Source organism: Hemiscyllium ocellatum, chromosome 4 (genome assembly GCF_020745735.1).
Source record: "Hemiscyllium ocellatum isolate sHemOce1 chromosome 4, sHemOce1.pat.X.cur, whole genome shotgun sequence".
NCBI lineage: Eukaryota > Metazoa > Chordata > Chondrichthyes > Orectolobiformes > Hemiscylliidae > Hemiscyllium > Hemiscyllium ocellatum.
Genome location: NC_083404.1, coordinates 97,463,437 through 97,598,257, shown reverse-complemented (window position 1 = coordinate 97,598,257; position 134,821 = coordinate 97,463,437). Strand labels below are relative to the sequence as shown.

Below are 134,821 nucleotides of genomic sequence, written 5' to 3'. Positions count from 1 at the left end.
GAAGTGTTGTGGTGCAGGAAGAATGTTCCTACCTCTGATCAGGAGTTCTGCATTCAAATCCCACCCTAGGATTTGATGGCCACAAAGTGTATCATTATATGGCCTTGGAAGCTATGTCGTAATGGTGTCAAACTGGTACGCTTTTGATCTGTAACTCACAGCAAGTGGTAAGAGCAAGAGTTCCAACTTAGCCAGAACTAAATGGTAGGCACTGTGCCACAACTTTTCCTATGATAAGACTCCACATGCAGATTCTTTGAAAGATAGAAACTAGAGCAGGAGTAGACCATTTGGCCCTTTTAAGTCTGTGCCACCATTCAGTATGATCATAGCTGGTCCTCTATCTCAAGTCTATGTTCCCAATTTATACCCATACCCCTTGATTTTAAAATTACAATGTAACTTTAAAAACAAAATCAATCTCTTTCTTGAATATATTCAGTCTCTTGGTATCCACAGCCTTCTGTGGTTGCGAATTCTCATGGTCACTACTCTTTGAGTTGAGAAATGTTTCCTCATCTCAGTGCTAAATGGCTATTCATATAGAGTCATAAACATGGAAACACATCCTTTAGTCCAACCAGTCCATGCCGACCATATTTCTAAACTAAACTAGTTCCATGCCTGTGTTTGGCTCATATCTCTCCAAGCAGTTCGTACTCATGGACTTATCTAAATGTCTTTTAAATGTTGTAACTATACCTACATCCACTGCTTCCTCTGGCAGTTCGTTCCACACACCAATCACTATTTGTATTTTTTCAAAAAGAAGTTGGCCCTCATGTTCTTTTTAAAAGTTTCTCCTCCCATCTTAAAAAAAAATGCCCCCTAGCTTTGAACGGTGGCTCAGTGGTTATACTGCTGCCTCAGTGCCAGGGACCTGAGTTCGATTCCCGGCTCGGGCAACTGTCTTTGTGGAGTTTGCATATTCTCCCTGTGTCTGCATGGGTTTTCTCTGGGTGGTCCGGTTTCCTCCCACAATCCGAAGATGTGCAGGTCAGGTGAATTGGCCATGCTAAATTGTCCATAGTGTTAGGATTAGTCATGGGTAAATGTATGGGAATGGGTGGGTTGCTCTTTGGAGGGTCAGTGTGGACTTGTTGGGTCGAAGGGCCTGTTTCCACACTGTAGGGAATCTAATCTAAATCCAACCCCCCCCCCCCCCCCAACACTAGGGAAAAGACCCTTGCTACTGACCTAATCTATGTCCATCATGATTATACCCTTCAAACTGTTATGCTCTAGTGAAAGCAATCTCAGCCTGTCTAGCCTGTCCTCCTAACCCAAACCCTCTATTTTTGGCAACATCCTGGTAAATCTTTTCTGAGCCTCTTCAATTTTATAATGTCCTTCCCAAAGCAGAGAGACCGGAACTGCACACACCTCACCAACCTCATCATGACGTCTCAACTCCAATACTAAGATATGAGCAATGAAGGCAGGCATGCTAAAAGCATTATCCTGAGACTGACCCCTGGTTCTAGACTGCAATCAGGAAAAACATTCTGCCTGCATCAATTCTGACTAGTTCTGCGAGAGTTTTCAATCGGCTCCCACTCATCCTTCTGAACTTGAGTGAATATTGTCCACCAAGCCAGTCTCTCCTCAGAGGACAATCTTGCCTGTGATTCAGTCTAATGAGCTTCTGTTGCACTTCCTCCATAACAAATATGTATTTTATACAGTACTTAACATTTAGTCACACCAAGGCCCTGTATAACTACAATAAGATTTTCCTATTTCTGAACTCTGATCCTCTTGCTATCAAGGCTAATATGCCATCTGCCTTCCATTGCCTGCTGCATCTGCCTGTTTACTTTGACAGGTGTACAAATACACCCAGATACCTTTGTACATCTACATTTACCAACTTTCACTATTTAATAAATACTCTACTTGTTTTTCACAATGAAGTGCTTAAATTCATATTTAGCCACAATTTCCTGCTTCTGCCTTTTTGCGCATCACTCAGCTGGGCTAAATCACCTGAAATCTCCATACATCCTCCTCACAACTCTCAGTCCTGCCCAGTTTTGTATCATCAGCAAATTTAGAAATGTTGCATTAGGTTCCCTCATCCAAGTGATTTTACATTTATTGTGAATAGCTTGGTACCAAGCACTGACCCTTGTCTGTGCTCACTGGTCACTGCCTGTCACCTGGATGTTACTGCCAATACTGATGTCAGACCAACTGGTCTATAATTCTCAGTTTCTTCTCTTATGCTTTTTAAATCTAACTGTTAGTACTTCTGATAAGATTTCCCAATTCACCCTTGCCAATTTTCATCTCATATCCTAATGGTTCCCTTTATTTATATTCAGGATCCAGGTTTGATTTGACTACTTCATGTTCCATGCTAATTAAGAATTATAACTTCCTATTGTTGTTTCCCTGTAAAAGATTGTTGATGAATGCTTTCTAACTGCAAAGTGGTCAGTTTAGAATAGCCTGTTGTCTGGTTTCTTACTCAGTGGACTGGTCTAAAAAATATAATGTACATGCTCCAGCAATAATTCCTCTACACATTGTTAATTTGGTTTGTCCAAATATGTAAGTTAAAGTTATCTGTGGTTATAGTTGCACCCTCACAGAATTTCTTGTTTAATGTCTTCCCTTACATTTCCAATACTTTTTGGGAGTCTATGGACAATCCCCAACATATGTTCCTTGGTGTTTTGTATCTCCACCTAGACAGATTCTGCATAATTCTATCAGCCAATATCCTCCCTCAATATTGAACTGATTTATCCTTTAATAACAATGCTATCCACTTCCTTTCCCTTTTTCCTTATTCTTAAAACTGTTAAAAATGGCAGTGGATTGTGGTGACAGTGGAGAAACCTTTCAGTGTAATTTATTGTTTTTCTCACTGTAAAATGCATGTGACAATAAAATCATCATTTGTCTTTTTCTCTCCTTCCTAAATAACGAATAGCCTGGATGCTTGATTCCCATCCTTGGCCACCCTGCAGCCATTATCTATGATTGTAACTATATCAAAATTGTTTTTATCTATTTGCATTGCTAATCTGTCTATTTCATTGTGAATGCGCTGAACATATAAGATACACAAGCTTTAGAGAGGGATATGGGTCAAATACTAATGAATGGGACTCTGTCAGATTGGGATGTCTGGTTGGTGCAGATGAGTTGGACCGAAGGGTCTGTTTCTGTACTGTATAACTCTATGACTTGTCTTTTTAACTTTATAGTCATAACTTTATTTTGCACTAATGCTGCTTTTGTTTTTTTCCCCGTGTCTTTTTTTGTCTTGTATTTCTGCTCCTATCTTTTGCCCTTTGTTTCCCCTCCTCTGTCTACCTGTTCAGGTTTACATCACTAACAGTGGCAAACACCACCCACAAGGAGGACATTGGTTGTAGACAAGATACAACCTGTCCTGCTTGTACCAGTCTCATCATCTTCCTCTCAATGCCCAAGGAATATGAATCCCTCCTTATATCATTTCTCCAACTCCACACACAAATTGTGTTAATATGCTATATCTTATTCTACTCTCGTTAATTTAATCACCAGTAGTAATCCTGAGATTACTAACTTTGAGGTACTACCTATTTATTTACATCTTGCTCTCTATGTTTTGAATGTACGACCTCACACCTTATTTAATTAATTAATTGGTATTGATACATGTGTCGATATGTGTGATTGTTTTCCCTTGTGTTGGTTTCAATGCTGGTAGGCCTCTCAATTCCCAATTTATTTCCTCTCCTTGTTCATCTGTGTGGAAACTTTACTTCTTGCAGTAAACCTTAATTAAATACCCTGTGCTAAAATTCATAATTTGCCCCAAGTCTTCAATCCCCAGCTCTGTTTTAGCTGCACTCGGCAAAGTCTTCTTCATTCTGACTGTGTAGCTTACTCTGGCTGTACAGAACATAATGAGGCACTTGTTTTTTCTAATTTCCTGCTATGTTTGAGATCTTCATTATTTCCCTCATTTTGGTTGGAATTGTTGAGCTGTGTTTTATTTGAAAGAGGGTGAGTACAAACTGATCAATCTGCCTTTAAGTTTGTTTGTAGGAGGTCTGGAAACTAATTGCGGATTGATTCTTGTTCAAAGAGTATGACGGAGTTTTTGGGTCCAGATTTGCATTATTGCTCATGTTGCCAGATGTTAACAGGAAAGCTGGTGCCAAGTAGTCCAACAAAGAGAACGTTGAAGAAGGAGCAGAGTCCAAAGCTTAAACTGGTTTTGAACTGTGTTTTTGGTCAGGAGGATTGTGGCTGCCAAAGATACAGGGTAGAGATTTGTGTTCCAAAGGACTATTGCAAACCAAGAGGACCATTGGCCCAAAGCATTACATCTGTTCCATTCTTCTCATGCTGACTATTTCAGATTTCCAGCATTTACAACATTTTGCTTTTAATTTAAAACATCACAACACCCGGCTCCACCTTTTGTCAACTTATCAAAAGTGTGAAGAATAGAATCTCAGTTATAAGAATTAAATAAATATTTTTGAATCCTGCTGAAGCTATTTGCATTGATTGATGTCTTCATTAATCAAGCAAGATAAACTCCATATGTGTGGGATAGGATGCGTGACAGAAACTGCTTAAGTGAAGTGGGCATTACATCTCTTCTTTTTCTTTTAGTTTATCCTTCACTGCATCTGTCTGTTTATGAGAATCAAAGAAGTTTGGGTTTCATTTGTAGACATGAATTATATCATCTTGTTTAGCTTTGTTCAGTTAAACCTACTGTATTAATAATTGTAAATTGCTTTGTTTAAGCGATAAACTTGGAATCTGGTATTCGTTGTTCTTCGTAATATCTGGTTAGGGACCATTGGGGTCAGTCTTAAGAATCATTGAAAGTTTTAATTTTTGTGCTGTAATTCAGGGATAGAGACACTGATTAGATTTGGCTGGCTGTCTTTGTATCGTAACAATAACACCTAAATTAGGACAGGAATTTCAGGTGTTTGATAGAAATAGCCACTATCCAGCAGATGCCTTTTAACTAGGCTATTTCAACTTCCTGAAAAACTTTTGATTGTAGATCTGATTCCGACTTTTACATTGAAATTAAACTTGCAAAAGATTTGCCAGTTGAATTCCCAATTTGCATCAAATTTTCAGTTTGTCATTCTATCTCGGTCTCACTTCAGTGAAGTCTCCCTCTTTCTGACTCTGTGGTTTACTCTGTCATTGAGCAACTGTCATCCTTGTTCCAAAGGACGACTACACACATTGCAACAATGCAGTCAGAGGACCATTAGCCCGAAGCATTACATCTGTTCTCTTTTTCTCAGATGCTGAGTATTTCAGATTTCTAGCATTTAGCTTTTAACTTAAAGCATCATAGCACCTGTCTCCTCCACTTCTCTACCCTTGATTTTGATGGCATGCTGCAATACCTCACCTTTTAATTTAAGACATATATATATTTGTTATCTTCACAACCCATACTAACTTGATTCTTGAATGCTAGTACTGATATGACATTAAAACACCCTTCATTTTCCTGTTTCCTCACTTTTGCTTATTCTTGCTCAATTGGGGAGGATTATTGCTCTGCTTTCTGCCAATGCTAATGTTTCCTCTGGCAAGGTTGTGCAGCATACAGGCATGATTCAGGAAGCTCTTCATGTCACAGACTCCTTAAAGAGCAACAACTTAAGTCATTTGGGAAATAATTTCTCATTGGAAGAGTTTGAACAAGATTTCACTTTTTAATGCTTTTATTGTAATAGGCATAATAAGATCAGCATAATTCTAATGTTAACTTACCAGCAAATTTCTTCATAAGAAGTAAGTTTTAGATCAATGCCACCAACATATGTCTGTTATGCTTTGGACACTTTGACCAGTTTCCATGTAAACTCATTTTACTCAGGCACTATACTTGAGATAAATAAAAGGGTCACAGTCGAATTGCAATTCAACACAATTTTATTCACAAAATACACTAAAGATGCAATATTTGGTCATAGCAGCCTTTTAGCTAAAAGCTTACTGTTTTGTAATAAAACTCATGTTTCTTACATTAATTACTCTATCAACCACAACACTAAGCCCATCGCAATCCTAACCAACTGGTCACAAGACTAGGATTAGGTTTTACCCATGCAGTTGAACTTGACCAGGCTATGTAGTCAGCTCTGATGAGCTTGGGTGAATGTTGTCTTCGTACATCATTTCTCTTTCTCTGTCTCTCTCGCTCTCTCTCTCTGTCTCCCCCTCTCTCTGTCTCTCTCCTTTTTGGTCAGAACATTGCGCATAGAAGTTGGGATGTCATGTGTTTGTACAGGACATTTGAGAGGCCACTTTTGAAATATTGTATACAATTCTTGTGACCCTTCTGTAGAAAGGATGTTAAACTTGGGAGGGTGCAGGAAAGAACTACAAGGGTGGTGAGGGACTTGGTGGGTTAATGTTATTGGGAGAGGCTGCATAAGCTGGAACTTTTTTCGCTGGAGGTTGAAGAATGACCTGAGAGGTTTGTAAAATCACGAGGGGCATGGATGGGGTGAATAGCCAAAGTATTTTTTTCTAGGATAGGTGAGTCTAAAACTAAGGGGCAGAAATTTAAGGTTAAGAGGAAAGATTTAAATACGACAGGAGGAGTAACCTTTTCACACAGCGGGTGGTGCACGTATGGAACAAATTGCCAGAGAAGGTGGTGGAGGAGGGTACAATTACAGCATTATGAATAGGAAGGGTTTAGAGGAACATGAACCAAATGCTGACAAATGGAACTAGATCAGATTAGGATGTCTTAGGTGAGTGTGGACAAGTTGGACTGAAGTCTGTTTTTTTGCTGTATGACTCAATAATTCGCAAGCCAGCATCATTTTCCAGAGCAAGTCTGGGATTTTCCTTGCCTGCCTTTATCTTGTGCAAATACTTTGCACCTGAAAGTCCATTTGGGATTCTCTGCTTAAAGGTTGCTCATTCTGGTTTTGGGCATAGCATTCAGGCCCTGGGCTATTTGACTACTGTCCCTCCTCTTGATCCAAATGAAAACCAGCAAAAAAGTCACACAGCTCTGACTTTGCTCTTCCACCACATTGCACCTGGTCGTAGGTTGACAGCTTTTACTGTCTAACATTATAAATTGCACAGCAATTGAAAAGACAAGCATAAATACTAGCAATAAAAGCAATGACAAACAATGCAGTGATGGTGAATAATACACTGTCTGTAAACGTGTGATCAGAAATAACACATTCGCAAAATAGACGGTTCACATTTTAGGTATTCCTCTGTGTCTGTTTGTGGTCTTCTTCATTCTTGTCTGCTCAGCATAGTTTTAAATTTGTCTCCTATTCCAATCCTTTTTCTGAGCCTGTAGCACCCTAGCTCAGTGCACCTGCTATTGGCGAATATTTGGTTTAAAGTCATAGAGGTGTACAGCATGGAAACAGACCCTTCGGTCCATGCCGATCAGATATTCCAATCCAATCTAGTCCCACCTGCCAGCACTCGGCCCGTATACCTCCAAACCCTTCCTATTCATATACCCATCCAAATGCCTTTTAAATAGTGCAATTATACCAGCCTCCACCACATCCTCTGGCAGCTCATTCCATACACATACCACCCTCTGCGTGAAAAAGTTGCCCCTTAGGTCTCTTTTATATCTTTCCCCTCTCACCCTAAACTTATGCCCTCTAGTTCTGGACTCTCCCACTCCAGGGAAAAAAACTTTGTCTATTTATCCTATCCATGCTCCTCATAATTTTATAACCCTCAATAAGGTCACCCCTCAGACTCCGATGCTCCAGGGAAAACAGCTCCCGCCTGTTCAACCTCTCCCTGTAGCTCAGATCTTCCAACCCTGGCAACATCCTTGTAAATCTTTTCTGAACCCTTTCAAGTTTCACATCTTTCCAATAGGAAGGAGACCAGGATTGCATGCAATATTACAACAGAGGCCTAACTAATGTCCTGTACAGCCGCAACATGACCTCCTAACCCCTGTACTCAGACCAATAAAGGAAAGCATACCAAATGCCTTCTTCACTATCCTATCTACCTGCAGCTCCATTTTCAAAGAGCTATGAACCTGCACTCCAAGATCTCTTTGTTCAGCAATACTCCCTAGGACCTTACCATTAAGTATAAGTCCTGCTAAGATTTGCTTTCCCAAATGCAGCACCTTGCATTTATCTGAATTAAACTCCTTCTGCCACTTATCTGCCCATTGGCCCATCTGGTCCAGATCTTGTTGTAATCTGAGGTAACCCTCTTTGCTGTCCAATACAGCTCCAATTTTGGTATCATCTGCAAACTTACAAACTGTACCTCTTATGCTCGCATCCAAATCATTTATGTAAATGACAAAAAGTAGAGGGCCCAGCACCGATCCTTGTGGCACTCCACTGGTCACAGGCCTCCAGTCTGAAAAACAAACCTCCACCATCACCCTCTGTCTTCTACCTTTGAGCCAGTTCAATACCCAAATGGCTAGTTCTCCCTGTATTCCATGAGGTCGAACCTTGCTAATCAGTCTCCCATGGGGAACCTTGCCAAATGCCTTACTGAAGTTCATATAGATCACATCTACTGCTCTGCCCTCATCAATCCTCTTTGTTACTTCTTCAAAAGACTCAATCAAGTTTGTGAGACATGATTTCCCATGCACAAAGCCATGTTGACTATCCCTCATCAGTCCTTGCCTTTCCAAATACATGTGCATCCTGTCCCTCAGGATTCCTTCCAACAACTTGCCCACCACCAAGGTCAGGCTCATCAGTCTATAGTTCCCTGGCTTGTCTTTACTGGCCTTCTGAAACAGTGGCACCACGTTTGCCAACCTCCAGTCTTCTGGCATCTCACCTGGGACTATCGATAATACAAATAACTCGACAAGAGGCCCAGCAATCACTTCTCTAGCTTCCCATGGTACACTTGATCAGGTCCTGGTGACTTATCCACCTTTAACCGTTTCAAGACATCCAGCACTTCCTCCTCTGTAATCTGAGCATTTTGCAAGATGCCACCATCTATTTCCCTACAGTCTATATCTTCCATATCCTTTTCCACAGTAAATACTGATGCAGAATATTCATTTAGTATCTCCCCCATTTTCTGTGGCTCCACACAAAGGCCGCCTTGCTGAACTTTGAGGGGCCTTATTCTCTCCCTAGTTACCCTTTTGTCCTTAATATATTTGTAAAAACCCTTTGGATTCTCCTTAATTCTATTTGCCAAAGCTATCTCATGTCCCCGTTTGCCCTCCTGATTTCCCTCTTATGTATACTCCTACTTTCTTTGTCCTCTCCTAAGGATTCATTCGATCTATCCTATCTATACCTGACATATGCTTCCTTCTTTTTCTTAACCAAACCCTCAATTTCTTTAGTCATCCAGCATTCCTTATACCTACCAGCCTTCCCTTTCACCCTGACAGGAATATACTTTCTCTGGATTCTTGTTGTCTCATTTCTGAAGGCTTCCCATTTTCCAGCGTCCCTTTACCTGCAAACATCTGCCTCCAATCAGCTATCGAAAGTTCGGGCCTAATACTGTCAAAATTGGCCTTTCTCCAATTTAGAACTTCAACTTTTAGATCTGGTCTATCCTTTTCCATCACTATTTTAAAACGAATAGAATTATGGTCACTGGCCCCAAACTGCTCCCCCACTGACACCTCAGTCACCTGCCCTGCCTTATTTCCCTAGAGTAGGTCAAGATTTGCACCTTCTCTAGTATGTACATCCACATACTGAATCAAAAAATTGTCTTGTGCACACTTAGGAAATTCTCTCCATCTAAACCTTTAACACTATGGCAGTCCCAGTCGATGTTTGGAAAGTAAAAATCCCCTACCATAACTACCCTATTATTCTTACGGATAGCTGAGATCTCCTTCCAAGTTTGTTTCTCAATTTCCCTCTGACTATTGGGGGGTCTATAATACAATCCCAACAAGGTGATCATCCCTTTCTTATTTCTCAGTTCCACCCAAATAACTTCCCTGGCTGTAGTTTTGATAATGCTAACCCTTATCAAAAATGCCACTCCCCCTCCTCTCTTGCCTCCCTTTCTATCCTTCCTGTAGTATTTGTATCCTGGAACATTAAGCTGCCAGTCCTGCCCATCCCTGAGCCATGTTTCCGTAATTGCTATGATATCTCAGTCCCATGTTCCTAACCATGCCCTGAGTTCATCTACCTGCCCTGTTAGGCCCCTTGCATTGAAATAAATGCAGTTTAATTTATTAGTTCTACCTTGTCCCTGCCTACCCTGACTGTTTGACTCACTTTTGTTCTTAACTTTACCCATCTCAGATCAATCTCTTTCTGAGTCCCACCCCCTCATCTTACTAGTTTAAATCCTCCAAAGTAGTTCGAGCAAATTTCCCTGCCAATATATTAGTCCCTTCCAATTTAGGTGCAATCCGTCCTTCTTGTACAGGTCACTTCTACCCAAAAAGAGATTCCAATGATCCAAAAATGTGAATCCTTCTCCCATACACCAGCTCCTCAGCCATGCATTCATCTGCTCTATCCTCCTATTCCTGCCCTCACTAGTTCATAGCACTGGGAGTATCCAGATATCACTACCCTTGAGGACCTCCTTTTTAAATTTCTGCCTATCTCTCTGTAATCTCCCTTAGAGTATCAACCTTTTCCCTTCCAATGTCGTTGATTCCAATGTGGACAATGACCTCCTTCTGGCCCCTCTCCCCTGTGAGAACATTCTGCACCCTCTCTGAGACATCCTTGATCCTGGCACCAGTGAAACAACACACCATTCTGTTTTTTCTCTGCTGGCCACAAAAATGTCTGTCTGTACCTTTGACTACAGAATCCCCTAACACAATTGATCTCTTGGAAGCCGACATACCCCTCGCTGCATTAGAGCCAGTCTCAACACCAGAAACTTGGCTGTTCATGCTACGTTCCCCTGAGAATCCATCACACTCTACATTTTCTAAAACAGCATACCTGTTTGAAATGGGTTTCTCCACAGAAGACCCCCTGCACTAGCTGCCTAGCTCTCTTACCCTTCCTGGAGTTAACCCATCTGTGTGACTTTATCTGAGACTTTTCCCCCTTCCTGTAACTGCCATCCATCACATACTGTTGCTGTTGCAAATTCCTCATCGCTTCTATCTGTCTCTCCAACCAATCCACTCGACCTGATCAGATTCGCATCCAACAGCATTTATGGCAGATATAATCCGCAGTAACCCTTAAACTCTCTTTAAACTCCCACATCTGACAAGAAGTACATATTACTGCAAAGGCCATTTTTGCTCCTTCACAATCTACAGACCCAGAAAATAACACCGTCTTATTCCTCTACAAACACTGCCCCAGGTTAAATTAATAGCTGTTTTAAGTTTAATCAAGAGACTTATCTCCAAAAACATATAATCAAGATAGAATCCACTATACTCACTGCTGCAGCCTTTCTCTTGGACAGACTTAAAACACCAATTAACTTATCTGATTCTGTGCTGTGAACTTCGCCAACAGTTCCTCCAAGATTAGTTGTGAATTTCACTGTTTGTTAATTTTCCCAGATACACTCCGATGTCCAGCGATTCACAAATTCAAACAGCAAAGGCGGTAACTGTGCAGGTTCTCTCTCTCTCTCTCTCTCCTGCACTGTCCTCACCATGTGCTTCCTTTGTCTGCTCTTCTCCCTTTTAAACAGCTGTTGTTTTGACTTTTTTTTTCCAGTGTTCCAAAACAATGCAACAGCATATAAAACAGTAATTGCTGCTCCTGGAATTCGAGGAAATCACCTCCAGCATCTAAAATACCTCAAAAAAGGAGCAGCTCTTACAGCCAGAATTTTTTCCCGTCCTCCATCTTGGGTTACCCTCTTTTGTAATGATTTGGATAAGAATGTAGAATGCATGGTTAGTAAGCTTGCAGATGAAACCTAAATTGGTGGTATAGTACATAGTAAAGAAGTTTTTCTAAGATTACAAAAGGATCTTAATCAAATGGGTCTATGGGCTGAAAAATGGCAGATGGAGTTCAATCTGGTTAAATGCGGGGTATTGCATTTTGGTACAACAAGCAAGTATAGGGCTTAGACAATTAATGGTAGGGTCTTGGGTAGTGTTATAGAACAGAGGGACATAAGGGTGCAGGTACATAATTCTTTAAAGTTTGCGTCAGATATAGACAGGATGGTTAAAAATGTGTTTGGCACACATGCTTTTATTGCTCAGTCCTTTAAGTATAGAAGTTGATGTGTTATGTTGAAGTTGTACAGGACATTGCTGAGGCCTCTTCTGGAATACTGTGTCCAGTTCTTGGTCACCCAGTTATGGGAAGGATATTATTAAGCTGGAGAGGGTTCAAAAGAGATTTACCAGAAGGTTGCCGGGTATGGAAGATGAGAGTTATAAAGAAAGGCTGGATAGGCTGGGATGTTTTTCACTGGAGTGTAGGAGGTTGAGAAATGACTTGATAGAAGTTCATAAAATAATGACAGGTATAGATAGTTGATGGTATTTGTCTTTCACCGAAGATAGGAAATTTCAAAAGTAGGGGACAGATTTTTAAAGTGAGAGGACAGAGATTTGGAAAAGACATGAGACAATGTTTTTTACTCAGTGGGTGGTTCATATGTGGAATGAACTTCCTGTGGAAGTAGTAGATGCAGGTACAATTACAATGTTTAGAAGACATTTGGATGGATACACGAATAAGAAAGGTTTGGAGGGATATAAGCCAGGAGCAGGCAGATGGGACTAATTAAGTTTTATAGGAGAAAGTGAGGACTGCAGATGCTGGAGATCAGAGCTGAAAAATGTGTTGCTGGAAAAGCGCAGCAGGTCAGGCAGCATCCAAGGAGCAGGGGAATCGACGTTTCGGGCATAAGCCCTTCCTGAAGAAGGGCTTATGCCCGAAACGTCGATTGTTCTGCTCCTTGGATGCTGCCTGACCTAGTTTAGTTTTATGTTTGGCATGGATTGATTGGACCGAAGGGTCTGTTTCTGTGCAACATAACTCAATGCACATGTGGCGGGATCGCACACTAGCTTTATAGAGTATTCTCAGACTGTGAAAAAGGATCATCTGGAAGAAAAATGTTGTGGAAGTTTGCAAAGATCCTTGGGATGGAAATGAGATGGGACAAAAAAAGTAATAAAAAGACAATTAAGTTGCTTATGTGAGCAACTCTTAGTTGGTGGATTTTAGGTGGTCTGTAAACACATGAGATAGATGGAACGTCTTCTGATCAGGCAGAAGATTTCATTGGTGAAAATTTGTAAAAAAAAAAGCAAAGCTGCCTAATGAATGTGGTAGCTGGGCTAGCTGTCAGGTCCTAAAGCTGCCTCAGGAATGCGGTTGCTGGGTTGGCTATCGGGTCGTAAAGCTAAACCAATTGCTGGCGGTGCTGCACATGTTTCTGATGGAGTCATAACTCTAAGTGGGTGGGCTCTGGCTGCTGGGGACCGACTCTTCCTCGACTTCCCCATTGGAGCACCGGATCAGACACTTCTGTGGGCTCCGGTGGCACTTAAATTCCTTAATGTGTGGCTAGACCACTAATGGTTTCCTTTTCGGATGGACTCAGGTTGGCTATTGTAGAGGTTGTACAGCATGGAAACAGACCCTTGGGTCCAACTAGTCCATGTCAACCAGATATCCTCAAGTAATCTAGTCCAATTTGCCAACATTTGACCCACATCCCTCTAAATCCTTCCTATTTGTGTACCTATCCAGATGACTGTTCAATGTTGTAGTTGTACCAGATAGAGTACCAATTCCTCAACACCTAGAGATAGAGTTAAGTGCGAGGCCTTGTCTTGAATCCTTCCACGGACATGCGGAAATGGTGGGTTTGTTTTAGGAACTATTTCTTTCATCTGGTTGATGTGATCCCATTTGGTCTTCCTGGAGTTGACCAGCACTTATAAACCAAGGGACTTGCCTTGCTCACCTCTGAGTGAGGTTCCTGAGTATCTGGGGCACAGGATTATTCCTGGCTGGAAGGCCTCGAGCATGACCCGCCTCGTCCTCGGTGGGGTTGACATAGTCATCAAGTTGGCTTTACTTTGTCTCTTTAACTGACCCATCCTAACAGCAACTGCATTCTGGGCAGCTTTGGCATTGTTCACCAATGTTTTGACTGTCTTTTCATGGCTAAGGGCTCTCCTTGTCTTTCAGTACATAGACCAACCTTTTCTTAGCTATGTACAGTCCTGAAGAAGGGTCACCCAAACCATTGACTGTACTTTCTCTCCAAAGATGCTGCTGGACCTAGTGAGTTTCTTCAGCTATTTCTGTTTTATTTTTAGATTTCCAGCATTTGCAGATTTTATTTTTTCTTTAATCACATCTTGAATCACTGGGGCAGTAAGATGAGTGTCTTGGTCTGATTCTATGCTGCAAGGGAAGCCCCAACTAGTGAAAACTTCCTGGTTTTGGATGGTTGCTGTGACTTTAATGGTATTGGTTTGGGTAGGCAAAGCCTCCACCCATTTGCTGAATAAGTCAAGAATTGCAAAGGTATGTTTGTGCCCCACAATACAGGGTGGCCAGGGGTACAATCTTTAAATTTCTTCTTAACTCTGACTCCCAACTATTAACTTACTATTCTTTATTTTAATGCTAACTGTCTCTCCTGGCATTTTGCTCACTGTAGCATTCCTCTCTTATATTCTCCGGACTTATGCACCCCTGCCATTTTATAGTTTAAATTCTCTCCTGTAGTACTAGTAAAAGTAGACAACCTCATAAGAGATCTCAGGATTCAGTTGTACCCCATTTATTTGTACAGGTGGCAGTTCTACTATTTTGGGAATCTAAAGCCCTCCCTACTGTGCCAGCTTTCCAGCCATGCATTAATCTGTAGTAGTCTCCTATTTCTGTACTCACTTGAGAATTTAACTCTGAGTAATCCTGAGATCACTGCATTTGAAGTCCTGCTTGCTAAATTTCTACCTACTCCTTAAGTTTTATTTGCAGAAGCACATCACTGTCTCTCCCCATATCATTGGTACCAAAATGGATCACAACCTCTGGCTGATCACTCTCCCCAGAAATATGCCTTGCAGCTGCTTTCTGATATCTTTGACCCTTGCACCAAGGAGACAACATACAACCTTGGAGTCACATCTAAGGCTGCAGTGATGTCCATTTGTTCACCTAATTAATGAATCCCCTATCAGGTCATCTCTCTTTCTTTCCCCCTTGAACAACTGAGCAACCTAAGTCACTAATTTGGCTCTTGCTGTACACCTCTGAGGAGCTATTGGTTTTACCACTATCTTGAATACAAAGCTGATGAGTGAGCAAAATCATCTCTGGTTGCTGCACCATCCTCCTGGTTCTCTTGGACTCTGTCAGTCACCTATTTCCCTCTGCTCGCATGTTCCTATCCTGCCATGTGACCACATCCCTAAACGTATTATTCACTTAGTCTTTTGCCTCATCAGTGAAAATCTCAGTGATGCCGGTTGCCATTTGAGCTCTGAGAAATGGAGCACGCGGTTTTTGCAAATGGAGACACTTTTTGCACCTATATTCATTTAGATCATGTGAAGTGTGTATGACTCCCTATATGTCACAGGAGTTTCCATGTAGTTAGCTGCTCTGACATGCCTTAAGATTAATTTGAACTTAGGATAGATTTAAGATTAAAAAATAATAGAAAGTAGAATTACTCACCATTAACAATCTGTTCCTCCTTCTAAACCAAAAAATTGAATATATATGGTAAAGAATAGGATCCAATTCCTACAGAATAAAAAGGTTCTTTCCCCTACTCACCTAATGTTCTGAACTAACCACATTCTCAGCAATCCATTCAAGTCACACTGAGCACAAAGTTGTACTGAGGTGCTGTATTTATATGTTCTGAAATTAAAGAATTAGCTTAACTTTAACTACAGAAAAAAAAAATAATTCAGACTAGCTTCTTTGACAAACTTCTGCTGTTCCACAGTGAGCAGTTCATATGGCTCTTCTTTGGCTCCTGAAATTAAGCAATAACTTTCAGTTAAATTGTAACTTTTAAATGTTAAAATACAAACAAATTTACATTTTTTGGAAAGTGATTAATATATCCTCAACTCACCAAATCCTTATTTATCAGAGGTTGAGCTACACACGGCCCCAAATTTGTACAGTTGGTGAGCCTTTATGGTTGCATGTGATGTATTTTTGTTTCTTTAACTGTGTAAAATGAAATATAACTTTTTATATCAGAAATGATTTTCCTGTTCATTTGTGGGACTTTTCATAAGTTATGTGTTGCTGGTTAAAGCGCAGCAGGTCAGGCATCATCCAAGGAACAGGAAATTCGACGTTTCGGGCTAAAGCCCTTCATCAGGAATGAGGAAAGTGTGTCCAGCAGGCTAAGATAAAAGGTAGGGAAGAGGGACTTGGGGGAGGAGCGATGGAGATGTGTTAGGTGGAAGGAGGTCAAGGTGAGGGTGATAGGCCGGAGTGGGGTGGGGGCGGAGAGGTCAGGAAGAAAATTGCAGGTTAGGAGGGCGGTGCTGAGTTCGAGGGAACCAAATGAGACAAGGTGGGGGGAGGGGAAATGAGGAAACTGGAGAAATCGGAGTTCATCCCTTGTGGTTGGAGGGTTCCCAGGCGGAAGATGAGGCGCTCTTCCTGCAACCGTCGTGTTGTTATGTTCTGGCGATGGAGGAGTCCAAGGACCTGCATGTCCTTGGTGGAGTGGGAGGGAGAGTTAAAGTGTTGAGCTACGGGATGGTTGGGTTGGTTGGTCCAGGCGTCCCAGAGGTGTTCCCTGAAGCGTTCCGCAAGTAGGCGGCCCGTCTCCCCAATATAGAGGAGGCCACATCGGGTGCAGCTGATGTAATAGATAATGTGTGTGGAGGTGCAGGTGAATTTGTGGCGGATATGGAAAGATCCCTTGGGGCCTTGGAGAGAGGTAAGGCAGGAGGTATGGGCGCAAGTTTTGCATTTCCTGTGGTTGCAGGGGAAGGTGCCGGGAGTGGAGATTGGGTTGGTGGGGGGTGTGGACCTGACGAGGGAGTCACGAAGGGAGTGGTCTTTGCGGAACGCTGATAGGGGAGGGGAGGGAAATATATCCCTGGTGGTGGGGTCTGTTTGGAGGTGGCGGAAATGACGGCGGATGATACGCTGTATACGGAGGTTGGTGGGGTGGTAGGTGAGAACCAGTGGGGTTCTGTCCTGGTGGCGGTTGGAGGGGCGGGGCTCAAGGGCGGAGGAGCGGGAAGTGGAGGAGATGCGGTGGAGGGCATCGTCGATCACGTCTGGGGGGAGTCTGCGGTCCTTGAAGAAGGAGGCCATCTGGGCTGTACGGTATTGGAACTGGTCCTCCTGGGAGCAGATGCGGCGGGGGCAGGGTGGGAGGAGGTGTAGTCCAGGTAGCCATGGGAGTCAGTCGGTTTATAGTAGATGTCTGTGTTGATTCGGTCGCCCGAGATAGAAATGGAAAGGTCTAGGAAGGGGAGGGAGGAGTCTGAGACAGTCTCGGACGGTTGGAGGAAGAGCGCCTCATCTTCTGCCTGGGAACCCTCCAACCACAAGGGATGAACTCCGATTTCTCCAGTTTCCTCATTTCCCCTCCCCCCACCTTGTTTCATTCGATTCCCTCGAACTCAGCACCGCCCTCCTAACCTGCAATTTTCTTCCTGACCTCTCCGCCCCCACCCCACTCCGGCCTATCACCCTCACCTTGACCTCCTTCCACCTATCACATCTCCATCGCCCCTCCCCCAAGTCCCTCCTCCCTACCTTTTATCTTAGCCTGCTGGACACACTTTCCTCATTCCTGATGAAGGGCTTTAGCCCGAAACGTCGAATTTCCTGTTCCTTGGATGCTGCCTGACCTGCTGCGCTTTAACCAGCAACACATTTTCAGCTCTGTTCTCCAGCATCTGCAGACCTCATTTTTTACTTTTCATAAGTTATGATTTGTATCAAAGTAAAAGCTGCAAAAAGCGGAATGTTGTTGGTAATTTCTTTATTTGGGAATGGGTGATAAGTGTTGGCTGAGCTAGTAATGCCCATATCCCATGGATTAATTTTTAACATTTGATTATTTAGGTATATGGTTCCATAACAGGGATCATAACATCTCATTTATATGGACTAAATGGCTGAATTGATGATGTTACCTCTCAGAGAAGGTGGTGTTTGCTTGTGGAAAGTTGATGAGCCCACCAATGGCAATACTTTGTTCCACCTAGTCTCTGTTCTGTCTGCATCCTTTTTTGTAAGTGATTAAATCTGAATAGCCGACTCAACTTTCATCTTATATAATTATTTGAGAATTACTTCTGCCTGTAAATCTTTCTCTGTGATTGATGGAGAAGCAGATTAAGAGAGAGAAGCATAAGTGCTTCAGAGAACAAAACCTCTGTGAGCAGGTATAATATAAATAAATAGCAACATAAAAAGTTGTATTTCCCATTCTGTTTTGTATAAGCAATGGAGGTATTTTACTAGCAATAAATTCAGATCTTGGATGTGATACAACTGGTATTGAAAATGACTGTCTGATGTCTCCATACTTTCTGCAGATTTTTTCATGTTACTTAAAATTTTAAAGTTATTGCCTGTTTACTGGCAATTTTTTTTAAGAGCCATCATTTATAATGAAAACTGTAGAACATAGAACATAGAAAAATACAGCGCAGTACAGGCCCTTCGGCCTTCGATGTTGCGCCGATCCAAGCCCACCTAACCTACACTAGCCCACTTTCCTCCATATGCCTATCCAATGCCCGTTTAAATGCCCTGTAGTAGTCAAAGAATTTAAATATTGTTTGGCATGAATCCAGGCATTACAATATTTAACTCCAAGCTTGTTGCAAATTTTACCTGCAAATTTGTTTTCCATTAAATAGGGTCTTCACCTTAATGAATGTTTCCATAGCTGCTTTGGAGAATGTAGATGCTCATCACTTCATTCTTCATTGTTCTATTTCTCAGTTTCAACAAAATATAATAACAATTGTATGCAGTCTTCTTTTGAGTGGGGCATTCATCCTGAAAATACCATTAGACAGCTAATAGGAAATTCCAGTCTGCATGTGTGAGGGATGATTATCACCCCTATAACATGGTCAGCTCAGAAATCAAATTGAAGTAAGACCCAAGCCATTGAAATGGTGTGCGGCTCAAATGAATGAAGTCAGAATCTCCCGATTGATTAGAATCTGTGTTTAAAAGAACCATTTTCTTCAAAATAATAGATAGTGTTTTAAATAATTTGAGGGTAAAGGGAGATATAAACGTCAGGTGTAATAATTGTGTATGATATTAAAAATATGACTATTAACACAGTATTTCACATTGATTTTGATCATCACTCTGGGACAGTTTTTTATTCCATAAGAGTAATAGTATGAAATCAGGAATTAATCTCTGCTCCAGATTTTTCTTAACTTGTGGAACAGGTTTAAATCCTGTTTACTGACATCCAAAATTATGAATGCTTCCATTTCTCTGTAAGCCAAAAATGCTAGCCGAACAGGACAATTAGAAAATCTATATAATATGTCAAGGTCACATGATAAATATTATGTAAGCTCTGATGGGCCAGCTCTGAGGTTCACAATAATATCTTCGCATTTTGACAATGCTGTATTCTGAATTGTGCTGAAAACATTATAATTTGCTTTAAGTGTCTTTCCCAGAAGATGGCAGTAGTAGCAGTAATAATTGTAAAAGCAAGCTGGAAAACAATTTCAATTCAGTGAATTGAAATAACATTTTGGACAAAGTCAGCAAATGATCATCATGCCAGAATGCCTTTGTTGCACCACGCTGGATGCAGTATAGAGAGAACTAAAGTAGGTTTATTGTAATCTGAGTTCAACATTTCAATACAGATATAAAATGATGTTTTTTATTTATAATTTATCAGTGAATTTGCTTCTTTATGGTTTTTCTATGTTCTGGTTTTGGAAGTTACTTTTACAATGTCAACTCAGGTTGAAAAAAATGACTCATAATATTAATGTGTTGTATATCTCAAAGACTGGAATTGTAGTTTTAAATATTCTCCCAATTACTTCTATAATATTTTGCGTGTGAGCAATGATTATTTAAGTAGTTTTGGGGCAAAGGTACAGTTGAAAATTTAACTCCAGAATTTCTGTCAGACAAATTTTAAATTCTTTCACCATACATAGATTGAACTAATCATAGGAATAATTTTTCTCATTAAAATAGCAAGGAAATTTACATATTAATTGACGTGAGAAAACCATGGGCACAATTTTCTGTTGTCTCTGCCTGTTTACTGACTAATAAGGATACCAAGTGAAAGTACATTTCGAGGCTGCTGGCCAGTATCTTAGAAAATAAGTTAAGCCAGTATTCAGTATCAGTATAAATAATCAACAAGCTTTGAGGCTAATATAAGAAATAAGCTGCAGGAGAAAGTGAAAAGGAAAGGTTTGCATCTGTCCAGCAGTTTTTAAAATCACTTCCTTATGCTACGCGGGCAGTAAATTACTTTTGAAGGTCGTCACTGTCATAGAAAACTCAGCAGCTAAGTTTGCACACAGCAATGTGATACTGACCAAATGATTTGTCTTGTGAAGGATACATATTGGCCAATATGTTTGAGATAATAGCCCTGCTCTTCTTCATGATAGTGGTGTGGTATCTCTGACATTCACACAAACAGACAGATGAAGTTTTGCTTTAAACATCTGAAAGACAGCACTTATAGCAGAGCATAATCCCTCAATTTATTCTGGAGAATTATATCTTCCCATCAAACATGCAGCCCTTTGTTAGATTTTGGGTGTTTGTGAGCATAGTTACCTAATAAAGGCAGTTGATAATTCTTAAGGAATTTTCAGGTAGTTTATTAAGTTGGTTAAGCAGCAGTTAGATTTGATTAATAAGTTAATTAAGCAAAACAAAAGCATACAACCCTGACAATTGAGGATGGTTCACTGGACAGGATGTTAACAAAGAGCATGTTGATCTCATTGAAGTTGTGAATGCAGTATCCTGCACTCTAGCTGAAGTGTCACGGAATTCTTGTCTGGTCTTCCTTTAATCTCTTCTGATGCATCTCCCATCTGAAAAGGACAGTTCCTGACGACTGCATCATGTAAGCCTGCCTGATGAGGACTGCCCTCTGACCATGAGAACATGATGATATACTTTATTTCGAGGAGCTGGTGGTTTACTCTGTGGCAATCATAATTTGAACCCTTTCAGCCAATGGACATGGGACTTCATTCATGATGTCAAGATATTGGTTCTTTACTTGTCCATCTTGATCTGAAGGTTACTTTTCATTTTTTGGGGGAACAAAACTTTTATCCTGATGAAGGGCTTATGCTCGAAACGTCGAATTCCCTATTCCTGAGATGCTGCCTGGCCTGCTGTGCTTTGACCAGCAACACATTTTCAGCTGTGATCTCCAGCATCTGCAGACCTCATTTTTTACTCTTTTATTTTATGAAACAATGCATTGATAATGGGGTATATATGGTGTCATATAGCTCTTGATATCAGCTTATGGAATATAATGGTTTCAGGAAATAATCAAGTAACTGCAGTAATAGCAGTTAAATGAGAACTGGTGTTATACAGGCAATACTACTAAATTTTAGTTTTAAAGGTATTCCAATTTGCAACATCCAATGTACCAACAATCCTCATTCATGTGAGGTAAAAGACAAGGCTAAACCTTTTGCAACCATTTTCACCTAGAGCATTCGGTGGCTAATCCATTTCCATCCATGAGAATGCTTATGGAGCTGACTTTATTGTTCATGATTTGATGTAACAGGATTCCAAAGCTTTGATTTGTTGGTTATGGGACTACTTAGCTCCATGACATACTGCTTTCACTGTTTAGTATCTATGTAATTCTGTTGTACTTTTTAGATTGCCACCAGATTTTTTGATGTGACTGGTGTTGCTCATTGTTATGGGCTAGACCAGACCACTCAAAACATTCTTGAGCAGGCAACCTAGATCATAACTTTGCAATTTCTTTTGGGAAGTGTACGTGAGAATTATCTGGAGTAAACTAGCTAGGTTGACTATTAGGTTTTAAAATAGACAGAAATTTATTCACAAAATTACACAATGAAACACAAAGAACAGAATAAAGAATCCCTACAGAACTCAGTGTATCCAAACTAGACATAATTATGTTGTTCTGAATATAGACAACAGTCCCACTAAGCAAACCACCTTAAAACACAATCATAAAATGGAACAGATGCTTACAGGTTGAAGTTAGAAGGACAGAAGGAGCGAGAGTTCCCATACAGCTCCCTGTTGAATTCTTAACTAGTTCAGAACTGCTCAGCTAGAAAGCTGACCACTCCCCTTTCATTATACAGGTCACTTCTAAAACATGATGACTTTGACCTGAAGTCTCATCTGTTTATATATAAACAAAAAGGCTTCTTAATACCTTTTAATCTCTGTACCAAACCAGTCCGATTGGCACCGGGAGCATTTACGACCCCTCTGAGAAAAGTCAAGAATATAATATCCTTGAGAAAAGGAACAGCTTTTCAAAAAAAGGAACCAGCTTTGTGACATCCCACCCCTTAAAACAAAGAACCACCCGATGGCTTCATTTTTAAAACTCTTCAAAAACAAACTGGTTAGTAGTCTAAACACACATGCATACTAGACTAACTATACACATGCAAACATGCACAACCACATGCAAATTCAGATTGCAGTACACTTGCCAACGAATTCTTCCGTATTTCATTTGGGCCTTGATAATGCATCAGCAATCACATTTTTGTGATCTGCCACATGCACAATTGTAAAATTAAATGGCTACAACAACAAGCTTCATCTAAACAGTCTGGCATTTTTTTCCTTAAATTTTTCGACAATGTCAATGGGCTATGATCAGTGTATACAATTGTCTCAGACAATTGCTGGTAATACAAACTCTGAAATGTTGTAATGCCAACACCAAGCTTAAAGTCGCTTTCTCCACCATTGAATATTTCTGTTGATGAACGTTCAACTTCCTGGAAAAATACTCAATGGTCTTTCTATTCTCTCGTCATCCTCCTGCAGGAGCACTGCACCGACACCCACATCACTAGCATCAATAGCCATCTTGAAAGGCTTCATATAAACAGGTGTGGCTAATACTGGGGCAATGGTTAACACAGTTTATAGACTGTCAAATGCCTTTTGACAGTCCGCTATCCACTGAAACTTCTTCCCATTTTTAACAATGCAGTGGGTGGAGCAGCCACAGTGCTAAAGTTTGGTACAAATGTTTGGTAAAATCCACTCAACCACAAGAACCGTAGTACTGCTTATTTTGTAGACCTTGTGGGAAATTCCCCAATTACTTTCGTTTTCATATCCCGAGGGGCCTTTTGTCCATGTCCAATAACATGGCCAAGGAAGGTGACTTGGGCTTTGGGAGATGCACTTTTAGCTAGGTTTAACACCAAGCCTTTCTTCCGAGGTCGAGCGAACAAATCTGATAAATGCTGTAAATTGTCCTCGCATGAGTGACTAAAAAAACACCAGGTCATCAATATACGCTACACAGTTGGGTAATCCAGCAATGACCTTATTAGTCAGTCTCTTAAATGTGGCTGGAGCATTTTTCATACCAAATGGCATGACTTTGAACTGATATAGTCCATTTGGTGTTACAAAAGCCGAAATTGCCTTTGCTGTCTCTGACAGAGGGACTTGCCAGTAGCCTCTGAGCAAGCCCAACTTAGAAATGTAAGTTGCTTGTCCCACTTTTTTGACACAATCCTCCAGCTGTGGAATTGGATATGCATCAGTCTTTGTAATGGCGTTGACTTTGCGACAGTCCACACATAACTGTTGGATACCATCTGGCTTTGGCAGCATGACTATGGGTGAGTTCCAGTCACTGTAACTCACTTTGATTATGCCATCTTGAAGCATATGCTCTATCTCTGTCTGAACCTGTGCCAACTTTAGAGGGTTACGTCTATAAGGATGGTGCTTAATCAGAACAGCATCTCCTATATCTACATCATGCACAATTATTTTAGTACTTGCAAGTTTATTTCTGCATATCGCCCCATGTAATAGTAATACATCTTTCAGGTCATTTCGATTTTCTTGTTGAAGGCAACTCAATATTTTATCCTAATTTTTGACAATTTCCTCGTCCAATTTGATTTGAGGAATGTCCAATTCAGAATCCTCTGAACTTGGTTCTTCCTTCTGTGCTGTAATCTTAACACCTTCTCCTCTTGCTTTCTTTCCTTCTCAAAATACCTTTTGAACATATTCACATGACACACTCTGTGAGATTTCTTCCTGTCTGGAGTACTTATCAAGTAGTTCACCTCACTCAATTTCCTCTTGATTTGGTATGGTAAACTAACTCTTGCTTTTAAAGGCTCATCTGTTACTGGAAGTAACACCAATACTTTATTCCCAGTTGCAAAATTGCAAATTTGTGATTTCTTATCCACTTCCTGTTTCATTGTATGCTGTGATACTTTTAAATACTGTTTAACCAACTCACCAACTCTATGTAATCATTCTCTAAAATTTGACATGTAGTCCAAATGGGTGGTCTCTGAATTCTGACTTATTAATTTGTCTTCAATCAATTTTAATGGTCTTCTTACCTCATGCCCAAAAAATAATTCAAATGAACTGAATTTGGTCAATTCATTTAGTGAATCTCTGATCGCAAAAAGTACAATGGAACTCCCTTATCCCAATAATCTGGATAATCCTGACCATAAGCCCCCAACATGGTCTTTAGAGTTTAATGCCATCTCTCTAGCACTGCCTGCCATTCTGGATGGGACACAGTAGATTTGAATGGCTTTATTCCCAAGTTATCCATAGTTTGGATGTGAAGTTTGACCCTTTATCTGACTGGATCTCTATTGGTAGTCCATATCTAGTAAACACGTTAAGTAATGTCTCTACAACCTTTTAGCTGTGATGCTGTGTAATGGGATTGCCTCTGGAAATCTAGTCGACACATCCATTATTGTTAATAAGTACTTATTCCCACTTTTTGTTTGAGGTAGGAGACCTATACAATCAATCAGGACTCGTGTGAAAAGTTCATCAAATGCTGGAATAGGTTTTAAAGATGCATGTTTTATTACTGCCTATGGTTTTCCGATTAGCTGACATTTATGACACGGCTACATCCTTGTGTAGTCCAGGCCAGTAAAAATGTCTTTGTATTTTAGCCTGTGTTTTCCTCACCCCTAAATGACCTCCAAGTGGTAGTTCATGCGCCACTTGCAGCACCTTCTTTCTATACCCTATTGGCAAAATAATTTAATGAATCTCTGCCCATTTCCCATCTGCTTGAATGTGTGATGGTCTCCATTTCCTCATTAAGACATCATTTGTTAAGTAATAACACACAGGGATGCATTCACTTTCCTTTTCTGTAATGCCTTTTGCTAAAGCTGTTTTAATTTCTTCCTGCTGTAATTTGATCAGCTTAAAAGAGCTAAAGATACTTGCATGTTTACCTCTTTGCACTTTCTCTGTTCCACTTACCTGATCAAAAAAGGTCTCGGATAAAACTATGTCAGATTTATTTTCTGTGCCTTTTGATCTCTCCTGCTTCAACTTGTGCCTCTATGATCTTGTGACCGCACAATCAGGGAAAACTGAATAAAGATTCTTCATTTCTTCAGTTGCCTGGTTCTCCAATGGCTTTTCAACTAGAGTAGGCAGCATGCCTATCGGTGAATCAGCTATATCATTTGCAAGGATAAATTGTATTACTGGAGCTGAGAGTTTGTCCAGGACTCCAACCACAAATTCTCCAGCCTTCTCTGGACTCTCTAGCCTCACTTTACATAATTGAACGCTTTTATCTCACCATGAATTCCTATTATCAGTACCTTTTCTGGGAATAGTCCCTCAGGAGTACATATGTCCTCATCCTTCAGCATTACATTTATATGCTACTCCTGGACTATGTGAATAAACTTTACCCTTGCATATATATTTTTAAGCAGATCTGGCACTTCTTCCTTAATCAAGGATCACCTTGAATACTCGGAGGCAGTGGTCTAACTTCCCTTGTGCTTTTTGTTACTAGTGCAACAAAACTCCCAGGCTTGTCCGGTTTTCCTATATCTGGCTTTCTCCTAGCCCACCAACACTGTGATTTTGTGCGGCCCACTTTATTACAATGAAAACACCAGACCTTTTTAACTCCTTTGTCCCCTCAAAGGTTTCTTTCTTATCCTGTGGTAAGTTATCCTTATGATCCTCACTGAGTTCTACCTTTCCCTTTCCATGTGAGGATTGCTTTTTGACCCAGCTTCTATCCCTCATGGACTGAAATCGATTCTGGAAGCCTAACCATGTTTTATGGACCAGCTCATAATCACCAGTCACTTCAGCTGCTAACCTTGCCATTTTAACTCTCTGCTCTTTCACATGAGTTCACATTATGTCAGGCAGTGAATGTTTGAACTCCTCCAAAATAATTACCTCTCTAAGGGCATCATAGATTTGCTTGATTCTTCAAGCTCTTATCCATCTATTGAAATGATTCTTTCAAACTCAATATAGGTTTGACCAGAGCCCCTCCTTAGATTCCTGAAGCATTGTCGATAGGCTTCTGGTACAAGCTTATACGCACTTAAAATGACTTTTTTTACCTCTTCATACTCCCCAGATACCTCCTCTGACAGGGATGCAAATACCTCAATAGCCTACCTACAAGTTTAATTTGGATCAACAAAACGCACATTGCCACTAGCCACTGCATTTGTTTCACCAAATTTTCAAATGAGATGGAAAAGCCTTCCACATCTTTCACATCAATTTTAGGCAATGCTTGAATGTACTTCTCACTCGGCTTCTGACTACCAGGGGCCTCCTCACTAAGTCTACTCCCAGCCTTTATCTCTAGCCTTTTATGTTGACTTTCCTTTTTGAGTGTCAGTTTTTGAAGTTCAAAAGCTCTCTCTTTTTCTTTCTCTGCTCTCTTTTCCCTCTCTTCTGCTGCTCTCTCTTTTACCATCTCTTCTGCTTTTAAACGTAACTCAACCTTTTTCATTTCTGCTGCCCTTTCCTTATCTCCCACCTCTAACTCAAGCTGCTTCATTTGCAATTGAATTCTTGCCATCTCTACAGAAGTGTGATGGTTTCTCCAGCAAGTTTAAATGTTGAGCTACTGCTGTAATTATCTCTTCTTTCCTCATGGAAGCAGGCAGTTCCAATTCCAGCTTCTCTGCCTATTCCTGCAGCTTGGCCTTATTCACCTTTTGCAAAACATCCAAAGTCACCTTATCCACTTCCAGAACTTTTGACGAATGAAAGAGCCATTACTATCCCAAGTTTTGTCCATCCAACCAAACCAAGACTAACATTTATTGTTCATTCCAAATTTCTTTTGAGAAGGTGATGGAATGCTGCCATCTCGAATTGCAGCTGCCTATTTGATGCAGATATTCTCATGTGTTGTGTTGAGGAGGGAGTTATAGAAATAAAGACACCAACTCCTACCACTAGCTGTTTAAAATCCCACAGAGAGCCTCCAATCTGTTATGGAGTAGGCCAGACCACTCAAAACATTCTTGAGCAGGCAACCTAGACCATAGCTTTGCAATTTGTTTTGGTAAGTGTACAGTGAGAATTAACCAGAGTAAGCTAACAAGGTTGACTACTAGATTTTAAAATAGAAGAAATTTAATCACAAAATTATACAATGAAACACAAAGAACAAAATAAAGAACCCCTACAGAACTCAGTCTATCCACAATAGAATTAATAATGCTGTTCCGACTATACACCATAATTTAATAAGTAAACTCCCTAAAAACACAGTCAAAAAATGGAACAGATGTTTACGGGTTGAAGTTAGAAGGGCAGAGAGAGAGAGAGAGAGAGAAAGAGTTTCAACACAACTCACTGTTGAACTCTTAACTAGTTCAGCACTGAACTGAACTGCTCAACTAGAGAGCTGATCACTCCCCTTTCATTATACAGGTCACTTCTAAAACATGACGACTTTGGCCTGAAGTCTCATTTGTTTACAAATAAACGAAAATACCTCTAAATACCCTTTAATCTCTGTACCAAACCAGTCTAATAAGCACCTGGAGGGTTTACGACCCATCTGAAAAAAAACAAGGACAGAATATCCTTGAGAACAGGAACAGCTTTTAGAAAAAAAGGAACCAGCTTTGTGACACTCATGCATACTGTTTTGCAATTTTGATTGAGCCAGAATAATGTTAAAATGATGAATTTGGAAGACCATGAACATTCCTTTCTTAAAAGAAAATTTGAATGTAGACATCACTGGGAAGACTGGCATTTATTGTTCATTCCAAATGTCTCCTGAGGAGGTGAAGGGATGGTGCCATCTCGAATTGCTGCTGCCTGTTTGATGTAGATATTCTTGTGGTTGTGGCAAGGAGGGAGTTGTGGGATTTTAAGCAAAAATCAGGGAAAAGACAGCAAGGTCATTCCATTTTTGACACTTTGCTCTTCGATTAGGAGAAGTTGTAGGACATTGTGTTCCTATGCATCTACTGCTTTTGTCATTCTAGGCATTACAAGTCATTCCAAAGGAACTTTGTTGGGTTGCTGCAATGCATATTGTATATAGTAGACACTGCTACTGTTGTACTTTGGAAGTGGAGAGAGTGAATGCTTAAGTTGACGGATGGCGTGTGGAACAAGCAGACTGATTTGTTCTGACCTTCTTGAGTATAGGTAGTGAGTGACATGTTGCAAGTGAAGAGTATTCCATCGCAATCCTGACCTGTGCTTTAGCAGATAGTAGACTGGCAGTGGGGAGACAGAGGGTGAGTTACTCACAATAGAATTCCCAGTCTCTGATTGGTCCTTGCAGAAAAAAAAGTATTTATATTGCTGATCTAGTTCAATTTCTGATAGCCTTAGGATGCTAGTGGTGATGAAATCATTGAGAATGGTGTTGTTGAATATCATGGTGAGATGCTTATACTTGTATTCTGATAGAAAATGTAGGAGAAACTCAACTAGTCTGGCAACATCTTTAGAACCTGAAGAGGAGTTCTATCAGATTCAAAATGTTAACTCTGTTTCTCTTTCCATAAATGTCACCAGGCCTGCTGAGTTTCTGCAGCATTTTCTGTGTTTGTTTCAGATTTTCAGCACCAGGCAGTATTTTGCTTTTGCTTAGTAATGTTCTGCCTTATTGGGGATGCTCATTACCTGGCACTTAAGTGGCAAGTAAATCTTATGTCACACATCAGCCCATGCCTAAACATTGCCTAGGTCTTATGACAGATAATCACACAATGCATCAGTGTTTGAGGAACTGCAACCACAACCATCTTCCTTTGTGTTAGATTTGACTCCAATCAGCAGAGGGGTTTCCCCACAATTCTCACTGACTTTAATTTTGATTGATGCCACTCTCAGTCAAATGCTGTCTTGGTGCGAAGAGCAGTTACTCTCACCTAACTATTTTGCTGGCGTTGGACTGGGTTGGGCAAGGTCAAAAATCACATGACACCAGGCAATACTATCACCAGATGTAGTTTGACTTTTTACCTAACTGTCTTTGGATTCTGCTCCTTTATCCATATTTGGACCAAGACAGTAATGATGTGAGGAAATAAGTGACCATGGTGGAGTTGAAACTGAGCATCAAAAAAAGAATTTTCCTGTGTAAGTTACATTTGATAGCACTGTCAATGACACTTAACATGATTTAACAATCAAGAAATGCTGATCGTGTGGTAATTGACCAAATTGTCTTGCTTTTAAAGGATGATACATACCTGGGCAACATTCTACACTATTCAGTAGATCCAAAACAGATAGCTCTACTGGAACAGGAACTAGACTGGAGACACTTCTTAGTATTACTTCTACTAGATCTACTTCTTAGTAGATTGGTCCATGTAGCTTGTATCGTATGAAGTGCCTTCTGCCCCTTGAGACCAAATGGAGTGAATATAATTGGCCGGAGATTGGTAATGTGATGGTGAAAATTTCAGAAAGAGGTTGAAATGAATAATCAAACGAGGACTTTTGGCTGAAGATGGCTCCAAATGCTTCAGCCTTTTCTTTGCACTGAGATGTGGGGGACCCCCATCATTAAATTTGGGAATATTTGTGGAGTGTCTCTTTGTTGGGTCCACTCTCATTCATTAATGGATAAGGTAGGAGCGTAGAGCTTTGAACTGATCCATTGCAGTTAGTGCTCAAATATCACTTTGATACAGCTGGTACAACTCTGGTGCAACTGATGGCATACATCTACTTTGAATTTGTAAGACCTAACATAATGCTAATGTTATGATGGAGGGCATCCTCAATGTAAAGAAAAAATTTTATGTACATAGGTACTATATGGTGGTCATTATTATCAATATTGTCATGGATCGTTGGTTCATGCTGAGATCCTCACTATTACAGATCCCAAGCCAGGTTGTGGCAGAGAAAGAAGATAAAGGAAGTAGATGTGGCACTCCAGCTCTCATTACATGTCTAATGTTGTTCCCATGTTTGATGAATGAACTCTGTGCAGGTCCAGCCACTTTGAACAGATGTCCAAAATGACTAAGAACATTGAGACTATGAAAGGGCCGGCATAGTCAACGTGTAACTGAATCCAAGGTTTACCCAGCCAATCCCATTAATGTGAGGGAACTGCTGATGGTAATTTTTGTCTTTGTTGGCATGTTGGGCATTGCCCCACCAATGCAGTTATGTCTGCTTCCAATCCTAGCCACCAGACATAACGTTTCACCAACTTTTTCACTTTGGACACACCTGGATGACCCTGGTGGGGTTCAGTGAGTATCGGTGGGGAACCTTTTCTCGGGACAATCATTCTTGCTGTCCACAATAAAATTCTGTCCCCCATGATGATCTGATCTTGCCAGGTTGAGAAAGGTTTCACTTCTGGTTGTGATGGCCCTTTTATTTTCCCCATCACTACCAGCTGTTTTGGTTTTGCCAGGACCAGATTGTTTTGCATCCACAGTCTGATATTGTCAACAGTGACCAGACGGGTGTCCAGAAAGTTTAAAACCAGAATGGACTCTTCTCTTCCAGTGATGGGATCACTGTTTGGGGGGGAGGGGGGGTGGGGCGGGGAGGAGGTTAGGCGGGATCAAGGCATCTGCATTTGCTACTTGGCCTCCTAGACAGTGTTCATAGTTGTAATTGTATGCAATGACAATGAGAGCCCATCCGCTGAATTTGAGCTGAGGCTAAGGGTGGCATGGCCTTGTCATCTTTGAGTAGCCCTAGCATGAGCTTGCGGTCTGTTACTGTTACAAATTTATGTCCATAAAAGTATTGTTGAAACTTTCTCATGACAAAGATGACCACCAAACCTTCTTTCTCTATCTGGTTGTATTTGTGCTCTGCATCAGCCAAAGTGCAGGAAGCATATGCTATTGGGCATTCCTTTCCGTGTGCCATCTGTGAGTCAATACTATTTCCATCCATATGGGGAGGCATTACACGTCAATTACACATCTTGCTTGGGATTATAGTGGGATTATAGCTGCTTCTTCACTCTCCTAAAGGCTATATCATGGCTCGAGACAATTTCCAAGGCTGCCCCTTTTTTAATAGCTGATGTATTGGTGTCGGAGTAGAGACTATGTTACATATGAAGTATGCATAATAATTAATCAATCCAAGGAAAGACGTAAGTGCCAGTTGATGTTTGAGCCAGGGAATCTTTGATTGCCTTCACTTTATCTTCCAATGGGTGCAACCAAATCTTGTCAGCACCCAAAAGTAGTTCATTTGGGTGTTTGGAACACACATTCTTCCCTTCTAAGCCTGACTTAGAAAATTTTTTGAAGGACTATGTCCAAGTTCTCTAAGTGTTTTTTATTGATCTTCCCTATTATGAGCAAATCATTTCGATAAATGGCAATAGGGTAGACCTTGTAAAATGTTCTCCATTGTCCGGTGAAAAATGGCACAGACTGATGATCCCCCAAATGGCAATATTGTGTATTGGTACAAACCCTTATGGTATTAATCATAGCATACTTCTAGAAATCGTCATCTAACCACAGTTACAAGTATGCAGAGCTCACCTCTAGCTTTGTGATGGACAGCCCTCCCACCAGCTTTGCGTATAAGTTCTCTATGCATGAGATTAGTTATTTATCCAGCTGCAAGAAGTGGTTTACCATTTGTTTAAAATCCCGTCAAAGGCGAAGGGACCCATCAGCTTCACTGTACTGGTTTGATGATTCCTTTGCTTTACAGCTTCCTGATTTCTGTCTCTACTTTTGCACTTAAGGCAAATGGCACTGGGTAGTCCTTGCAGAATCATGGAGTTTGGACCATGGACCAGCTTCCTGGTCACATGTAAGATGGCCTTGGCTCCTTTGATAATCTCTTGACCTTCGTGAAAGACTTCCAGGTATTGAACTAGGATTTCACTCAGGCAGACATTTTCTAATCAAAATAAATGTTGAGTCAATTGAGGTGAATCTCTCTCTACCAATTTCACATTCAGGCTTGGGCCTTTTATGACAAACAGTGGTAACTGAACCAGATGCTTCCCATACACAATTGGAACCGAAGTTGTACCCTTAATCTGTAAAAGTTCCCTGGCATAGGTTCTCAGCATAACTGAGGTTGTATACAAACTTAAGGATTGGAGTCCAGAGCAAAATTTGTTAAAGACTGGTTCTGCTATCACTGGTACAGCCGCACTGATATCAAACTCCATTATAATTGGATAACTGTTTAACCAGATGTTTATTTTGATTGGTTCTGATTTGGATGTTGCTAAGTAGTTTAACTGTTCCAACCCGATGTGGATGGGCTTTCCAGGGTGTGCGCTCTCCAAGATACTGGCCTATGAGTTCTCTTACTCAATTCAGGCTTATTGAGATTTATTTGCTGTCTTGAGTCTGCATACTAGCAGCAACTATTGTGGTTTGCCAGCCTCGATCCTGAAGAAAATTTCAACTGTTTGGCTTTGTTTTGCAGTTTTGCTATGGGCTGACGAGAGTCCCTCTGTTTAGGGTATGTCCTGAGTTAGACTATGCAATTGTCTTTATTCAAGTAGTGTCCTCCAAGCTCAGTAGACCTGGCGAGAGTGTCCACTTCCATCGCTATTCCCTGTAACTGATATGCTCCAATTGCTGTATTTCCTAATGATAATGCCAGTTGAAATCCAGTTGGGCTTCAGCATGGTTATAACATTAATCCCACATACCAAACTCAGCAGTGGTTGGGAGATCGGTAGCAATTCACGGCGGCACGGTGGCACAGTGGTTAGCACTGCTGCCTCACAGCGCCTGAGACCCGGGTTCAATTCCCGACTCAGACTGTGTGGAGTTTGCACGTTCTCCCCGTGTCTGCGTGGGTTTCCTCCGGGTGCTCCGGTTTCCTCCCACTGTCCAAAGATGTGCGGGTCAGGTGAATTGGCCATGCTAAATTGCCCGTAGTGTTAGGTAAGGGGTAAATGTAGGGGTATGGGTGGGTTTCGCTTCGGCAGGTCGGTGTGGACTTGTTGGGCCGAAGGGCCTGTTTCCACACTGTAAGTCTAATCTCATTAAGGATTGAACCAAAGTCACATGCCTCTGCCAGGTTAACAGCTCCTGTAAGGGAACTCCCTTTATATGAAGGTCATCTGACTGACCACCTTGTCACCACTACAACTACGTCATGTTCTGTTCCACATGCCCAAAGATTTGCAAATTAAAAGCAAAGAATGAAGTCAAAAGTGAAGAATGAAGTCACATGAAAACTGATGGGCACTTTGCATGTTGAAATAAGGGCCAGACATCTGAAATATTAGAACAATAGCTTTATCTACAACATTAGAATTACCCTATCTCTGGGTTAATTTTCATTTTGTTATAAATGCATCTGTGGCATATGGTTTCTTATATTCTTTGAAGATTTTTTTAACAATCCATCATTGCCTTTCTAATCATTATCCTAACTTGTTAATATCACTTTTTTATTCCCTTTAGGTTGGTGATAGTCATTTTCCTTTATTGCCAATTTTGTTCTTATCCTTCTGTTTTTTTTATTGTCTACTTTATTCTTATACTTTAGTGAAATTGGTTGCAAGTCATCTCCTGTCTGATTGTTTTGCAAAACAAAATGATTGTATTAAGAATTTTTAGAGGTCCTATAGCAGGGTTGTTTTATTTTGCAGAATATAGAAATTATTGTAGATTTGATTTAATTTATAAGTTTTGTTAACTCGTGTGGATATTATCTTGTGGATATTAACTGTTTATTTAAGGAAGAAGAGGGAATCTTTTAAATGTATATCAGTACTGCTTATTTATATGAAGGGGGAAGGTATTAATAGAGTTTTACTTGAGCACAAATGAAGAGCACTAACTGAAGCTGTGTGATTGAGTTCGCTAATCTGGGGAAAAGACCTTGGCTATTTACCCTATCCATGCCCCTCATGATTTGATAAACTTCTATAAGGTCACCCCTCAACCTCTGATGCTCCAGGGAAAATAGCACCAGGCTAATCAGCCTCTCCGAACAGCCCAAACCCGCCAATGCTGACAACATTCTTGTAAATCTTTTCTGAAGTTTCTCAACATCCTTCCTATTGCAGGGAGACCAGAACTGAATGCAGTATTCCAAAATTAACCTACCCAATGTCTGATACATCCACAACATAACCTCCCAATTCCGATACTCAATGCACTGACCAATAATGATAAGTATACCAAACACCATCTTCACTATCCTGTCTGCCTGAAAAATTATTTGGATGTGAACATAAGAGGTATGGTTAGTAATTTTGCAGATGGCACCAAAATTGGAGGCGTAGTGGACAGTGAAGAAAGTTATCTCAGAGTACAATGTGATCTTGATCAGGTGGGCCAATGGGCTGAGGAGTGGGAGCTGGAGTTATACTTAGATAACTGTGAAGTGCTGCATTTTGGAAAGGTAAATCAGGGCAGGACTTAGCTGCTTAATGGTAAGATCCTGGGGAGTATTGCTGAACAAAGACAGCTTGGAGTGCAGGTTCATAGTTCCTTGAAAGTGGAATTGGGAGGTCATGTTGCGACTGGGGAGTGTTGGTGAACAAAGAGACCTTGGAATTCAAGTTCATAGTTCCTTGAAAGTGGAGTCGCTAGTAGATAGGATAATGAAGAAGGCAGTTGGTATGCTTGCACTTTTTGGTCAGTGCATTGAGTTGGGAGGTCATGTTGTGGCTGTACAGGACATTGATTAGGCAACTTTGGGAATATTGTGTGCAATTTTGGTCTCCTTGCTATAGGAAGAATCTTGTGAAACTTAAAAGGGTTCAAAAAAGAATTACAAGGATGTTGCCTGGATTGGAAGGTTTGAGTAATAGGGAGAGGATGAATAGGCTGGGGCTATTTTCCCTAGAGCATTGGAGGCTGAGGGGTGACCTTATAGAGGTTTATAAAATAATGAGTAGCATGGTTAGGGTGAATAGCCAAAATCTTTTCCGCAGGTTGGGGAATCCAAAACTAGAAGGCATAGGTTTAAGGTAAGAGAAAAATTTGGAAGGGACCTAAGGGCCAACTTTTTCGCAGAGTGGTGGAGGCTGGTACAATAACAACATTTAAAAGGCATCAGAATGGGTATATGAATATGAAGGGTTTAGAGGGATATGAGCCAAATGTGGCAAATGGAACTAGCTTAATTCAGGATAGCTGGCCGTCATGGATGAGTTGGATCGAAGGGTCTGTTTTTGTACTGTATAACTCTATGATTCTGTGACTCTACTTTCAAGGAACTATGAACCTGCACTCCAAGGTCTCTTTGTTCAGCAACACTCCCCTGGACCTTACTGTTAAGTGTATAAGTCCTGCCCTGATTTGCCTTTCCAAAATACAGCACCTCATGTTTTTCTAAATTAAACTGTATGGGATACAGTTCTGTGTGTAATATTTTAGGCAGGATGTTGATGCATTATAAGAGTGATTCGAGAGATTAGATGCTTAATTCATCTGCCACTCCTCAGCCTATCTGCCCATCTGATCAAGGTCCTATTATACTCTGAGGTAACCTCCTTGACTATCCACTACACCTTGTTCGGTGTCATGTGCAAACTTACGAATCATACCTCCTGTGTTCACATCCAAATCATGTGTATAAATGACAAAGAGCAGTGGACCCAGCGTCAATCAGGACTCCAGTCTGAAAAGCAATCTTCCACCATCATTCTCTGTCTCCTACCTTCAAGCCAGTCCTGTATCCAAATAGCTAGTTCTCCCTGTATTCCATGTAATCTAACTTTGCTAACCAGTCTACCATGCAGAGCCTTGTTGAATGCCTTACTGAAGTCCATATAGATCATGTACACCTAACTTCCTTCATTAATCCACTTTGTTATTTCATCAAAAAACGCAGTTAAGTTTGTGAGACACAATTTACCACACACAAAACCATGGTGACTATCCTAATTGGTCCTTGCCTTTCCAAATACAGAGGAACCTCAATTATCCGGCATTCTATTATCCAAATATTGGATTATCCAGCAAGATCACAAGGTCCCAATGCTTGCCTAAACTATGTTATCCAGCATTTGATTATCCAGAATGCGATTAACCAAACAAAATACTCCCTGTCCTTCGGATAATCGAAGTTTCTCTGTACTGTGATGAAGTAGGGGCACTATACGAGATTGGCAATCATTCTATAGTTACCCAGGAAATAGAGCGGTCTTTAATGCTTGTGACCTTTCATGGGTACCATCCAGGTACATAAGTCGGAACCATCTGAAGTGTCTTACTCTGATTCAGATGAAGAGGAGGACAGGGAGAGGGTGACCAGACACCATATCAGACAATGCATAGGGAAGAAAAGAAATCTAAATGGTAACACAGGAACATGTTGATTGATTCTAACTGTTAGATTTTGTGTTTCACCTTTAGTAATTTTGAAAACCATAAATTTCTAAACCAGCACTGGAAAACAAAGTATTTATAGTCAGAAGAAAGGAAGTTGATTTTTGAATAAGGGCAAATAATTTCTATTTTCTACCAAACTCCAGGTTTCGATTAATAGTACAAAAGTAGGTTTAAAGTTCTCTCACAAAGTGCTTAAGGCCTAGACATTGAAAGTTTTCAAGAAGGAGTTAGATATGGTTCTTAGGGTTAAAGTGATCAAAGGGTTTGAAGACAAAGCAGGAACAGTTAATTGAATGATCAGCAGAGCAGGCTTGAGGAGCTGAATGACCTGTTCCCACTCCTATTTCTTCTGTAAGTTAAAGCAAGTAGAGAAACAGGTACTATTCTAAAAAGTATGTAGGAATATAGACACGTGGTGTAAATGTACAAAAGTCTTTAATGATGGTAGGACAAATAAAGGTAGGCATTAATAAAACATACAGTGCTCTAGGCTTCATAAGAAGGGCACAATAATAGGGACAAGAATATTAAACACTGGTTGGACCTGAACTGGAGTATGGTATACAGTTCTGTGTGTAATACTTTAGGCAGGATGTTGATGCATTATAAGAGTGGTTCGAGAGATTAGATGCTTAATTTATAACAAACGGTTGGAGAGTTTGGGATTGTTTTCATTGGTGAGGAGAAGGCTAAGAGGAGGTTTGGTAGAAATTTTCAAAATTGAGGGGTCTGGACAGAGTGGATAGGTAGAAACTGTTTCCACTTCGAGAGTCAGAGCATACAATTTTAAAGTGTTTTGTAAATAAAACAAATGTGAGGTGAGAATGTTTCTTTTAGCAAGTAATTAGTATGTAGAATGCACTGCCTTATAGCATGGGTGAATATTCAATTGAGAAACTGAAGATGGCATTGGGTAATTATTTAAATAGAAAAAATATGCAGGGTTTTGTGGCATCAAGTTAAAATGCACAGACAGCCAGTACTGACATGATGAGCTTCTACTATAATAGTTCTGTGATTTGAGATTTGGGGACTTTTGTGTGAAGTTCATGGTGCAGGGCATTTGTCTGTTGTCTTCAGTGTGTAGAGACCTCCATTCGGCACCTTTTTGAAGTATAACCAGTCTCTGATTATCTGGAACACAAAAAAAACACAGAAATTGTTGGAGAAACTTGGCAGAACTGGTAGCAAATGTGGATAGAAAACAAATTTAATGTTTTGAGTTCAGTCATGCTTCTTCCAGCAGTTACTGTCTTTGTGTGTTTCAGATCTCCAGCATTCCGCAGTTCTGTATTTTAACTGATTATCTGGAGATTGTAAGATTTGTGTCCTTGAATTACAGTTTTCTGTGATCAGTTACAAAAAGTCTAACTCACTGGCCTTCCCAACCTTGCATTATGATGACTTTACTTACCCTTCAGCTAACATTCAGTGCCATTTGGTTTATCTCATTATGAAAGGTCAACATATAAGAACCAACTTTCTATTTACATACATTCAGAAAAAGTGCACATATAGTTTCCAAATGTCCAGGTTGATCAGAATGTCAGAATTATGAAAGTAACAAAATTTTTTTTGACAACATGGCACCCACTTTGTAAGGGATTTGCAGATTAGGACTGATCTTATGTTTTCCAGAATGCTACCAGCAAATTCTGGAAAAAATGCTTTGTTGTAAAATGGAGTCTTGAACATAAACCAAATTATTTTGTCTAATCTTTCCTGTTGGTATTCCTAAGGAAGATCTTTCTCATTTACCTTTTAAAGATGGAAGTTCTCTTTTTAAAAATTGTTCCTCATATTGCAGTTGGGAATAATTTTGTGGGAATTTATCTACACGTGTCACAATATAACTCAAAGTAACATTTCAGGTGTGACCTACCCAGAGCCCACAGAGCTTCTGCAAGACAAACTCAGATTTAAACTCTATTACTTTGACATTCTAGCTCAGCATTCTTTTTGCTTTGTTGCTTCCTGCTTTTCAATGATGACGTTTTCAACTGTCAAATGAAAACATTGAGTGGCTTAATCAAAACAATGCTTTTCTGCTGATCAGTGCTACTTTTCTGAAAACTGAACAAGCCTTTGGTGTGGTTCAATGGTTTTATTTTATAACAGGCTTAGGCTTTGGCACCAGCATTGTTTTACTGTTAATTATCTTGTAGGATTACTAACAGAGGTTTGGTAGATTTGAGGATTTTAAAAATTTATTCACAGGAAGTGAGTGTCACTGGGTACTTTGCATTTTGTCCATCCCTAATTGTCCTTGAGAAGGTGTCAGTGAACTGCCTTCTTGTACTATGGCAGACCATGGTGGTTCACCACCGTGCTGTTATGAAGGGAGTTCCAGGTTTTTTTGACTCAGTGACAGTAAAGGAATGGCAAACTCGTTCCAAGACATGATGGTGTTTGCCTCAGAGGAGAATTTGCAGCAGGTGATATTCCCTTCCATATGCTGACCTAGTCCTTGTAGAGGTAAAGGTCATGGATTTGGAAGGGGCTGTTAGATAAGGGTGAGTTGTTGCAATGTATCTTATGGATGGTACCCCCTACTGCAACTTCTGTTCATCATATTTCATCATTTAAGCTTATCCATGAAATATGAACATTGCTGGCTGGGCCAGCATTTATTGCCTGTCTCAAGTTGCCTTTGAAAAGATGGCGGTGAGCTGTCTTATTGAACCACTGCAGTCCATGTGTTGTAGGTATGTTTACAATGCCATTGTGGATGGAGTTCTTCAGTGACCCAATAAGACTAGAAGAATGGTGATGTCTTTCCAAGTTAGGGTGATGAGTGGCTTAGTTGGAAACTTGTGGGTGGTAGTGTTCCCATATATCTGCTGGATTTGGTTAGTGTTGTCTAAGGTGCCCAGGTAAATTTCTGCAGTTATCTTGTAAATAATACGCACAGTTGCAACTGAGCATTGACAGTGGAGGGGGTGGATGTGGTGCTAATGAAATGGGCTGTTTTTGTCCTGGATGGTGTCAAACTTTCTGTGACTTGTTGGAACTGCAATCATCCAACCAAGTGGGGATACTTCTATCATTACTTACTGTGCCTTGTAGTTGGCAGACAGGCTTTGGAGTCTAGAGGTGAGTTGTTTACTGCAGGATTTATGCTGTCCCATGAAAAGAAAATGGTGGAATTGATTGATGTCTGGATGGGTATAAGCTTTTTTAGTATAGAAAACATTTTTCTGTTTTTTGTACTTTATTCAAACATTTTCTTTTGGATTGAAGCTGTATTTTCCCACTTTTAAACTATGTTTCTGATTGCCAGCATCGGCAGTTCTTTTTTTAACTCTTAAAACTGCTGTTGTTTTTTTGATAGAGACAGAGAGATGGAGTACTTACTGTGCTTATAGTCTTTGTTTTTTGTTGAAGAACTTTAGTTTTGGTTGTATTTGTAACTTCAGATCTCAACTGAGACAGGTTATTGGATGACAGGAGAAGACTTTTTCACAACTGCCATACTAGGTCACTTTCTCAGCCTTTAGCATCTACATACTAGATGTCACCAGTAATTTTTAATATCCACTTACTGCTACCCAAATGTGCTATATAGCTTTTAAAATATATTTGCCCAGTACCACATACCACAGAAAGTCAGGTTCTTTTTGAGACATATGCTTTGAGGTTTATTAACAATACTATTTACATGGCCACAATATCACAGACTCGCACAGGAAGGGTGCAATTTTCCAAGTTTCATTTTGTGTTTTACTGAGTGAGGTTTTTGGCACCTGGACTGCCATTGATCAATGATATTTCTCTTGCAATCTTCCAATATTTATTTAAATACTTATGCAAATGGATCCTTGGGTACTTTCCTCAGGGAATCACATAACTAGAGAGGAGGAAGTAGTTGCCACTGTCAGGACTTTCTAGTGTACATACCTTTGGTGTCATATTTAATGCCCAGTTCCACACTACTTCAAATGTGCAAGTGAGGAATTGGGCATCACTCTGTAGTGCTTGAGCTTCAACATTAAGCACATGAAATGAAGGCTTCCTTCCTGCTTCTTGGACAGGGATTTGGACACTGTGGTGGCTGGACTGATGGAGAGGAGAACAGTTTTTTCCAGCTAACTGCTATAGGAGGCCACACCAGCAGACTTGGTCAGTCGAGACACAATTTATAGCCCACATCAGTGCTGTGTCATTAGTGTTGTTATGACTGCAATTAGGTTGAGTAAGAAATCTTAAACAGATGCCGTCAAGTTCTAGACAGGGGTCAAGCAAGATTGTGACAGCCTCCATACTATTTTCAATCTGCCTGACAGTAGTTATTCACTTGGTTCAAGGTCAATTGTATTCTTGAGTCAGCATTAAATGTTGTCTAGACAAAAATTTCTTTCATCTCAGTCACTTCTGTGCCAAAATTAAATTGATCACTAAATGAATATGATCTATGGGTTACAAATGATTGTAATATCATTTCCTCCTCTGCAGGAGATTTGCATGCCACGGTCAATCCTTTCAATTCTGCTACAAGAAACTTGACCTTGAATGCTGCTGAAACAAAACTCATATCAGCTAAACTGGTCAGTGAAACATTTCACCTATCAAATGTTAACTCATTCCTGAGATGAAGAGCTTGCTTTACAAATATAGTTTAGATAGGTTGAGTCTATATCAATTGGAGAGGAGAAAGATGAAAAGTGGTCTTATAGCAGTATGTAAGATTTAATGAGGCTAAATAGGGTGGAAAATGGGAGGATGTTTCCTCTTGTAGGCAAGACTAAAACTAGAGGACATAGTTTAAGAACAAGAGATCTTCATTTTAAGATAGAGATGAGAAGATTTTCTTTTCCTACACTGAGTTATTAATTGGAATTCATTTCCCATGAAGGAATGGGGTTTCTCTTTAAAACTGTTCAAGGCTGAGATTTTCAACATATAAAGCAATCAAGAATTATGGCAACTTTGACAGGAAAATGGAACTGAGACCACAACCAGATCCACCATGATCATATGAATATTGGAGCAGGCTCAAAGGGCCAGATAGCCTACTCTGCTCCTATATCAGAGAAAGTGTGCAATTTGTTGAAGACATCCCCTAGCTTGGCAGCCACTTATCTCAGAAAAACACTATTAACAAAGAGATCCAACAACAGATTACTTGTGAGCTCTAGTTTCTACAAGTTATAGCAGCAAGCAGATGAAAACAAAAACTTCACAAGTAAACAAAATTCCTAGAGTGCCTCGCAATTATTGTCACCCCATTCCTATATTATTGTGGGATCTGAACTATGTTTCAGTGGCACACGAGTACTAAAGAATTTCCATCAGCAACACCTCTGTCACATCCTCTAAATTCAGAGGAAGTGCCATGGAACAAACATTAGATTTTGGTTTATTAATTCATTGAGTGTGAGTCTTTGGCTAGGCCGTCATTTATTACCCATGAACTGAATGGTTTGTTAGGCCATTTCAGAGGGCTGTTGAGAGTCAACAAATTATTGTGGATTTGTAGTCACATGGGGACTGGACCAGGTAAGGATGGCAGATTTCCTTCCCTAAAGGACATGAATGAATCAAATGTTTATTTACACTTTAATTCTAGACATTTTTTAAAATTCAAATTTCACCATCTGTCAAAGTGGGATTTGAACACTCAGCCCCAGAATATTAGTCTAGGATACTTAATTACTTAATCCAATGACATTATCACCATCTTCCAGAAGAACCTTCTTCCCTAATTTTTTGTTTAGTTTTCTTCCTCGTCTCACACTCATTTTGATTTCAAGGGGCCCCACCCCTGTTCTTTCAACCTTATTCTTTCTAGCTTACTGAGTAGCCAACTTAGTTTCCTTTTTCTTGTCCTTACGCTGGCTGATATTGCAAATAGCTCTCTACTCACATAGTTCAAATCTACCACCGTGATCTCAGCCTCAAAAAGGGATCTTTGACTCCTCTGCTCCCTTTCAAATTTCCTTTTTCTCCTAAAGCGATGCCATCAAAAGTGATGTTGCCTAGAATTCATCATTGAACTTCAAAGAGGTCTCTAGGCCTTGCTACCAGTGAAACCGCTCTAATTAAAGTAATAACTTAGATTCTTGTGACCATCCTGTCGTGCATTTTCTTTCCTCATCCTTTTCAACGCTTCTTCAGTGTCACCATTCCTGAACAACCATTCTCTTAACTATTTATCCTCCATCAAGCAAATGTCATCATGATCTCTGATTATAGATATAAAACTAAACACAAGTTGTCAGTGTCAGCTACAAAAAGCAAATTTGCCATTCATTCTAATCCCATTTAAAATCTCTTGCAATTTTTTTTATCTCTTGCACCATCATCCCTATAAATCTTTTTTTTTAAACACTGATCCTTCAGCAACATTCATTAACTACAATATCTCACTACTACCAGCTGTACATTGGTGTGAATGACACCATCGTCTTTAGCAATTGTAACAAACCCCATTATGCAGCTATTGGTTCCATCTTTGTTCCTGGTCACTATCTCAGGGTAAAGTGGACTTCATGATATCTTGGAGAAAGTGAGGACTGCAGATGCTGGACATCAGAGCTGAAAAATGTGTTGCTGGAAAAGTACAGCAGGTCAGGCAGCATCAAAGGAGCAGGAAAATTGACGTTTCGGGCATAAGCCCTTCTCCTGCTCCTTTGGTGCTGCCTGACCTGCTGTGCTTTTCCAGCAACACATTTTTCAGTTCATGATATCTTGGTATTCATTTGATGCTGACCCTTGCTTCTCACCCCAAATCCCCTCCATCTTAAAGACCACCTACTTTCATCTCTGTAGCTTCTCTCAACTCACTTGTTGCTGAAAATCCTCACTCATTCTTTGATTAATTCTTGCCTCAATTATTCCAAAACTCAGCTGGCCAACTTCCCATCTTCCACGCTGTATAAGCTTCAGGTCATCCAAAATTCTACTGTTTTTCGATCAGCTGAATATGAAATTATGGAATTGCATCTTTAAACATTGTTGCATTTCCACTTTACTATTCTTCAATGTTCTTCATTGGTTACCTGTTCTAACATCTTGAGTAGCTTTTATTTTGATTGAGTGCGTTCCTACGATGTGCTTTAAGATGTTACGACTTACACTTATATAGTGGCAGTTAAGTGTTTTGGAGACAACTGCAATGATTGCTTGTGTTTTCAGTCTCATTGTCTAAATTTAGCAATACAGTATATATTATACATTTACTTTCTAAATTCTGTGATGGAAGCAACTGGTTAATAGCAGCGAAGCCATGTTACAAGGTTTTAGTTCTATTGACATGATCTATCGTGCAAGAGAAAGTTTAAAAAAACAAATTGGCCATTCATTCAAATACCATTTAAAATCTCTTGCAATGTTTTTTGTTTCTTTATCTCTAGCACAGCTATCTCTATAAATCCCCTGTCTTTTTTAAAAACAAAATTCATCAACTTTATGAACACCTTCCACACTGACCTCAAGTTCACCTGGACCATCTTGGACACCTTCGTTCCCTTTCTGGACCTCTACACCTTCATTTCTGGTGACGGACTCAACATGGACATCTACGTCAAATCCACCAACTCCCACAGCTACCAGGACTACACCTCCTCACACCCTGCCTCTACGAAAACACTATCCCTTATTCCCAATTCCTCCGCTGCACCGCATCTGCTCCCAGGAAGATCAATTCCACTCCAAAATATCCCAGATGGTCTCCTGCTTCAAGTACTGCAATTTTCCCTCCCAAGTGGTCAACAACGCCCTCCAGTGCATCTCCTCCACTTCCCACACCTCCACCCTTGAACCCCACCTCATCAAAGGCAACAAGGACAGAACACACCCCCTCACCCCCCACCCCCAAGGCCAGTTCTCACCTTCCATCCCACTAACCTCTGGATACAACGCATCATCCTCCACTATTTCCACCATTTACAGTCAAATCTCACTGCCAGAGATATTTCCCTCCCCACCCCAACAGCATTCCGCAGAGACCATTCCTCCTTGACATTAAGTGCACATCCCTCACCAACCCACCTCTACTCCTGGCACCTTCCCTTCCAACTGCAAGAGGTGTAAAACCTGCACCCACCCCTCTCCACTCACCTCCATCCAAGACCCCAATGGGTCCTTCCACATCCGGCAGAGATTTTCCTGCACCTCCAAATATCTCATCGATTGTGTCCATTGCTCTCGATGTGGACTTGCCTACATTGGGGAGACAGGACACCAACTTGCAGAACATTTCAGGTAATATGTCTGGGACACATACACTAAACAACCCCCCCGCCCTGTGGCCGATCACTTCAACACCTCCTCTCACTCCGCCAAGGACGTGCAAGTCCTGGACCGCCTCCACCGCCAAATCATAGCCACCTGACAGCTGGAGGAAGAACACCTCATCTTCTGCCTTGGGACCCTGCAACCAAATAGAATCAATGTCGATTTCACCAGTTTTCTTATCTCCCCTCCCCCACCTTATCCCTGATCCAACCCTTGGCACCTTCCTCTTGAACTGTCCTACCTGTCCATCTTCCTTCTCATCTTTCTGACCTATCACCATCACCTTCCACCATCGTCCACCTATTGCATTCCTTGCTACCTTCATCCAGCCCCATTCACCTCCCATCTACCTCTCAGCCCCCTTGGGGGGCTCCAATTCCTGATGAAGAGCATATGCTTGAAATGTCCACTCTCCTGCTCCATGGCTGCTGCCCAACCTGCTGTGTTTTTCCAGCACCACACTTTTCATCTATAATCTATGGTGTCCTCCATAGTTTACTAATTGACTAATTGTATCCTTACTATTGACCTGTTAACAATAGAATGCAGAAATAATTTGTGTGAATCTAATTTTTAAGAATATAAAGAATAACCTTTTTTTGGGTGGGGAGAGGGGGGTTGCAACCTAATGCCCTAGTTTTGCCCGTGTGATCTGTAAGAAGAAATATTTAAGCTCGTTAAATTCAACTGTGTACTTTCACACCGACTTGAGGCTGCGAAACATCTTCGTTCCAACAGTAGCTCTTTGAACTAACACAACTGGGAGACTGCAGCTGGGACCCCAGTGCACACGCAAGAGACGATGTTGATTTCCCAACAATTTGGTTTGAGATTCCTCGGCAGCAAATTCTGGAACTGCGCTCCCTCAGCCTCTCTGTCTCTTCGCTCCACCCATCACCTCCCCCCGCCCTCCTTTTTAAGACCACTCTCTCTCTCGAGGCCAAATCTTTGGACCGACTGCTCTGAATTCTCAAAAGTGCGGGCAGGAGGAACCACGGTAATGAAGATTGCACTGCAAACCCCGAAAGAGTGGGGAGGGTTTTACGCGCCGCCGCCGCCTCCAGTGCAGTGCTGGCCGGGAATGCTCTGGAAAGATGTCCCGCTGCTGCTGCTGCTGACACACTGACAGACGACACGCGCTACGTCACTGCGGTACCTGTTGTCGTGGTTGGCAAGGCAACCGTTCCAGGTGACAGTCCGGTCGGTTATCCAGCTTCATAACCCCCTCCTCTCAATGCAACTTTTCTGTGAGTATTTCATTGTGAAAAAGAACACTCCCCCTCCCCAAGTGTGTGTTTCTTAAACTCCCCATGTGTCCGATCACTTGTTTTTTTCCCCGTTGCGGGGAGACATTTCTCAAACTTGCGTTAGTTTCTTTATCGCCGACGTTTGAAAAGACCACCCTCTCAATTCTAAACCTCCCCACCCACTCCAGATTTAAAAATTGAGAGCGGCGCCTTGATTTTTTTTATTTCACTCTCTGGCAGGATTATGACTTTTCATTTTGCTTTTTTAAATGGTATTCATTCCCTCTGTATTTCTGCAGTTTTTAGTAAATCCCAGTCGGACGTTCCCTTCTCGGTGATCGCCATCCTTCCCCCACCTCCCTCACCGTTTCCTCCTCCAGCAACAGGTGCGGGTCGGCCTCCTTTATTTCCTCCCCCTCCCCGAGCTCACTTCTCTCGGCTCCCTCTCCGCGCAGGAAGAGCTCGAGACCAACGGAAGGGCACGTGCGGTCTGACGAAGGGGGGGTCGGCCGAAGCAGCTCGAGCTCTTGTTGCGGGATCGTGCCGCACCTGGCGGAGGCGGAGCGACTGGTCGCGTGGGCGGTGCTCGAGCGAGGAGGGGGATGGCGGAGGTGAAGGGCGTCGCTCAAACTGGGTGAGTACGGCCGTTCAAATCTGAACGGAGTCCAGCTCGTTTCTTTTTAAAAACATAAACACGTATCATCTCTATATACACTTTTTTTCTGTCTGAAAACACATGGGGGGGAGTTAGATTTTGTTTTGAGGGGAGAACCAAAGCGGCGGTCGGTCTGAGCAGCAGCCTGTCAGGGATCGCTGTCACCTTACTCGGCATCTGTCAAAGAGAGAGAGATAATTCGTTAGATTTTCGGGGAGCCGGCCTGAAATTCAAATGGCCCCCGAAACGCTCGCCGTTTAGAATCAAGAGGCGGAGGTGACCTTTTCGGTTAGTTTCTCCCGCCTCCCTCACCCAAACAAAAACAAAACCGATGTTGTCTCCCGCTCGCTTGGTGAGGTACCAGTCATCCTTCGGGCGTAAAACCGGGAGAAAATGTCAAAGCGGCTATTCAGCTCTGCGGGTGATCCCAGTCAACGGTGACTGATTCTCACGGCTCTGACACTTCTCCATCGGCGGCAAGGAGGCAGCCGCCCGTGGAATCTCCCTGAGACCCCACGGGAAAGTTTATAGCCATAAATGTTGTCCTTAGACATCTAGACTAAAATGTAATTTTGAATTATAGAACACATTTGCTGCGCACAAAGACACTTCTTGCCGAGGTTCAGCTGATTGTACTAAGGTGCCTCTGCGCTCTAATGTGTGGCACGTTTAGTCCCTCCTTAAGCCATCAGGAGAGGTATATGTGTCACAGGGTGTGTTGAAAAGGAAGAACATTTGAAGAAAATTTGTTTCATTTTTCTCTCATCGGACATCATTTACTTTCTTTTGCGTGTGTTTTTCTTAACCGTGGTTCCTGCTCACTCCTTAAGTATCATGTGGAACAACTTCATTGAAAACAAAATTCAATATATGAGCAGTTAAATCCTCCAGAAATCATATTGTGGATGGACAGTTGCACAAGGATTGATTTGGAGGTAAAATTCCAAAGTATTTTAAGAATAATCAAACTACAATTGCGTTTATGTAATGTTTTTAAAATAGGGAAACTTCTTAAGACTTTTTAAAAAAGATGCAATTTTAAAAAATATACAGTCAGGTCTAGTCTGATGAGATATTAGGAAAAAGTTTTGGCTAAGAAGTGAATTTATGTTGACTTTAAAAAGTGAAGAGGGACGTGTTAATGCTTAAGTAATTGAAGGTATAATAGCCAGTTAAGAGTAAAGCAGGGAAAAATCATAAGCCAAAATCAGAGAAACAGAGAGTTCAAAATGCAATTCATAGGAACAGGAACAGAAACAGAAACAAATTGCATTGAAAACTCATTGAAAACATAGAAGCTGCCAGACCTGCTGAATTATCCCAGCAATTTCTGGGTTTTTTTGTTTTGGATTTCCAGCATCCGCAGTTCTTCAGGTTTTATTTACATCGGAACAGAACTTGACCATTCAACTTCTTAAGCATGTTTTTTTTTTCAGTGAGATTATAGCGGAATCTGTGTCAATTCTGTGAACTTGTCTTTACTCTATATCTATTCATATCCTTAACACAATGTCAACACACAAATAAAATACTGCAGGTTCTGGAAATCTGAAATATAAATAAAATATTCTGGAAATATTTAGTTTTTCAGGGAGCATCCATGGACTGAGAAAAGAGTCTTGTTGGCGCAGTGGTAGTGGTCCTACTTCTGAGCCAGGAAGTCCTGGGTTCAAGTCGTAGCTATTCCAAAGGTGTGTAATAACATCTTTGAATAGATTGATTAGAACATATTCATAAATTGAAACAAACTAATATTTCAGGATAATCAACCTTAGTCTTGAACATTTCAATTGATCCAGCATCTATAGCCTCTGGGTAGGATGGCTCCATGCATCTAGATTATGTGGAGAAAGAGTTCTTCATTTCTGTCCCGATGGCCTGGCTTATATTTTAAGATTCTGTTCTGGTTTAAGAATATATGTAGAACCAAGATTAGATCAAATTATTTTTCAAGCTTGGTCCCCCATTCTATACAATCTTGTCTGAACATCTGTCTTTTCTTTCCAGCCCAACCTGTTCATATAACTGAGTTTAAACTTTCTTATTTTACAAATCCCTTTGGAGTTTTAATCAAGTATTTCTGGTCTGAAAATTTAAACTAAACTTCTTACACTGAGATAACAAATCTTTATATTACCTTCCTATCCCAGGAGCAACTTCTTTACACAGCCAACTTTAGCTAAGAACTCTGTAAAACTCCCCAAACTGAAAATAATTGCTGTTTTCCATGCTTTAGATATTTCACCACATCCAAAAAAAGTCCATAATCTTCTACTAAAACCTTTATACACTACATTGTTTGCTCATAAACAATTCTAAAATATTCAGACTAGTTGTACAAAAGACATCATACAGGAATGAATGCAGAAATGATTAGGGTTAACAGTTAACATCTTCTGATAGACATAACCCATTTTCCACGAATCATTTAAAAAAATCCAAACTCAAAAGGAAGTGACAGTAAAGTATATAGAAATGTCACACCTTCCATCACAACATCAACAAAAACTTGTGGAAACATAATGAGGAATGGTATCTAATTAGCATTGTCAAGAAGAGGTGAGAGGTCATAGAGATGTACAGCATGGAAACAGGCTTCTGTTCAACTTGCCCAGATATCCTAAATAAATCTAGTCCCATTTGCCAGCATTTAGATCTTATCCACCTAAACCCTTCCTATTCATAAATCCATCCAGATGCCGTTTAAATGTTGTAATTGTACCAGCCTCCATTACTTCCTCTGGCAGCTCATTCCATACATGGGCCATCCTTTGCATGAAAATGTTGTCCCTTAGGTTCCTTTAGAATCTTTCTGCTCTCACTTTTAAACCTATGACCTCTAGTTTTGGACTCTGCTGCCCCAGGGAAAAGACCCTGTCTATTTACCCATTTGCCCCTCATGATTTTATAAACCTCGATAAAGTCTACATCACTGGTCACTGGGTGATACCATCTGCCACTCTTTTTGATTTAGAACGTAATGCCAACCCTTCCCTAGGTAAGTGGTAAAATAGGTAACATGCTGTCAACCCACACACCCAGTCGACCAGTGTGTTCTTTGTGTTGAATTAATCCAATTTTCCTGTTCTCCACTAGAGAATGTCCTCACTAGAGAATGTCCCGTGATCTCTGACAGGCTGTGAGCTTATTTTTTGTCCTCTTTATTATTTTTCATGAGATGTGGGTGTTACTGGCAAAGTCAGCCTATGTTACCTTTTATTAGTCTTGAACTGAATGACTTGCCAGACTCTTTCAGAAGTCAATTAAGAGTTAACTATGAAATTGGGATAACACATTGACTAGTCTGGGTAAGTACAGCAGATTTTATTCACAAACCCAGTAGATTTCTTTTAAACCAATTGATGAACGTTTCATGATTTCCACTGAAACTAGTTTTCAATTCCAGATTTTAATAATTGAATTTAATTCCACCAGCTGCCAGAGTAGAGTTTGAACCTAAAGCGTTAGTCTCGGTCTCTGGATTACTTGGAGAAAGTAAGGACTGCATATGTTGGAGATCAGAATCGAGAGTGTGGTGCTGGAAAAGCACAGCAGGTCAGGCAGCATTCAAGGAGCAGGAGAAACGACATTTCGGGCATAACCCCTTCATCTGGAATCTTCCCATTTAATGTAATTGTGGCAATAAAGTAGGAACAACAGAGTTGTGAGGAATGTTGGAAGAAACTGACAAAACCAAACAATATACAAAATAGAAGTAAAATTTACCATTTGGCCACTTGAGCTTGCTCTGCCATTCAATAAGTCAAATACTTGACTTGCTCACGTTTTGAATTTCACCTTTCCAGCTAGCCCTCTAAAATCTTAGATTCCTGTTAGGCAAAGAAATCAGTCTACCTCTGTTTTAAACATTTTCAGTGACCCCAATTCCATTGCCTTCTGAGTTCAAGTTGCAACCTTGTGGGAGAAAGCATTTCCAGAGCTACTTGGCAAGTTCCAAAATTGACTTAGTGACAGGGAGCAAAGGGTAGTGGTAGAAAGCTATTTGTGTGACTAGAGGCCAGTGTCCAGTGCCATTCAACATGGATCAGTGCTGGATCTCTTTTTGTAAACTATGAAATTGAGAATGTAGACTAGGCAGAATGATAAGTATATTTGTGGTTAACGCAAAGAATGGCATGCTGGTTGACAGTGAGAAAGGAGGTCTTAGGTTACAGGAGATTTGAAATGGTCAGTTGTGCAAGTCAGAGGCAGATGTAACTTTATCCTGATAAGTATGAAATAATGCACTTTGGAAGAAGTAACAAATCAAAGATGAACTCAATGAATGGCAGGACACTAGGAATAACCAAGGTACAGAGGGATATTGGGCTGTTTGTCTATAAATCTCTGAAAATTGCATTGCAAGTTAATAGAGTAGTTAAGAATGGCACACTTGACTTTATCAGTTGAGAGTGGAGCAGCAAGGTTATACTGTAGTTGTTTTGTTACATCACCAGCTGGAGTACTGTTTGCACTTTTGGTCTGAAGGGGTGCAGAGGAAATTTATTGGGATATTGCTTGGGATGGAGCACTTTAGCAATGAGGAGTAAGAGAAGGTTGAGAGTGGACCTGATAGAAGTGCATGACATTCAGGGGCATGGGCATGGTGAATAGGAAGCAGCTGTTTTCCTTAATCAAATGGTCAATAATAGGGAAGCATAATTTTAAAGTGAAAGGCAGGAGATTCAGAGGCGATTTGAGGAGAATATTTTTACTCAATGGTGGGTGTCTGGAATACACTGCTTTGGAGGTTTATTGAGCCAAGTAACTTCATGATCTTTAAAAAGCACTTGGATGAGCAGTTGAAATGTCCTAAAAGTCCAGGATATGGGCCTAGTGCTGGGAAATGGGATTCATGTAGATTTAGTGTAGTTGTGGAAGTTGAGAACTGGTGCCCGAAGGGCCTTTTCTGTACTGAACATTTTATGATCTGGCCAATGATTCTAATCGGGAATGTAAAGGTTCTAAACGATATTTGGACATTTGGCAGCTTCCCAGGCATCTGGTGCAGACTTCTGAGATGTGGTACTGATGATCACCCAGATGACTTGTACATTAAAGGAATAGACTTCCATCCCATTAAAGTATATTGTGCTCTTAATGCAAGATGTGTACAGTTTATAGTGCCCTGCACCCAGGGAAGCCAGTGAAAACCTGCTTCCCAGATTTATAATCAAAATCTCTGCATTTTATGGTCAAAACTTAATTACAGTTCCCTTCCTCTAACTCTACTGACGTTTTGTTTGTGCCTTTATTAGCTTTGCTGTCAACAGAGTGGTCAAATATTATTCTTTTCACACTTTTTACCTATCAACATCACCATTAGCACTCCCTTGTCTTTTGCTCTTGGAATGTCACCATCTGTTCTACTCATTCTTCCTCCCTCCATTTGTGAACTATAAACTATCATTTTCCAATCCCTTTCAGTTCCAACAAAGAGTCCTCCCTTCTCAAATTAACTCTTTCTGTCTCTATAGATGCAGTCGGACCTGCTAAGTTTCTCTAGCATTTTCTGTTTGTATTTCAGATTTACAACATCTGCAGAACTTTGGTTTTATGTCTTCAGCCTGTATTATGTAAGTGCTTGATTAATGCAATTGACCCTTGATTGAAGGTCCTTCTTTAGTTATGGAATTCTCTTCCCCAAAAAGCATTGGAAGTAGAGTTATTAAACATTATTAAGGCAGGGTTAGATAAAATCTAGAGATTTGGGAAGGCAACAGTGACATTGTTCCCTGGAGGAAAGAATGAGACACTAGATATTGTTTAAAAGAGTTTGAGTTGAGAGTCCAGATGCAGAGTTGCCTGCTTGCTGCCAGTGTTTGTGACACTTGCTCAGAGCTGGAATGAAACGTAGTGAGGTGAATCCAGTTGTGTGGTCCATGTGTGTACCAATGACATTGTCAGGATAAGGAAAGAGGTTCTGCACAGTTAACACAGAGAGAGAGATAGGCACCAAAGTAAGGAGCAGGATCCTGAAGGTAATTATTACATAAACAGTGTACATAGGGCAAATAAAATTAATATTTGGCTAAAGGTTTTGTGTGATAGAATTGAGTTTTGATTTGTGGGGCTTTGGCACCAGTACTGGGAAAGACTCTACACTATTGGGATAGTTTAAACCTGAGACCAGAGTTGTAATGAGTTGCATAATTTAGGCTGTGAGAGAATTTAAATCTGAATAGTTTGGACACTAGATCAATTTGGAAGACATATTGAATCAAAGTATAGAGACAAGGTGAGAGGGAAAGAGATTAATATAGGAAATAATGAACCGAATGTAACAGGAGCAAATAGAGAGCGTGTACCTAAAAGCAAGTCATAAGGCTAGAGATCACAAAAATAATAAAAGAATGAAACTAAAGGCTTTGAATCTGAATGCATGTAGCATTTGAAATAGAGATGAACGGATAATATATTTCTACCTGTGCTATATATTAATAGTAGTATTGTATAAAGAAAATTGGCAAAATAGGTTAATGGATAGATTAGTTGAGGGGATGTTTCAGACCACACAAATTGATCAATTCTAAAAGGAAGAAAAATGTCAGCGGAGATCCCCCCCCCAATTTGCACTTAACTAAAGAGATTAAGGATGGTATTAATGAATTAAAGCATATGGAAAAGCAATAAGATTTTGCAATTGGATAGATGTCGCTGACTTCACTATTATGCATTGCAATGATTATTAGAAACAGAAACGCTATGCCGCGACTGAGAATGGGCTTTCTTAGTTACATGGGCTTATGAGAGAAGTTTAGATTACATCCTTGGTCTAAAAGAGGCCATAAAAATGGATCTCTGTTTTTACTGGATCAGAAAGCACCAACAAGCATGTCTCCAAGATTGCAAAGATTTAACTTTGTCGGATGTGACCAGTGTATGCCTCTGGAAAGATGATGGCAGATGCGCTCTCCATTGCAACAATCAACAGCCTTACCAGACACGATGCTTTTCTTTTTCTCAAAATCAAGTCATATGTTATTGACTGTGGCCAGTAAGCCATAACTGTATTAACCAGATTTGGCAGGAACAGTTGAGGGATCAGGTAACCTAATGGGCTAGCTATGAAATCTCACATTTTCCTTCGTATGGTTGTAAACTTTGGGATTTAAATGCACTGTATGTTTTTTTTTCTTTAGTTGTTGTAAGCATGGATTTCCAGGGTTGAGCTTGTAACTTTGTTTTGCCTTTGTATCTGAAGTTAACAATGGACATGTATTTCTGCAACCATGGTGATTTCTTAATTTAAAATGAAAACAGGCTTTGAAATCAGGCTATAGAATGAATTATTGTGTGCTAGTAGACTTTTTATTTTGGATTATTTGGGATCCAACATGGGAAATATTGGGATCTTTAAAAGGTTTGTTAGTGTGTTCTGGAATCTTTATTTAAGGCTGTGGGAGGTGTCCTCTGAAAGAGAGAAACCTTTTGATTCACTTTTAACTTTGGATACTGTTTTCATCCTTTTGAAGATCTTTGAATACAATGGCTTTTGGAGCAACGCTCCTGAGAAGTGAATTAGATTACCTTTTTGGACTGAAAAGTAAGTATTAGTTGAAGACTAAGTGTTGAGATTAAAAACCTGGAAATGGTTATTTAAGATGAGTACAGTAAAGTTCAAATATATAACGGCTCTAGAAAGAAGGTATCACAGTTCCAGTTTAAAGATTGAAGTCCAAGTGGCTTACATCTACCGAGGTGATGGGTACAGCGATAATGGTATCTGTATTGAGTGTTTAGGGTGCTGTTTGTACTAGGATTGGTGTTTTAAGTACTACATATAAAAGCTAATTTGTTTCTTTTCAATCTACAAAGGAGTGTTTTAAAATTAATAGGATTATACTTCTGTCTGTTTAAAATCTTTAAAATTATGTACATAGTTTGACTATTTTATTTTATCCACATTCCTTTAATAAAGTTCTGTTTTACTCTGAATGCAAAATCTGCAGCATTGCATGAGTGAACACTACATTACAACCTAAACAAGCTAAAATTATCAAGCTGGGTTCCTGTTTGGGATTTGATTTGTTTGGTAATAACATCAGTTGGGATAATAACTGCAGCAATGTGATTTTAGAGTTATATGACATACCAGTGGAGAATGAGCAACTGGTCATACAACTTTTCTTTGGGAAACTGTGCTGGTATCACCAAGTTCAGAGCCGCAGCTCGGTCAATGGTGTGCTGATCTGGAATAATCAAGGACACAAGAGAATCTCATTACAAATTGCAATACCAATCCCTTTCACAGATTAGACAAACAATTGGTATTGATACTTATCCCATTAGTCCATGGGACTGTGTGGACACTGATATATTTGTTTGCCTCATTTTATTGATAACCTCTATCCATCGGATATAATAAAAAAGTTGCATACCATGACTATGGGTATGTTTATCTGAACCTTGCCTGAGATTTTTGCAACACGTAATCCTGTTGTTTGATTTGGACATTGGGCTGCAGTTTCCTAATGAGTCCTTCAGTCAAGTTGCAGCCAGTTTTGAATTTAAATATGTCACAAATTTGAAGTATCAACAATCAAAAGCGAGAGCTGAATGCAAAGTTAAAACAGTTAAGTTGCTTTTCAAGAAGAATACTAACTTCTATTTAGCACTGCGAAATTATAAAGCCTCCCTACTCCAATGTTATCTTGAAATATCAGGATTACAGATGAGCAGGAAGCTGAAGGAAGTGGCTTAATTTAAGAAAGTGACTCCAGATTTATGCTTGCACTACAATGAGGATGTATTTAATAATATCAATAGGTACTACCACATGAAATATTTGTCAGATTTGGGATGGGGACTGGCATGAGATCAGGAATTTAAGCAGAAGAGGTAGTGAGCAATAAATCCCAGAGAGTATCAGCATTAATAGTTTCAATTTTGAAACAACTTTTAAAAGTCATCTTTTTTATTTTTTGTCAGCTCAAATTTTTTTTATTACAAATATTTTGGACAATGTGAATCTTTATATTAATATTAGGAGAAAAGGGATGGCAATCTTTACAAAGGGGAGTGGGTTTGTAGTTGGCACTTATTATTTAATGTGGATAAACATATTGCCTTGTACATAGATAAGTCAGGCAGGAAGTTTGTATCTTCTGGGAATGTTAAGAATTAATGTCCTTTTGAATAAATGAAGAATCTAGGTGTAACGTGGATGAATTGTTGAAATTAAAACCAAAGTGATATGAATTGTAATTCTGATCCAGTCTTAAAAGAACTGCAGTATTCTTGTACAAAACAAAAGCAAAATACTCCAGATACTGGAAATCTGATGTAAAAACAAAAATGCCAAATATACTCAACTGGTCAGACAGTACTTCTATGAACAGAAAAACAGAATTAGTGGCCTGGATCCTCATTCTCATCATTGACGTTTTTGGGTCAATGACTCATTTCTCTTTATGGATGTTGTCAGACCTGATGAATATCTCCAGCATTTTCTGCATTTGTGCAAGATCCTTAACTGGAATACTTTGCCTAATTTTGTCCCTCTTGCATGGTAGATGTTATGGAGGCCTGAAAAACTTCAACAGTTCACTAAAATAATTCCCACAGCTCCTTGAAAGTGGAATTGCAGGTCGATAGGATAGAGAGAAAGGTGTTGGTATGCTTTCCTTTATTGGTCAGAGTATTGAGTACAGGAGATGGGAGGTCATGTTGCAGCTGTACAGGAAATTGGTTAGGCCACTTTTGGAATATTGTGTGCAATTCTGGTCTCCTATCGGAAAGGTATTGTGAAACTTGAAAGGGTTCAGAAAAGGTTTACAAGGATGTTGCCAGCATTGGAGAATTTGAGCTATTGGGAGAGGTTGAATAGGCTAGGGTTGTTTTCCCTGGAGCATCAGAGGCTGAGATTTATGAAACCATGAGCATGGATAGGATAAATAGATATAGTCTTTCCCCTAGGGTGATGGTGTCCAGAACTAGAGGGCATAGGTTAGGGGGAGAGGGGGAAAGATATAAAAGAAACATAAGGGGCAACCTTTTCACGCAGAGGGTGGTACATGTATGAAATGAGCTGCCAGAGGGAGCGGTGAAGGCTAGTATAATTGCAACATTTAAAAGGCATCTGGATGGGTATATGAATAGGAAGGGTTTGGAGGGATATGGGCCGGTTACTGGTAGGTGGGACTAGATTGGGTTGGGATATCTTGTCCGCATTGATAAGTTGCACCAAAGGGTCTGTTTCCGTGCAGTCCATCTCTATGACTCTATTACAACATACTGCGAATATTGGTCCTTTTTTACATTTTCTTAAAGGCATAGGGAGTGAAATTCACACAGACATGTGTAGAACACATTTTATTTCTGATCAAAAATTAATGGTGTATTGTTTAATTCTGGTATCCATAATCAAAGTGTGCACCACTAAGTAGAATTCATAAGATAGATACTATTTAAAGTACTCCTTAGGAAGATTATAACATTGCAGACTGATGGATGATTAGTTTTGGCCTCTCGGAGGAGCTGTGTCACTGCAAGGTAAGGTGACACCACTTAGTTTCAGTGACACATCCAAGTAGCCAGCATCTGACATGTGTTCAGCCCCTTGCCCCTTGGGGGGGCAAGATGAAGCAGCGTCTCACAATCTAACTTTCACAACTATCATTTCATACTGGCACACCTTTACTCACTTAGAGTTGGGATTTGTACATGATGGGTCACACAAGCGTGGGTGTAATTAGCACAGGCACAAGGGTCAGTTTGTGTGTAACATTGCAGAGCAGTTCTCCTGTAAGAGAGTAAAGCGAATGCTTTGCAGTGGAATTAAAGGAGAACGTGCTTGTTGAAGTACTCTGTGCATTTGCAGGCCTGGTAAAAGGGGTAGCACGGTGGCTCAGTGTATAGCATTGCTGCCTCACAGCGTCAGGGACCTGAGTTCAATTCCCACCTCTGGCAACTGTTTGTGTGGAGTTTGCACATTCTCCCCAAGTCTGCGTGGGTTTCCTCCCACAGTCTAAAGATGTGCAGGTTAGGTAAATTGGCCTTGCTAAATTGCCCGTAGTGTTAGATGGGGGAATGGGTCTGGGTGGGTTGCTCTTCGGAGGGTTGGTGTGGACTTGTTGGGCCGAAGGGGCGGTTTCTACACTGTAGAGAATCTAATCGAATCGAATCTAATCTCAATCCAAATGCTGATTAGAAATATGGTGGTCTTGGACTTGACTGATACATTTTGAAATTTCCTCTTTCCACCAAGGAAATGCTCAGCACCTCCATGATAGCACTGCCAGACATACTTATGATACTGTAGCACCAGGTACTATGTCAGCTTTAACTGTAACAGAAAAGGTTCTACTGATGTAGCAATGCTGTAGTAGAAGCTGAGCTGAGAAAATGAGGTTACTGACTGCTGGCATCCATAAGAATGCTACTATCCAGGCATACACAACTGCCATCATGGATACAGATCTTGAGGCTCAATGGGGTTTACAAGCTGTTGCAGCATTTTAACATTCTATAATTAAGCTGCTGAGCGCTGAGTTGCTGCTTCACAGGAATGAGCTTGACACTTTGGAGTACAAACCTGTTAACCTCTTTCGTGCACCCACCATTACATTCCACCAGTATTCTTGCCAAGGTGATGCAGTTCAAAGTTGGGCCCTCAAAACAAGACCTAATCAAAGGGGTCCTCCAAAGCAAGCTTCAGTTTCCGTCTTGGTAGGTCAGCCTTCCACCCCACATGTACAGGCACTAATGTAACTCTGTAGGAGCACCAAACCAGGTAAGGGCACCCATAAGATGGGCATTAAATAAATGTGCAAGGGTGGTAAGTTCTTAGTTTATATTACTGGTATTTTGACGCATAAAAATTGTTGTGAAGTTATTACTATTTGCTCCATTGAATAATGGATGCGAGAAGAGCACTTTATATGGGCAACTGGAATCCTGCATTTTAACTGGATTGTGAATCCACGTTGGAGAATCTCTTCAATGCAAGTGAAGCCTCATTATATGGTTCCTCTTGCTTTGTTCAATTGTAATTGCTGCTTATGTTCTTTCTTCATTTCAAGATTGTAAAGAATAGAACAAATGCACAGTACAAAACAAAACATTCTGTGATCACCTGAAATGGCCTTTCTGGGTCATGAATGATATTTTTCATTTGTTCGTGGCTGTTGCATTTTTGTAATCCTTCAGTCCTACTTGCTATGTTGGAGACAGACTGCTGACCTTGGTGTCCAATTAGCCAGGATGATCCTGGCAGACCTTGTGTTTGCCCACGACCAAGTTACAAACTTTGAGGGGCTCCTGCCTCATGGCAAGATTCATCTCTACTGCTGCAGCTTATGAAATGCTTTGTATTGGATATGAAATAGGTAAAGTATTTAAAGTAGAAAAAAAGATGTCTGGGAAATGAAATAAAACAAATTTTTAAAAAGTTAATTTATTGGAGCAAGTATATGCTATTCAGGCCTCAGACCCCAATAATTCTAGATAATGGCTTATTATATACCTCCATACCATTTTCCCAATCTATCCCTTGATGTAATTACTATGTAGAAATCAATTGATTTCAGTCTGACCGTACTTAGTGACTGAACTTCCATAGCTTTCTGGGGTCAAAATTCGATGCCCTTGTAAAAACATTCCTCCTCCTCAGTCTTAAAAGGCTTGTTTCTTCTACTGAGGATGTCATCTGATTCCTGACCACAGCCCCCTCTCCCACCACCAAAGACTTACATTTTAGACTTATACATAAAAATACTGAGTTTTTTGTATATCAACACTTGTCAATCTCTCCCCATCTAATAAATATTTTGTACATTTATTCCATATTCACACTTATCCAATTAATGTTCTATCTACAATGTTCTTGCTCACTTATCCTGTCCAAATATCCTTGATTTTTCTGTGCATCACTTTCATAAGTCCCCTCCCCAACTCATTTTGTGCAATCTGCAAGCTTGGAAATAGTGTGTTTAATTTTTATTCCATTTATTCTATTCCACTGATCCTCAGCAATGTGGACAAATGCTTAAAATTCAAATGTTAAAAGTTGTGGTCAGTACGATTCAAAGCTGTATGGGTGGTCTTCGATAAAGTTAAAGTTATTTGCCTTAACCATTGGCCATGCCTTGGATCCCATATCCAAATAATTGACATAGATTTTAAATGGTTAGATCCAACCACTGATCCTGATGGCACCCTACTAGTTACAGCTTAGCAAATTAACAATGATCTATTTATTCTTTCTTTTTGTTTTCTTTGTGTTAACCAAACTTCAATCAATGCTATGTATTTCATCATTAATTTTGTTTACAAAACTCTTAATGGGCCTTCTTGCTTACATTTTGAAATCCAAATATACCTGATCCAGTACTTCCCCCTTATTCATAAAATCATAAGATGGAAAAACAGATTTAAACTGTTCAGCTCATTAAGCCAGTTATGCCACTCAATAAGTTCATGACTGAATTTGTAATCTTCAACTCCACTTTCCTGACTTTTACCCCTAACTCTTGATTCCCATACTGATTAAAATCCATCTGTCTATCTCAACGTTGGATGTACATAATGACTCGGCCTCGATAGCGCTCTACACTAAGGGATTTCAGATTCATTACCCTCAGAAGAAAGTCCTCTTCATTTTTTTTTAAATAGACAAGCTCTTAATCTGTGGCTATATGCGTCTAGACTCTTCCATAAAAGGGAAATTATCTAACAGCCCTGTTAGTAATTTGTTCAAAACTCAAAGTTTGTCAAGCATGATTTTCCTTTCATACAGTTGACAGAAAATAAATAATTTGATGAAGTGTGTAGTTATGACATTATTTGGAACAGATTCAGTATTTTTATTAGTACTGTTGTTAGGCAAACAGGTGTACAGTTCCCCATTTTCTCTCTCCCTTCTTTCTTACATAGAATGGTACATATACAATCTCCTGATCTGCAGGCAGGAGCTGGATTCTACAGAATATTGAAAGATGATCAGTAGTGCGGCCATAACTTTTATCGCTATTAAATTCAACTCTCAAAATTTCATAAGCTTTCATCTAATCATGGGGTGAGAATGTTCAGTTATAATGAAAAATTAGAAAATACGACTTAAAGGAGGAGGTAAGTGCAGAACTCAGGAGAGGTTATTAATCTCCAGCAGAGACACAAATAGGACTGCGTGGAAAAAGTTAGTAATCAAACTTCAAGCACACTGGACAAACAAATGATAATGAGAAGAGGGGCAGTTAATACAGGTTTGAAGGTGTTACTTCAGATCAAAATTGGCAGGTGTGACTTAATGGGCATCACTGATATGCAGCTGCAAGGGGATCGGGATTGTGAACTGAATATTCAACAATGTACATCCTAATGAAAAGATAGGTAAGTGCGCAGAGGGGGTGGGATTGCCTTACGTGTAAGAAATGAAATTAAATCAATAGTCAGAAACAAAAGTAGGGTCAGATATTGTGGAATCTTTGTGGGTAGAATGGAGCAACTGCAAAAAGTAAAAATACCATAGTTGGAGTTATGTACAGGCTTCCAAACAATAGTCAGGAGCTGGAGTGCAAGATATACCAGAGGATAGAAAAGATGGGTAGGAAAGGCAATGTTACAGTGATGGGGGATTTAAATATGGCGGTTGATTGGGAAAATCAGATTGATAATGGATTGCAAGAAAAGGAATTTGTGGAATGTCTACGAGAGATGGGCTTTTGGACCGGATTGTGGTGGAGCCCTCTAGCAAACAGGCAAAATAGTGAGTTAACTACAGTGTTAATAAATCATTGAGGTAACTGGACTTTATAATGTGATTAGGATGATGCAGAGTGCAGAGTGACCAGCCACAAAGGTAGATGAAGAGAGATGGTGTGAGGAGCAACTAAATTAATTTTAAGAGAATGGGAAAGGGAAGATGAAATGATTGCTATGATTAGGTGTAAAAAGATAGATCATGGCAAGATAGTGAAACTATATCCAAGCAGTAGAACCTGAAATTGATTGCTATTATAAGATTTTTAAATAATGTGGAATGTGAGATGTTGCTCCTCATCATCCAGAACAGCACAGTTGGTGGGCGTGGCCCACTCTTAAAGTTAGCAAAAATAAAATTAATCTGTAGAAGCACTACTTTCCTCAGTAGATGGCAATTATGTTGTATTGACCAATTTTGGGAGATGAACAACATGGATTGCATTGATTGATTCAAATTCAAACTAAATCTCTTCAGTGTAATTTGGAATACACTGTATATACATTTTTGAGATATGACCTTTTAAATGTAGCATTTAAACAACTGATGGGTTTTCTTTGGCTCATGTCTAATTCTTTTAGAGTTCAAGATTAGCCAATAATTATTATTGTACCATGCGATGACTAGAATGGAAGATGGTGAACCAGATAGTCCTTGGGATTGCCAGACATAAGAGTTCTCAATGGGAGTTGAGTTTCCAATACTTGATGCTGACCTTAAATGTGCAAGTAGAAATCTGCTCCATAACAAACTGAAATTTCTCTTGAGAGAAACTACTGAAGCATATTGCATGACACAATCAAAGCATTGAGAAGTTTTTTAGATCGATTTTAAGAAAGCAAGAGTTTGACACAAAGTGGAACCATTGAGAAGTTACAATGCAGAAAGAAGCCATTAGGCCCATTGTGTCTGCTGGCTGAATAAACTAGCCACTCTTTCTGATCCACTTTCCAACACCTGTAGCATAGTATTTTAACTTTTTTCTCTTCAAATTTATAGTATTCTCATGTGAAAATGCTTGGCTAAAAGTAACTATTTACGATTTGTGGCAGGTAGTGTGGGTAATAGGTGACTTCAGCTTTCCTTCTCCAAGAAAGGGAATCCTTGGCTGGATTTGAAACTCAGTGCATTGCAATCATAAACATAACTCACGTTCACAACTCTTTGGTAATCTTAGAGTTTTTCTAACTGTTGGTTATCACTGCAGATCAACTGAAGAAAAGCCAGCTCTATCGTCGTAGGCATGCAGTAGATTAGGACATTCTAAAAGTAAAATGCAATGCTACAGGGTTTACCTTCAGTTGTTTCTCAAGAATATGGCACAAAGTATAGCGTGAAACATTTAAAACACTTGAGATGCTATTTTGTACAGTGAAAGTTGTGCCCGAATTACTTAAGTTAAAATGCTGCAGATAACATGAACAATTTCTGTGAAGAATCCAGTATGAATTTAAAATGTTCTATAATTTGATGAGAGAATGTGTATTTACGTAGATAATCGAGAGAAGTCCTAAAGTGCTTCAGCACTAAAATCACATTCAAATATTTATGACTTGTTACAAGTTACAGATGCATTGCAGCTGTCAGATCATAAATGTAACACAATCATTAGATTGACCTAATTGTTTTAATACATGGTTTAAAAACTACAAGTTTTGTAAACAGGATCTCTCCAATAATCATGGATACCACCAGGAAGGTGCCAGTAATTCGCAAATCCCTCAAACCAGCAAGACCATTACATCGTTTATCTACTGAACTAGGTAAGATGTGTCATAGTTTATAATATCTGTAGAGCATTATTAACAGTTTGTTTTTTTACTAATCTATACAAAATTATTTGTAAATAAACTTGCAGAACTTACTCCCTCATGTAATTTTCAGAAGTATGAAATAGATCAACTGATGATTTATTCTAAAACCAACCATAGTGATTTCAAATTTGATGAGATACTTTGAATCTTTGTAAATCTTCCAGTCCTCTTTAGGTATGAAACTGAAGGATTGCAAATGTTGAGTACTCTTTTAAACAAAAAAAAATTGACAGTAATGCCATAAGATATAGGCAAGTCAGAATACTAGCATAATATTGAGAAAATGTTTAGAGAAAATAACCTGGGACAGAATCACTTGGCATTGGTAAAATGTAATGATGTGAAAACCTACATCAGTTTGTAAAAGGCAAGTCATTTTTGACTAATTTGGCTGAATTGTTTGACCAAGGAACAGAGAGGATAGATGAATAGTCTGACTGTTGTGCATGTAGCCTTTGAAATTGTTTGAAATGCTATGCACTAGACCTTGTCGCAAATTTGAAGCTTGTGGCATTCGAGGTTCGTTGGATACATAGGTTGAGGAAGTAATGTAGTGGTAAATAGTTCTAGTTAGACCAGAGGAAAGTTTGCATATATAGAGAATATTTAAAATTTCCCACGGTTTCATGACATAGCGAGCTACTAATATGATGAGCATAATCTTCAGTTTGTTCAGTGTCCCAGATGGGATGATATTGGACAATGAACCTTTTGTCCAGTTTCAAATTGCTTCCAGATGTGTACTGTGCTGAGTGATGCATATCAGATTGTTACCCAATTATTAGCACTCAAGTAGTCAAACAGAACACATGGTACATATTACTTGTTATAACAAGAAGACAGACAGCTGAAACAAATCAACCTTTCTACCTCTGTATTTGCAACACAGTAAAACGAAAATCTTCAAAGGTCCACAATTCACCCCAATTGTTCCTAACCAGACTTTTTAAAAAAACATCAATCCAGACTCTCTGAACAAATCAATTCTTGACACCAGTTTATAGCTTAGAAGATTTAATAAGTTATTAACAATAAATAACTTGAGCAAAACAAAATTAAATAATAAAGAAATACAATTGACGCCTGTGTTTAAACATTAAAAACCTTTGTTTTCAGTCCTATGACTACAAAATACAGACCAAAAAAACGTTAAGGGAAAGAGAAAAATCAAAACTGGCCAAATCGTTCGTGGTTTTCATCATGCTTTGTTCCACAGGCATAGATTATCATTCCTTCGTTGATTTTCTGAAGATGTCAATTAGGGCCATCTTTTCAGTTCACTTAGAGGAAGTCAGTGTTACTTATAACTTATTTTCTATTCTCTGAATTTCTAATAGCTCATAGCAGGAGGTTAGGCAGGTAATTTTCGAATCTTTTTGCAATTGCATCACCAGCCAAACTCCTCCTCCCAGAAAACACAGTCCAAAACCTAGTTCACATTCTCTGGTTTCTCCCTTTCGGGGAGACTGACTCTCCCCACAAGGTTCCAGTTACCCTAGTCAACATATGCCATCTGCTTGAGCATAAAGTCTCTCAGAGTTGTTGGAACTAGTTTTTAGGTACGGGGACATAATCCTTTATCCAAAACACTTGGGGCCAGTTTGTTTTTGGATTTCGGAATTTTTCAGATTTCAGAATAAATGACATTTTCACAATGGAAAAAAAAAAGAAAAATAGACTCACGTGTGACTAGTACGAGCACTGAGACACAATTGACGTCAGCCAGTGCTGGGCCGCACTGCCATGTCTCGTCTGAGTGACGTGGGTTGAGATGGTGTGGAATTGGGTCACCTGTTCATGCGCCAAACAACCTTATTGTGCAGAAAAAAACTTCAGATTTCGGAGCTTTTTGGATTTTGGGTAAAGGATCATGGACCTGTGCTGACCTCATTTGTAACCAACATCTGGTATCTGTTTAAACATATTGTTAGTGTTAAAGCATCTATAGAACCTTTTGATCAGGATCCAACCTACCAACCTACTTCTAGACCTGGCTCATCAAACAAACACAATTTGTTTGTTCTGTTTCGTTTTAACATAAGCTGTTGTCCACAATCCAAAGGTCATTTTTAGCTCATGGTTTTCAGTCCACAGCTCCAAACCAAAACTGATAAAAGAATAAAAATAATGAAAAATCAGCAAGGGTTCTAACATAGCAAATCAGTGATCATGAATCCTGAGCAAACAAAGCAAGAAATTTTCATACAATATCAATGGAGAAGAGATTGCTGAGCACAATTTGTTCAAAAAGCAAGTATGAACAGGATTACTCAACAATCATTTATCCAAATATTCTGAATCATGGAACATTCTTCTTTGAAGAGAGGAAATTTGAAATGAAACTATATTATGCATGTTAGAAATATAATTTCAAATATTTGAAAAGCAAAGGTTTATAAAATATTCTAAAGCAGGTCTGATTACACACAGTTATTGCTCATTACTGTGGCCAACACAGGTCAACTTTTGGCATAACATTTGTGCATGAAGAGAGTAATACTCTATTGATTGTGCAGTGTTATTGAATGGCAGCAACTGGACAACCACATTGTCAAACAAGTGAACAAAGAGCAATGAGTACCTCTCCAAATGGGTATACAATCTCCAGTTCGGGATGAGTTGTAGGACTTCCAAATAGTTGCACTGAAGTTTGAATTGCCACTCCAGTAAACTTTATTTTGCCTGTTTGTATATTTATCAAATTGACATGTGCCTATGTTCAATCGTATTATATATATATATGAGTGGTATTTAGGCTTTCTTTTGATTTTGGGGAAAGGAAAAGGAATGTTAGGCTGTGTCCCATGGCAATCAGTATACCTTTATTTGACAGGCTCACAATATCATAACTGTATTCTAGCATGTGACCTGAGTACAAATACCTTATACTCCATATTAACTCTGATTACTTGATGCATGATTCACTGTTGAAAGAGTGCTGCACTGCATTAATTTAGCGCAGACTTGGGTTTGAGGAATATATAATAACTGTAAGAAATGTCTCTTGAACCGTTTGATACAATATTATCTGTGCCAAGTTTCTTATGTTAAGAGGAATATCATTAACATTACCATAGCAGGTAAAACCTGATGGAGGTGAAAGCACACCAATTCCTGCTCCTTGAAGTTAAGTAAATGTGTCTTACCTTTTTAAAGTTATTTTAACTGAATGATCTCCTGCCTTTCCTGTGGCCTTTGTAAACTGTGTCCCCTCTAGTTCCTTCCAACAGACCAGGCTGCTTAGGCTTCTGGTTTCTTTAGTTCTCTTTGTCTCTTTTTAGCTTCAGTTTTGTGACATCTATGTCTGAGACTTCAGTTTAGATTGATTTGTTATCCTTAATTTTCTTTTATGGGCGTTTCTATGTGTACATGTAGTATGGTGGTGATGCTTGATCTGAACTATACATTTTCACTTGTCACTTTTTAACCAGTGAGTAAAAAGTGAGGTCTGCAGATGCTGGAGATCAGAGCTGAAAATGTGTTGCTGGTTAAAGCACAGCAGGTTAGGTAGCATCCAAGGAACAGGAAATTCGACGTTTCGGGCCAGAGCCCTTCATCAGGAATGATTCATCCCTGATGAAGGGCTCTGGCCCGAAACGTCGAATTTCCTGTTCCTTGGATGCTGCCTAACCTGCTGTGCTTTAACCAGCAACACATTTTCAGCTCACTTTTTAACCAGTCTGTAATATGCTGTCTTGCCTATCAGGAACTTTAACTTGTGGAGCTTTTGATGTCTGTTTGCTGTCTGGTTGAAATGTACTTTGTGCTGCTCCTACAGACCACCACCATGAGATTTGAGTTTGTGTCTGCTTTGGAGTAACTTATTCTCATTTTCCAAGGAGTTTTGTAGATGTGAAATGATTTTACCATTGAACTATAGCTTCTTCTGTGTTGAACCTTGCCTTGAGGGTTCTTCTTGGATGTTCTTAAATGTTCAGCTCTTCCATGCTGCAGATTCCTGCATGAACTGGCAACTTGAAGCTGTGTTTTGAAGATGCTCAAAAGTACACTCACATCCTAGCCGCAGTGGAGATCTATAGGGCAGTAGAAATCCACACTGCTCTCCATTTCATATGACCAGTCAATCAAATCTGAACCACTGTTTAACATGAATCTGCAGCTAAATTCATTCTTTATCTCATTGTCTGGTCAGTTTGCTGTCACCATTCTCTTGAATAATGGGGACCTAAAGGCCTGCTTGGTCTTGTGTGGTAGAGGACAACTACTTAGACTAGTAAGTGGGTGATGGTCATGTAATAAACTACTTACTGTTAAATACACAAACAATGAGCGAGAGGTTACATTGATATGATAGTTAAAAATCACACAACACCAGGTTATAGTCCAACAGGTGTAATTGGAAGCACTAGCTTTCGGAGTGCTGCTCCTTCATCAGATGGTTGTGAAGGACACAATTGTAAGGCACAGAACTTATAGCAAAAATTTACAGTGTGAAGTAACTGAAATTATTCATTGGAAAATTCATTGTTTGTTGAGTCTTTCACCTGTTCGAATACCATGATTGTTTCACTTCTTTCATGTTTAAATCACAAAACTTTTTTTAAAAAAAAGTTACATTCTCAGGTAAACTGTAACAATTGGTGTTAGCCAGATAATGTGTTGAAAGTGTTGGCCCCCTGTGCTAGCCCCCAGACAGAGAAGACAGGGGCTAAAACATTATCTGGCTAACGCCAATTGTTACAATTTACCTGAGAATGTAACCTTTTTTTAAAAAAAAGGTTTTGTGATTTAAACATGAAAGAATTGAAATATCATGGTATTCGAACAGAAGAAAGACTCAACAAACAATCAAGGTATTTTTCAATGTATAATTTCAGTTACGTCACACTGTAGTCTTTTGCTATAAATTCTGTGTCTTACAATTGTGTCCTCCACAACCACCTGATGAAGGAGCGGTGCTCCGAAATCTAGTGCTTCCAATTACACCTGTTGGACTATAACCTGGTGTTGTTGGACTGAAGTGTACAAAGTTTTAAAAAAAAATCTCACACCGGCATCTCCAAATCATGATTAATATGATAGACATTGTTGATAGACGAGGAAGACTTGGATGTTATTCCTTTTGAGATCCTGAGCTGTACTACCCTCAAGTTCACATGCTGTCATCATCCTAGGTGGTGCTTAAATTCTTAGATTTGTATCCATTCAAACCACTAGTACACAGTGGTCTCAATTTCATTTTCATTTTCCAGTCTTCCCCTCATAGACAAACAAGTCAAATGCAATGACGAATCTAATTAATGCTCTGGTAATGATGGCAAATGAGCTTTAAAGTAGGACATGGTTAAACCATTCACTTTTATAGGAAGAATGTGGAGAAGCAAAATGATGCAAATGATGCACATTTTAAAATTGACGTAGGAAGAGATATACTTTTTTATAATATATTTTTATTGAGGAAAAAAGAGATTTTTAAATATTACAACAAGTACAAAACAATGCAATTCAAAAACAGTACAAAAAACCCCAAATAATTAAAAATCCCCAACCCATCCTCACGTACAAATGTTTAAACATATATAGAAAAATATAGAATTTTAAAACCCGAGCTAGCTATTTAACAAAAACCAACAACAAACAAATAAATAGTAATAACTCAGCCCAGCCAAACAAAACGCTCATATGTTCACAGTTCCTCCTCCCTGGATATTGGACTCGTGAAACAAATTGTTATGGCTATATAAAAGCCCTTGTTAGTGTGGCAGATAAATCTGTGTCCAGGTATTCCAAAAAGGGCCGCCATATCTTGTAAAAGAAAGTTGTTGAGACATGAGGGATTCTTGATTTTATCATTAAAGTTATAGAGAACAAAAAATAGTATAGCATAACAAACTAGTTTTCAACAGTAGTTTGACTGCAATATTTTAAATGTGGTTAATGTTGGACCATGCTTTGGGAAGTATACTGAGATATTAGAAAGCGATTTACTAGAAGGTTTGTCATATGGTAACAAGACAATATGTTCATTGTGTGGACGGGCTTAAGAAAACAGGGTTACAAAAGCAGTATATGAGGGTTTAGGGAGAGTATCACCATTCCAAATTACCACATTTGCAGTAAATGCTTCTTTCTCAAGGGACTTCTCACACTGTTGAGGTGGAGATATTATGTAGCATCACTTGCTTGAACAATTTGATTCAGGAAGCAGATGTACCTCCTAGGTTATAGCAGCGATATTGATTTAGTCATTACTCATAGCCAGGTGGGTGTGACTGGGAAATTAGTTAAACTTTAATGTTTGGAGGTGAGCCTTTACTTGATAGGTTTCCTGCCCATTTACAGACAGTGGGAATGGGAACAGAGGCATGCTGGATGAAGTGTGGGATTGATTTTGATTCCACAACTTGGTGATCCTGAAGCTGCTGTTTTATCCTAAATGAGAAGTCTACTGATTGATTGTATCAAAACTTTCCACAATACCAGAGAGAAAAAAAATGCCACAGGAGTCAGAGGCATGGTTCCCCCCACCCGTCCCCGCTTGCTTCATTAATGCTTACCTGGATCCAATAGTGGTGGCTTATCAGGGAGAAGAGAAAGATTCTATTCCCACAGATACTGTGAAAAAGGATCAATTTTCTGTTCAATTTCTGTTCAATTTTCTATCTCCTTAAAACCTTCACTGTCCTCAAGTCTCACACATCTTTGGAGTTGCAAGTTGTAGAGGAATACAGGAGATGGGCACAATGACAGCGATCTTTGCAGGACGGTATCATCTGACTGGTGAAACATTGGTAGAACATCTTTAAAAAACTATGACCTGCTGAGTGGTTGTCCTACTGAGTAGCTGGTATTTGTTTTTATTCATTCAGTGTCACTGGCTAAGGCAGTTTTTTTTTAGCCCATCTTTTCGTTTTTTTTAACTGCTGTCTGATCAAGTAATGTAATCTAGCAGAGTCAGCATGGCATCATTAAAAGGAAATCATGTCTGACAAATTCATTAGAGGTTTTTGAGGATGTTTCAACCAGAGTGGATTGAATGGAATCAGTAGTTGTGTTGTATTTGGACTTTCAGAAGGCATTCTCAAAGTACCTCACTTAATGGTTTCAGTTTTCAGATAAAAGCCCTCAGTATTTGAGGTAATGGCGTGTATAGAGAATTAGCTAGTAGGCCGGAAACAGTGAGTGTGGATAAGGGATGCTTTTTTGGGTTAGCGATCTATGACCAATGGGGTTCCACAGGGATCCGTGCTGGGACTGCAACTATTTACTATACATGTAAGAAAATATGAAGTACATTTTGGAAGGGAGAGCAAAAGAGTAAAATTAAAAACACCCATTAAAAAACATAGTCCACAACGTGGTGGCTCAGTGGTTAGCACTGCTGCCTCAAAGTGCCTGGGATCTGGGTTCAATTTCAGCCTCGGGCAACTGTCTGTGTGGAGTTTGCACATTCTCCCGGTGTCTGCGTGGGTTTACTCTGGTACTCCGGTTTCCTCCTACAGTCCAAAGATATGCAGGTTAGGTGAATTGGCTCTGCTAAATTGTCCCATAGTGTTCAGGATGTACAGGTTAGATGCATTAGTCAGGAGAAATGTAGATTAATGGGGTTGGGGAATGGGATTGGGTGGGTTACTCTTTGGAGGGTTGGTGTGAATTTGTCAGGCCAAAATGGTTTGTTTCCACACTGTAGGGGTTATAGAACATAGAACATTACAGCGCAGTACAGGCTCTTCGGCCCTCGATGTTACGCCGCCCTGTCGTACTAATCTGAAGCCCATCCCACCTATACTATTCCACATACGTCCATTTGCCTGTCCAATGATGACTTAAATGCACTTAAACTTGGTGAATCTACTACCGATGCAGGCAAAGCATTCCATACCCTTACTACTCTCTAAAGAAACTATGTCTGCCATCTGTCTTATACCTATCTCCCCTCACTTTAAAGTTGTCCCCTCACATTTGCCAACCCAATACTTGGAAAAAGGCTCTCCTGTCCACCCTATCTAACCCTCTGATTATCTTGTATGTCTATATTAAGTCACCTCTCAACCTTCTCTCTAACGAGAACAGCCTCAAGGCCCTCAGCCTTTCCTCGTAAGACATTCCTTCCATACCAGGCAACATCCTAGTAAATCTCCTCTGCACCCTTTCCAAAGCTTCCACATCCTTCTATTAATGTGGTGACCAGAACTGTACACAATACTCCAAGTGTGGGCATACCAGAGCTTTGTACAGTTGCAGCATAACCTCCTGGTTCCGGAACTCAATCCCTCTATTAATAAAGGCCAAAACACTGTATGCCTTCTTAACAACCCTCGAGTAAAAAATGAGGTCTGCAGATGCTGGAGATCACAGCTGCAAATGTGTTGCTGGTCAAAGCACAGCAGGTTAGGCAGCATCTCAGGAATAGAGAATTCGACGTTTCGAGCATAAGCCCTTCATCAGCAGTTCTTAACAACCCTGTCAATCTGGGTGGCAACTTTCAGGGATCTGTGTACATGGACACCGACATCTCTCTGCTTATCTGCGTTCCCAAGAATCCTACCATTAGCCCAGTACTTTGCATTCCGATTACTCCGACCAAAGTGTATCACCTCACACTTGTCCACATTAAACTCCATTTGCCACCTCTCAGCCCAGCTCTGCATCCTGTCAGCCCAGCTCTGCATCCTATGATAATCTGGTTCTATGATAATCTGGAGTATTAAAAACAATTTTAGTCCCTTTTATTTAAGGAACAATATTTCATTGATGGTAGTTCAGAGAAGGTTCATAATGGAGGATAATCCCTGAAATGGAGGGATTGTTTATGAGCAAAGGCTAAACAATTTAGGACTCTACTCACTCCACTTTAGAAGGATGAGAGGTGATTTCATTGGAACATATGGGATTCTTAAGGGTCTTGACAGGGTCAATGCTGATAGAATGTTTCCCCTCAAGGGAGAGTCTGTAACCAGAAAGCATTGTCTCGGAATATAGAGGCACCAATTTAAGACTGAGATGAGGAGGAATTTCTTCTCCGAGTCGAGTGTCTCAGGAACTCCTTGCAACAGAGAACTGTGGGGCTGGTACATTCTTGATCAGTTGGAGAATCCAGGATTACACGAAGGGCATAAGAAATGAACATGAGGAATGTCAGATTAGCCATGCTCTTATTAAATGGCTGAGAAGGCTTGAGTGACTTAAACAGCCTTGTTCCTCCTGTACTCCTCTTCTAGTTTCTTATTGTCTAATGAAGAGATTGGGTAGACTGAGGTTGTTTTCCTTGGAGCAAAGAAGACCAGGGGTGGGGGGAAACCTGATTAAGATGTATAAAACTAAATATGGCATTAACAGGATAGACAAGAAGGAACCTTTCCCCAGATAGAGGGATCATTGACCAGTGGCTGTAGATTTAAGGTGAGGGGCAAGATGTTTAGAGGGGATTGAGGGGAAAATAAAATCCTTCGCAGGGAGGATAGTGAGAGTCTGGAACTCACTGCAAGGTGGTAGAGGCAGAAACCCTCAACATCTAAGTAACATTTAAATGTGCAATGCTATAGTATACAAGGTTTTGAGACAAGTGCTGGAAACTGGGAATAGAATTTATTAGGTGGTTGTTTTTACCAGCTCAGACTCGATGGACAGAAGAGCCTTTTCCTGTGCTGCAGACCCATATAACTGACCATCCAGTTTTCTTTTAGTCAGCTGCTCCTTAACCTTCATAGGCAATGAGATCCACGTTATTACGAATTGTTGCAAAAACAGTCTCTCTCAATCTACCTTGCATCTCTTGCATGAAACTTTTAAAACTTGTCTGCCCTCCCTTGTGTGATCTAGTAATGGGAACTGCTTTTGTTTGTCTACCTTATTCAAGCCTATCACAACTTTGTGCAATGCTACTAAATATTCTTTATCCAAGGAAAAATAACCTCCAATTCTCTGTACTTTATCAAGGATTCTGTCATTCAGTGTCCCCACTAAGACACAGTTGGTGGCACCTCAACAAAATAGCTCATTTTTCCAACTGTCTATTATATTTAGTGAATTTTCCCCTATCTTTATCAGGTAAGAAAACAACATTTTAAATAGACCTGTTGTATTTTTTAATTCTTTCATATGTGACTCCAGCATTCCCTTTGTGAAAAGATAGATTAGATTAGATTAGACTTACAGTGTGGAAACAGGCCCTTCGGCCCAACAAGTCCACACCGACCCGCCGAAGCGCAACCCACCCTTACCCCTACATTTACCCCTTACCTAACACTACGGGCAATTTAGCTTGGCCAATTCACCTGACCCGCACATCTTTGGACTGTGGGAGGAAACCGGAGCACCCGGAGGAAACCCACGCAGACACGGGGAGAACGTGCAAACTCCACACAGTCAGTCGCCTGAGTCGGGAATTGAACCCGGGTCTACAGGCGCTGTGAGGCAGCAGTGCTAACCACTGTGCCACCGTGCCGCCCACAAATAACTAGATATTATGGCAAAGTTATAGCCATTGGTGTACCACCGAGCAGTTTGTTGGACTTGATTTTGAATGTTGCTTAGTACATTGAATCTTCTCACTTAGATCTGTCTTCTAATTAATTAGAGTAGACTACATGCCTTCAATGACACCAGAAACATATCTGAACACCCAAAACAGTGTTAACTACTGGTAATAAATCACCTGTGTTTTCTAGTTGATTAGTTTATGTGCAAAGCCTGTTAAGGACAATGCAAACCATCAAAAATGAGGGAGGCAGGGAAGGAGGCCTATTCAGAACTGTTGCTGGTGATGATCAGACCCTCATCCTGCTAATTAACTTTCTTTTTATTTGTTCACAGAAGGGGTTCTCATGATGAAGTGCTAGTCTCCCTACCTCTGAACTAGAAGGTCCAAGTTCAAGTACCAACTTGTCCAGAAGTATGTAGTAATATTTATGGACAAGTTGATTAGAACATGCTTATTTGTTCACAGGCAGAACTCTTGTGGTTCAGTAGTAGTCTCTACACCTCTACACCAGGAGGCCGAAGTTCAAGTCCTACTTGTTTCCTAGGGACGTAATAATGTCCCTGAACAGATCGATTTGAAACATATCTGAACACCCAAAACCTGTAACCCACTGACACATCTCCAATATGTTCTTCCACTACAGGCTGGAAGTAAAAAAAAACTTCATTCACAGAAGAGCTTGTGGCACAGTTGTAGTTTCCCTACCTCAGAGCCAGAAAGTCTGGGTTGAAGTACTATCTGCTTCAGAGGTCTGTCATAACATCTGAGCTGAAAATGTGTTGCTGTCATAACATCTGGCCAGGTTGTTTGAAAATATTTTCTTTCATTTGGGAATGCTTGTGGTTCATTGATGCATCTGTACCTCTGACCCAGAATACTTGGTTGAAGTCCTACCTGCACCAGAGGTATGCAATAGCATCACTGAACAGGTTGGTTAGAAAACACTTATATTTTCTCATATGGAACGGTCTCATGGTATGGTGCAAATATTCCGACCTCTGAGCCAAGAGACCTAGATTCAAGTCCCACCTTTTCCAGGGGATTGCAAAATATATATTTGTTCACAGGAGGTGGTCTCTTGTACCATAGTGGTACATCTTTATCCCTGAGCCAGGAAACCTGAAGTCCCACCTCTACCGGATGTGTGTCATAATATCTCTGAATAGCTTGATGAGAAACAATCTTTGTTCCCTTGGTAGAGTACTTACTTCTGAGCCAGCAGACCCAGATTAGAGTCCTACCTGTGCCATAAGTGTATAATAACTAATCTGAGCAGGTTGATTAGAAGATATCCAGGCTATCTTGTAATGTTAAAGTCTTCAAGGAGAAAGTAAGGACTGCAGATGCTGGAGATCAGAGCTGAAAATGTGTTGCTGGAAAAGCACAGGTCAGGCAGCATCCAAAGAGCAGGAGAATCGACGTTTCGGGCATGAGCCCTCCTTCAGGAATTTCCTGAAGAAGGGCTCATGCCCGAAACGTCGATTCTCCTGCTCTTTGGATACTGCCTGACCTGCGCTTTTCCAGCAACACATTTTCAGCTCTGATCTCCAGCATCTGCAGTCCTCACTTTCTCCTATCTTGTAATGTGTTAAGGTTCTTGTGATGCAGTCAGTCATAGTGTCCCTATCTGTGATCTCAATGCCTGGGTTCAAGTCCCACCCACTTTTGAGATGTCTCACAACATCTTTGAATCTTTGGAATGGCACAGTGGCTCAGTTGTTTGATTCCAGCTTTGGGTGACTGACTGTGTGGAGTTTGTGCGTTTTCCCCATGTTGGCTTAAGTTTTCTTCAGTTTCTTCCCATAGTCCAAAGATGTGCAGGTTAGGTGGATTGGCCTTGCTAAATTGCCCATAGTGTCTAATTTAGATGGATTAACCATGGGAAATGCAGGGTTAGGAAGATAGGTTGAGAAAGTGGGTCTGGGTGGGATGCTGTTTGGAGTGTCAGTGCAGACTCACAGAATGGCCTGCTTCTGCACTGTAGGGCATCTATGGTTAATTAGAAATTATGTATTTCTACACTGGGGCACTTCTGATGCAGAGGTATTGTCCTTACCCCTGTGCCAGGAGACCCAGGGTCAAGTTGCAGCAACTCCAGAGGTGTGTAATATAATCCTGAATATATGGACTTAATGCAAATTTCTTTATGACGGCTTTGGTGGGACAGTGGTAGTGTCTCTACCTCTGAATCAGAAAGCCTGGGTTCAAATCCCACTTTTACTCAAGAGGTGTATAATAACATTGAGTAGGGACCTGGGTTCAATTCCCACCTCAGGCGACTGACTGTGTGGAGTTTGCACGTTCTCCCCGTGTCTGCGTGGGTTTCCTCCGGGTGCTCCGGTTTCCTCCCACAGTCTAAAGATGTGCGGGTCAGGTGAATTGGCCATGCTAAATTGCCCATAGTGTTAGGTAAGGGGTATGGGTGGGTTGCGCTTCGGCAGGTCGGTGTGGACTTGTTGGGCCGAAGGGCCTGTTTCCACACTGTAAGTAATCTAATCTAATCTAATTTTATTAGAACATATCTGTTTGTTCATGGGAGGTCCTTTTGTGACATTGTAGTACTGTTTCTACCTCTGGGTTAGAAAACAGGTTGATTAAAAGCATCTATACACCGGGCTGCTGTATATTGTGAACAAAGAACTTACACATTGCTGTTTGTTCACAGAAGCAGGGTTATGCCATAGCAGTAGCATCCATAACTGAACCAGGAGGTCTGAGTTCAAGTCCCACCTGCTCCATAGGTGTGTCAAAACATCTCTGAACAGGTTAATTAGAAAATATCCATTTGTTTACAGGACTTTGACTGTCACTGGATAGCCCAGCTTTTATTACCCAGCAGACAGATTAGATTAGATTAGATTAGATTCCCTACAGTGTGGAATCAGGCCATTTGGCCCAACAAGTCCACATCAACCCTCTGAAGAGTAACTCACCCATTTCCTCACATTTACTCCTGACTAATGCATGTAACACTATGGGCAATTTAGCATGGCCATTTCACCTGACCTGCACATCTTTGGACTATGGAAGGAAACCAGAGCACTGGGAGGAAACCCACGCGGATGCGGGGAGAATAAATGTGCAAACGCCACACAGATAGTTGCCCAAGGCAGGAATCAAACCTAAGTCACTGGCACGAGTCAAACATAGGTAAGGATTGGTGGGTTTTTATTCAAAAACATGGCCTCTATTGAGCTGGTGTTTAGTTCTAGATTCTTTTACTGAATCCACCAAGGAGGGGTTCAAACCCATATACCCAGAACACTAATGTAAGGATGTATTAGCAGTCCTACCTGCCTATCTTCTTTTCCGCCTATCCACTCCACCCTCCTCCCTGATCTATCACCTTCATCCCCATCCCCACCCCCATTCACCTATTATACTGTATGCTACTTTCTCCCCACCCCTACCCTCCTCTCATTTATCTCTCCACCCATCAGGCACTCTGCCTCTATTCCTGAAGAAGGGCTTTTGCCCGAAACGTCGATTTTACTGCTCCTCGGATGCTGCCTGAACTGCTGTGCTTTTTCAGCACCACTAATCCAGAATTTGGTTTCCAGCATTTGCAGTCATTGTTTTTACCTATGTATTAGCAGTCTAGGGAAATTACCACATTGCCACAATCTCCCCATAATGTCACCTTGTGGCATAGTTTGTTCTGAAAGTAATTACTGGTACAACAAGTTTTGTGTAATTAATAAAATTTTAGTCTATCCATTGTCATTTGCCATTCCCTAGCCTTGATGGTTAATGCAGAAAGACTATGGCTTATGGTCCATGACTGCTTTTGCATTGAAATCTCCTATTGGATAATGACGTTCTGACTTAGGTAATTCTGCTGACAGCAGCGTCAAACACAGGTGGTCTTTTGTCTGTGTAGTGAATATTGCAACTTTGTGAATATTTATGTTCTATCATTGAATCCCAGCTATCAACATTCTGGGGGCTACCAATGTTCAGGAACTGAACTGGACTAGCTAATATAAATACTGGCTATAAGAGCAGGATATAGGCTAGGAATCATGCCACTTGAGAACGCTGTCAATGACCCATATATCACTTTGATAGAGGGTAGACAGGTTGTTTAGCCAGATTGGAATTAACTGTATCACATTCAGGATAAGCCTAAATAGTTTTCCACATTGCTGAATAAATTCTCATATTGTAGACGTATTCAGGTTAGGTTGGTTTGAGCTAATTTTGGCGCACAAGTCTTCAGTACTGATGAGTGTTTAGTGCCTTCAAACATCTCGCTCAATTAATTCAATTTATCCCTTAAGTAAAGAACGGCATCTATGATGCTGGAGGCGAAGATGGATCATCTATCTGCCTGAAGATCAGGTAGGTTTTTCCCTTTTTCCAGTTCTCTCACCATCTACTGTAGAGTCAGTTTTCTCCTTTCAAATTCTGCCAACTCTATCAGCAGTGCTGCTATCAAGTCACTCTAGGTGATGGCCATTCAAGTCCCTCAATTAGAGGAAGCTTATGCTCTTCCTACCCTCTTTTTTTTTCTTCTTTTTTCATTTGGTGCTCAATATGGAGGATTACTGGTTTGTAAGCTGAGGATGGTAGTAGGTAATGGCAGGAAGCTTCTTCACCCATGTTTGACCTGAATTTATGAGACTTCATGGGATGCAGACTCTTTGTTGAGAACTCCAGGGAAAATTTCCTGATTTTTTTTTTCCCAACACGTGTGGTGGATTTTCCCTCTGCCTGTAGGACTGATAGTGATAGTAGTATCTTTGATTTTTAAAGTATTTTCCCTTCTCAGTGTCCTGGTGGATTTTGCTGGTATCTAAAGCACGTCCATTCTTCAAACCTACTACTTAGAATATTTAAACCTCTACTTTTAATCTAATACTGCACCATATTTAATCTCCTTCGCAATTGAATTGAATTTGTTGTCATGTGTACTGAGGCACAGTGAAAAACTTTGTCTTGCGAGCAATACAGGAGGATCACAAAGCCATGGATGTAGCTTTCTCATTGAGTTTTTATTTTTCAACAATGTGTATTTTTTGTTGAATTATTTCAATGTTTATAACATGTTACTCTTTATTTTCCATCCTACCTTCTTATCTGTACACAATTAACCTTAGACAGCTCAACACTCAATTTGATAAATTATTTTAATTGTGATTGAAGTTTGCCTTTTGCAGATTGTGTGGAATTTCTGTATTATGATCATTATTTCCCAGTTGATTTTTTTTTTGCTATAACTATCTGTGACTCTTGCACAACACTAGATCTAACCTAATCTCTACCCAAGATTGTTAATGCAAAAACAAAACTATTGTCTGCCAGCTCTCCATAGGAGCTATTTGTCTTATGTCATTTGCCCAAATACCCATTGCACTTTTAGATAATGAATATCCTCATGTGCTTCAATTGAACATGCCTCTACCTTGCTCTCAAGTAATGGATTCCCAATTCCTTAATTTTTGCCGATTTCCTTAGATTTATAACAGCTTTGACCAGCAACACATTTGCAGCTGTGATCTCCAGCATCTGCAGACCTCATTTTTTACTCGATTTTAACCTACTGCGAATCCTCTTACAAGGATGCCTTCCTTGAAGAAGCTCTCTTCCTCCCTCTACAAGGATTTCAGTGAGTCCCTCTCTCACTGCACCCCCCAGGTCATCTCCTCTGCACAGAAACTCTTCAGCCATGTTCTCAAACAGACTCGTTACCACAGCCACATCTCCTTCCTCAGCACCTGCCTAAGGAACCGACTGATCCCACACGGACTCCGAACTACATTCCAACCAACAAAATTTGGACCCAACCAGGACAACCTGTACCTACAACAAATCCGAAGCCTCCAGCAACAGACCTCCCTCCGGATCCTCCGCTCCACCCTTGCAGCCATGCGTCGCTACCTACACTCCCTGCAATCAGCCCTACCCCAGCTCAGGACAACACTCTCACAGACCTGCAAAGGACCCCTGCTGTTCTTCATCTACAGAAGAATCCACAAACTCAACAAACAGTTCTTCCTAGCCCTATCAGAGATTAAAGACAGTAAGTACCAAAAACTTTCATGTACTTACCCCCACACTCGTGGCCCCTCAACTATTCCAGAATCTTCCACAGGCCTGTCCGACGCCATTACACATGTGGCCTCCACAGCGCCCGCGGCACCAAAGGCCGCCGCCGACCGTGACGTCACTTCTGCCCCCACCGACCTCGGAGCCCCCGCGATCGCCGCCCCAACAACTGCCCCGGTGACCACCACACACACAACCGCTTCCACGATCACCGACGGACCCGCGACCCACGCGGCCACCGGGAATGACCACCACTCCTCCGTCGCCGCAACCATTTCCGCCCCTCCGGTTGCCGTCGGCGCAGCCACTTCCGCCCCCACTGACATCACTAACCTGCAGGAGCACAAATCCTCAGGTTTCCCCACCCCCACGCCGTCTTTCGTCACTACGCATAACCCCGCCCATAACCCCGCCCCCACGCCGTCTCCCGTCGCTTCACGTAACCCCGCCCCCACGCTTATTTCCGTCACGACGCATGACCCCGCCCCCACATCGAGCAACGTCACCACGTCTAACTCCGCCCCTACTTCGATCTCTGTCCCCGCCCCTAACCCCGCCCCCAGCTCCAGCTCCAGCTCCAGTCCCACACCAGGTCCTAGCTCCCAGCCTTGCCGGATTTTCACCATCCCTCCAGATCTCCCCCTCTCTGAGGATGAAAGATCAGTCCTCAGCAGGGGCCTCACCTTCATTCCCCTACGCCCTCGGATTAATGAGTTCAACACGCGGCGAGATATTGAACAATTCTTCCGCCGCCTTCGCCTCCGTGCCTACTTTCACAACCAAGACTCCCGTCCACCCTCTGACGATCCCTTCTCCCGCCTCCAACACACCCCATCCACCTGGACACCCCGTGCTGGCCTCCTACCCGCCCTCGACCTCTTTATAGCCAACTGCCGCTGTGACATCAACCGACTCAACCTGTCCACCCCTCTCACCCACTCCAACCTCTCACCCTCAGAACGTGCAGCCCTCCACTCCCTCCGCTCCAATCCCAACCTCACCATCAAACCCGCAGACAAGGGATGCGCGGTGGTAGTTTGGCGCACTGACCTGTACACCGCTGAAGCCAAACGCCAGCTCGCGGACGCCTCCTCTTATCGCCCCCTTGACCACGACCCCACCTCCTACCACCAAACCATCATCTCCCAGACCATCCAGGACCGCATCACCTCAGGGGATCTCCCATCCACCGCCTCCAACCTCATAGTCCCACAACCCCGCGCCGCCCGTTTCTACCTCCTGCCCAAAATCCACAAACCTGCCTGCCCCGGCCGACCCATTGTCTCAGCCTGCTCCTGCCCCACCGAACTCATCTCCCAATACCTCGACACGGTCCTGTCCCCTTTTGTCCAAGAACTCCCCACCTACGTTCGGGACACCACCCACGCCCTCCACCTCCTCCAGGATTTTCACTTCCCCGGTCCCCAACGCCTTATTTTCACTATGGACATCCAGTCCCTGTACACCTCCATCCCCCATCACGAAGGACTCCAAGCCCTCCGCTTCTTCCTTTCCCGCCGCACCAACCAGTACCCTTCCACTGACACCCTCCTTCGACTGACTGAACTGGTCCTCACCCTGAATAACTTCTCTTTTCAATCCTCCCACTTCCTCCAAACTAAAGGAGTTGCCATGGGCACCCGCATGGGCCCCAGCTATGCCTGCCTCTTCGTAGGATATGTGGAACAGTCCATCTTCCGCAACTACACTGGCACCACCCCCCACCTTTTCCTCCGCTACATCGATGACTGTATCGGCGCTGCCTCGTGCTCCCACGAGGAGGTTGAACAGTTCATCAACTTTACTAACACCTTCCATCCCGACCTGAAATTCACCTGGACTGTCTCAGACTCCTCCCTCCCCTTCCTAGACCTTTCCATTTCTATCTCGGGCGACCGACTCAACACAGACAAATATTATAAACCGACTGACTCCCACAGCTACCTGGACTACACCTCCTCCCACCCTGCCCCCTGTAAAAACGCCATCCCATATTCCCAATTCCTTCGTCTCCGCCGCATCTGCTCCCAGGAGGACCAATTCCAACACCGCACAGCCCAGATGGCCGCCTCCTTCAAGGACCGCAGATTCCCCCCAGACGTGATCGACGATGCCCTCCACCGCATCTCCTCCACTTCCCACTCCTCCGCCCTTGAGCCCCGCTCCTCCAACCGCCACCAAGACAGAACCCCACTGGTTCTTACCTACCACCCCACCAACCTGCGCATACAACGTATCATCCGCCGCCATTTCCGCCACCTCCAAACGGACCCCACCACCAAGGATATATTTCCCTCCCCTCCCCTATCAGCGTTCCGCAAGGACCACTCCCTTCGTGACTCCCTTGTCAGATCCACACCCCCCACCAACCCAACCTCCACCCCCGGCACCTTCCCCTGCAACCGCAGAAAATGTAAAACTTGCGCCCACACCTCCACACTCACTTCCCTCCAAGGCCCCAAGGGATCCTTCCATATCTGCCACAAGTTCACCTGTACCTCCACACATCATCTATTGCATCCGCTGCACCCGATGTGGCCTCCTCTATATTGGTGAGACAGGCCGCTTACTTGCGGAACGCTTCAGAGAACACCTCCGGGCCGCCCGAACCAACCAACCCAATCACCCCGTGGCTCAACACTTTAACTCCCCCTCCCACTCCACCGAGGACATGCAGGTCCTTGGACTCCTCCACCGGCAGAACACAACTACACGACGGCTGGAGGAGGAGCGCCTCATCTTCCGCCTGGGAACCCTCCAACCACAAGGTATGAATTCAGATTTCTCCAGCTTCCTCATTTCCCCTCCCCCCACCTTGTCTCAGTCGGTTCCCTCAACTCAGCACCGCCCTCCTAACCTGCAATCCTCTTCCTGACCTCTCCGCCCCCACCCCACTCCGGCCTATCACCCTCACCTTGACCTCCTTCCACCTATCCCACCTCCATCGCCCCCCTCCCCCTAGTCCCTCCTCCCTACCTTTTATCTCAGCCTGCTTGGCTCTCTCTCTCTTATTCCTGATGAAGGGCTAATGCTCGAAACGTCGAATTCTCTATTCCTGAGATGCTGCCTAACCTGCTGTGCTTTGACCAGCAACACATTTGCAGCTTAGATTTATAACACTTTGTTCTCAATCCTTCAAGGGAACATTTCTTCCCTTTCTATTCTGCTGAGACCCCTCATGATTTTTAATACCTTTGAAATCTCTTTCAACCTTCTCTTCACCCAGGAATACAAATCAGTCTTCTCCAATATCTCCACATAATTAAGTTTCTCATTTCTGGAAACATTCTTATGATTTTTTTGCACGCTGCCATCACACATTTCTGAATATGTGACACCCAGAACTGGATGTAATACTCTAGTTGAGGCTGAATCAGTGTTCTGTACAAGGTTAAAACTTCATTGCTTTTATGCTTTCTTCCCCTCTGTTAGTAAAGTCTAGGATGCTGTGTTTTGTTAACTGCTCTATCAACCTACTCCTTTACTTTCCTAAAGATGCCATGACAGGTTATTTTGTATTCTGAGGCTGCTGCAACTTTTGGTATGCTGATGGCTGATCATCCAAATCAGGAGACTGTTCCTGCTTTCTCTCATTGATCCCCTTCGACCCAAGAACTGTATCTAACATCAACTTGAAAATATTCAAAGTTTTGGCCTTAACTCCTTTCTATGGAGGAGAATTCCATAAGCTAAATCATTCTCAGTGAAGAGATTTCTCCTAGTCTCAGTCCTAAATAGCCAGTTCTAAGACAGTGACTCTTGATTCTGGACTCCCTGATTATCGGGAACTTCCTTCCTGCTTTTGCCAGGTTGTCATCAACATTGACTCTGGACTCCTTTCTTCCTGCATCTACTCTGTTATCCATTCTAAAAAGGGAGTTTCAGTGAGATTACAGACTTAGTTTCCTCATAGGACAGTGTCAGCTTTCCAGGAATTAATCTGATGAGCATATGCTACAGTCTCATTGTGGAAAATATATCCTTAGATAATAGATTAAGACAATGCACCATACTCCAGTTATAATTTGACCTGGTTACATATATGTAAAACAAGACTTAGTTGCTCCTTTACTCAAATCCTCTTGTGACAAAGGCTAGCATGTGAACACAAATTAGGAGCAAGAGTAGGTTACTGTGGCTTATCTGACTTCCATTTATTCCTTATTTTTACTTACTCCTTTGATTATCTTTATGTCTTAAAAATATTCAATGCTGCTCTGGCATTTAGCTTTTGAGGCAGTGAATTCCATAGTTACAGCCCTCTGAGAAAGAAAATTCTCTTTACCTCTCAAATGGGCAATGCTTTTATTTTGAAAATAAAACCCATAGTTCCAGATTCTTCCATGAGAAGAAACATTCTTTTCACATGTATCCTGCAGTATTTGCATTTAACATACTAGTTACCTTCATAATTGCTTTCTGCAGCTGCATATTAGGTTAAATTGACTTATGAACAAGGAAATCCAGGAACATCTCACATGAACTCTTCCCAAATAATTGCTCAAATTAATAGGGTTGTAAAATTGTAAGGAAACTACTCAATGCTCACAACAAAAAAATGTATGAGGCTTTGTTCTTATTTTATTTAATGAGGTTTGGAGCTGAGTGGTATCGGTGAGCAGGTTCTTGGTTAATACAGCTTAACTATTAAGCATCGCCAAAGTTTCTTTACAATTCTTTGTTAGTAATTGAGAGTAGTCTTATGGGATTGATAATGGGGTCAGATTAATTTATTTCTGCTTTTTGTGATCATAACATGGGCAATTCTTCACAATTGTTGGTGGGCATCAGTATTGTTCAGGAGCTTAGTAATCTTCATGGTACAGTACCTTTGTGATAAGTAGAATCATTTACAAAAGTGTTAAATGGAGCTTTGAGGTAGCTGATTAACCAATTATGTAACATAATTTGCCAATACACACTGCCTAAAGAAAAAAAAAGTGATGCTGTAACTATATGAAAGATGTCTGATCTCTCTTATTGCTACGCTTTGCCCACTTTCGTGATCCATGCCTCAAAAGTGCTAGAAGTCACCCAGGGGTCTTATTAGCCTCATACTGCATGGATAGTGTCATGACATTTGCAAATCAATGTGATTCTTGGACTTTTTTAATCACAAGAAGCAGCAGCTTTTCAGTGCCATCTATGCTGATGAAATCAAGAACAGTGATATTCTTTGTTTTGCTTTCCAGCATTACGTATTTCAGCTGCAAAATTTAAAATAGTCTGGTTTCATCTGTTGTTTGAGTATGAACCAAGAGCTGCTTTTTCATTAGGATTTGGGTGAGACTATTATACAGCTTTCACTGAAGGCTTACCATGTTTTTACACCCTCACTAGCCTAATTCTGCTCTATTTGGTTGTCACTGCCACATGACAAACACGCATTATTTCATTTCATTCCTGTTGCCAGTCCAGAACTTCAGCTTATTTTACTGCCAGATTTCCTATTCTGCCAGTGGGAGTGGTTGACAACTGGCATTTCAGGTCATCCGAATTTTAATCACCACAATTTCACAGTTTCACAATACTTTTGATTTGTGTGTGCTTACAATTCTATTGCTCTTCTATCCCATTTAGACTTTTACTTTAAATAATATGTGCCCTCTTTATTTTTTAAGCAAATGTAAAAAAAAAACTCACATTTGTCACAAACTATTTGCAAATTATATACTGATTCTCCAAGGTTAATATTTTCTTGCAATTCATTTCAGTAAAGTATTTCACATATACTTCTTCAATGTTGTCTTGACTAGCGCATCCTAGTTCATGTTTAGATAATGATAACTGTTGATTAATGTTAGATTTGATCACCCACTCATCTGTGTTTATATAATACAGTTGTATGTGATACTTGTATCATTTTTGCATCCACTGTGAATTTATTCTTTACCAAGCAAATCTTATGTATCAGTTACACAGTTATACACTCCATATACATGCTACTCTTGTAGCCGTTTCAACTGTAATCATTACAAGGCATATCAGTGCATCTTTTGCAAAGCTCATCAGTTGTCATATGGAGATATGGCAATAGTCTTGACCTTTGATGCTTTCATCAGCACTGTTTTTAACCAAAAAATTCTGAATGATATTTGGGAACTTTCAATTGCTGGTTACCTATTTATAATCTAAGGTAAGACCTCTTCGACTCCCCTCTGGAGTCATAACTGCCTGGGCTCTTGCCTACTCTTTCCAATAATTGAAAGTACTAAACCAGTTGAAAGAAATTATAAATTTGCTGAAAATCCTCTGCCTACTTAAATTGCTTGTACAATTATATGTATATATTTAATTATGCTTTTGTTAAATTTGTGACATTTCTTGCACGATTGCTAAAGAAGTTAAATCTGATTCTAGTAAGAAGAAAATTTGAGAGTGATTGCATGGGACATCAAGTCAGAGTCTGACTATGGGATCAAGAAACCCTAGCAAAACTAGTGTAAATGCAAATCTGGGAAAATGCTCTTTGCTGTTTGATTCATACCTAGCACAAGAGAAGATGTTGAAGATCAATCATTGCAGCCCCAGGACATCAGTGCAGGAGCTCCTTATGGTAGTGTCTTTGGACCAACCATCTTCATCAATGACCTTCCCTCCATCATAAGTTCAAGATATCACTGATTGCACAATGTTCAGCACAATTTACACTACTTCAGAATCTGAAGTATTGCATGTCCAAATGTAAGGGATATGGATAACATCCAGATGTGAATTGAGAAGTGTCAAGTAACATTCATGCCACACAAATGCCAAGCAATGACCATCTCCAACAAGAGATCTTACCATTTAATCTCTTACCATTTAAATGAAAGGCTTACCATTTAATGACATTACCATCATTGAATTTCCCACTATCAGCATCTGGTGGTACTGTTAATCAGGAACTGAGCCACATAAATACTGTGTCTGTAATAACAGGTCAGAGGCTAGGAAATTTGTGGCAAGTAATTCACCGCCTGACAACCCAAATCCTGTCCATAATTTACAAGGCATAAATCAGGAGTGTGTTGGAATATTCTCATCCACCTTGGAGTGCAGCTCCAACAACACTTGATAAACTTAACGCTATACAAGACAAAGCAGCCTACTTAATTGACATCACCTCCACCGGTTTTAAGGTTCATTCCCTTCACTGATGCACAGTGGTATCAGTGGGCACCATCTACAACATGCAATGCAATAACTCACCAAGGCTCCTTTGACAATGTCTTCCAAACCAGCAACCTTTAACACCTCTTTAGGACAAAGACAGATGTATGGAAACCCACCACTTTCAAACCGCACGTGATCCTGACTTGAAACTGTGCGACCAGTCCTTCATAGTTGGTGGGTCAAAAACTCAAAATTACCTTCCAAACAAACAGCATTGGATTTTCATACACCCAAAAACTATAGCGGTTTAAGAAGGCTGCTCTACAGGACAATTTGGGAGGAGCAATAAATGGTGGCTTAGCCAGCAATGCCCATATCCTTAAGTAATAAAATCTATTAATTTCCAGTTCTTTAGTAATTGCATTCTCCAACTAATACTTTGCATGGAAATAAGATAATTCATTAAAAGTGTAGAAAATTTTATATTAGTAACCTGTTAATTTTTACTTTTCCATCAGATTCTGCTGTATGCATTGATTACCTACCACCGGTTTTACATCAAAATGAAGTTTCATGGAATGAAGAGAACTGGGTATGATCTATTTCATTTGTAAGATGCTTTTCTTTGATCCCATTTCTTGCTCAAGAGTTTAATTAATGTCTGCTTAACTTTTTAGAACTGAGAAGTGATGGAAGTGTTGCGCTTTTGTGGGTTATTGAAAACGAGACTGAATAACCGTCCTTTAATTTCTCTATCATAAAAAGTTCTATTATTTTCAACTAATTGATTGTCACCACAACATTTATGTTGCTACTGATTGCTCAAAAAAAACCACCTCTCCCAACATTTGATGCCGTTGTCCCCGATAAAATCAAATATCTCTCACAGTGGCCATTCCCTCTGGTACAGCCCTCATTTCCAATCCCACAAAACAAAGATATGTGGGCTTAAAAGGATATAGCAGGCATTAGTTTAGTAATTTGCCACCACATGTGGTTAGACAATATAAAATCGTACTGCAAGCACAGATGAAGAGCAAAAGCAAAGGTCTGTGATCAGGTAGAGGGAAGAAAAGATTAAATAACTCAGTTATGTGGTGATGAATTTAACAAGAGTCCAAAATTTGTGTTTCTTTATGAATAACTTGGTTACATGTTATTGCTTATTCTTTCCGGTCCTCCATCCTATTTTACACCTTGCTTTTTTGTTCTGTCTCTCCTTACAATTTTCTAAGGTTTTTCAGGCCCAGCGTGGACTCAGTCTTGCTCCAGCATCCCTCCTGTGCTTCTTCATACTCTGCTGCACTTTCTTTGTTTATGAAATCCATCAAACAGCTTGCCTGATGCTATTCTCCCCAATGTAAAACTTCCAATCCAAGTTCCATTGTTAACATTTCTCTTCCTCCAAAGATTATCTCCTCTTTTTAAAATTCTGTCATAATCACCCGCTCCTCAATACATGCCAATGTTTGGAGTCTTTCATTTATTCTGAGTTGTAAATTTGCTCACAAGTCTGTGTGACACTATTAAATACATTTAAAAATTAATTGTGTATTACGTCAATAACGTTATACTCTGCAACTTTCATTCTTCACCAAAAAACTCCAGGTTAATTAAACACAACTTATAACTTACTGGTCTTAGACAGCATGTATCTTTGTTTAATTAATACATATTTGCTGAGGTAACTAGAACTTCGTCCCTAATTATTCCTAGAGGTTGCCAAAGTAAACTTGACAGATGTGTAATTGCTGGGCTTACCTTTATTTGATGAAGTTGTAAAGATAAAATTTCTAATTCTTCAGCCTCTTGCACCTCTTAAGTCTAACGAAGACTGAAAGATTGTGATTAGTCCTTCTGCAAACTTCATTCTTTCTCACTTCCCTGATTATCCTGAATGCATTTCATTTTGAGCTGATCTCTAAAGACTTCAAATACCTCTATCGGATCCATTTGAATGAGTTTCTCTTGAACCAGATCCCCTCTCGGCAAAGACAGATCTAACATATTCATTTAAGACTTCAGCTCTGTACCTTGCCTCTATACCTAAATCTCCTTTTTAACCACCCCTTAACACAATGAGTTCCAAACTGCTACCATCCTCTGAATAAAAAAAACATTCTCTTCCCCTTTGTCTTCTGCCTCTTAAATCTATGCTCCCTGATTATTAACACCTGTTCTTATGGAAAGGTGCCTTCTGATCCAGCCTACCTATATCCCTCAATCTTATACACCTCCATAAGGTCTGTTCTCAATCACAGCCTATCCAATGATTCCTCATTCAGCTCAGGCAGCATCTTGGTAAACCTCCTTTAAGTGAGTAAAATTTTCCCAATGACATGACCATCACTATATTTAGTACTTCAGTTGTGGCCGAACTAGCATTTTACAAAGGGTCCAGCATAATCTCCGTGCTAATGCTTCCTGTGTCTTGACTAATAAAGTCATCTATTCCACGTATTATCTTAACCACCTTATCCACCTACCTTGCTCACATCAAAACCATTTGGTATCCACAATAAGGTCTCTTGATCTTCACAATTTTTCTTTATTGTACTATCCGTATTTTCATCCCATGCCTTGTTAGCTGTCTGCAAAAGCATTACTTCACACTTTTTTGGGTTAAATTCCATTAGCTGCTGCACTAGACACATGACCAGTGAGTTGATATCGTCATGCAGTTTAAAGCTGTTCTCCTCACTATTTTTGTGCCATCTCCTCCAAATTTCTTGATTTTAAACCCTCTACATTTAAGTACAAATCATTAATGTACACCAAAAAGCAGCAAAGCCTCTCAGTACTAAGTCATGCAGGATCGTGCTGAAACCTGACTTCCAGTGATAGAAACATCTCTCCATCACCACCCTCTACCTCTTTTGAATCTAGCATGCCTTAGATTCCATGGGATCAGACTTCCTTAACCTGTCCATCATGACGTGACCTGATGCTTAGAAAAAAAAACTTGGCCAAGTCTATGCAGACCACATTAACTGCATTACCTTCATTAACACCCCTGGCTACCTCCTCAAAGAATTGATCTAATTTATCAAACACAATCTTCCCTTAGAATAATCAGGGATAATCAGCATGGATTTTTTTGCATGTGACTTTTTCTTGTTCTGTTTTTTTCCCTTTTTTAAAAAAAAATGGGGCATTGTTCGCAGACCTCCAGTCCTCTGTCACCTCACCTATGGCCACAGAGGGTTTGAAAAGGCTCCTGATATCTCCTCCCTTGCCTCCCTCAACAATGTGGGATACTACTCATAACAGACTTATCCATTTTTACTTCTGTTGACCTGCCAGTACTTCCCCCTCTCTCTATTAATTATTCCTAACATTCCATAGTCCCCCATCTTGATGTCTGTATCAGTGACATCCTTTTCTATTGTGAAGGCTGATGCAACATATTCATTGAAAACTGTGTGCACATCTTTTGGGTCCACACACAGCTTGCCTCTATGGTCCTTAATGGGCTCTACACTTTAACTATTTAAAAATATATAAATAGCAAAAGGAAAACGGTTTTCATTTTTCCTCCCTGTCAATATTTCCCCTTGCTGTCTTAGTTCTCCAAATTTTCTTTTTAATTTCTCCCCTGCATTTTTTTAAGTCCTTTAGGATCTCTGCCATTTTGAGCCCTCAGTATGCGCCACGATCTCTTTTATTCCTAATTCCAATCTTGATGTCCCGTACACACAGGATTCTCCAGTCTTTGTCCTACAATTTGTCTTCACAGGAAGATATTTGTCTGGTATGCTTGCAATTTTCCTCCTTGAATGCCTGTCATGATTCTGAAACAGTATGTTATTCTAAATACTTGGGCCAAATATTATTGTCGATTTCTTGACATGTATTTAGGAGAGCTTTTTATATCAACATGTAGATGCACCTGTGAGGGACTGTATAGTGCTAGACCTGAGTCTGGGGAGTGAAGCCTGTTCAGGTATTTTGTGGTGCCGGTGGGAGAGCATTTCAGTGATCGTGACTACATATAGTAAGTTGGGTTTGTTCTGAAAAGGAAGAAAAAGGAATGGCCTTGAGAGAAGACAGAGACTTTACTAAAATAAGGCAGAATGTCACAGGATTCCTAGTCTGGGAATAGCTGCTTGAGGGTAAATCCACAGTAAATCGGAGGTATACTAAAAAGAATTGGGGAAAAGTACAAGCTCAATGTCTTCCCTTTTAGGGTGAAATGTAGGAGCAACAAGACCAGGGATGTCAAAGAATATTCAGAACTGGATGAAAAGAATCAGAGGGGTATATAACAGGTCAGAGGGAGCCAATCAACTGAGGTCCTAATGGAACATAAGACTCTTTCCCACCCATGCATTTTAAGGAAATAATTAAGAGAACAAAGAGCAGACATTAAAAAAAAAGGACTGGTGGGCAAGATTAGGGAGAAGAAGAAAAAAAATGAGGACTGCAGATGCTGGAGATCAGAGTAGTGTGATGTGCTGGAAAAGCACAGCAAGTCAGGCAGCATCCGAGGAGCAGGAGCATCGATGTTTCAGGTATAAGTCCTTCATCAGGAATGAGGCTTGTGGGCTGGGTGGTTGAGAGATAAATGGGATGGGATGGGGCTGTGGGGTGGTGAAGGTGGAGGAAGATGATAGGTCAGAGAAGAGGGTGGAGAAGATTGATGAGAAGGACGATGGACAGGTCAAGAGGGCGGTACAGAGTTGGAAGGTTGGGATTAGGATAAAGGTGGGGGAGGGGAACTGGTGAAACTGGTGAAATGCACATTAAATCCCATATGGTTGCAGTGTCCCAAGGTAGAAGAGGAGGCGTTCTTCCTCCAGATGCCAGCTGGTTAGGTTTTGGCAATGGAAGAGGCCCAGGACCTGCATGTCCTTGGTGGAGTGGGAGAGGCAGTTAGTGTTCAGCTATAGGGTAGTGGGGTTGCTTGGTGGGGGTGTCCCAGAAATGTTCTCTGAAATGATCTGCAAGTTGGTGTCCTGCCTCTCTGATGTAGAGGAGACTACTTCGGGTGCAACTGATACAGTAGATGACATCTGTGGAAGTATAGGTAAATTTCTGTCTGATTTTGGAAGGATCCTTTGGGGCCTTGGATGGAGGAGGGGGGGTGGGGCAGGTTTTGCACTTCTTGCGTTGGCAGGGGAAGGTGCCAGGAGTGGGGTGTGGATGACCTTCTTCAAAGACTGCTGTTTCCCACCAGTGTATCTCCTCCACTTCCCGGACCTCCCCCCTCAAATCCCATCCCTCCCAATGTGATGGGGACAGAAACCCCCGGTCCTCACCTTCCACCCCACCAAACTCCATATACATCGCATCATCCTTCGCCACTTCTGCCACGTACAAACAGACCCCAATACCAGACATATTTCCCCCCCACCCCCCCCCAGCCCATCAGCATTTTAGAGAAACCATTCCTTCTGCGACCCCCTTGTCAAATTTGCACACCCTGACCAGCGTACACTCCACTCCTGGCACCTCCCCCTGCACCACAAGAAGTGCAAAACCAATGCCCGTTCCTCCCCCACCTCCTCCTCCTCCTCCTCCACACCCCTCACCTCCATCTAAGGCCTCAAAAGGATCCTTCCACATCAGACTGAAATTTGCCTATACTTCCATAGAAAATGTCGTCTACTTTGTCCGTTGCACCCAATGTGGTCTCTTCTACATCAGGGTGGCAGGACACCAAATTGCAGATTGTTTCAGGGGACCTCTCTGGGACACCTGCACTAACCATAGCCCCCACCCAGTGGCTGAACATTAACTCCCCCTCCCAAAAGGAAACATAGGCCCTGGGCCGCCTCCATAGCCAGCCCCATTTATTTCTTAGGCCCCCCGGCCCACAAGCCTCATTCTTGATAAAGGGCTAATGTCAATGCTCCTGCTGCTCAGATGCTGCCTGACCTGCTGTGCTTTTCCAGCACCACACTATAAATGCTCTATTTGGCTCAAAAAGAACTGCCAACCTTACGGATGCACTGCAGTGATGCCAGCTGCTGCTGAAGCTCAAGATTCCAGGTTTACGTTCCTGTACAGGACCAGAGCACAAAAGTTGAGGCTGATACTCCAATCTAGTGCTGCAAATCTGGATTTTTTTTGAATGGGCGTTGTCTGCCCTTCTGGGTATACATAAAAGGTCCCATGGTACTATTTCAAAAGATGAGTAGGGAAATTATTCTTGTCGTCCAGACCAACATTTATTCTTAGAATCACAAAATTACAATCTGCAGATCACATTGATGCTGTGAGCTTTTGCACATAAATTAGCTGTCCTTCTCTTTCTATGTTACATCTGTGATTGTAGTTTGTATAGTACTGAGATGTTTGATAGCTGTGAAAGTGCAATTTAAATGCAAGTCTGCCTGTCTTCCCATAGTACCAAATTGGTTCTAATCAAAATGTTGTAATGACAACCTTCAACAACTCTGCACTATCTTCCAGATGGGCAGGAATGTACTTGCTTTGTTTCATTCTTACCCTGGCTACCGTTAGATAGTTAACCCCTACTGTCATTTTCCTTTCCATTCTCTAAGCTAGGTTGTTCAGGATATTAGTATTATATTTGATTGAGATAAATACAGTTCATTTTGTACTCTCTTTATGACCATATGTTGCCTCCTGTAAAATTACTTATTATTGCCCACACGTCAGCTCATCTGCTGCTGAAATCCTCAAGTGTTTGTTAACTCTAGGCTCCTGCAATATATTCTCCATAAACTTGATGTAATCCAAATATTGCCCATGTCCGTGCTCACAATTAGTCCTCTTCCTCTATGACTTCTTCAGTGACCTACATTTGTTCCTTTCTAAGCAATGCAAAGTTGAAAAATTCAAATTCTTGTTTTTAAATGTCTTCATCTTTCACATCTCTGTAATCTCCTCTGACCTAGAAATCCTGGAGGGTTTTTAATGTTCATCTCATCCAGACAAGTTGACCATCCTGATTTTAATTGTTCCAACATCAGTTGTCATATTTTCAACTATTGATCTCCCTACCAAAAGTGCTCCAACCCTTTCACTTTTTTTTAGAAAGTGTTCCATAAAGCCATGCCTCTGTCCAAGCTTTTGGTCATCTTTCTAATATCACATTCTACGGCTCAGTGTATAATCTTGCTTTGAAAATGGTCCTGCAATGTATCCTTAGACATATTATCTTCAAAATATTAAATTAAATATAAGTTGTTCTGAATATTTCTACAACTTTCTCATTTCACACACTTACCTGGATGGTTACAGCTCCAACAACACTCCAGACACTTGACACCATCCAGGACAAAGCAGCCCACTTGATTGGCACCACATTTACATCCATTTTCTCTACCACTGATGCTCAGTAGCAGCAGTATGTACAATCTATAAGATGTACTTCAAAAATTCAAAGATCTTTAGACAGCAGAATCCAAACCCACAACCATCTAGAAGGGCAAGGGCAGAAGATACATCGGACCACCACCATCCACACATTCCCCCCCAAGCCAGTCAGCATCCTAACTTGGAAATATATTGCCATTCTTTCACCCTCTTGCTGTATCAAAATCCTGGAATTCCTCTCTAAGGGCACTAAGAAAGCGACTCACCATCATCGTTTTAAGGGCAGCTCAGCAAGGGCAATAAATGCTGGCCAGCCAGAAACGCCACATCCTTGAGTGAATGAACAAAAAAAACCTTGAAAGCCAAATACTACTTGCAGACGCGGGCTATCCATAGCATTTGCTTCACCCAAATGTGCTATTGAGATCTGTTTTGCTAAGGCAGACAAATTCTGAGCCAGGGTGTGAAGTTTAAAGTTATGACTGAAACTTTGGTCATGGTTTATTTTGGGACCACTTTCGCATTTGAAGGACTAATCTGTGAAGTCAGAGTGTGGTGCTGGTAAAGCACAGCCAGTCAGGCATCATCCGAGGACCAAGAAAGTTGATGTTTCGAGCTTAAGCACTTGGTCAGAGTCCTAGAGATGTACAGCACGGAAACAGACCCTTTGACCTAACTCATCCATGCCGACCAGATATCCCAACCCAAACTAGTCCCACCTGGCCCATATCCCTCCAAACCCTTCCTATTCATGTAGCCATCCAGATGTCTTCTAGCCTCCATCACTTTCTCTGGCAGCTCATTCTATACACATATCACCCTCTGAGTGAAAAAGTATCTTTTATATTTTTCCTCTTTCACCCTAAAGCTGTGCCCTCTAATTCTGGACTCCCCCACCCCAAGGAAAAGACTTTGTCTATTTATCTTATCCATGCTCCTCATGAATTTATAAACCTCCGTAAGGTCGCCCCTCAGCCTCTGACGCTCCAGGAAAAACAACCCTAGCCTATTCAACCTCTCCCTACAGCTCAAATCCTCCAATGCTGGCAACATCCTTGTAAATCTTTTCTGAACCCTTTCAAGTTTCACAACATCAGGGATCTGTGAAGTCAATATTTTAAGAAAAGCAACACGCTTTGTTGAAACTTGCCATCTTGCATTCACCAGAATGATTGCATTAATTACCAATTAATTAATTACCAAAAGCAAACAGCATTTATAGTGTCTGGTGGAAGAAGCTGATTAATTGGCAAAGGAACTGCAATTGGTAAAAGCACTACCACAGAGTGCATCAGCTACTGATGACTAAAAGAATTACCAAGCTTTGCTTAAGTTTCAAAACATACAAGTTTGACTTTGATTTAGACCGTAAGACTAAGGTATAGGAGCAGAATTAGGCCAGTCAGTTCATTGTTCTGCCACTTGATCATGGCTGATAAGTTTCTTGATCCCCTTCTCTTTGTAACCCTTGATCCCTTACTAATCAAGAATCAATCTGTCGCTGTCTTAAACACAGAGAATGATTTAGCCTCCTTAGCCCCCTACAGCAATGAGTTCCACAGATTCACTACCATCTGGCTGAAGAAATTCACAGAATCCCTACAATGTGGAAGTAGGCCATTTGGCCCGTTGAGGCCACATTGATCCTCCTAAGAACATTTCACTATGACGAACCCTTCCTACCCTATCCCTGTAATCCCTCATTTCAATGGCTAGAACAACTATCCTGCACATCCCTGGAACAAAGAGCAATTTGGCCAGTCCTCCTAATCTGCACATCTTTGGACTGAGAGGAAACTAGACCATCCAAAAGAAATCAATGCATTTTCCAAATTTCTCCTCACCTCAGTTCTAAAGTGTCACACTGAGGTTATACCCTTGCATCCTAGTCTCTCTTCATAATAGACACATCTTCTCCACATCCACTCTATCCAAGCCTGTCAGTATTCTAAGTTTCAGTCAGATTCCCCCCCACCCCCCACCCCCGCCCCATCCTTCTAAATCCATTAAGTACAGGCAGAAACCTCAAATGCTCCTCAGATGACAAGCCCCTCATCCCGAGGTTAATTACTATAAATCTCCTCTGGACCCCCTGTAACAGCAGAACATTCTTTCTTAAATACAGGCTCCCAATATTTAGCAACTGCACTTCCCAGGACCATAAGAAACTAAAGAGTTGTGAACACAGCCAGTCCATCATGCAAGCCAACGTTCCATCCTTGATTCAATCTGTACTTCTTGCTGCCTCAGGGAGGCAGCCAATGTAATCAAGGACCCCTCACACCCCAGTTATAATCTCTTTCAACCTCTTCCATCAGGCTCGATCTCATGTACAAACAGATTCAAGAACAGCTTCTTCTCTGCTGTTAAGACTTCTAAATGAAGCTCTGAAATTTTAAATTTAATTTTGATCTTACTCTTTGTGCACCATTTTTGCAGTTGTAAAATTGTATTATTTGCTCTGTTCTATTACCCTAATGCACTTTGTATGATATGGTCTGTCTAATGAGCACAGAAGAAAACTAGGTACATGAAAATAAATCAGATTTTAAAAAATTGATGTGTAGGAGTATGGAGAAAAGACAGGGATTGGCATTAGGTAATACAATTAATGTAGTAATGCTGGGCTGAATAGCTCACTTCTGCACCATAATGACTGTGATTCCATGAACTAATTTGATAAGATTACAAAAATGGTGAAAGTGATATTGTTGTGGTAGTGTTACTGGATAGTAATCCAGAACACAGGCTAATTCTCTGGAAACTTGAGGTCAAATCCTACTGCAGCAGTGGATAGAATTTAAATTAAACTAAGTAAACCTGGAATTAGAAACACATCTCAGTTATGGTAATCATGAAATTATCACATTAAAAAAACCCTTCAGCTCCACTAATACTCAAAGGAAGGCAGTCTGCTGTCCTTACCAGATCTGGTCTTGGACAATTCCAGGGCCCCAGAAATGTGGTTGATCTTAACTGCCCTCTGAAATGTCAGAGCAAAACCTTCAGTTCAAGGCATTTGGGGACGGACAACTTGCCAGTGCTGCCACATTCTGTGAAAGAATACAAGAGACTTGTATGCATGAATATGCATAGGACTTAGTTGCAGCGTAGAATTAAATAGAAGAAAGCTGTTTGCACCATATATTTTCACAAAACAGAAGAATGCTGAACACATTTGTTTAACTTTTAAGAATTTAATTGAGTGGATTTAATTGACTCAACCAGATTGCTGTGGGTCTGAAGTCTGATGTGGGCCAGACCAGGTAAGGATGACAGTTCCCTGTACTAAAGAATTTATTTTTTGATGATTAGACATTTATTTTCACATTCTTTATTAGATTCAAAATTTCACCATGTACAATTCAAACCCAGGTCCCCAGAACATTACTTGGATCTCTAGGTTATTAATTCAGCAACAACAACACCACGATGCCATCACCTCCCCTTATTCATCCCTGCCATTCTTTGACCTGTCAACTATGTTTAGATTCAGGTTGTAAAGCACTGTTCTGCAGTTTACAGTAATCTATTATTTATTGATAATCACCATTTGAGGAAGCTAAAGATGACTGGTGAAAGCATGGATTAGCTTGTCCCTCTCCTTTACATGTATATTTAATAATGATCCACAGTTATAGTACACATCTTTGACCATTCAGCAGCCATCTCCAGAGTCTTCTTGGGGCTTCAGATATTGTAGGTAGTTTTCAACAGGATGCTGGAGCCATGGAAATTGCTAAACTATATCAGATTGATGCATATAGTTCCTGATAGAAACATAGAAAATAGGTGCAGTAGCCTGCACCACCATATAATAGGATTGTGGATGATCCTGTAATTTCAGCATCGCCCAACATAGAACAGCGCACAGGCCCTTTGGCCCTCTCTGCTGTGCTAGCCTTCTATCCTACTAAGATCAGAATAACTTACATACCCTTCATTGTACTAACGTCCATGTGCCTATCCAAGAGTCCCTAATGTATCTGACTTTACTCAGTGTGGTGGATACATAGAATGTACCGCTAGCAGTGGTAGTAAAGACCCTACTTTAGACATCTTCCCTAAACCGTCCTCCAATCACCTTAAAATTATAACCCCTATTGACGATCATTTTTGCCCTGGGGAAAGTCTCTGGCTATCTACTGTATCAATACATTATCTGTGCACCTCTGTCAAGTCACATCTCTTCCTCCTCCTCTCCAGTGTGGAAAGGCCAAGCTCACTCAACCTCTCTTCATAAGATAAGCCCTCCAATCCAGGCAGCATCCTGATAAATCTCCTCTGCACCCAGTAAAGCTCCCACATCTTTCTTATGATGTGACCAGAACTGAACACACTATTCCAAGTGTGGTTGAACCAGAGTTTTATAAGAGTGCAGCAAACCTGGCAGCTCTTAAACTCAGTCCCCCTGCTAATGAAAGCCAATTCATCTTATGCCTTCTTAACAACCCTGTCAACCTGGGTGGCAACTTTGAGGGATCTATGGACATGGACCCAAGATCCCTCTGTTCCTCCACACTACCAAGAATCCTACCTTTAACCCTGTATTCTGCATTCAAAGTCGACCTTCCAAAGATGAATAACTTTACACTTTTCTAGATTGAATTCCATCTGCCACTTATCAACCCAGTTTTGCATCGTGTCAATGTCTCGTTGCAACCCACAACAGTCCTCCACACTATCCACAACTCCACCAACCTTCGTGTTATCAGCAAACTTAATAACTCACCCTTCCACTTCCTCAAAGTCATTTATAAAAATCAAAGAGCAGAGGTCCCAGAACCAATCCCTGTGGAATACCATTGGTCACAGAGTTCCATGCTGAATACCTTGCGTCTACCACCACCCTATCATCTATAGGACAGCCAATTCTGTATCCAGACAGACAGGATTCCCTGTATCCCATGCCTCCTACTTTCTGAATGAGCCTACCATGGTGAACCTTATCAGATGCCTTGCTAGTATCCATGTACACCATATCCATTGCTCTACCGCCATCAACATGTTTTGTCACATGCTCAAATGAATTCAATAAGGTTTGTGAGGCATGGTCTGCCCCTCAAAGCCATACTGACTATGTCTACTTGGAAAACCATAGTTTGATTAATCATCAATTGTGCCTCTCAGAATCCTTTCCGAAACTTTGCTGACCACTGACGTTAAACCGACTGGTCAGTAATTCCCAGGATTATCCCTATTCCCTTTCTTGAACAAGGAAATATCATCTGGCACTACTCCAGTGCACTATGAGGATGCAAAGATCATTGCCAAAGGCGCAGCAATCTCTTCCTTCACTTCCTGTCCTAACCTCACACCTCCTCACAGACTTAAAGTTAAAAATCACACAACACCAGGTTATAGTCCAACAGGTTTAATTGGAAGCACACTAGCTTTCAGAGCGACGCTCCTTCATCAGGTGATCATCACAGACTTAAGACACTCTGTGCACACACACACACACACACGCGCACACACACACACACACATTCTCACAGTCACAACCCCCCATCCTAGACAAAGACCCACATGCATACATATATTTTGTGGGGTGAATTTGTACTTGCAGAGTTACATTGTACTTTGCTCAAAAACTGCATGAATTTATGTAAAACTCAGTTATCTCACTTTTTAGATTAGAATCAATCTAAACATCATGGCGTAGACAGAGAACACAGGGGGCCAACACCTTCAATATATTGTCTAGCTATCACCATTGTTAACCACTAACCCGAAAATGCAACTTAAAAAAAAGGTTTTGTGATTTACACATGAAAAGTGAAACTATCACTGTATTCTAAAAGATGAAAGGCTTAACAGACAATCAATTTTTCAATGTATAATTTCAGTTACATCACACTGTGAATTTTTGCTATAAATTCTGTTACGATCGAACCCTCCACTATCACCTGATGAATGAGCGTTGCTCCGAAAGCTAGTGTACTTCCAATTAAACCTGTTGGACTATAACCTGGTGTTGTGTGATTTTTAACTTTGTACTAACCTAGGGTATGTCCTGTCTAGCCCAGGTGATTTATCTTGCCTTGTTTTTCAAAATCTTCAGTGCATCCTCCTCCTAACATCAATCTGTTCTAGCATATCAGTCAGTCAGTGTGAAACACTATCCTCAGAAACACCAAGGTCCCCTTCAGTAGTGAATGCTGACCTTCATTTAGGACATACCCTACTTCCTCCAACTCCAGGCACAAGTTTCCTCAACTGTCCCTGAATCAGCCCAATCCTCACTCTGGCCATCCTCTTATTCCTCAAGTGTAGAATGCCTTAGGGTTTTCTGTAATTCTACCCGCTATAGCTTTTTCATGCCACTTTCTAGCTCTCCCAAGTCCATCTTCAGTTCGTTCCTGGCTATCTTGTAACCATCTAAAGCTCTGTATAATCCTTGCCTTCTCAATCTTAAGCTTCCTTCCTCTTTACTAGATGTTTCACATCCCTTGTCACCCAAGGTTCTTTCAACCAGCCATCCCTTCCTTGCCTCAGTGGGACAAACCTGTCCAGCACTACTAGCAGGTGCTTCCTAAACAACCTCCACCTTTCTATTTTGTATTTCCTGAAAATGTTTGTTCTCCATCTAGGCTCCCCAGTTCCTGCCTAAGAGCATTGTAATTCCCCCTCCCCCAATTAAATACTTTCCCATACTGTCTGCCCCATCCCTCTGTGATTATAATAATGGTCATGGAGTTGTAATTACAATCACCAAAATGCTCTCCCACCAAGAGATCTGGCACCTGGCATGATGAGCACCAGGTCCACTATGGCCTCCTCTTTTATCGGCCTATTGCATCAGGAACCCTTCCTGGACACCTGACAAAAACAGCTCCATCACACTATATTTGAACTAATTAGGTTCTAATCAATAACTGGAAAGTTAAAGTCATCCATGACAACAACCTTGTTAATTCTACACTTTTCCAAAATCTGCTTCCCAATTTTCTCCTTTGTTTAGGGGGTGGCGGGAGGGTGTGCAGAAAACTCCCAATAAAATGACTTAGCTTTTCTGATTTCTGACTTCCACCCATACTGACTCTGTACATAAATCCTCTTCAATGATCTCCCTTTCTGCAGCTGTACTACTATCTCATATTAGCAAAGCCACTCCACCTCTTTCTTTCCATCCACCTCCCCCACCATTCCTTTTGGAACATTAAACAACCATTCCTGCCCATGATATCCAAGTTTCCTGTAATAGCCACAGGAACATAATTCCAAGTACTGATCCATGCTCTGAGTTAGTCACCCTTATTCCAGATACTACTTGTATTAAAATAGACACACTTCAGCCCATCATACTGACTGCACCTCTTCTCTATCAAGTTCCTATCCCTCCGCATAGACTCTCTGCATGTTGTATCTGTATGTTCACTACTTACTCCATCATCTGATTTGTAGCTCAGGTTCCTACTCCCCTGCCAATCTAGTTTAAACCCTCACGAAGAACTTGCAAACCTCACACCCAAGATGTTGGTGTCCTTCTTGTACAGGTCCCACCTTCCCCAGAAGGTATCCCAATGATCCACGTACCTGAAGCCCTCCCTCCTAAACCAGTCATGCAGCCACACAGCTGCACACACTCTACAATTTGCCAACTTTATCATGGTTTAAAAAGTACAAATACAACAACAGGTCAAGAATATTAGATATTGGGGCAGAGAAGAAATTTGAACTAAGAAAGATGAGTGGGTCTAAAGAATTGGACCTGTTGCTGAGTGAGTGAAATAGATAAAACAAAATTCTGTGTGATCGCTCTAATTTTTTTTACTGCCTTCCAAATTTGTTTTTCTTCCAGCTGTTCTATAAGTAAATAGATGATAGAAAATAATATTATGTATAACCATTGTTTAAAAACTTTGCAGACCATTTCAAGTGGATATGCACAACGGGAAACCAAGTGGAGTGATGTTCCGACCTTTAGAAGCAAGCAAGATCTTAAAGGACAGGAACGACCAATAGAAAGACGTCATTCTGGTCAGGGAGATGGCACAAAGAAGGGTAAATAGATGATTTATATAGTACAACGGAAGAGATCTATACAGGTATAATGTTAAGGAACATCTGTTATAAATTGAATTATCTGCATTCAAGTAGAACAGATCCCTGCTGAAAGAGAAGAAACTAAGGCACACTTCCTCAAATCTTCCAATATGGGAAGACCTCTTTGCCTCAACTTCCATTCTGATGTGCCTTGGGCCTTTGAGGAAATCCTAACATAGGTACAGACTTGTGAAAAGTATAAGTTTTCAATTTCAGGATTTACTCTTCCCCAGATTGCTCTGTGATGGGCTAGAACTGTATGGATATGAGCTGTTTGCCCTATGTTTACCCGTTTTTCTACATGGGGGTTTTCTTCAGGTTTTCATAGCTGCTCAAATCCTGCTGATCAATTTAACTCCATCATCCCCAGCAACACACAGTCTCCACATGGCAATATTTGCCATCCTGTTCCATCTAGTATGCAGTGCTCACCACCTAGCTCCAACTTGATAGTACCATGTCCTCATGACCTGTGTACTCCCTCCCTAACCAATTTCTAGATCACAGAAAGGGCTCACTCCTTCCTGCATGCCAAGTCATTGAAAGGGTTTTGATTTGGGGATGAGAGGGGTAGGGAAGAAGGGCAGCGTGGGAAGGGAGAGTAGAGGGCTGGGAGGTCAGAGAGCACTTTCATGAGTTTTGGAGGGAATGCTTACTGTTGGTGTTTGACTGGGAGTATTAGTTGATCACTGTCAGGGTGAAGTGTAGATATTCACTTAAACCAAGAAATATCAGCAATGGGATAATGAATACTAATACAGCCTTGGATCATTTAAAAATAACACAATTGTGTCTTCTACCATTTTTAATAAAAAGGCTTCATGGTTTGATTTCTCTTGTATCCTTCACCAGAAGGGACCAGTTGGATTTCAGGTTCACTCCTCTAAAAAGGAGTCAGGATGGAAAGTGCTGGTGAGAAATGCAGAGCTTGGTTCCAAATGCAAAAAGGGGAATTTCCATTCCTTGGAAGATTCGGTGCCACTGTCTGTTAATGATTTTTGTACCATTCATGTCATCCTCTACTGTCTGGGATATTTTCTCATTCTTTGTAACCCAGCCTTTTTACTTTAAACTTTATCTAATTTAAACTTTGTTTAATTAACTGAATTTCAATAAATCATTTACTCTAAAATATGTGAATGCTTAATGCACTCTTCTCAGTAAGTCAAAACGTAACCTGCTCCTGAACCATAATCATTTATTGACATATGAATGAACTACATTTTGAATTATTGTATCAAGTGATATAATAGGACTCTTTATTTTGCCTTTTTTAAAGTAGATATAATCAACTTAGTTTGATTGGGGGCAGATGTTTACAGAGCTAAAAATGTGTTGCTGGAAAAGTGCAGCAGGTCAGGGCTTACGCCCGAAACATCGAATTTCCTATTCCTTGGATGCTGCCTGACCTGTTGCGCTTTTCCAGCAACACATTTTCAGCTCTGATACTCCAGGATCTGCAGACCTCACTTTCTCCTCGCAGATGTTCACAGGTAAAGGATGGCTGGAAAATGGGAAGCCTTCAAAAATAAGATAATGAGTCCAGAGACAGTATATTCCTGTTAGGGTGAAAGGAAAGGCTGGTAAGTGTAGGGAATGCTGGATGACTAGAGAAATTGAGGTTCTGGTTAAGAAAAAGAAGGAAGCATATGTCAAGTGTAGACAGGAATGATCAAGTGGAGTATAATTAAGAGGGAAATCAAGTGGGCAAAAAAAAAGACATGAAATAGCTTTGGCAAATAGGGCTCAGAAAATCCAAAAAGATTTTATAAATATATTAAGGACAAAAGGGTAACTAGTGAGAGAATAGAGCTCGTGAAAAGATCAGCAAGGCATCCTGTATGCAGCCGCAGGAGATGGGAGAGATACTAAATGAGTATTTTGCATCTGTGAAAAAATGTCTATATTATAGAGGAGATGATACTCGATGCAAAGAAGTGGATAAATCCCCAGGACCTGATCAGGTGTACCCTAGATTTGTGGAAAACTAAGGAAGTGATTGCCGGGCCCCTTGTTGAGATATATGTATCATCGATAGTCACAGGTGGGTTGTTGGAAGACTGGAGTCTGGCTAATGTGGTGCCACTCTTTAAGAAAGGTGGTGAGGAAAAACCAGGGAACTATAGATCGATGAGCCTGACGTCAGTGGTGGGCAGATTGTTGGGAGTCCTGAGAGACAGACTTTACATGTATTTGGAAAGGCAAGGCCTGATTAAGGATAGTCAGCATAGCTTTGTGCATGGGAAATCATGTCTCATGAACTTGATAGAGTTTTTTGAAGTAGTAACAAAGAGGATTGATAAAGGCAGAGCAGTGGACGTAATCTATATGGACTTCAAGGTTTCCCATGGGAGACTGGTTAGCAAGGTTAGAGCTCATGGAATACAGGGAGAACTAGCCATTTGGATACAGAACTGGTTCAAAGGTAGAAGACAGAGGATGGTGGTGGAGGGTTGTTTTTCAGACTGGAGGCCTGTGACTAGTGCAGTGCCACAAGGATTGGTGCTTGGTCCACTACTTTTCATCATTTATATAAGTGATGTGGATGTGAACATAGGAGGTATAGTTGGTAAGTTTGGAGATGACACCAAATTTGGAGGTGTAGTGGACAGTGAAGAAGATTACCTCCATACAATGGGATCTTGATCCAATGGGTGAATAGGCTGAGGAGTGGCAGATGGAGTTTAATTTAGATAAATGCAAGATGCTGCATTTTGGAAAAGCAAATCAGGGTAGGACTTGGACCATAAGACATAGGAATGGAAGCAAAGCCATTCAGCCCATCTAGTCCACTCAACCATTTAATCATGGTTGATGGGCATTTCAATTCCACTTACTAGCACTCTCCCTAGCTCTTAAATTCTTGATCTCCCAAGGAATTATCAATGTCTGCCTGAAGACACCCAACATCCTGGCCTCCACTGCTCTCCACGGCAATGAATTCCATAGGCCCACCACTCTCTGGCTGAAGAAAATGTCTCCTCATTTCCATTCTTCTAAATTGATGTCCATGGGTCCTAGTCTCCTCGCGTAACAGAAACAACTTCCCAGCGTCCACCCTTTCTAAGCCATGCATTATCTTTTAAGTTTTTATTAGATCTCCCTCAACCTTCTCAACTCTAATGAATACAATCCCAGGATCCTCAGCTGTTCATCATGTTAGGCCTATCATTCCAGGAATCATCCGTGTGTATCTCAGCTGGACACACTGCAGTGCCAGTATGTCCGTCCTGAGATGTGGGGCCCAAAATTGGGCACAGTATTCTAAATGGGGCCTAACTAGAGCTTTATAAAGTCTCAGAAAAAGTATGTCGCTGCTTTTATATTCCAACCCTCTTGAGATAAGTGACAAGATTACATTTGCTTTCTTAATCATGGACTCAACCTGCAACTCAACCTTTAGAGAATCCTGGACAAGCACTCCCAGATCCCTTTGTACTTTGGCTTTATGAATTTTCTTACTGTTTAAAAAATAATATAGTCCGTGCCTGTATTTTGTCTAAATCTTTCTGTAGCCTCCCCATCTCCTCAGTACTATCTGCCTGTTTGCCTAACCGTATCATCGGCAACCTTAGTAGAATGCCCCCTGTCCCTTCATCCAGATCATTAATATATAAAGGTGAATAGCTGCGGCCCCAACATTGAACCCTGCGGGATCCCACTTGTCACTAGCTACCATTCTGAAAAAAGAATCTTTTTATCCCAACTCTCTGTCTTCTGTCAGACGGCCAATCCCTAATCCATGCCAGTAGCTCACCTCAAACACCATAGGCCCTCACCTTACTCAGCAGCCTCCTGTGAGGCACTTTATCAAAGGACTTTTGGAACTCTAGATAGACAACATGCACTGGGTTTCTTTGGTATAACCTACTTGTTACCTCTTCAAAGAATTCTAACAGGTTTGTCAGGCACGACCTCCCCTTATTAAATCCATGCTGCCTTGTTCTAATCTGACCCTGCACTTGCAAGAATTTGGATATCTCATCCTTAATGATGGATTCTAGAATGTTAACTATAACTGAGGTTAGGCTAATTGGCCGATAATTTTCCATCTTTTGTCTTGATCCTTTCTTGAACAAGGGTGTTACAACAACAATTTTCCAATCATGTGGGACTTTCCCTGACTCCAGTGATTTTTTAAAAAAATATCACAGTCAGTGCCTCAGTTCTTTCCTTAGCCATGTCTCTCAGAACTCTAGGATGTAGCCCATCAGGGCCAGAAGATTTATCAATTTTTAGAACTTTTAGCTTTTCTAGCACTTTCTCTTTTATGATGACTACCATACTCAACTCTGCCCCCAACTCTCCTTAATTGTTGGTATAAACTCCTGTCTTCCACTGTGAAGACAGACACAAAGTACTTAAGTTCTTCAGCTATTTCCTTATCTCCCAGCACTAGCCTTCCAGCATTAATTTGGAGCAGCCCAATTTCTACTTTGCCTCTCATTTGTTTCTTATGTATTGAAATAAACTTTTACTATCTTTCTAATATTACTGGCTAGCTTACCTTCATATATGATCCTCTCCTTCCTTATTTCTTTCTTTGTTATCCTCTGTTTGTTTGTTTATGTAGCCTTCCCAATCTTCTAATTTCCCGGTGCTCTTGACCACTGTATAGACTCTCTCTTTTAGTTTGATACGTTTCCTGACTTCCTTTGTCAGCAAGGGATAATCTTTGTTTTCTTTGGGATGAACTTCTGTACTGTGTCCTCAATTACACCCAGAAACTCCTGCCATTGTTGCTGTACATTGTCTTCCCCAATAGGCTCTGCTTCCAGTCAATTTTCGTCAGTTTCCCCCTCATGCCCTTGTAATTATCTTTATTTAAATGTAACACCATTATATCCGATTTTGCCATCTCTCTTTCAAACAGCAGACTGAACTCCACCATATTATGGTCGCTGCCTCCTAAGTGTTCCCTTACTTTAAGATCTTTTATAAAGTCTGGTTCGTTTCATAGCACTAAGTCCAGAATAGCCTGCTCCCTTGTGGGCACCATCACAAGCTGTTCCAAAAAGCCATCCTATAAGCATTCAGTGAATTCCCTTTCTTTGGATTCATTGTTCACCGGCAGCATTATTCACCCAGTTCACCTGCATATTGAAGTCCCTCATGATCACTGTGATCTTGTCTTTCAGACTTGCCCTATTTATTTCCTGGTACATCTTGCATCCCTGGTCCTGACCACTGCTGGGAGGTCTGTACATAACTCCCATTATGGTTATTTTTGCCTTTGTGGTTCCTCAACCCCACCCACACAGACTCCACATCATCTGACCCTATGTCATTCAGTGCCATACATTTCATCTCATTCTTAACTAACAAGGGCCCCTCTGCCAGTCTCCCTGTCTTTTCGATAAATTGTAAATCGTTGAATATTTAACTGCCAGACCTGAACCTCCTGAAACCACGTTTCTGTGATGCCTATCACATCATAATTATTCATGGTGATTTGTGCCGTTAATTCATCTGCTTTGTTACAAATACTATGAGCATTTAGATAAAGCGCCTTCAAGCTAATTTTCTTATGATTTCCAACATCTCTAGTAATACATCCTAAGTTATCATTCCTATTTGCTTCATTCCTAGCCTGCCTTGAACTTAAACCCTGCACACACACTAACCTGATGTTTTCTTTCTGCTTGACTCCATACTCCCTGTTGTTTTCGCTTTCCCTGCCCCCCCCCCCCCCAACTCAAGTTTCAAGTCCTAGTGACCACCCTATTTATCTTTTCACCAGAACACTGGTTCTAGATTGGTTCAGGTAAAGACAATCCCATGGTACAGGTCCCTCCAGTTCCGAAACTGTCCCATGAAACGGAATATCTCTTTCCCACACCAATCTCTTAGCCATGTGTTGACTTCCCTAATTTTCCTATCCCTATGCCAATTAGCAGTGGCTCGGGCAGTAATCCGGAAATCATGACCTTCGAGGACCTGTTCTTTAATTTCCTTCCTAGTGCTCAATAATCCCCAAACAGGTCCTCCTTCCTAGCCTTACCTATGTTGTTAGTGCTAATGTGGACCACAACAACTGGATTCTCCCCCTCCCACTCCAATATCCTTTTAAACCAGTCAGAGATGTCCTACACCCTGGCACCGGGCAGACAACACACCATGCGGGACTCCCGATCCAAATCGTAAAGGATATTATCTGTCCCTCTAGTTATAGAATTCCCCTATAATAGCTACTGGTCTTTTTGCTTCTCCCTCTTGAATGGCCTTCTGCACCATGATGCCGTGGCCAGCTGGCCTAGCCTGTCCACAGCCCTTTTCCTCATTCATACAGGGAGCAAAAATCTCATACCTGTTGGACAAGTCAAGGGCTCCTCCCCTACCTGCCTCATGCAGTCACACCCTGTTGTCCCTGATCATTAAGAGTTTGAATTACTTAAGCTACCAGGTGTGACTGCCTCCTGAAACAAAGCATCCAGGTAACTCTTCCCCCTTCCCGAATGTGCTGCAGTGTTTGAAGCTCACACTCCAGATCATCAATTCTGATCCAGAGTTCTTCCAGCAACCAACACGCTGCAGATGTGGTCACGCCGTTCACAATGGGATCAGCCAGCTCCCACAATATACAGCTACAGCACATCACCTGTCCAGCCATCTCTGCTTAATTTATATAAAGCTATGACTTAAATAATTTCTAGACAAGTGTAGTGTCTCAGGATTCAGCCGCTACCCAAATATATAGCCAGCAGTCCTTTGCTCCTTACTCTCACCTCTTGATAGATGGAGACCCTGATGCCTGAGGTACTTTTTTTTTAAAAACTGTTTTACTTACCTTCCCAGCAGTCCCCTGCTCCTCACTCTCACGTACACTTAATGGTAGGGTCCTGGGGAGAGTTGCTGAACAATGGGTCCTTGGAGTGCAGGTTCATAGTTCCTTGAAAGTAGAGTGCAGATAGATAGGATAGAGAAGGCATTTGGTATGCTTTCCTTTATTGGTCAGCATAGAATTTGGGAAGTCACGTTGCAACTGTACAGGACATTGGTTGGGCCACCTTTTGGAATATTGCATGCAATTTGGAAGGATGTTGCGAAACTTGAAAAGGTTCAGAAAAGAAAGATTTACAGTGATGTTGCCAAGATTTGGCAACAGGGAGAATTTGAGTTGTAGGGAGAGGCTGAATAGACTGGGACTGTTTTCACTAGAGTGTCAGAAGTTGAGAGTAATCTTTTATAGAGGTTTGTAAAATCATGAGGGGCATGAATATGATAAATAGACCAGGTATTTTCCCTGTGATGGGGAAGTCCAGAACTAGAGGGCATAGGTTTAGGGCGAGAGGGGAAAGATAAAAGGGACCTAAGGGGCAACTTTTTACGCAGCAGGTGGTGAGTGTATGGAATGAGCTACCAGAGGAAGTGGAGGCTGGTATAATTACAGCATTTAAAAAGGCATCTGATGGAAATATGAATAGTAAGGAAACAGACCCCTTTGGTCCAACTTGTCCATTCCAACCAGATATTCTAACCTAATCCAGTCCTATTTGCCAGCACTTGGCCCATATCCCTCTAAAGCTTCCCTATTCATTACCACTATTATCACCATTATCCTTATTTCTCTACTCTCACCTCTGAAAATCTATATCTCTGGTTGAGATAGTCTGGAGTTCTGACTGGACATCATGATTTGGTTAGAGACAAAAAACTGCAAATGGTGGAATCCACAGTAGATAAACAAGAGGCTGGAAGAAGACAGCAAGTCAGGCAGCATCAGGGATGAAGAGTTATATCTGAAATGTTGGTTTCTCCAAATTTTGATTTGGTTGGCTTGAATTCAGCACTGAGGGTGATAGTCTTGTTGCATGTCTGGAATAGTTCCACTATTCTGAACACTATCTGATGTAGAAAAAATGCCACCATCCCATATTCATTAATTATAATTCATTTCTTGGCTTGAGTAAGAAGTATTTCAAATTTGTTAATATTTTTATGATTTATAACACCATCTGCTGCAGGAAGTACTCAGCACAAGGATATGAACTTGTTCAGTTTTAGACTATTTATTTAATTTTGAAGTGATTCTGTAACTCAGTTGTTTTCTAAGATACCCAGTCCTGTGTTTCATTTGGTCCATTGCCAATGTTGAATGTTTTTGGCTATGTCCGAGTTCCATAGAACATTTTGGAAGGTTTTCACTGTGAAGTCTAGCAACCTCTCTCATTGTACCAAACTCACTGAATTAATTGTCTACCTGATTCCACCCCATCTTGCCAAGTGCTCTTCCCAGAATAACTTACCATTCAATGGCTATCCCATTTTTCACAAGCATACCTTTGCACTCAATGCTTTGTGTTTAAAAGCCCACTGTGTAACTGGACAAGCACTAAAGTCTAAAACTGCCCTATATGGTCCCTGACATTTGCCCTGGGCATGGAAATGTGGAAATTGCCACCCTGAAGTTCCAGCTGGATGGGTTCTGTGGGGGTCGGTGGGGATGATGTTCTCCCCTCTCATGACCATTAGTGGAGGTTACAATGCCTGACCTTGCCAGCCTAATCGGCAACTGGGTTAGAACAGTCAGAATAGTCAGCCATCTGGAGGAATGCTTGGCACTGCAGAATGAAGCTCAAAGATCTTCTTGACTTCACCAGCATAAGTGCAATCTCACACTTGAAAGCTCACATTCATTCTTTCTATCTCTCATTGTACCCACCTCCCCACCTCCCACCAAGGCTTTACCACTGATTAATGCTTGGAACATGTTCAAAGGTTCCCAATAGCAAGGTTACATCTCATGGAATACAAGGAGAACTAGCCATTTGGATACAGAACTGGCTCAAAGGTAAAAGACAGAGGGTGGTGGTGGAGGGTTGTTTTTCAGACTGGAGACCTGTGACCAGTGGAGTGCCACAAGGATCGGTGCTGGGCCCTCTACTTTTTGTCATTTACATAAATGATTTGGATGCAAGCATAAGAGGTATAGTTAGTAAGTTTGCAGATGATACAAAAATTGGAGGTTTAGTGGACAGCAAAGAGAGTTACCTCAGATTACAACAGGATCTGGATCAGGTGGGTCAATGGGCAGAGAAGTGGCAGATGGAGTTTAATTCAGATAAACGTGAGGTGCTTCATTTTGGGAAAGCAAATCTTAGCAGGACTTATACACTTAATGGTAAGGTCCTAGGGAACATTGCTGAACAAAGAGACCTTGGAGTGTGGGTTCATAGCTCCTTGAAAGTGGAGTCACAGGTAGGTTGGATAGTGAAGAAGGCGTTTGGTATGCTTTTCTTTATTGGTCAGAGTACTGAGTACAGGAGTTGGAAGGTCATGTTGTGGCTGTACAGGACATTGGTTAGGCCACTGTTGGAATATTGCGTGCAATTCTGGTCTCTTTCCTATTGGAAAGATGCTTTGAAACTTGAAAGGGTTCAGAAAAGATTTACAAGCATGTTGCCAGGTTTGGAGGATCTGAGCTACAGGGAGAGGCTGAACAGGCTGGGGCTGTTTTCCCTGGAGCATTGGAGGCTGAGGGGTGACCTCATAGAGGTTTACAAAATTGAGGGGCATGGATAAGATAAATAGACAAAGTTTAGGGTGGGGGAGTCCAGAACTAGAGGGCATAGGTTTAAGGTGAGAGGGGAAAGATATCAAAGAGACGTAAGGGGCAACTTTTTCACGCAGAGTGTGGTACTTGTATGGAATGAGCTGCCAGAGGATGTGGTGGAGGCTGGTACAATTGCAACATTTAAGAGGCACTTGGATGGGTATATGAGTAGGAAGAGTTTGGAGGGATATGGGCTGGGCGCTGGCAGGTGGGACTAGATTGGGTTGGGATATCTGGTCGGTATGGACGGGTTGGACCTAAGGGTCAGTTTCCATGCTGTACATCTCTATAATTCTATAATGACTTGTTGTCATGCATCTAAACCCCCAACACTACTAACTCTGCATGCCCTCAGCACTGCCTAATCACGCACTCAGAATACCTCCCCACCTACACCAAAATTAACAGCGTGCCTCTCAATTCCCCTTGCTAAATACCTTTCTCTCATTCTAACCCACAAAGAAAAAAGGCTGAAAGAATCGAGGCATGTGTTGGGCTGCCTGTTATTCAGCTCCTTTCCCCCTACATGTAGTGGAGCCTAACTCTCTGAACATCCCAAGTAGCTGATGGACTGTTTACAAGCCCTGGATTGGTATCAGAGGTTGTCCTTGACTTGCCATGCTAGGATGGCATGATTGCAGGCTATTCCCTTTGATTTGAAGGAGGCCTGCTAACAGCCTAGACTAGCTTCCTTCCATTGTGTTTGAGCTATACAACAAGGCAAGTATGAACTAATGAGTGACCTTTATCTGCTGAAAGAGCAAATGCAAAAAGGCAAGACAGGGATGCTGTGAGCATCTGGATAAGCTCTGTGTGGGTGTGCGTTATAACAGTGAATGGAAGTCCCAGAGATGCCGCTCAATCGACTTCATGAGCTAAGTATGTGTCTGCATGTAGAATCCTTGCTACAGCATTACAGTAATTATTGCTGTTGCAGCATTGATGTGCAAAAGCATCCTTTACTTGGATTTGAGATGTGCTCTGAGGGTTTTTAGAGGTTAGCAGCGACAATGGACATGGGGTGTATGTGAACAATGCTAATGGAGCATGTGTGAAATGTTGGTGACCAGTGTCTCTCAGGTGTTATTTGGAGCAAGTGTGAGCTGAATCCACCAGGTACCTTCTATAATTTCCATGTCACATTTTCTCCGTACCTAACGGATAGAAAGCTGAAAAGTAAATTGTGAGTTAGGCCATGAACAGGGTTTTTAAACAAGTAATAATCCTCCTTAATTGGCAACTCACCACTGTTCGAAGTAAGGCTCAACATCCTGCTTGCATAAATGTTGGTTTGAGTCCTGCTAACATTGAAGTAGGCCATGCTGGGATTCTCCTTAATCTCACCTCGGAATGATTTCACTTTTCTGTATTTTATTTCAACTGCTTGAACTTTTCTATTGCTGCATGGTTTCAATTGCTCTGAATTTAATTTCCTTTCCTCAGGATTTTTTTTTGTTGTTGAGGTGATGAAAGTGCTGTTAACTTGAAACATTCAAATACAAGCTGCTCAAACTGGTCAGGAACAATATGTCTAGCTGGTACAAAGTGGTTTAAGAAATACTGCAAGAATGTAGCTAGTACTTTTATAAGGATAAAGAAATGTTGTTATGATAATTGATAAAATGAATTGCGATTAGTAAAACAACAAGGTAGTGTGTAGAATCAAACTGGTAGCTGGATAACTATATCAGACCTGGCATGCCTGGAAATGGTATATCCATAACCTTGTTCAATTTGATCCATGGAGTATCTTTGGAAGTATGCGGTTCCCTTTACATATGCTTGAATAACGCCAGTGAACAAAGGAACTCAAGTCTCATTTAATCACTGTGGCTATGGGAGGGAGAATAATCTTTCCACTTTGTTTAAATGTTCGAATTCTATGTTTTTCCTTTCTCGAGCATTGATGGTTTGTAGCTAAGCTTTGAAATGTTTTGAGCTCCTTTTCCCGCACCTTAGTCTTTCCATGTGTAGCCCATTAATAGAAGTCTTCCAATGTCTTTGCCCTGCCTTCAGAATTTTCTCATTTGAGCTTTGTCCCTTGGGATTTTTTTAAACTTCAGACACTGGCTCCCCTCCCCGTTTTCCACTATTCCTTATATTGTGCTTCAATCCATTATTTCTACCTGTACATTGAGATACCAGTCTTGAGTATTTCATGCTGTGGGTGTTTGTGCATACAGTGTTCATGATGCTGTTTGTTCCTTAGCTCTAAGCACAATTTTTCAATTCCTTACATACTATAACATACTTATATCTCATCGCCACTATCTTCAGGCTAACTAGCTATGGGCAATACTTACTAATCCAGCCAGCGAAGAAATCTGAATTTTTTTTTCTTTTAAAACTGTACATAGGCACTATAGTAATGAGCTGTATTTGAGAATCAAAGTTTTTTTGTAGATTGGTGTCATGTCTTCTGATGTGAAAGTTCTATTATGATTTATGTTAATCTCATTCTATCATGTTACATGCCTTTTGTGTCATGAAGAACCAACCTTTTACCAACACCTGAGCAGCAAATAGTACTGCAAGAAAAATAGCAGCTGTGTGAAGACCAGTAAATACAGAAACATCTTTGACCACAAGTACACTGGATCTTAAAAAAAAATGCAAGGTTTTCTTAAGTTTTCTTAAGTATTCTACTTAGTTTCAAGCCCATATGAGGAAGAAAATCTTAACATCTTAGAAAAATGCATGTGCTGGAAGTGGAAAAGTTGGTTTTGCTGTCAGCTCACTATTAGTAATAAATGTTTCTATTCTAATTCATGAATTCTTAGAAAAGCAAACACTTGAGTATTTGCCATGTATGAAAGTTACTCAGCAGTGCATTATTGTAACTTTATTTCCATTTCTATACGCATACGCCAGAAAGAGTACTTCTGTACTATACTATATTTCGGTCATGCGTGCATGTGGCATTACACACTTATCAAATCCCCCTGCACCTACTCCCCACAAACCCCATTTCAAGTACCAGCTCAGAAGCATTCTTACTGAGGTATTTAGAGGAACAGTTCAAGTGTGGTGCTCTGATTAAGATACAGCACAGTGCATACAGCTTTTTTGAACATTAAGCATTGATGAAGGCATTAGAAAATATGCAAAGAGTATATTGTTGATGTTAGCTCAGGTGGAGTAGTCTCTAATGTCTAGACCCTCCGACCAGCCTACCATAATGCCTGCATGGATACTAGTAAGCAGGCAGACCAATCGTTCAGCCCGCGTTGCAGTATGAAACAGGTTGATTTTGGGCTTAACTGACAGGGAACAAGGGTTGCCAGGATCCCAAAAAACTCAGTTGGGAAATTTTCCAACTTTTCTAGCATTCATGTTGGAGGGGGATGCCAGAGCAAAGTGGAGGCAGCCACACCAGCTAGAGTTCCAAAGCAGGATGGTTAAAAGCTCACCTCATTCTCTGGACTTTTTCACAGTTTTGTTATGGATTTGGCCAGACCACTCAAAACATTTTTAAGCAGATAACCCAGATCATAACTTTGCAATTTTGTTTTGGTAAACGTAAAATGAAAATTACCAGGAGTAACTTAGGTAGGTTGACTACCAGGTTTTAAAACAGACAAAATTTATTCACGAAATTACACAATGAAACACAAAGAACAGAATAAAGGACTCTACAGAACTCAATTTATCCAAACTAAACTTAATTATGGGGATCTGAATATATACATAAGCAAACCCCCTTAAAAAGTCAAAACATGGAACAGACACTTACAGGTTGAAGTTAGAAGGAGAGGGAGAGGACACTCTTTGCTGTCACCTTTGCAACCACTCTTCGCATCCTATCCACGTCAACTAGTGTGAATCTATGCCCCTCTACAAGCTCAAATATTCCCTTTATATCCACCGTGTTAACCTGTGTACCCCACTTATTCCCAAGAGCTGTCATGCCCCTTTGTCAAATTTAATGCAATCCTTGCCAACCATTGCCTCTGCTCATCATCCTCAGCTCTTACCAGCCACAATATTAACCCAAGCTTTATCCAAAGTGGGCAAGTTTGGGAGCCATGGTGAAATGATTGAAACAAAAATATGAGCAGGTTTAGTCAATTTGGCCCTTAACACCTGCTCTGCCATTCAATATGTTCATGGCTGATCATTCAACTCATTACACTGTTCCCAGTCATTCTACTCATGCCTTTGAACCCTTTATTCATAAGAAATATCTAAGTCCTTGAAAACATTAAATATTCTGACCCCAATGATTTTCTGTGGCAGAAAATTCCATATGCTCACCGCTGCTTGGGTGAAGCAATTTTTCATCTCAGTTCTAATTATTATGCACTTCACTGTACAAAACAAAACACTGTCATAAAAGCCCATGCAAAACATTAAAATCTCCTAAAAGAAACAATTGTATTAAGAATTGTATTAAGAATGAGGCCTCTGATCCCTTTCCATTACCAGGCCCCATTTCCCACAGCCAACACAAAGCCTCTAAAGTCCAATTGCCTCTCCTCCAAAATTAAAGACCTCTGATCTCTCTCTCTCTCAAGCTGTGAGTTGCAGCGCAGCCATGTAGTCTCTTGGAAATTGCAGCAAAGCCAAATAACCAAATAACACCTCCTTGTTCTCCATACGCAATTGTTAATTCCTTTCATCCCATAAAGCATGCTGCCCATACTAATTTTCTATTTTGGCAGGCCAGGAAGTTGAAGCTTTTGGAGAGAAAACAAGTAAAGTGGAGTCGAGAAAGGTGTAGTAGACTGAAAAGGCTATATGACATACTCTTTACCCTAACCCCATGCTCTTATGACCCAAGTTCCTCTAAATTATCTGCTGCTACAGCCTTTGCTAAGAGGTTCTATGCCCAATTCAAGGTTCAGCCTGTCCATCAGACTGGACCTCCAGGTAGGGAACTAATTAATAGTAGCACTGACAAACTATGGAATTACAGCTTCTCTCAGTGCCTAGTGGAATCCTGAATTGATAAATTTTCCACAGTTTCCTGATTGATTTTCTCCTTGCGTGTCAGGGTGTTTCCTAACATATCTTGAATTTATAATTTTCTAGAGTGCTTATAACTGAGGTCAAGTTCTGATTTGCAGGATTGTCTTCAGATTTAAAAAAAGCATCGGAGGTCCTCCAGGGCCTCCATAATGTTGCTGTGAAATTCAGAAGAATGCAACAACTTTCCAGACATTCTGTAGGTTAATTTCAGAATTGTCACAGCTACATTGTTAATTGGCGTTTCTGTAATTCAGTGCTCAAAAATGTTATTCTGCATGATCAAAACTAATCATTCTTACGTATGCTCAATAGTGTCCTAAAATTTTGCAAAGATAGCATGATCCCTTTATCCAGAGGAGAGCCTTGTTTGCCCAGGGCCGATTCTGAGACAAGTCTAGTAACAGCCATCACAGCAAAAATGGTCTTTGACTGCTTTGTGGAGAGAGAAACTAAAAAATGTCAGGGCCAAGAGTTTAGATGAAGGGAACAATTTAACAGTGCAGCAACTAACAGCAGAGTTGGACAAGGAAGAATAGAGAGGTTAACTGTTATAGTACATCAATGAATAAGATCCATGCAAATAAAGTTTAAAAGTAAAATTAAAAGCTGTTTCTCTACACTTAGAATTTCCAATAAGTGTACTAGTGGCAGAAATAAAATGTAAATGGTTTAGATCTAGTCAGTATTAGAGACATAATTACAAGGTGACTAAGAGAAATAAAGATACAAAAAAAAGGAATGGAAATGGAGGAGGTGGAACTCTGATAATTAAGGACGATATCATATTAGTAATAAGAACTTAAAAGTATTTTGCCACAGAAGATCAGCAAGTGGTGAGAAAAGGTGGATAACTTGTATTCCTGGCACAGGTGTACTAATGCTCTTGGGAAGAGTATCAAACAAAAAATAATTTGTTACAAAATCATTACCAAGGTAATGTAATAATGTAGGAATATTTCAATCTTCATATCATTCAAATCCATCAAATTGATAAAGGTGATCAGGAAAATTGATTTGTAGAATGCTTTTGAGAAGTATCCTGGGTCAATATATTGTTAAACCAATTTGGGGTGAAGCTATTTTTAGATGTTCATTGTCAAATTTGGCAATGGTTTTAGTAATTTCAGTTAAATAGCTATTGAAGATAAGATGATTTGAGTTTTATTTTAAGTTTGAGAGTGACATACTCCAGTCCCAAATAAGATACTAATGTTGTTTGAGTAAATAAACTAAAGGATTTGGTGATAAATAAAGTTGAAAACATTTTTAAAAAAACAAGTCAGAATGCTCAACAAAATACAATTCAAAAGCAAAAACCCACCAAAACAAAAAAAAAACCTCTGGCTTCCTTGAGAACTTAAGGGAAGTATGAAATTAAAAGAAGAGACTTTTAATATGTCCAAGTGTAAGAATAAGCCTGAGAATTGGAAGCATTTAAAATCTATCAAAAATGTCACTAAGAAGTCAAAGAAGGGAGAAAAATATTATGAATAAACTAGCCCGCAACTTAGGAATTGATTGTAAGAGCTTTTACCAGTATATAGAAAAGGAGATTTCTAAAATAAAGAATAGTTTTTTTCTGGAAGCAGATACAACAAATTATCACTGGGAATAAGAAAATAGCTGAGATGTTGAATAAATATTTATTCTTGTCTTCACAGTAAAAAGATAGAAATTACATGCAGAAATTGAGGGAATGGGAGATAGGGTGATGGAAGTGACCAAGCAGCTTACAAGAGTGAGAAATTTAAAGGTAATTAACATCAGAGAAAACGTATTGAGAAAGTTTAAGGGGATAAAATCTGACAGATCCCCATGGCATGGTAGCTTATATCACTAGGATTCTAAAGACTTAATTGCAGTGATAGTAGATGTGTTAGTTATGACTTTCCAAAATTATAGATTCTAGCATAACACAAGCAATTGAATGTTAGTAAATATAATTGTGTAAAGAAGTGAAACTAGACATGGATAAATATTTTCCTGCAGTGAGTGGTTAAGATCTGGAATGTACTGCCTCTTAGTATTGTAGAGGCAGGTTCAATTGACGCATTCAAGAAGGAATTAGGTTATTATCTGAAAAGAACATAAATTGAGTTAAGAAAAAGAGGAATAGTACTATTTGGATTGCTAATCCAGAGAGCCAGTGTAGACATCACAGACTGAATGGTCCCCTATGATTTGGTGATGGAGCATCTTTATTCAGAAAGTTAAAAAATCACAAGACTGGGTTATAGTTCAACAGAATGGAGGGAAAACAGGGAATGAAAACCATTTACCCTGACATTAGGGAAATGCTGGAATTCAGTATTAAGAAATTGCTAATAAACTGAGGAAACCATCATGTGGTCAAAGTCAACATGGTTTTATGAAAGCGAAGTTGTGTTTGACAAATTTAGAGTCTTGAGGAAGTAACAAGTCGAGTAAGATGGAATTTGATAAAGGTGCTGCAAACAAAGTTTATGAAAAGATAATGCTCTTGGAGTTAAGGAATGTACTGACTAATGGTTAACAGACAAGAAACAAAGAGTTGGAAAATAGGACCATTTAAGTTGTCAGGCTAGGTCTAGTGAATCCTGTGAGGATGAGTATAGGGGTTTCAACTACTTACAATCCATATCTATGCATTAAGTGAATATACTAAAAATGATGTATCCATGCTTGAAGGGGTTCATAAACTCTGAGAAAGATGGAAAGGGGCTGCATGGACAATTATTCTCGTTAGGTGACTGGGTTGCAATGTCAGTCAAGATTAGTGTGGAGAAGTCTGAAGTTATTTGCATTTGCTGTAAGAGAAGAAAAGCTGATTTAGTTTTAAGGTGTGAATTTAGAAATGTTGCTTTTTCAGGAGGACTTTGGTATTCTTGTACAAGAATACCAAGAGCTAGCATTCAAGCATGGTAAACAATTAGAAAGGAATATTGCATTTCTTCTTTATTGTAAAGGAATTGAGGTACAAGAATAAGGAACATGTGCTATGATCATATGGGAGTTTTGAGAGACCACACTTGGAGTACTGTAGATTGTTTTAAGTGGGGCTCTTTGGTTTTTTTTTCCCTGCTCCTATACATTGTTATAAGTGAAGAAAAAGTGGATTCCAGCTACTGAAAGTGTTAGGAGTCAAAGAGATAGACTTTAAATAGACAATGGGAGGTAAGATTTTCACAAGGCATTAATAAGTGAATTCCAGAGCACAGAAAATAGGCAACAAAAGACATGGAAATTTCATGAATTAATAAATATTTGAGTGTACTCCTGCAGCATTCCTATTATCAGGCTGAAATTATAAATGAACTTGACTGGTGCATCAAAACTGTTAAGTCTAGGAATGAGATGATTATGTAGCAGCATTCTTTATTTTCAATGCTAAAATATTTCCTGCCACACACATCATATTTGGTATTCTGCAAGTTCAAATTAAAGTCCACCCACCAGTAGTAAATGGTCTGTGAAGAAGAACCCTCAGTCGATCACTAATTCCCACAGGTGTTCAACAAAAAAAAGTCTTAATTTAAGACAATAAGTAGAGAAAAAGCAAGATGCAGTGATGTGTACAGTGTAACATGACTCTTTGATACTCCCATAATTCTAGAGAGCAGTTGGACTAAACGACAAAAATCTGTTGCTGCATTAATAAAATGTCCAATTTGGTTTACCCATTTTCATTTACATTCCAGATGCAGAGAGGATTACTTACAGCAGAGAATTCCTGATGAAAATTGCTAGCCTGCCTATTTCAAAAGAGAAACCGGAGTTTTTGCCATCTCTTCCTGTGGTATTAGAGAGGCCAGTAAGTTGTACATTTTAGATTGTGATTATTGTTGGTAAATTGCATCTTTGCAGTTGTGCTGAAATAATAATCACAATTGATTTTTTTTATATAAATAAGAGACTAAGAAATGTTACAAGAATGTCTGTGCTCAGTGACTGTAAACACAAAGTCAACTAATCTAATTTTTGCTCCAGCCTATTCTTGATTATAAAGAGATGGAAGGTGTTATCAAGCAGCACCAGCTTGGTAATAACCTGCTCACTGACATCTGGGTTCCGCCAGGGCCACTCAGTTCCTGAGTTTATTACGGCCTTGGTTCAAACATGGCCAAAATAGCTGATTTTCAGAGGCAAGATGAGAGTGACTACTCTTGACATCAAGACTGCATTTAAGTGAGTGCAGCATCAAGGAAATGTAGCAAAGCTGGGGTAAATGGGAATAGTGAGAAAACTCTCCACTGGTTGTAGTCATCCTGGCACAAAGGAAGTGCTTGCAGTTGCTCGATGTCAGTCACCTCAGCGCCAGAACATCTTTACATGGGTTTCTTAGTCTGACTATCTTCAACTGCTTCAAATCATCCTCTATCATAAAGCAGACGTTCATTGATGTCTGCACAATGTTCAGCATTGTTTGTGACTTGTCACATACTGAAGCAGTCCATGTCCAAATGCAGCAAGACCTGGACAAAATTTGGGGCTGGAACATAGCAAGTAACATTCATGCCGCACAATTGCTAAGAAATGATTATTTCCAATAAGAAACAAACAATCTAACCACCTCACCTTGACATTCAGTGGTGTTACCATTATGGAATCCTCCATTATTAACATCCTGAGGGTTATTTATCATTGACAAGGAACTGAACTGAATTAGCCGTATAAACATAATGGCTACAAGGCAGGTCAGAGGTTGTGAATACGACAGGGAGTAACTCACCAAAGCTTGTCCAGTACCTAAAAGGCACAAGTAGGCAATGTGATGAAATATTCCCTGCTTGCCTGGAGGAGTACAGTTCAAACACTCAAGTAGCTTCACACCACATAGAGGACAAAGCAACCCACTTGACAGGCACCATATCTACAAACGACCATTCCTGACACCTCCAATGTTCAGAAACAGCAGTGTGAATCCCTACAGTGCAGACAGAGGCCATTTAGCTCATTCAGGCTACACCAACCTTCTAAAAGGGCATTCCACCCTCCCCTGTAGCCCTGTATTTACCATGGCTAATCCACCTCGCCTACACCTCCCTGGACACTATGGGGCAATTTTTGGCATGGCCGATCCACCTACCTAGATTTCTTTGGACTTGACCATCCACAAGACGAAGTGCAGAAATTCACTGAAGCATCTTAGCATCTTCTAAACCCATAACCACTTCCATTTGGAAGGGCAAGTGCAGCGGTTACATAGGAACACCACTACTACATTAGTGGTGGAGTTTAATTCTGAATACTTTTTGTAACAATCTCGAAATAACTTAGCAATTAATAATCTATTCAAATTAACAAGATTGTAAATGTTTGGATAAAATACTGAAGTACTAAAGATTTACTTATGCTTTTTAATGTCATTATTGCTGTCATGAGTACCGAAGCAGAATTTGAAATTCCTGAGCTGTTTTTCACTCCACACCCATCAAGTTTCCCACATCAAATATGCAGAGTTTCTCATAGAAACAGCAGGTTGTTTGCAATAATCTGCTATAACTAAGCTTTGAACCACTAGAATTAATCTACAATTTATATTTAATTTAGAGCTTCACCTAATGGTTGAGCAAGAATAATGACAGCAGGAAAAATCTGCCATGATGTTAGTAATGTTTTACAGACCATACAACCATATGAGAATGTGATGCAACTGTATCATATCCCCAATAAAGACATTGAGGCAAAAACCAATGTGTGTACAACATACTTGACAGATAACGTTTTCACAGTCCTCAATTGTTTGGTGTAGTGCTTATTTCCAAACTCGGTGAACATATACAATATTTGCCTGTTTCCAACTCAGATTATTCGGTTGTGCCAACAATTTAATTACTTAACCATACCAACAAGATCTAGAAAAATTACTTCAGATGCTTCAATTAATCGATAACTTACTGCTGAACCCTGTGTTCTCATAATTAATTCTTGTACCTTCTGCATACCCCATTATCTTTACCTCCATATTAGCCCATTAGGGATAAAGGGAAAGGTGCTGAAGCCACAGAAGATCTTATCGATTCTAACTTTAAAGCCTCATTGTCATAGTATTCCATAAGTCTGTCAAGGTCATTAATCTAAATTCTTCTTAAGAGAAAAATTTAATAGCGTTGTATTTGTTCTGATGTTGAAGCAATTGACAAAAGCATCTATTGCTTTCTTTTACATGTCAGCAAACTATAACATTATCAGGTGCAAATATAAAAATGCATTTCCTGATTCATCTTTTGATATTGTATCTTGTTTAGTATCAATTCTGTATTTTAAGAGTTGTTTTCTCCAATGTGAGCTTCAAATAATTCTTTCCAGCTTTACTGGCTACTTCTGCATTTCAACTAGTTATTTAAAAGTGGTTGAGATTAATGTGCAAATTGATGCTCAAGTGAGAATTCTTGGTTGTGAAGTACATACATGTCCTCTACTATCTGACACCCTCTGTGTTGAAGCGTATGTTGTAGCATCCCTTTTACTCTTCAGTGGTTTATCTCCTGAACCAAGTGGTTTTAATTAATCAATGAATCTTGTGCTTTTCTATGAATTCAATAGTCTCTTGACTTTTTTTTCTTTCATTAGTTCTTGTCAGCTTATGCCTTATTTCATATTAAGATTGTAATTTTCCTTACACCCGTCCTGCTCAGGTCATTAATTACTTCTAATTTTTTCAGTTGTAACTGAATATGAAAAACAACACATTTGCCCCTTGCCTAGTTCAGCTGAACTCTACCTTGGGCCTGCTCACAGACAACCATCCTCCTTTTGCTTTGGAGTAACTAGTACTCTAGTTCTAAGACTTCCTAACACTTCCACTGCAGCATGTCTTTTACCGGGTCTAAACCATTTTTTCATGATTGACTATAGAGATTCTTTTTTGTTACCACAAATTTCTCTGCTGCAGGGTTCTTAAAAGTTCAGCTCTTTAGGCTGTTATTTATCATGCGAGCAACGTGAAGATTTATCTGAAGATTCTTCAGACCTGCAGTGCTTGTCATCTAGTTGGTAGATGAATCAATGTCCACTGCTGGCAGCACATTGCATAATGGATCCTCACCATAGCTCGTCATGGCGAGAGATTTGCTGACACTAGATAGCTTAGGAAAGTGCACTAATTTTCAAACCCCACTATTCCCAGAGTCATCACAAAAGTCAAAGAATCAATAAAATTACTCCATGTCCTCAATTTTCTTGTCAGATGAACTTAATTTAACAGAAAATACTGAATGGTTTCCTGTACTTAAAAACTATTTATTGTAAATAAATCAGTTCTAGCTACAGGTAAACAAATAGAATTCTAGCTTGATAATTTATATCTTAAAAAATACACCTTAAAATCAGCACCAACTTTTCATGGGAAGTTGAGTAATTTTCTGAATTCAGTATCCCTTGCTTCTCTTCAAACATGCTCCTGATTTACACTGTGACACCCATGCTTCATCCACCATTTTCCAGGATTAATTTAGATGTAATCAATGCTTATCAGATCTATTGATAATGATACTCTCACTTATCCATGTCTTGATAAAATAGAGAAACAATAGTCAAGATGTCTCAGTAAGTCTATTTGAGAAATATAAAGTAATATTTTCCATGGTATTACTCAAGTTTAGTATGCATCTGTCTGACAGTCAAGATAAAGTTTCATGACATGAATAGTGGTACTACCTTAGATGTGGAAATCGGTTTAAAGAATATATAGATAAGCTTCTGGGGCAAGCGGTGATCTCATTCTGGCTTCAGTGTGTGTTATTGTTATATCAAGAAGTTAGAACCTACACTGGTCAAAGCATGCTGCTCCACAGCCTTAACATGTACTGTGCAACAATAAAATTAGTTTAAGAGTTACTGAGGAGTCTCATCTGAGCCTGAATCAAGTCCTAAGGGACCAGGCTGGAAGACACTGAAACATAGTCGCAGTGTGGAGATATCAATCTAAGGTAAACAGCACACTTTCTCAAATGAATCTGAATAATCACAAGGCAAGAATGATCAACAAGATTTCCTGAATATAGCGAATTGCCAGGTTCCTTTAAATGAATTGAACCAGTTGAAAACTGATCCAAAGCGAGGTATATTTCAAAGTGGCAGTATGTTTCTCACACCTACGCAGACTCTAGCTCTTCTGAAGCCCCTTAATGCCATTGAAAGGCCAATGCAGGCACTTAAATAAGAGTTGTGAAAGATACAGTTTCACACGTATACATTCATCCCTGGTTTCAATTAGAAGCAGCAACAGCTCCAGATGAGTACTTGTTCACAGTGACTCCCCCATCATACTGATGGCATCCTTATCTGACAAGCCGTAGGTGAAATCTTAGCAGACTTTGTCAACCTCAATGTCAAATGTGTCCATTTCAACCAGTTATCTCAACAATCAGGGGATTGGCAGACTCTTATGACTAATTTATGTTGATTGACCAATTCATAAGTTAATGGGATATAATAGTAATTGGAGTCCTCAACGCTAAACTTTCTGATTTTTGCAGTCTAAAGACGACTTATCATTATAGCATGTGGTCCAGCATTCTAGGCAGTCCAAACAAAGAGTGCATAACCAGAATATGTTTCAGTGCAAACCTGAAGTTCAGTCCGAACCTGTAGCTTCACTAGACACAAAAATGTCCAACAAGAATTGCACCACAGTTGAAGAAAATTCTGGAAAGGCCATTTTGGAATTTAAGCTAAGTGTGATGTTTCAATAACTCGAAAAATGGCATCATCTTGGAGAAAGCAATGTGCTTGCCCAGCACCCCATCTACCACTTTTAACAAACACTTCTTTCACCATTGACACAGGTTCAACACTGTACCCTCTATGAGCTGCATCACAATAACTCACCAAGCCTTTTACAACAGCAACTTCCAAACTCAAATTTTACTACCTAAAAGCATAAGGGCAGCAGATACTTGAGAGAATACCACCACTTGCAAGACCCCTTCCAAGCCACATACCATCCTGATCTGGAACTATATCCAGAACTGTTCCTTCATTGTTGCCAGTCAAAATCCTGCAATTATATAAATCATTGGTAAAACATATTGCTTTCAGCTTTAATCTCCTTAATTAAGCTTTCAGCTTTGGCCTCGTTAATTAATCACCATCTTGATTCAGAACGATCACCGTTTTTCCATTGCCAGGCCAAAATCCTGGTGCTCCCTTGTGAATAGTACAATGGGTGACCATACGTTCCAAGGACTGCAGCAATTCAAGAAGGCAACTCACCATACTTCCTCAAAGGCAATCAGGGATTAGATTAGATTAGATTAGATTTACTACCGTATGGAAACAGGCTCTTCGAACAATAAGTCCACGTGGACCCTCTGAAGAGTAACCCACCCAAAGCCATTCAACCTTGACTAACGCACCTAACACTATGGACAATTTAGCATGGCCAAGTCACCTGACATGTACATTTTTGGATTGTGGGAGAAAACCGGAGCACCCGGAGGAAGCCCGTGCAGATGCTGGGAGAATGTGCAAACTCCACACAGATGGACAGTCACCCGAGGCGGGAATCGAACCCGGGTTCCTGGTGCCGTGAGGTAGCAGTGCTAGCTACTAAGCAACTGTGCTGCCCGTAGGGGTCTGAGTGATAAATACTGGCCTAGCCAGCAGTGTCCACATCTGATCAATGGATGAAAAAGAAGTATTGACATGGTGTTCAAAGAGGCAACGTAAACCTCAAGAATGCCCAGCATCAGGCGTCCAGTTCTTTCAGCATGGCAGATTTGGCTTCTTTCAGCTGGGTTGCAATGCAAAATCATTTTTCAAAGTAAATTAAACAGATCACCTTGACAACAATGGAGAATCCTGCAAGTAGAAAAATTAGTAGTAATGGAAACTATGCACTTCTGTCATCCATTGAGGTCATCCTTGAGGAGTACTTGACAATTGGGATCATGATTTTTTGTCATTAATTTTAAATGTCAACAATTTTAAGAGACTTTTCCGTGATTGGGGTTCATCATTACTGTCCTGCCACCTACAATGAAGAGGCTTTACACACCACATTTGATCACCGCATTTCAAGATCCATACTCCTAGAGTCAATAACCTTCCAGCTCAAGGTTGGTTTGAAGTATCACTTATCTGCATGGATAAAAATTTGAGAGAGGATATTTATGTTTTAAAGAATCAGCCAAAGCCCTTGTTAAATAAGCAGACTTATGTGCAATTATATCTTCTACAATTGACACAAGGCTTTTCTGTCAGATGATTTCCAAAAGGATGATGGCTTTAGCCAATCCAGGAACATAAGCATTTGTGTGAAGATTGAATGACCTTTTGTGAAATTTTCCAACATCTTTCTTCATGACTGAAGTGCCATATCAAGAAGATTGGATGATATTTTTTGAACAATGTTCTCAGCTTTTCCAAGAGTTTGATCAGCATTATGATCACCCTCCGATTGTATTAGAAAAGGATGAATCTCTTCCTTATTTAGATTACTAACCAGGATACACATCCAGGGAGTGAACCTAGGAGCATGTTTCAATCTGGACTAGTTCTGTTTTCAGAAACAGACCCTGTGACACCTGAGTCTTCATTTCTTGACATATACAGTATACAAAAATTCCTTTGACATTTCAAATCAAATGAAAATTCTTCACCTATCTGGTGGTAAAGTCAAAAATGGCAGGACAATAACATCTTAAATTCTTGTGCCATATTTTCAATGTTAGGATAAAGAGATGAGTGAATCATCAGGATGATTGCAGAATTTGATGAAATGAATCTAAAGGAATCCCCCATGACTGCAAAGAAATAACAAAGAATTACCCTATGATTGTAGCACAAGAGAAAAGTGATTTCCATGTCAACTCTTTGGAAGGGCAATTCAACTTAGCCCACATGCTCACGTTCCTCATAGTTTATCCAAAACAAAAACACACAGTTTAAGCAATTGGAAATCAAAGTGGCAAATTTGAGAAATTTGAAAACGTGGAAGGTAGTCAGAGTTAACTTTAAAATCAATGGAAAGTTATCATTCTCTAATCAATCAATCAATTAACCAGTCAATTGGAATTCACATGCAATAAATATATTATATAAATATAATAAGAGATTAAGATGTGGGACTATTATAATACAGTGATGGTATCCCTTCCTCTAAGCCAAGAGCCTGGGTTCAAGTCCAATCTGTTCCAGAGCTGTATGCTAACATCTCTAAACAAGTGTTTAATAACACTTCTGTTTAAACAAAATTAAGAGTTTAAAGATGAGGGCTTTTGTGATGCAGTGGTAGTAATTCAGGAAACTTGAATTCAAGTCACACATGTAACATGTGTGTCACAACATGTCTGAATAGATTGATTAAAATAAGTATATTAAATAATTTAGGGGATTCATGTGGTACATGATTCATGTATAGTGGTAGTATTCCTACCTTTGGGTTAGATGACTCCGGGTTCAAGTCCCACCTGCTCCAGAGATTTAAGATGGAATATACATTATCATGCAAATACTTAAAACTGTAATGAGTACAAATAGTAATCCAGATCAGGCAGAATATTGCTCAGACCACCCTTTCTCTCTTTGCTTCTTGGTTCTCAAAGCTGCTCAACTTCCTGGAACCCTCAGATGTGTTTGACTACAGCCTTCCGAGTCCTTTTCCATAACCAAATCTAAATGTTGAATCTTCCTACAGTCTCTTACTTTTATTATCTTTATCAAGGAGGATTACCTAGGTGACAAAGTCTTTTGGATCTATGAAGATTTACTTTATTGCAAAATGCTTCATGTGATGTTTAATTCTTTGCTAAAATTTTGAGTTAAATATCCTACCTTTTGTTGTCAAGCTGCCATTCTTCTTTTGAACCCTTGTACATATTCTTGCCTCAGTATTTCCTCATCATCACACCAGCGTTTGATCCCAAACTAGTCTTATACTTCCATTCATTCCATTTAAGTACTATATTAACTTAATTTGGCCTGTACATGAGGCCTGTTAACAAGCATTCACAATCACCATTCCATTCTGTTATTCTTATCCTTATCTAGCTGGTGAACCAGGCAGTCAACCTCATGTTCTGACATTTTAAAAAATTGTTTCAAAGGATGTAGATGTCGCTGACAAGGACAGCATTTGTTACCCATCAATGGCTTGTTAGGCCATTCAGAAGGCGGTTAAGAGTCAACCACATTACTGTGGATCCGGAGGCCAGAATAGGTAAGTGTGGCAGAATTTTGTTTTCCTAAAGGACATGAATGACCCAGATGAGTTTCAACAACTATCAATGATAGTATCATGATAATCATTACTGAGGTTAGATCTCAATTTTAATCTTACTAATTGAATTTAAATTCCACTAGCTATCATAGGCCTCTGGATTACTAGGCCAATGATATACTAACTAGGCACAACCTCCTGTATAATTATCTCTGGAAAAAATATTAAGCATGCTTAAATTAAAAGCTAACTCTTTCATGGGCTCTTGTGGCATAATTACAATGATTCTGCCTCTGAACCAGAAGGCCTGGTTTCAAGCTTAGCTGCTTCAGAGGTCTGTCAATAACATATCTGAACAAGTTGATTTAAAAACTATCAACTTTATCTTCCAGTTATGGCATTTTGATTATTGTTGAAAAATGACTTATTTTGTCAAAGCTTTTCATCATGTTCTCATCAGGACAATTCAAAAAAATAACAATTTAAGGGCAAAACAACTTTTAATACTGTATGACAGGAGCATTCTGATTGAAAGAGGGGTTGCCGTGGTGAATTCACCTGTTGATGTTGAATTGGTGTTATTGGATTGCTATTGACTGAAGATTTAATTGGACAATCCATATAAATAATGCAGCTGTGACAACATGTAATAATCTGGGAGTACTGCAACAATTAACTTCCCAAGATCTGTCCACTATCGTTTGACAAACTTTAGAAGCCTGGGAGGAAAAATAAATAGTCTGTTGGGGAGGGGTTTGTGACATACTGATAGTGTCCCTACTTCTGGGCTAGAAGACCTGAGTTCAAGTCTCACTTGTTCCAGAGATATTTCATAACTTGTTTGAACAGGTTGTTTGATTTAAAAATATCTAGGAGTCTTCAACAATGTTGAAGAAACTTGGCATTCCAAAACAACGTGGTATTAAACTGTTTTAGAACTATTCTGACAAGACTTCTATCATGATTCTCTATAAACTTCAAGTTAGTTAAAATATTTTTACGACTCCTTTCTAACATTGAAGATTACATTGGACAAATTCCTGTATGTTTGGAACCCTCCAGAAGTATTTATCTAAATCGAAGAATTTGGACAATTCTGATGAAATTTAATAAACAGTTACTCAGAAATAGGTAGACTATTAAATATATAATCTAACTCCTGAGTAGCTATTCAACTACTTAATCCACGCCAACTGCATCAACCCCAGATGCTGATCTGACAAGTTCTTCATATCTCCCTCTGGATCTAATTTCCCACTGAGGATCTGATAGCCCCTTTCTCTGTACTGCAGCCCTCTCCTCCTGCTGTGATCTGGCCCTGTACTCCCACTACTCCAAGGTCCAGCCATCACTGCCCTTGTTTCAGACCCAGCACCGCTCCTCCACTCTTGACCACCTTCCCTGCTCAACTGGAATCCTGCCACCTACCTGCTCTAGGCCTGGATCTGCTGCTTTCCTGGGACCTGACACCCACCTGGAACTGAGCACTCACCTTCCCCTGCCCCATGTATGACCCAATATCATCCATGCATACTGCTTTACCCTAAAGACTGCATCACTTAGTAGCCCCTTTTCAACTTTGAGCCCTATCCACCTGGATCCATTTCCCTGGCACTATGCCCCCTACCAATGTCATTCTATCCACATGACACCCTATCATCTGGCACACTACCCTCTGCCATAAACCCCTGTACCTATTTGGCATTCTATCCCACATGGTAACCTACTTTACTGGCACCCTCCCCTCCCAGAACCCATAGTTTATGTATTTACCATTTGACATTATCTGTCAAAGTAGAAGTCTGTGATTCTAAACCTTTAAATTTCAGAATGTGGCACCTGATTGCTGTGAAAAGGGGTTGTGATTTGCTGTCTGTGGACAATTCTGCTGCAGTGAAGAACTGAGAACAGAAGTAAGGCCCTACATTTCTGAAGGAGCCCTGACAGCTATTGCCTGTCAGAAATGCAAAACCCTCTCATTTTATAAAAAGAAATGAGGTGGAGTGACATGCTGCCTGAGATTGCGACTTCTCAGAACATCCAACCTAGTAATACTTAACAATAACCTGTGCACTGATGTTTAGTTTGGGTTTTGCCAGCACCAATCTGCTGCTGACCTTATTAAAGCTTTGGTTAAAATACAGAAAACAAAAAATGACTGCATGCCAACGGTGAAAGGAGAGTGACTGCCCTTGATATTACTTTTGTGCTTGAGTGAGTATGGCACTAATGAGCCCGACCAAAAATAAAGGAGGAGAAAGTGAGGTCTGCAGATGCTGGAGATCAGAGCTGAAAATGTGTTGCTGGTTAAAGCGCAGCAGGTCAGGCAGCATCCAAGGAACAGGCAATTCGACGTTTCGGGCATAAGCCCTAACATTCCTGATGAAGGGCTTATGCCCGAAACATCGAATTTCCTGTTCCTTGGATGCTGCCTGACCTGCTGCGCTTTAACCAGCGACCAAAAATACAGTAAATGGCAAATAGAGGGAAAGCTGTCCACTGATTGTAGAATACCTAGAACAAAGGAAGATAGTTGTAGATGATGGAGGTCAATCACTTCCATCATGGGACAACACTGTGGGAGTTCCTCGGGATAGTGTCCTAGGCCCAAACATCTTCAATTGCTCCATCATAAGGAGAGATACAGGGATGTTTACTAAAAATTGTACAATGCACAGTACCATTTATGATTCCTCAGATAGTAAAGCAGTCTATGTCCATAAATAGCAAGACCTGATCAATATCCAGGTTTGAGCTGACAATTGGCAAGTACCTATTGAATACGTAAGTACCAGGGAATGGCCATCTTCAACAAGAAATAATGCAACCTTCTGCCACTGACATTCGATGGCATTACTGTTGCTGAATCCCACTCTGTCCATGTTTGGATGTTGTCATCGACCACAATCTGAACTGTACTACGCTATCAATACTGTAGCTACAAGAGCAAGTCAGAGACTAGAAATCCTGCAGTAAATAGCTTACTTCCTCTCCCCAAAGCCTATATGCCATCTATAATTCATAAGTCAAGACAATAATAGGAGACTCTGTAGTTACTTGGATGAGTGCAGCTCCAATAAAACTGAAGAAGCTTAACATCATCTAGGACAAAGCAGCCTTTTTGGTTGAAATCATATCCACAAACTCCGTCTACCATGACACTCAAAAGCAGCGATGTGTGCCATGCATAAAATGAACTTTAGAAATTCTACAAGACTCCCACAATCCAAAAATGTGCAGATCAGGTGAATTGGCCATGCTAAGTTTCCTATAGTGTTAGCTGCATTAGTCAGGGGTATATATAGTGTAGGGGAATGGGTCTGGATGGGTTGACCCTCAGAGGGTCAGTGTGAACTTTTTGGCCAAATGGCCTGTTTCCATACTATGGGGAATCTAATCCTTCAACAGCACTGATCAACCCATGACTGCTACCATCTTGAAGGACAAGCACAGTAAATGGAACCACCACCACTTGGAAATATATTGTTGCTGATCCTTCAAAATCTCTGTCAAAATAATTACTCACTAATGGCATTGTAGGCAGTATCTATACCAAATGGGCTAAAGTGATTCAAGAAGGCAGTTCAGCACCACCTTCTCAAGGGCTCCAAGTGATAGCCAATAAATGCTAGTTAAGCCAGTTGTGCCCACATTCCCATGAATGATTAAAAGCAAAGAAATAATATGCAGTTAACTGGATCAAAGAGAGACTTGCACCCCTCAGGGGCAGGATGTCTCACCCTAGGTAATTATATTCCCAGCAACACCAGAAAGCAATAGCCCATATAATGAAACTTGTTGGGGTGTTGATCATGCTCCCTCCTCCTCCTCCTCCATAGTATAGAGCAGAGGCTGGGATTAGATGGAAATATAGCTGTCTGGCAACCTGCTTTATTTTGCATGCTCTTCTGCCTTCCAAAACTCTATAAACATACATACTATCATACTTTTACTGATCACCATTGGTTCATTTCTAAACACTTTGGGCTCATGCTTAATTTTGTTTATCATTCTTTGTCTTGGCTCACTCTTTCTATTCAATCCTTCATCCTTACATTCTTCTCCTCACCCTACTAATTATTCTTTTGTCTCACACCCCCCTTCCCATTGACTGACTGTTTTGTATGTACATCAATGTTTGAAGCATTCTTTATGTTAACAATATTTAAATTAGACCCTGTACTCAAAGGAAACGTGCACTCAGTGAAACAGAAATCTTCTAAAATTCAAGAATATATTGAACTCAACTTGGAATCAGGGAAGTAATTTCAGATACTGAGAAGTATAATACCAGCTTTTGAATATTTGCACAATTTACAAAGGGTGAGGAAAAATGTTAGTCTATTTAAACATGATTATGGGAAGACAGAATTCAAAACAAAACTAAAATATCTATTGACAGTTCCTTTCTATACTGCTTTGTGAGGTAATATTGTGGAAGGTTTGTTGAGATCATAAAGTGCATTTTTATAAATAGCGTCTAAGTTAAACAAGATACCTTATTGGATTAGCTCACTTGGCCAGATGGCCAGCAGAATAAGATCATCAGTGTGGAGTTTATCACTATTTCAGTTTCGGTAAACCTTGGACTTAAGGATGCTACAATATAATATAATAACACAGGCAATTTATGAAGCAGCTAGATTAGGGTTAGTAATTTCATTCAAAGTTCTCCCCTTCCAAATGCAAGTAAATATTTTACATACCTGAAATTTATTTAGTATTTTAAATTGTTTGATTTTATAGCTGGCATGATAATTTTGGTATCCCTTCCTGTTCGGCAATGGTTAAATTAAATAGATTACAAGCCCCATGTGTTCCAAACATGCCTGTGTTACAAATAGCAGAAGCTGGTATTTCAGACTTGCCTGAGAGGCATGTCAGAGCTGCAGAAACTCACGTGATAGTTTGAAAATTTGCATTCATTTTTGTATGGAAGTTGTGGGAGATATATTGCTACCATGAAATAAAAAATACCTTTTCTACCTTCATGCACTTAAAATATCTCTTGTTGGCATTGGCAGCTGAATAGCCATTTATATTGCTTCACGCATGACAGAGGATTCTTTTAATTTAATGCTTGAATAACAAGTCATTTTGCGGTATTTATAAAATTGGAATAATAAACTGGGCCACTAAATGTTACTTACAATATTTAATGAGACATAAAAGCATGAAATATCTGAATTCCCTTCAGGCCTCTCCTGCTGTGCTGTCATAGCTTTGCTAGGAGAAACTCTGTGGAAATACATTTTCTCATAAATGTGATGAAATATTTATTCCTTTTCAGCTAAATATAACAATGTGTTCATTTAGAATGTTTTGGCTATTAAAAAACAAGTCATGACGATGAATTAAAGAGCTATTACAGCATACATAGATTTTTTAATATGTTGTAATCTCACTTATTTGATTAATCCTATGTCTTTTCATCTAGAGAGAGAGGTTGTATGGAAGTGGACGGGGTTTATGTTTTGCTTACCAAAAGATGGCTACCAATCATCATGGAATTGCTGGCTGATAGACAGTTGCAAATCAAGTCCTGAACTCACTTGGAAGGTGCTTATATTCTGTTTAATATTTCTAAACATATCTACTGGACTTTTGGATCTTTATGGGAAGAACTCATCCAACTTTACTCAACAACTGGAAGATTTTCTTTTTTCAGTGATGAGGTTCATGATTAATTTCTTTTGATTCTAATTAATCAAGATGGTGAAGTACCACATTTGTAAAACAGCACTTTTGGTAGAGTTTGTGCACTTGAAATAAATTGAAAATGGGTTAACAAATTTTTTTTATGTAGCAAATGAAATACATAGAAAGGACAATATTGTAACTCTGGCT

At 40.5% G+C, this 134,821-nt stretch overlaps 1 protein-coding gene across 2 annotated transcripts; it reads left to right on the top strand.

Annotated features, from left to right (window-relative positions):
- The first annotated feature begins 46,785 nt into the window (after positions 1–46,785).
- On the top strand, positions 46,786–134,600 carry gra (granulito). Of its 2 annotated transcripts, XR_009644662.1 has the most exons (7): positions 46,786–46,855; positions 63,243–63,340; positions 87,497–87,570; positions 102,134–102,269; positions 120,510–120,622; positions 128,862–128,974; positions 134,412–134,492. XR_009644662.1 is itself a non-coding variant. In XM_060824418.1 (6 exons), the coding sequence occupies exons 1-6, from the start codon at positions 46,824–46,826 to the stop codon at positions 134,493–134,495; spliced, it is 537 nt and encodes a 178-aa protein (XP_060680401.1). In that variant the 5' UTR covers positions 46,786–46,823; the 3' UTR covers positions 134,496–134,600. The 2 variants fall into 2 exon arrangements, 1 of the variants encoding a protein (XP_060680401.1); XM_060824418.1 differs by lacking the exon at positions 128,862–128,974 and having other exon boundaries at positions 134,412–134,600.
- Positions 134,601–134,821: the final 221 nt, after the last annotated feature.

Bases quoted from the DNA above. Each gene is read 5' to 3' on its own strand.
- gra (XM_060824418.1), top strand. From the start codon at position 46,824: ATGGCGGAGGTGAAGGGCGTCGCTCAAACTGG. The intron at 46,856-63,242 runs GTGAGTACGGCC...TTTTGTAAACAG, and splicing joins AAGGGCGTCGCTCAAACTGG to GATCTCTCCAATAATCATGG. The intron at 102,270-120,509 runs GTAAATAGATGA...TTTACATTCCAG, and splicing joins GGGAGATGGCACAAAGAAGG to ATGCAGAGAGGATTACTTAC.